We start from the raw sequence: 102147 nt of genomic DNA, 5'->3' as shown, positions 1-102147 counted from the left end.
CAGATGTCAAGCAGGAGGGAGCAGAAGAAAGGGAGGTGGAGGGGTAGGGGGAATGCTTAGGCGGTACGCAACAGAATCACATCTCCGTGGCTGCCGGAGAGCGTAGCCTCACGCCAACATCGCATGAAATACACGTCTTCGAGATGGCCAGAAGGATGCCGTCTGGAGTGCGTGTTATTCTTGGACCCGGAGTTTCGGGGTGTCTCGTTTCACGTCAGGACCTGGAAATTTCTATGTCCGGGAAATTCTGGGGGCAGGAAGAATAATATGAACTCAGAGGGGTGGTTTGAATTATGAAGTAAAACGTGGGCGCCTTGACAGAAGTGGGTTCTGGTTAGCGATTCGTACCTGACCCGGCCGGGGATCGAAGCCACAGTGCATTGTCCGAACAGAGGGTTCGAACCCAACGCCCGGAAGCAGAAAAAACCCTAACCCCAGTCCCTGTCCGGCTGGGGGTTTTGTTACACGCAGGGCGGCTGTCCCTGCAAGTCACTGCGCAAATAGCTCACAGGGTCCGGCCTGAAGCCACACTTGGGTAGGAGGAATTTGCAGTCTAGACTCTTTTCTGGTGCCATTTCATTTTAGGCTTAAAAAATGACAAAGCGAGCCACAGCTGTTCACTATTAGAGCAGCGTCTCCTTCCTCGCTGGCGACCAAACAAGCCGCTAAGAGAGACGCAACTGCTGAGAAGATCCAAAAAATGTCCAGTTCGTGTAATTACCAGAGTACGGAGAGATTCTCTATGGTTGGAGAAAACTTTCCATTTGTATTCCAGCACAGACCGAGTCTCCGCACAGATTTAATTCCCAACTAAGTGCTGAGGTAGTAGGAGTTACAAAGAATATTTCTAAAAAGTGAGAAAAATCTCCACGGTAGCTGGTCGATAAGCCTTGGATTAAATAGTTTTAATGACGTTGAAATAGGCAGCTGGGCCATACGACCGAACATGAGAGCGTCTAGCACAACGCTCTTCTCACAGCAGCACAGTTTATTCATTCAGCTTTGTAGACAGTCCCTTAAATGCCAATTAATTCAGGAATTACAGGAACTCCATAATTGCAATTCCATGAAACGGGTCTTTTGTAAAGGCTTCAGCGTGGATGCAGTGTTTTTACCTTAGATGGGCAAAAAAAAAAACTGATTACATTATTGTTCACACACACACACACACACACACACACACACACATTTTCAGAACCGCTTGTCCCATACGGGGTCGCGGGGAACCGGAGCCTACCCGGTAACACAGGGTGTAAGGCCAGAGGGGGAAGGGGACACACCCAGGACGGGACGCCAGTCCGCCGCAAGGCACCCCAAGCGGGACTCGAACCCCAGACCCACCGGAGAGCAGGACTGCGCCACCACACCCCCCACCCTGACAGTAACAAGTGTTTAATGAAAGTGAGTGAGTGAGTGAGTGAGTGAGCGAGCGAGTGAGAGAGACAATACATTAGCTATGAAATCTTTCTTTCTTGAAATAAAAATATAGTTTGAGCACTAGGAAAATATTTATTATGATAAATCACACAATTTATCTCATGATAATTCCACTTCATTGCAGAAACCCAATGTTGATCGCTATAAGTGATCACTACGAACACTAGCTTGAAATATAGATTTAAAGGTTAGCTAAGAACAGTTATTCCAGTAAAATCAAATGTTATATTTACAGTTTAACTGCAAACATGTAAATTGACTCATGCCTTAGTCATATTGTAGCATGCTGCACTCTGAGTTCGGGTGGGACGAAGAAGGACACACGGACATTGTTCATTACGAACATTTATGTAGGACACAGACACATGGTAAGAGGTATAGGTACGAACACAAGGAAATGATGCTCTTGGTCTAAGGACTCCTGTTCCTCAAGAACCTGAACCTCAAGCCAACCTCCTTAGCACATGTAAGATTTTTTCTCTTCTTCACTGTACAACAGACACTCACCCGCTCATATTCCTCGTGTGTCCCCACAGCGGTTGAACAACTAATTCACATTTTACCCACAATTCTCAGTTACTCACAATTAACTTCTCTTTCTGCTCCAAAGTGAAACCCCTAAGTAAAGCAGGTCGTTAATATATTATTTCAACCAGAATCAGCAGTGATTCTTCAGGCGAGTAAAATGTGGCCTTGCAGTATATTTTAACAATAAATTGCATAGTTCATTTCCTTCACATTTTGTCCTAAGATGCATTTTTTACAGCTTTTTCACATCCGCAGTATCCAAAACCAAGACTTACAGGCTGCAACCAGAACCACATTTCATAAACCTTTCTTCCCCTCTATTTTTCCAGAAGCCAGACTGAGAACCGAGAGAATAATTTGCAGAAGTATGATGTTCAACAGCTGTGTTAGTCTTAAAGTGTGACAAAAGAGAGATGCATAATCAGATTCAGAGCTGCATTTTCTTAGGAGGAAAATGGCACACAAAAGGAAATCAACAGGTCGCTCCAGAGCATAATTATATTTATTTAACTTGAATTTACAGTAATTACAGTAACTTTCCAAATGCGACCTCCTAAATCCCTGTTTAGATTTTCTTGTACTGAACCAGTCAGATTTTTTTTCCTGTAATGCTACAGGTGGATGGAGGAGAACTCATCAGGTAAGTGTTGTGTTCATTACCTTAAAAGGCTTTGGCAAAAACAATGCCAAACCTTTACTTTCCTAAAAGCGCAGGAAGCCGGAAGGTTTCAGCTCTCCGTGCTGAGCAGATGGAAGCCTGACTGCCAGATCTTTGACGGCTCTAGTACATGAGCTCCGCGGAAGGGACATCTCCACCTGCTGGCGAATTCCGAAACACATCCATGTTTCTGAATCTTCTGCTCCTGCATCTCAAATACCGCATCGATAATGTTGTTCCTAGCGATAGATTCTCATTTCCTTTAATCTACACAAGCAGTCCTTCACAATTAAAAATGCATTTTTTTTTTGCACCAAATTCGGCCCTGATAACAAATAAATACTGAACAAAATCTTTATTGTCCTGATTAAAACTGTGCTTTTTACTACGGTAAACCGAGCAGGTAATGATCACCCAAACATGCCCATTGTACATTTACATCACATTTCATCCGAGTCTTCTCTCCACACCAGCTTTCTGTGTTGAGCACATTCCCATCAGTCACCATCATTCATTTACACAGCTGCGTAATTTTTACCAGGGTAATTCAGGGTAAGCACCTTGATCAGGGTTACTGTGGCAAGAGGTGGGATCGAAACATACGATGTCCAAGTCCAAAGGCAGCAGATCTAACCGCTACTCCACCTGCTGGTCCACAGCAGCACTACCCTTGTGCAGTGCTCGGGAAAAAGTGTACAGATACACTTTTAGTTACTGTTTCCTACATGTTTTCAAGCTTGTAAAACACCTTTGACTCCCCCAAAGGTACCGGCTGTGACACACGGCCAGAAGAAACATCGCACTTGTCTTTGTCACATTTCTCAAAGCCCCCGTACATATAGTAAACCTGAATGATATTAATTGGATTAAATGCTGTGCTATAAAACTAATGAATATTTACGAGGTGACCGAAAATACCGGGAATTACAAGACGACCGTAGGATTACTGAGCGGAGGGAAAGTTCGGCCTGGCAGCACCGACGTGCAAAGGCGTGCAGCAGAGCGCGAGCGTGTGGTGCAGGTTACGTAACGTGAAGAGACGCTGCTCTCGCTGTAGCCTCCAAGTGTGTCGATTCTATCGCAGCCCACCGAACTAAATCAGATCCCAGCACATGTGAGAGCAAAAACTTAGTTGTGCACATTTTTAAAGTCCCAGCATTATGTTTCTTACATTATTTATGTGATGACTGTTTATTTAGGCTTCTGCCATCGCTCAAAGCAAGATACAATTTTCGTTCGTACAGTCGGCTACCTGTGATTATTTATCCGGGTCATTTTTACCGCATCAGTTCGGGGTAACTACATTGATCAAGGGTGCTACAGCAGGAGCGGGGATTCAAACCCAGGCCCTTGTTGTTTTGCGTAGCGGAAGGTGCGAGCTCCTTGCGTTGCTGTCCATTTGCTCACATAACTCAGGAGGAATCTGAGAATTAAAAGCTCGCATTCAAACATGACCTTGGAGAGCAGCAGCGGATGAGGACACAGGCCCCGTAACCCAAAGGTTGGCAGTTTGAGTTCTGGGGTAGACCCTGTTCCAGCACACGTGGCCGACGCGCCCGACAGCTTCGTTTCATCGTACGTTTCGTGCGCAGTCTGAGAGATTAACGCATCCCAGCCAGTGCCTCTGACTTCGGGGTGGCTATTTAACCTCCGCCGCGAATCCCAGAGGAACAAAACAAGCAACTCAACGGAAACATATCTAAAATACATTTTAATCTTGCTGAAATTCACAACAGTTACAGTATCACTTGGTGGGAAATATTCTGCAGTCTTTCTCGTCACTGCTGTGCATTTCCTTCAAACGTACCGTACAATCATGTCACGTGAAGCGTTTTACATCAAGGCACAAGACACAGTTGATGTTGGGACACCTTGGGAGGCCTGCTTTGAATGCGGTTCTCTTGGCGCCGCGGTGCACCGTTAGGACCGGTTCCGGGGGGGGAGGAGAGGGGAGCTCACAGGGTACACATGTGCTCTATGGCAAAGGAAAACAACTGCTTTTCTCATTTTATTTCAAATACATCTGCATATAAAAGAAAAATTGTTTTTTTTTTTTTTTCCCCAGATCATATACATAATGAAAGTGCTCTATTTCACTTCTATTTCTTTTTTTCTCGCAAAGATGAATATTCATAACATGAGGAGGAATGCAAGATCTGTGTCCCTGTGGCGCGAAGGCCATTCTTCTGTTTTCGATGAGGGTCGTTTTTTTTTTTTTTTTCCATTTGCCCGAAGGTGAACGTGATGCCGTTTTCTTTAGGCGACCGTACCCCTGCAAAGGAAGAGGGGAGAGCAGGAAGGTCAAACTCTCATGCCGGGATTCATCTCTCTGTTATTAGTTTGCTATCGCCCACCATTAGTTTTAGTTTAAGAAATCATTACTTCGCATACACATGCAGTTAAGTGCTTGCATTTAGGTTTATGACCTTAGAAGATGCTTTTCTCCAAGATGATGTAAAAGTCAGACTAAACAGAAGTACGTTCAACAGCAGATGGAAAGCTTTGGACACAGGGTTGTGAAAGCACAGCTTGTGTGTCTGATACCACCTTGTTGCTGGTTCGCATTCCACAAGCAGCTGCCTACAGAAGTGACATTCAGATTGCAAATTATAGCCAAGGAGTAACAGATGGTGAAGGACTAACTTACAGAGCTGGAAATGGGGCCCGCAGATTTGAGTTACGAGTATTGCGTTTATTTGCACGTACGTTTACATTTATTCATTTAGAAGACGCTTTTCTCCAAAGCGACGTACATCTCAGAGAAAGACAATTTGTGCATTAAATTAGGAGAAAGAGAGACATAGTTGCAGACATGTGATTCTTAAGTAAACTTAGTTTGCTTCTTTCCGCTTTATCACCGATGTTCATCCCACGAGTAGATGCACAAAACTCCATGATTCCTGATCACCTTCCTACAATTTTTTTTTTTTGAAGTTACACAAACACACACACACACACACACACACATTTTCAGAACCGCTTGCCCCTTACGGGGTCACGGGGAACCGGAGCCTACCCGGCAACACAGGGCGTAAGGCCGGAGGGGGAGGGGACACACCCAGGACAGGACGCCAGTCCGCCACAAGGCACCCCAAGCGGGACTTGAACCCCATACCCACCGGAGAGCAGGACTGCGGTCCAACCCACTGCGCCACCGCGCCACCGCACCCCCTTGGGTTACACAAACATTCACATACAATACTGAAGTAGCAGCTCTGTATGGCTTATCTGGGGATGATCGTGAAGTTACGGCGCGTGAACATTTACGCCATAAGTGAGCCGGAGAGACCTTGAGCGAAACGGGTCCCGGAAAAGATGAGTTTTCAGACCCTTCTGGAACGTGGGCAGAGTTTCAGCAGTTCTAAAATGTTTATTTAAAATGTTTATTAAAGCGTATGCTGTGAGCCGTGTCCCTGTGACACCCCTGGTGCCTGTGCGAAGCTGCAGTTTGGTGTGGGAAAGGTGACCAGTTAAGACGGTTGACACGGCAGAGAAGGAGAACAGGACCGAGAGGAGTGAAGAGAGGAGGAGGCGATGGGAGATATTCACCGTGTCCCTGAGGGCTCTCGGGCCGCTCACATCTGGGCGCTTCTCCTCCGCCGGCCGAATGCCTTGGCGCCCACGTTGGTGGGGACGAAGTTGCTGCTGCCGATGCCCCCCGACCGGCTGAGGAAGTCGGCGAGGCGGTGAGTGACGCACGTGGCTGTGTTGCAGGCGCGCTTCTGAGCCGTCACACTGCTTCGGGAGAGAGGGACAGTTCACTCCACACATTGATCATCGGCGCCAGAACACGGTAAATCACGTGTACAGCGCTGCACCGCTCACCAACAGCCTGACACAAATAAATATGCCTTCATTACAAATGCGTGTCTTTTTAAAAAAAATCCAAACAGAGATGATGACAGCCATTGTTCAAGCTGTCAGATATCTTACCTTGAGATCACTTGGAGAACGATGAGAAAACAGTGTACTATTATAACTCACATATTATAACGTAATATGGACCTGCTCCAGACATCATAAGAGAGTAGGATTTATTCAGTAATAATGTAATTGCTGTTGAATAACGGAAGGGGGAAAAGATTTCCTGGTAAAAAAATAAGTTTATTAGACAAGAAACATAGTCACGCGTGAAAGAAGCATTTATTATAATTCATAATGTTATTACTGTGTTGGGTCTTTCAGGTTTTTAAAGGTCCTGCTCAAGAGTCTTACATCCAATTGAAAAACCAAGCAGTGTGTAGTAAAGGTGCTTATCTTTCAAAGCAAAGGTGTTGGAACATTTAATCCCTCTATAACATTTTTCAGAGACTTTGAATACATGCCTGTGGTGAATTTAACATTCATACTGTGAAGGTGCTGTAACAGCTCATTAATATTTAGTTATATGCTGTCAACTGGAATACTCTGATTTGTTATATTCAGTAAAAATCGTGATGTCACTTTTACAAGAGAAAATAATCAGAAACAAAAAAGGAAATTGAGGCAAATTCCTGCGAGCAGGGTCAAAAAAATGCATTCGACAATATTTCCTGTAGCTGAACCGAGAGCAGAACCGTATTAGCGAGAGTATCAGGGCAACACTGTCACCAAGTCACATGTCAAAGATGAAGGTGGATATGAATGAGCAGGACCTTTGAAAAGAGAATGTATACAGTATACAGCTCAGAATAAATCTAATTCGTTTTGATTGTCTTATGCTCTCATCGTTCTCTGCCGAAAAGGGGGAGGGGGGTGGGGGGGGCGACTTAAAAATGAAAAGAAAGAGGGAAACTGAAGACGGGGGGCTTGCAATCATCTTTCCTGGGAGTCAATCAAGCAGCCAAGATCCACATGCATCAAGGGTTTCAAGTCAACGGCAGCAGAGGAGGAGGAGAAGGAGGAGGAAGAGGAAGGGGGGGTGGAGGGGGGGGCTGTCTAGTTGCCGTCAAGCGTTTCCCAGTAGCTCGCCGGGTGCCCCCCCTCCGGCAGGCTCCGCTTCTTGCCGGGCGTGCCGGCCCCCACGTCGGTGCGGGGGTACGTCTGCAGCTTGTGCAGCTCCTGCGACAGCTTGCCCAGCACGCACGTGCTCAGATTGGAGCAGCGCTTGGCCATGGGTCTGTCCAGGCTGCGGGGAGAGAGAGAGAGAGGGGGTGGGAGGGGAGGGACATGCACACACGGGATTGCAGGAACGGGGGCATGCAGGCGCCTTCGCCCATCTCGTCCCGTCAGTGCAACACCATCCTTTCCATCATGCATTAGAGGTACACATGTGTGTTCGCCTCCCCCTTGGATGCACGTTCAGGAATTAGGGAAGGGGATCTGCCCAAACCATGCTGTCGTCAAACATCCCCCCCACCCATCCCCACCCCCACACTACAACCCATGGAAACGACACTCAGCCCTCGTCACCCCGTCGTCATGCTCTAGCATCATATCCAAATGCAGTGAGGTTCCAACAACCGACGGGGCTGCTGTGATCATGCAACTCTTCGTTCCCCACGGCCCCAACTCAAAAAGGTCAAAAAGGGTCATGCTCCCACAAGCGTTCGAGGACTTCGATGTTCAGCAAGCAAACAGGCTGTGAAGACAAGGGCTCATACGGGACCATACGCAAAGAAAGGAGAACCGGTCCATGCAGGAAGTGTCGACAGAGAAGCAGGAGGTTCCAAAAGGGATCCCAAAAGTCCATGGAGAAGGACGGCGAGCCAGTCGCTCCGCTGGGCACGTACCTCTACACGCACACCTGCGGGACTGAGCCGTGGGGCAAGTGCTGCTGGGCTGTTCCTCACGGAGCAAAAATCGAGGGTTAAGATGGAACGCGAGGGCTCCGCTAATTCGCCGCTTCTCCAGAGCGCAACAACGGGAGAGCTGCTGCGCCCGGAGTCACCGCTGCGTTTCGCGTGCGACTTTCAGGGAACCTTCGGGCATCACAGGTCGCTTCGGAAGCGCTCTGCATTAAAAATGAGCACAAGGGGGACCCCGAGGGACCGTGTACCTGTTCCCATCGTTCACTTGTTGATCCAGCTCCTCTGCAGTCAACTGCATGAACTCTTTGACCATGGCGTTGAGCAACCGCCGGGTCTCGTAGTCCGTGAGCGTGACTTGGTCCGTCATGGACTCCAAACCGGGTCTGCAGGAGAAGGCGAAAACGATGGCTTTCAGGCCGGAGCGGGTTAAAAACAGACCGCTGTCTGCGAGCGTGTCGTCCATAGCCCTAAGAGGTGCGGCTTGTTGCCACGATGGAGCCCAGCCAGGTTCGAAACAATCTGCTAAAAGTACCCCATCTGAAATGCTGTCATGATGCCAAGTGGAAATTTATGATAAAATCGATGAAGGAGTGAGAACTGGGAAGATGCCAGATTGAGCTCCCTCTTCATATATCATTAACCTCGATTACATCACTGACATCTTTCCATTTGCAAATGCGGCGCTTCGCAAACCGAATTTACCCATCGTAAGGGGGGACCGCGTGTAACTGTCGCCCACCTAGATCACCAAGAGACAAGATTTCATGCATCTGTGGACTTTGCGACGGGGGAGATAGTTCCATGGGATCAGCCTCAGCGCTCAGGTTATGAGCCGACCTACAGATCACCGAGGTGTTTAGCTGATCAGCTGTCCACATGCACCATCATGTATCTGTTAAGCTCATTTGCATGCACAGCCGGTGCGCTCTATAATTAAGAGTGGCGTCCTTTCTGACCGTCTCCTCCATTCACCGCCACGTGCTGGTGGTCCAGCTCTCCAAATCCGCCAGTTCGTCCCCATCAAAGACGGGTGTCCGCATCTCACCTGACAGGGGCAGCGTGTGAGCAGTACATCTGGCAGATGACCAGGGCATAGGCGACAAGGAGAGCCGAGATCTTCAACACAACCATGGTGCCCTGCGGGAAACAAGCGCCAAACGTCACATCAGCGCCACCGGCGTCGACCGGGCACCGAGCTGACGGCTAAGGGTGCATGGGAGTCCAGGCTGCGGCAAAAGCCAAATAACGTGTTTAGAAGCCGCAGTAACACGGATCACGTGCAGGGCGGCAGGGGAAGAGGGGGATTATCAAGATTAAAGTTCCGCTTCCGCTCATCGGTCCTTGCTGTTGCGTTACTTCTAGCCGAACCTCACTTTCTCGAGGATCGAGTGCGACTTGAAACGGCTCTCTGGAGTGAGTCTGTTTGTCAGCCCAGACCCCCCCCCCCCCACCCTCGCCTACACACATACTTCACTGAGAGCAAAAAAAAGAGAGAATGCTAACAATTCTCCCGCCCCTTGTTCGTCTTTGGGCAGGTGGGATTTGTAGGGACCGGCAGGAACCTCGGACCCCTCGCTTTGAGGGTGCATCCACGGTGACAGCACTGAGTGGCGAGGGGGGTCTGGATACTGCTCCATGGGGGTCAACATATAGTAAGCATCTGCCCTCAACCTCGGGACTCGAGACATACAGACCTGAGCAGCACCTGAGCCACACACACACACACACACACACACACACACAGACACACACCCATTCAGTTAGTGCTCTAATGAATCAAGTTCTTTCTCAATGGAAATGCAATCAAGAGCAAAAGCAATAGCCGCAAGTTCGCCTCGCATCACATCACAGTGCGTCTTATTGAGATATCGCTCAGAAGTGCCACTTACCTCGAATATTAGACCTTTCTGCCAAGGCAGCAGCAAGATGAAGGCTTCTTCCAACTTGTACACCAACTCTTGGTTCTGTCGTGTGGAGCTACAAAGCGCAAGCCTATATATCCGCCACTAATGTTTGACCATTGACTGTGTAGGTGTTTAATTATCTCCAGTCCACCAACCACATCGCCCGACTCCACCAGCCAGCCAATCGGCAGCCAACCCGGCTTCTGGCACAATGATAAGGTATATGGCACTCCAGTGACGTCATTCTTTAGTCACAAAGTGCTCCATTCACAAAATCGGCCCATCATTTTAACCTCTTGATATCTAAAGCCGCACCGGGGTCATTAATCAAGCAGGAGCAAATCGAATGGACGGAAATCATGCTCAGCAATATTTTTTTATTTAAATTGACTTCCAAAAATATGTTGCGTGCTGTTTTTCAGAATACCCAAGCAATGGGAATGAAGCACATAACTTGCTAGTAGGGCCATCTAGTGTGCAAGGTGTGTACTGCAGGCCCGCAGACAAAAAAGCGGGTTGGTCTCTGGTGTAATAAAAATTATAGCGGATCATACAACACAACTGCAACATCTTGTACACACACACACACACACACACACACACACACAACTCGGAGAGAAAAAGGCAGTGCTTGCATACCTTTTAACTGCTGAGGCTTCATTCAGAAAACAACTCAGAAAAGAAAGATACTGTATAGAACATTTTCAATGTATGCAAAAGCTGCATTCTTGCTGCATTGCTTCTATTGAAGGTTTTATCTTAATGAAGCATTTCATTCTACCTTATTATTATTATTATTATTATTATTGTTGTTGTTATTTGCTGCATTAAAAATTCTTTAAAATATCTGTTGCTTCACGGTCTACATTTCTACCCTATAACATATGTCTTTTAAGTGAATTATCAGTCAGGTTCATGTTGATTAATCGCCATAAAATAAAAAATTCACCGGACGTATTCATTTATCCATGTATTTAGTGTTCTAGTCATCTGAATTTAAGGCCTGGTAATGTTAAACTTCAGAAATGTAAACATGTCTAGGTCATTTACATGGAAAAAGAAAAACGGCAATGACGTTTTTAACAGATATTATTAGTGCAGCAATTTTTTTTCATGTCCAGAATATTCCTGTGCTCTGTGGTGCGGAAGGATTTTCTCCATCTCTTCAGCAAAGACCAGTTAAAAGAATTGTCTGAGGCTTTGTTTAATTCCTCTTACTTTTCATTATCGAGCGGGGCATCATAAAGCATTCTGCGAAGCTTCTTTTGCGTCACGGAGGAACCCCATTAGCCAGGATGAGCCTTTTAGTGGTATTGAACAGAGCGTCGCGCAGATAACAAAATGAGTAAATCACGGGAATTGGAGAGATGGCCGCAGCTCCCTGTGTGGCCGCGCGGCCGGACGCCGCGAAGGTGCGCCCCAGTGAGCCCCTGCACTTTTTATTAATTCCCACTTAGGAACGGAAACAGGCAGAAACGCAGAAGTGCAGTCAAAGTGGAACGTACGACTCATTGCCCAAATAACTTAAAAGTCAACAGAATAACTGCTCGTATCAAGTGCCATTTAGCAGCAGACAGTGCAGCCATTCTAGTCTCATTTATCGTTTTTATGCTCCATAATGACTTTCTCATTTACGCCCATCCATCCACCTATCCATTATTAATTACTGCTTTTCCACTGCTGGGTCATGGTGGTCCAGAGCCTATCCTGGAGGTGTAGCGTGTGAGACAGGGAATACTTTGGGCAGAATGCCATTGCACTACGCAGCAATCACACACGCTCGTTCACTTACACACGGACACAATATGGGAAACTTACTGGAACTGCCACTCCACCCGAAACATTGTTTAGACTCTGGGAGGAAACCAGAGCACCCGGAGGAAACCGGTGCATACATGGGAAAAACATGGCAAGCTCTGGACATCTGAATTCACACAAAATATTGCTCTTTAAACACGGAGGCAACCTGTTCTTATACGGGGCAGGGGTATTTTCAATCATAAACTAAAATACCAAAGAGCAGTTGCACAACTGAAGGCTACGTCCTCCTTTCGCTGACACCAACCAACGTTACGCACCGCACTAATCACTCTCTGCCCCACTTGTATAGCGTAACTTAACGTTCAGCTGAAGCCAGGTGATGGAAATATTTGACCACCTGTGTACACAGGTTAAAAAGGCCACGTGCAGACTGCAAGCACACATACCCAAAGTGTCCCATCACAGCTGAAGAATGGAGGACTCAACTAATGGCCTGCTGTCCCAAACAGCAAAGGGGGGATCCTATCGATGACCGTCTTTAAAAAGATCCTTCCCTTCCAGCCCAAACAGTCATGTTTGCAGTGAGTACCTGTGGATTTGAAGGAAAGTAGGGTTTAATCCCTGCGCATTGTGCTTCTGTTTGTTCACCACTCTAGAGCAAGGCTTGAACACGGGTCCAACGTCACCAGTTTGCCGGATCTTTCCATTACCCTTTCATAAAAAGCAGCGCAGGCGTATGGATAGAGCATGGCACCTTAATCAAGTTTGTCGAGCCTTTAATGTGTGGCCTTCGTAACGCATAAAGTCCGTAATGTGAACAAATAATGGTTTGCTTGCGCACGCCTCAGAGGCCTGGACAAGCTGAGAGCTGCCCTGTGGCTTTAGTCAAGTCCGACTGTCAAATAAGGTGTAAGAATAAGAAGCCTTGCTCTGCAAATCTGAAAGAGGACATGAAAATTTGAAAATGTCCTCAACAAACTGTGGTGTAGCAGCATTGCAGAGAGCTCCTAAAATCCACCAATATATTCACTCATCATCAATAACGGTCTGTACAGTGAAGGGTCATGGTGGTCAGGAGTCTGTTCTGGAAACACAGGGAATGAGGTAGGATGCACATTGAACAGGACACTGGGACACAGTGGTTTTAGAGCAATTATGTGCGAGGGCGTGCACACACACACACACACACACACATACACACACTAAGGGCAATTTAGAGTCACTAGTTCACCTGAAACATGCCTTGTGGGAGGAAACCAGAGCACCTGAATGAAATCCAGGGAAAGTCCTAAAATGAGTATAATTATGTTGCTCAGTGATGGGTTTTGGGAAAAGTGACTTACAAACAGTCAGGTGTTTCGGGCAGCTGCCTTTTGATCTGAAGGTCTCGGGTTTGAATCCCTGCTCCCACCGTAGTACCGTTGATCAAGGGTGAACTGATTCACTAAGGATACCATACAGTATAAAGCGGGCAACAGATTGTAGAAAGTTGACTGTCTGACACTAAGTCATCTTGGACAAAGATATGAGGTAAATAATATAAATTTTTCATGGAGCACTTTAGGAGCAGCACCTTGCTTAGCCCCTCCTGGGACCTCAACCATCAACTTCACGGTATGAAAGCAAAGTCCAAAGACCTGCCAGCTGGCGGGAGTGCAGCAAGAATGAATGAGCTTCAGATCTCCATGTTCTACGCTCAGGGAGTAAAATAAGAGGCCGCCCTCTAAGGTACATATATGACCCGGCTCTCTCAGCGATTTTGATGAGGCAGTATTCCACAGAATATCATCATGGGTTCTAATCCCAGCGTGGCTACTCTTAGGCCATGCATATTTCGCTTGCAGTCTTTCCATATTATCTCTTTCCTCACGTGGCGCAATCTCAATTTCCTCCATTGCAAACCTTCTCATTAACGCGATGAAGACAGAGACCGGGGTCTGCTCTGGCGTGACCTGTGGAATTTGTTGATCGCCTAATTGGATTGAGCACGGTCTGCAATTTGCTCCATTGTTTTGAAAGATCACACTCATTATAAAGAACGTCAGCAACTGTGAAAATGCGCTTCAGCAGAATACAAGACAATACAGTGTAGACTTTCCAAAGAAAATCAGCCTAAAAAATAGGCTTCCCACAAAGAGGCTCTCATTAAGGGCCCGTGACAAAGTGGAATCGATGGAGATGGGAGGTGGAGTGACGTCGTCCAAAGGAGGTCCTGGTGGGGCAGCCACAGCACCCCATCAGGTTCTGGTCTGCGCTAATGAGCCTGTGCGAGAAAGGTAATGACCGGCAGCGCCAAACCAAGTTCAACCCCAGAGCCTCGGTCACATCCACCGAAGGGACGTGAGAGGTGTAGCCACAGTAACCAAGTCAACCAGCGAAAGGAAGGCCAATGCCGTAAGAGCACAAAAAAGTAATTCTCCAAGAATCCGGAGAAAACCTCAGCATCCACATTCTGAAGTCTGCTCCACAGCTCAGCTGATAGAGCCGGGTTTGGATCCCATCCGGCAGTATTTTTAGAAAGTTAAATGATATGCAATTAAAGAGCATGGCTTCGGTCCAGCCCCTACTTTCATTCATGGTTGTGCCAGTAAAGCTCTAAGAAATTAAAAACTGAGGAACCTCAGCTATATATTAAAGTTTTAGTGCACTCAGGAGCTGGCTACTGATATACATAGAACTTGGACTCAACTGTCCCTGGAACTGTGTGTGTGTGAGCTGGGAACTTGGAAACACACGGTGTGGACAAGCCCACAGAAACCTTGCAGTCCATCCCAACACCATGATATCCAAGAAGCAGAGGAAGCAAAACAAGAGGAATCCAAATACCAAACCAGGCTTTTTGAGGACAAGTGATAAGAACCAGAACAATACCGTTGCCATGGACACTGGCATAACTTTGGACACAGAGCAGAGTAACAGCACAGATCTGGACCTCAGCGCATTGCAGACAGACAGAGCAGAATTGATGTTTCTTGCCTGACCTTTGAACTTTGTGGAAGTGTATGGCATATGAGTGGGCCAAAGGAGCGAAAGCTGCAGTCATGCTGGAGACCCTTCTGATACTAGAGGAAACCAAACATTTACATTTACATTTTACATTTATACATTTAGCAGATGCCTTTGTCCAAAGTGACGTACATCTCAGCAAAAACACAATTTGTGTATTACATGAAGAGAAAGAGACATGGCTGCAGACATGCGACCCTTAAGAAAACCTAGTTTGTTACTTTCCACTTGATGCACCGATGTTCATCGCTCGAGTAGGTGCATAAAATGCAGGATAGATGAATCCTGATAAACTCCTACCATTTTTTTTATAATAATAATAATAAGATACACAAAATCACATACAATGCTGGAGTAGCAGCTGAATAAAGGCATATCTGGGGATGCTCATGAAGTTACGGTGCATGAACATTTACACCATACATGAGCTGGAGAGATCTTGAGCAAAATAGGTATGGAAAAGGTGAGTTTTCAGACCCTTCTTGAATGTAGACAGAGTTTCTGCAGTTCTGAGTGAGAAACTCTGTCTACATACAAGAAGAGTCTGAAAACTCAACTTTTCAAATGCTATAAAGGTGATAAAACAAGCCAAAGAGAAAAATATCAAAGTATCAAATACAGTCAGTTTTGCTACAAAACCATAGCTGTGTTCCTGTGAAACAGCACACTATTTGTGTATTAAATAAAAACAGTTTCATTGGGTAAAATGAAAATGGGGCAGGGAACATGAAATACAGTAATCATCACCTTCCAAAAATTCATAGGTAGGAGGGTAAAAAATACAGTATCGCAACAATCTGCGTTACTGTGAGTTTGAGCGGGAAAATGTGTTTATCGTAAATAGTTGAATTATGGGAAAAATGTAATTAAGTGTTCAACTCTTCAAGTCTGGGGTTCGACTCCTGCTTGGGGTGCCTTGCAATGGGCTGGCATCCCATCCTGGGTGTGTCCCCTCCCCCTTCGGCCTTGCGCCCTGTGTTGCCTGGTATGGCTCCAGCTCGCCGCAACCCCGCTTGGGATAAGTAGTTATTGACAGTGGTTGGTTGGTGGTTACCTTCAGGTAGTCTGGGCTTAGTTACTGTATTATATTATAACGTACCCTTGGCTGAGTTGATACCCTGTCCAAATGACCTTGCTGCTGCCCCCGCACCCCCCAATAGGACCTGCTCATAGTACACCCAAAATTAATTTAGAAGGTAGTGCACAGCCTACCAAAACCATATGGAAATAACAGAAGCATAAGCACTTTGTGACACTTTGTTCCTTTGTTCTTTTATTTTCTCTCTTATAACATCCAATTTTGGTTTCAGCATTATAACCTTTTTATGATCTCCCCTTGGACACCCAAAAGCTTCTTTACACTCTTATTGCTTTGGCAAACCATGTTTAATATGGCAGATCAAAATTAAACACTAAATGCGAAAAATGCACGATTCTCAAATGGGATCAATCTATTCCCAAACTGCACTTTCCAAAGTTCCCCTTATGTTCCCAGAAATTACTCTGTGTTCTGACTGTTCATTATCAAGAACCGCTTGGCTAGTGCAGGATCATGGTGGTCTGGAGCCTATTCTGGAAAAAACGGAGGCCAGTCCATTGCAATCAGTCACTCAGCTACATTCACTAACACACACACGTGCGCACACACTGTGTGCAGTCTACAATCCACGTGAAACATGTCTTCGAACTGTGAGAGAAAACTCACATGAACATGGGGAGAACATGCAAATCCCACGGAGACTGAGCTGGAACGGAAGGTGCATTGAAGCCAAAGCCCAGCAGCTGTGAGGCACCAGTGCTACCTGTTGCACCACCATGCTGCCCTTAAGCAAACTATAACAATGTGCAATATAACTGTTACCACAATTTAGAGGTGGCACGGTAGCACAGCAAGTGGTGCTGCTGTCTCACAGCGCGTGGATGGTGTGAGAGGATGTGGGTTCGATCCCTGATCATTCTGTGTGGAGTGTGCATGTTCTCCCTGTGTCTGTATGGGTTTACTCCCACAGTCCAAAAGACATGCTGTTCTGGGTTCCCCCATAGTGTGTGAATGACAGAGAGAGTGTGTTCTACTGATGTATGGGATGAGTGACCCCTAGTAAGTAGTGTATCTAGCAGTGTAAGTCACCATGGTAAATAAGGTGTGTGGGCTGGTAACACTACATAGTATCCATTGTAAGTTGCTTTGGAAAAAAGCATCTGATAGATAAATAAATGTAATGTACATAACATATGTGAAAAATTGAAATTGCAAAAATCCCCATTGCCACTGTGGCCCTAAAGGACAAGCAGCTAAGGGAACAGAAAATGCAAACGCTGTCTGAAACGGCTTGTCCCGAGTGGGGCTGTGGTGAGCCAGCGCTTAAGTCGCCAGGAGAGGGCGCAAGGCTGGAGGGAGAGGGGATACACCCAGGATGGGATGCCAGTCCATTGCAAGGCACCCGAAGCAGGACTTGAACCCCAGACCCACCAGAGAGCAGGTCCTGGCCAAACCTGCTGCACCACCGCACCTCCAGGAATGGAAAATGATAGCACATATATTCCTAAATATGAGCAGGCTGTAGTATCAATGAAGTTGTCTGCATAGGACCCCCCATTTATCAGTCTGTCATGGCCATTGATTCCGTTTTCTTTTCTTTCAACGCGCCTGAAAATTCACTGGAAGAGCATAAAAAGCGAGGGCACAGATGGTACCGGAGCCGTGCGAATTACAGCGGATGAGGCCGCGAACCTTGAGATTACTGCGACCAGGCCGCTGTGCTCTTCAGACAGCTCGTGTCACACACAGCTCCCCTCTCCACCTTTTGACCGCGAAGAAGAAGCCTGGTTCCCCACGTGCCGGCGCACACCGCGAGGGCTCAGCGGGCCGGGACCCTTCGCCCAAAGCTCACCAATAATGGTGATCGCAGCTACAGGTCTGACCAATGTTGGAGAGCTGGAGGCGGGACGGCCGCCTGCAGGAGGCACATGAGGTCCCGGCTGAGAACAAGAGCTTGGCTCCTATGGAAACATCTGCACAAGTCAGAGGAATGGAGCAGCTCCTGGCCGTGTCCCATGGACATGCCTGCCTCATCGTGGCCAGCCTGCTGATGGCCGTACTGTCCTTGCTGCTGATCCGACACCTGGCGAAGCAGAGGAGACCCCGGGGGTCCCCCCCCGGACCCACACCGCTGCCCATTTTTGGCAACATCTGGTCTCTCGCGTCGGAGCCGCACGTGTATCTGAAGAAGCAGAGTGAGATCCACGGACCGGTACGGTATTTTACCATGATTTACCGTGCAGCTCGACCGTGTTGCAACCGATAAACTGTGTTACTCTGTGTCCGTTGTTGTTGTTGTCTGCACCAAAACTTAAGTTTGCGAAAGACTGTGGATGACAGCGGAGCAAAACCCGACTTAGATACGCATTCGAGTACGCGCATCATCAATGTATCAAAAATATTTCGCCGTAATTTTACAGGTTTTCTTTAGTCCCGGCATTTTCATCGCGTGTCCGATCCCCCGCACTTCTGTTCTTGCGCACAAAGAGGCGCACGTATGCGAAGCAAAGTTCCTCCAAGTGTGTCAAAGGTGACGCCGGAGCGAGCGGTAGCCGCTCGGCTCGCGCTCGCCTCGCGCTCCGTTCGCTCTTTGATCGCGCCCGGTTCCTTCTTTTGATCGCGTTCGCCTCGCGTTCGACTCTTTCTTCGATCGTGTTCGACTCACGTTCAGTTCAAAACGATGAATAAAAAGCTCCAAAGACCTGCGGAGATTCAACTGAAAAGTGCTGACTTACTTTCTCCTCGAGTTACATCATCCGTTCTCAGACACTTTTTCACACGTAACAAAGGAGCCAAAGGAGCCAAAGGAGCCAAAGGGGCCCGTGGAACCACCGGCTCCTGCAGTCTGCTTCGCATGCCTTCTATCAAACTCAGCATTTCCTAAGAGTCTTGTAATCTAAGTAAGTTGCTGTAAACACTAGTTTGTGCGTGAATGACTGTATGGAGGCGATTTGCTTTATCAGGGTATATATTTGCACTTTTTTCAGATCTTCAGCCTGGATCTGGGCGGCATCCCAGCCGTGGTGCTAAATGGGTACGATGCCATCAAGGAATGCCTTCTTCATCAGAGCGAAGTCTTCGCAGACCGGCCTTCGCTGCCTCTCTTCAGGAAAATGACCAAGATGGGAGGTACTCAATAGTTACTACACCCTGTGGGTGCTTCTTACCACACTTGTCTTATTACCAAACACACATGGAAATGAACATGTTAACTCACACAGTGAACACGGTGTTCTAAAAGGTATGTCAGGAAGCATTAAATGCAACGGAACTCAATTTGTTGCTGGCAACATTTACACCGAGGTCCTAAATTTGAGCTCTTTTTCTCTCGGATAAAATACAAGAACTTCAGTTCTTTATTGCCCATCTTATACTTCAAAGTGTTTTCAATTTTTGTCTTATGCATTATAAAAAGATCATGAACAGCTCTATATAGCTACAGAATTTAGGTAGAAAATATTTTCCTATTTTCAGTCCATTTAGTTGAGTCAGATGTCTTTACCTCTGAACCGGAATATACTGTACATAACGTATGAAATGAAATACTGTTTCAATATTAATATTACAACTTCAAAAATTGTACCCTTAGTATTTTGCCTTCGTGTGTGCCGCAGGACTTCTGAACAGCAGGTATGGCAGGGGATGGATTGAACACCGTAAGCTAGCGGTGAACAGTTTCCGCTACTTCGGTACTGGACAGAAATCGTTTGAGGGCAAGATCTCGGAAGAGTGCATGTTTTTCGTGGATGCCATTGACAAGTACAAAGGGAAGCCCTTCAACCCCAAACACCTAGTGACAAACGCTGTGTCCAACATCACCAACCTCATAGTCTTCGGGGAGCGCTTCACCTACGACGACCGGGACTTTCAGCAGATGATTAAGATCTTCAGCGAGAACGTGGAGCTGGCGGCCAGCGGTTGGGCCTTCCTCTACAACGCTTTCCCCTGGATGGAGATCTTGCCCTTTGGTAAACACCAGAAGTTGTTCCGCAACGCCGCCGAGGTCTACGACTTCCTTCTGAGTCTCATCAACAGATTCACCCAGGGGCGAACTCGCCACTCCCCGCGGCACTACATTGACGCCTACCACGATGAAATGGAGCAGAGTGCCGGAGACCCGGAGGCCTCCTTCTCCCTGGAGAACATGATCTTCTCGGTGGGCGAGCTCATCATCGCGGGCACTGAGACCACCACCAATGCCATTCACTGGGCCATACTCTACATGGCTCTCTACCCCAGCATTCAAGGCAAGCAGACCCCACTTAAGCTTAATCACCTACCTCTCTTACAGGGAAGAAGCCAAGTCACACAGAAATGCAACTCCAGTGATACTGCCATCTACAGGTATAGAAGTGATGTAATTCTCAAATTTGATTTCACCAGCTAAGTGCAGCACATTTTCTTTTGCAGAAGCAACATATCAGGCTATTTCACATTTTACTCCACTAAGTCAAAAATTGTAGGAGTATTGAAAGCATGAGTCGCAATGTTAGGGAGGTGAGTTTCAGGGTATGGTAAAGGGTAGCGACAAGAAAGAATAGCAGTGCTGCGAGGAAGACTACCTGAGCAATCGGACGTATGGCTGTTGCTTTTAGTGACCGGATAGGTTGTCCCTGTCACAGACAAGGTGCAGAGGGAGATTGACAGCGTGGTGGGCAGCTGCAGGCCGCCCTCTCTGGATGACAAGCCTCGCATGCCCTATGTGGAGGCCGTGCTGCACGAGGTGCTGCGCTTCTGCAATGTGGTTCCCCTGGGTATCTTCCGTGCCACCTGCGAAGATGCGTTGGTCAGGGGCTACTCCATTCCCCGTGGGACCATGGTCATCACCAACCTGTACTCGGTACACTTTGACGAGAAGTACTGGGGCAACCCAACGGACTTCTCCCCAGAGAGGTTCCTGGACCGACACGGAAACTTCGTCCGCCGGGAGGCTTTCCTGCCATTCTCATTGGGCAAGTTTACCCTTCCGTCCAGTGCAAAACACAGTAACATACAGCATTCTTAGTCTGGTGACAAAAAAAAAAAAAAAAACCCTACACCCATTGAAGGAAGGAATACATTTTGGAGCAGTGGTATCAAATCCTGCAAACGCGTAACTATTCTGTGTTTTAGGGTTACTCCGACTTGTGTCTTTTACATTAAAACATTCAGCTGATGCTTCATATCGGTTCTGGAAAATCAACATTAAGATGAACTAAGGGTTCAACGATCTATTGCATAAGTGTGAAGTATTATTCCATGAGATGTAATAAAATCATTATAGCCATCAGCTTATCCTCCTGAGACCCAGCAGAGCCTTCAGATGTACTTCTAGGAAGTAGTCCAGGCCCCGCTTCCAGACACGTGGTGATGTTTAGAAACATAGACTATCCTCTATAAGATGCTCTCGGACCCAACGCCGTAGCACGTAGAGTTTGGAACGTACGTGTGAAAAGATATGTGCTCCAGAGTGGACAAAGACAAATGGTTGTCCCAGGAGGACATGACAGTAGGGAACCTAAGAAGCAGTCAGTTTGGGTCTAGGCCACTAGGGAAGACTTGAAAGCCTTTAATTCAAGAAGGTCACTGAATCTGCTCCCAATTTTCTCGGAGATCCACCTCAGATGTACGCGGGCTTGCCCAGTAACTCCCCACCCCCCTTGTGATGGGTGTCCTCCCTTGAACCCTTTCCAGGAAGGAGGCACTGCCTTGGTGAGCAGTTGGCCCGAATGGAGATGTTCCTGTTCTTCACCACGCTGCTACAGAGGTTCCGTCTGCAGTTTCCCAACGACTTCGTCCCCAGCCTCACGCCCAGGCTTGGCATGACGCTGCAGCCACGTCCTTACTGCATCTGCGCAGTCAGGAGGCAGCAGTGAGGAAGAACTAGGGGCGGCCAAACCGCGGACATCACATCACGCTGTCTGCTGATGGCCAGCGGGGCTGAACTCCGGAGCCCTTGAGGCGCCTGACTGCATGCTTTTTTTTTTTTTTAAACTCAACAATCTTTCTTGGTAACTCTTTTCCAGCAAAAGCCTGGCGCTCTGGTACAAAGTCACAGAAACCCAAGGCCGTACAATGTAGATCTTGCACATCACGTAAAGAGAAAAAGCTAAAAGCAGCAGGAGTGATATGCGACGTAGCAGTCTGCGCACACGCACACACACGCACGCGCGCGCCTGATGCTTTTCTCCGAAGGAGCTTATACTCTTAAGCTACCTATTATTGATCCATTGATGCAGCTGGGTCATTTTTAATGGGACAGTGCAGGGTGAGTATTGCTCAAGGGCACTGCAGCAGGTGGTTGGATCTGAACCCGCAAACTCAAGAGTCCGAAGGCAGCAGCCGTAAACGCTTCACCAGCCACTAACCGCTAGTCAGAATTCGGTTTATTAAGGTGCTCCGAAACACACCGTTCTCACATGTTACAGGAAGCCAGAGGCAGGTGTGCACACGACTGACCAGAACCTACCTCTGTTCATACTCTGGTCTTCTCGCAGCAGGAACACGATGTGCTGTCCCGTCGGATGCAGATTGCGACGAACGAGCCGTTTTTCCTAGAACGTTCTATACCCTTGTACGCTGTACGTTGCGTAAGTCCGCCTTTGGCTGCACGGTGCGGCGCTGTGTAAACAGGGGCCTTTTTCCCAGGGACATCGCGGCAGGACTGACACGAGTCGTCCTCCGCAGCGACTCCATTTCACACAGGCACACTCTCCCAAATATGATATCATTCCGTAAATGTTCCTCTTTTTGTTGCGACTCTGCATGTTTACACTGAAACTTTTTTTTTTCCTACGTAATCAGCTTAGTACTTTAGCATTCGAGCATTTTACAAAGACGGCGGGGCTTCCGACACGGCCGTCATAGACGCTCATTCCATTAAATGGAAGAAATTAATCGATTCATCGAGCTCTCTGGAGCTTTGTCCGTTTTGTAAGCCATCATTACAATGTATGCCAAGCAGTTCCTCTCATTGTATTTAAAGTGCCTTGTACCTGTATTTCTGTGTCTACAACTTTTAATATATTTTGCATATCAGTTCTAAAAAGTTTCTTTATTAAAACTCTACTACAGATTTCAGTTTAAGATAGTATAGAACTTAACTACAAGACACACTCAAAAATCATATAAATTGTTTAATAGCCTAAAACGGGGCAAAACTACACAAAATATAAAGGTTAACAAGGGTTGACAGTTCAAGTGACCTGTTCTTCCTGGACCTCTGTGGGTTTCCGTTCACGTTCCCAAGACATGCAGTTCCGATGTCTCGACGATGCCAAATTGCCTGCGGCGTGTTTATGTGTGGTTACCTGGCGACAGACTGGTGTCCCATTCAGGGGATATTCTCCCCCTCAGCCTTGTGTCCAGTGCCTCTAAGATAGGCTCCAGTTCACTGGGACCCTGCTCAGGACAAGTGGTTAATGAAATGGGATATTTCTCCAGGTTACACTATTTATTGGTAGAATATTTATTTATTGATAGAATGTTTATGGGTTTTCTGGCATAAAACACTGCCACACTGGTGCAGGAGAAATAAACTTTCTAAGTGTAGCAAGGCGCTTAACATTTGCTGATTTGTCTCCACAACTGAAAGTTACGAGCAGGGTGGAAAAAAACGCTTGGATGTGGGGTCATATGGATTCTTGGTATTTGCTCAGTACCAGGAATTGCCTTTGCCGAAAACCTGGCCGTCACCCACAGTCCCCATCTGATCCAAATACATTCCTCTCGCTGAAACAGAGAAATCTGGCCCGTGAAGCAGCGATTCTCTTGGCTGTGGAGCACGTGAGTCAGCTGTGCCCAGCAGGCCTGTCCTGTGACTCAACAGTTTCCAGGACAGTAGGGACACTCGATGGCATATCAAACCAGATTCCTCTCGTTCCCCACATGAAGCAATCATTCGTTGTGTGCAGAAAGACGTTGCCTTCTCTGAAGCAGAAACCTTGTTATTGCTGCACAGTTAATATTAATTGATCACTCTTACCACCGAGAAACACATGAACTCCAAGAGGCTTTTCTGAACAACCCACATCCTCAGACCATACAGACCGGCAGGATGGACACAGCACCAGTGTGACCAAACACAGAGCCAAGCTGTGCTCTTTCCTCTACATCCATCCCTGGTACAAGTGCCAAACCTCCAGCAGATCATCCAGCGGGCCAGCCATCAAGCTGCCTTACTGGACTCATCCATAAACGGCTATGATTAGGAGATGAGGATTAATAAGTGCCGCAGCCAACACCAATGGCGAAAGATAGCAGAAACACAAAGCTGATGGGTGGGAAAACTTTGGTTCCTGACCAAGCATCGCTGGTTCAGTAGCGTGTAAGCATAAGGCAGATTCAAAAATATAGGTGAACTTGTCTATCTCTATTTTTAAGTCCATATGGTTCACTTATAGCTGTACAATCACAGCTGTTCCATTGAGTAAACCACACCCATCATCCGAATCAATCCAGAATGGGACCCTTGGGACAGATCACTAAAAAAATCTTTCAGACATAAAGCTAACAGAGCCCTCACTGCCCAACTGAGTACTGCACTCAATCCACCTTCAACAGGCTCAGCATTTTGTCGTTGAAAGTAGGGCTTTGAAGACACAAGAGAAACTGTGGCATCTTTGACATCATGCAATTTACAAGACCGGGTTTTGCCCTAGAACAACCCTACTTGGGTGGTCGTGTACTGAATACCTTCCTGGAACTGAACAGTACAAATTAAAATCACCAACAGATACTGCAAAGCAGATCATGAAACAATGTGGGCATTTCACTCACATTTGCATTCTGTACGATTCAATTTCAAGGCTCTGTAATTGAAACTCTATGTAACTGTTCTGTACAGAACCATCCTTGTCCTTCGGCGATGGTTTACATCTGTCTTTCACGTCCTTCGTGGTTTTCATTTCAGTGCTGCACACAAGTTTCCCTGTGCTGGCAGCTGATCGCCGAGAAAAGGTTAGACCAGAGCAGCTCTTGGGGGCACGTCCTAGTGTTGGTCAGCGGGGTATGTGGACAGCTCCGAGGAACAAGTACAACAGGGAATGCGGCTCAGCTTCCCCAGGGCTAACAGCTGCACGCGTCAGACCCATCGCCAGGCGATCCCCCAATGCTGTAACCATCGCCACCTGCTCAAGGTTGGCGGGGGGGGGGTGAAAGCAACTAAACAATCTGTCAGTAACGTGTTAGCCTTCCCATGAAACTCCCAGTCCTCACAGACAGCTCCAGCCTGTTCTTTAGCTGCTTAGAGCACTCACTCAAGGTATCAAGGGATGACAACTATAAATAATGATAATTACCTGAACCATCTGGGTCAAAGACAAGGAGAAGAAAACGGCACGTGTGCGTTTCACTCGCACCAAGACTCTTCGGAGAACAGCAACCCTGACAGGACAGCAGTATGTCCTCAACATTCAGCAAGGACACGATCAGTCCTTTCACACTGTACTGCTGCACCACGACTCGAGTGATACAGCGGGAGAAGGTGACAGCTGCATTTGGACTTTAACACCTTCATCTATTCTTCAGTCTGAGCAAATGAAGAAGAAGGTATTTCTGAGGGATGCAGTAAACACACATGCAAGCGCGCGCGCGCACACACACACACACACACACACACGACAGGACGCAGCATCGCAAGAATAAGTATATAAAAAACAACTATCGAAAATCAATACTAACAAAAGAAGCACGCAGACTCAAACATCACTTCAGAGCTCAGGAGGTATTCAGGGATGGCGTTTTATGACAGCTATAAATAACAATAAAAATGATTCTCCCCACACATATTCCAGAAGATCGAATGGTTACATCAGACATACATATTTAGGTGCTACATAGAGGTCTCATTCATAAATGTATTCATGAGAAGAACATTGGAGAAGACTGTGGTTCATGAGACAGTGAGAGGTTAAAAAACAATTAGCTTTCACAACATAACGAGCACAATGGTTGGGGGGGGAGGGTGGCTAGATCAAAGTGTCGCAGCTGAGCTCTCTTGCATCTGAGGAATCAACTGGAAAATGACTTCTGTTATTCTTACTGTTGCATTATCACCACCATCCATGTCAGTATAAATACTTGTACTGTGGCCTAACGTCCAGGTGACGCACCCTCGACGCGTTGCATTTCCTTGCGCTCCCTCCCCTTTCCGAGTAGGTAGCGTCCGCCGCAGTGCATTGTGGGAAAACTGCCCAGCTGCATCATGCACAGGTGACGGCGGAGAGGGTTTGGCACCGATGGCATGGCCTAGAGGACAGCACTGAGTGGAACGAGATGGTCGGGACACAGAGTGGTTATGGCCAGGAACACGTAGACATCGCACAAGAAAGGAAAAGTCCAGGGACCCCCTGGAAAGCAGACTTCACATCCGTAAAATAGTATTAGATAAAAACTCTGGAAACAAGATGATAATTACAGATTCCCTATGTACAACATGTCAGCTGCAAATATAAAACAGATGCACTCTGATACGATTGATTATCTAAAAAAAATATAGATGCAGATATTCTTTCTGTGCAGAGGTTAAACACTTGTTTGGTAGTAAAAGGTGCACTTTTAAATATACTAGATTGATTTACACTGCCTACTTGAGAACTTTCCTCCCCTGACCAAAGGACCGTGAAACGTGGTGAAGGACTTGGAGCATACCGGCCTGGTCCGTTCCCCCACAATGATCCTGGACAAGTGGAATGCCTAGAGTTCTTGCCTTGGAAAATAACACACAAAACAACATTTTACCTGCCCTACGGTGCGGAAAAATGGGGCAAATGCGCGTGTGTGATTTTTTCTAAATGCCTGTATCGCCTTTCCAAAGGAGGAAATGTGATGGGGTGAGGGAGGGCTCGCTGCAAGTCCAAACGCTGGCCGATCAAATGTTTGGCAAATTATGTATTGCATTAAAACAATATCAACTCAATTAGAGCAAATTTAAATAAATTTACTTAAAAAAAATCGTGAGTTTACAGGGACGCATCCAAGCGCAGAACACCCAACCGATGGGCGACTCCACCAAGAGGGTTTATTCGATGTATGACTCTGGTCACCGGGGCGGCAGATGGCAAGCTTTTGGAGATGTTCCTCCTGAAGCTGCTGCAGAATGACGTTCAAGGGACAGAGTCGCTTCGCAACTTCGCCGGGAAACCAGATGAGCGAAGGGTGTCGAGCCCATTGCAGAACGGGAGTGCTGGAAAAAGGGCTGAAATGCAGTTGCAGCAAGTTGTTCGTACAAAGAATAAAAACTGTTTCAAACACGTGTGTGTTTGCATGTGTATATTATACACACACTCATACGTATTCATACGTACACCCATATATCTTCCACAAACAAGAGCATGACAAATCATGGCTTCATGGGCTGGGGGGGAAAAAAAAAAAAAAAAAAACTGATCTAAATGTGGATCCTGAGTAAGTGTGAAAAAATATATTTATCAATAATAATTAAAAACGCAAAAAAAAAAAAACATCCCTTCATTGGAACAAGTATTCCTGTCCTGTATGCAGTATGGCAAACAGTGATGGAACAAATTCATGTGATTAGCCGGTGTGTTCCTGATAGAACAGAAAAAAAAAAAAAAATCTGTGACCTGTCTTTTTTTTTTTTTCTTTCTTTTTTTTTAAGTTTAATTAAGAGCATCGAAACGATGCATATGGAGAGTCTGCGTTCGGTCAAGAAGTCAGCACTCAAATGAGTTCCACCGCTCACGGCCCGTCGTACAGCGTTTTCGTGTCGCCCAGCATGAGGGAGACTTCTGGGAGTCCGCCATCGTCCAAACTCTTCATACGGTCCGTGGTTTCAACCGCAGGGGGTCCACAAAAAAGTTCATACAGGCACATTTGAAATATATTCCTACATATGTATCTTTTTCTGCTTCTTTTTATCTGACAGCAAGGCTGAATAAGTCTCAGAATCACCCGTCTTCTTACATTTGAACGGTTCACTTTGGTAACTGGTGTCAGTCAGGGTCAAAGGTGGTGGGGGATGGGGGTCGAGGTGGGGCGTTATTTCTTTAAAATAACTATTATTGTCATAGTACCTAATGGAGAATTAAGCGCTCTGCGTCAACAAGGCAGCGTCACAGCTAGGTAACTTTACACCATGGAGGGCAAGTCCCTGCTTCAGGTCTCATACAGACACGCAGACACACGCACGCACACACATACACACACGCACGCACGCACGCTCGTACTCACATACACGCATGCACGCACACGTTCGCTTCCACGCGCACAGCTTCCATTGACTGAACTGTGCGTGTCTCTTTCGTTTGTCAGTTTTTCTTCTTTTCTCCATGGGGTGAGAGTGCATAGGAGTGGGGCTCCCACTGTTGCAGCGAGAGTCTGCTCACAGTAATAAGGCCTTTTTTCTCAACATGGCTGCTGCCACATCGACGCCCGTCCAGGTCTCAGCACAGTGACAGTTCGGTGTGCAAAGGGGGTCCAGCAAGGGGGTGGCCTGCCGTGTCCCAACTCCACCCTCCGTCTTGAACCTTGGGCTCCCAGGCCCCTCCTCTGCCTGCAGCTACTGCCGCTCTTCCTCCTCGGCCTCCTCCTGGATAACCTGGATGTCGTCGGGCGCCGGAGGCGGAGCCGAGCCGTCCGCCTGCTGCTGCTTGCTCAGTTCCTTGCTGCGTTCCTCTTCCTCGATCGTCTTCTTCCACACCTTGTGGTTCTCTGTCAGGTGCTGCAAGATGTTGCAGAACAGCCGGCGCCGACCCTTCCTCCTTTCTGCAGGAGTCACACAGGGGATAGAGGTTAGACACGAAACAGCTGCTGTTGCATTTCGGAACCTGCCAAATTACTACCAAATGAATCAATGTGTGAGCCTCTGCCGAGTGAGAGAGAATCACTGGATGAAAGGAGGTTAGAAGAGCCCATCGTGCGCCCATGCGCCCACCGTGGACCACTCCAAGTGTCCGGTCAATAATTTCTTCAAAGTGAGTAACCACAGATTAGAGGGGCGACAAGAAACCCAATCAAGTGCGTGGTGAAATTAACCGGAAGGCAGAAAGACGGAAGTACAATCCTCCCTTTTCGTCTGCTTCCAATGTGGATCCACCGTTCAGCATCCAAGGACAGACAGACACGGTGGGACTACACTGGAAAACAACTTACTGGTAGCAATGTGGAGACAGAGCTGTCATTTTGCAGTCAAAGAGACACAGGTTCAAATCGCCCCTCCTTGCTGTAGAATCCTTGATCAAGGTACATGTGCTGAATTTCCCCAGTAACAATTACGCAGGCGTATAAACGAGGAAATCGTGATAACTAGTTTAGCGTACAAACCTCACTTTGTAAGCGCAAACAAATAAATAACAGTCATGATAGTATTCATACAAGTTGATAACTACACAGAAACGTAATAAACATTAAGTGTGTAATAATATTAATAGCCACGGTGAGCTGGAACTAAACAGTTAGAAGACTTGCCACACCAGCAGCTTTTCTCCACATGGCCCAGGATCTGGCACAAGTCCGTCAAGAGCCTTACTTATTTATTTAGCCAACACTTTCCTCAAAAGCACCTCACAGTGTTTAGCTAATTACAACGATCGACCCTTTTATATGTCTGCTGAGTGCAACGCCACAGCTCTAACCACTAGTCCTCTCGCTATCCCCCCTCCCTGATTTTCCATGAAATCTACAGCTATTATTTTTTTCCATTCACAATTGAAGTTGCAGATTCAATTAACCACACAGACTACGTTGAAGCTGAAAGAAAAACGACCAGCAGAAGCACTCTTCTTCACAGAACGCGAACAACACGGCACGGTGTCATATCTTTGGATAACACCTGTCTTATGGACGAGGCGGCGTACACAGTATCAAAAATCATGCAGCCACAACTATGCTTATTTTAAACAGCTACACGTTGCTTGTGTTATGTTGTATGTACTCTGACATTCAGCCTAAACCCTACCCTAAACCCTATACAGCGCCTGGGCGGTGCGAGAGGACGTGGGTTCGATTCGTGGGTTCATATTTTCTTTGTGCTTTCATTTCATGTAAATTTTGTACCTATTGAGATTACTGTTGTTAAAAGTCCTACAGACAGGATGTTATTGGAAAACTCTAAGTTATGTTATTACTATTACTGTGTGCATGTTGCTAATACATGTATATTCAAAGCAGAGCAATGTGCTTTGACAGGGCACTGCAGTGTCCCCCAGTTCTGACAGCCAAAGAGAAGGCTCTCACTTGGTTCAATCTCCAGCTCCAGCTCCTCGTCCTCCGTCTCCGTCTCCTCCGTCTCGCCCTCGTCGTCTTCGTCAGAACGCTCCTCGTCGATCCAGTACCCGGGCAGGAGTCCAGCTGCGTTGTACGAGTTGCACAGCGGCCCCACAATGTGCGTGATGAAGGACTCCTGCAGCTTGGCCAGCTGGGGTGAGGAGCGGTCCATGAAGGGGCTAATGGGAAGGCCAAGGCTGGCCTCCTCATCTCCCTGGGAGACATTACGCGTCAACCAATCGTAGAGCAAAACGAGCAAGTTGACAATGCCAAATTCCAGCTGTTTGAACTCACAAATATATTTGAATTTGGAATGTGGAGACAACCATAAAAATGAGGCTGAAGACCGAGACATGCAAATGACTTCCAGGAGAGGGTTACATCAGGGCAAAAGCAAAAGTAATGGCACATTACTGACATCTTTATATAAATGTCTCTGGAAACTGATCATTCCTTTTGTAATTTGACGCTTTACTTGAAGCGACCATAATCTAAGTATCTAAGAAAGGTTTCTAAGAAGTCCAGAGAAAGACGTCAGACAAAACAAGAAACAAAACTGACATTTTTTGTCCTTGATATGTGCCTCTGACATGGAATGAAGAACATACCTGCTCATAAAACTCATTGACAATGCCCTCGGTCCATCTGAGGTGGAGATCTCGGACCTTGGCTGGCCCATTGATATCAGCCAGCTTTATACACACTTGGCAGACTAACAGCCGGTCATTTTCATTCGCCCAGTCAATTCCTGGGCTGTTCACATCGTTGACCTACGTCAGAAAAAAAAATAACTTGCATACCTAGTCCATGCAGCTCGAAAACGCTTGGGACATATTTGGGATATATTATATGACCTACTTGGGACATTTGTTTTTATGTAATATATGTATATACGTATATACACATACATACACATACATATATAAATGTATAACAGGTGTACTAATGGTGAGCAAAATAAAAGGGAACACACACACACACACACACACACACACAGTGCTCTTACATACTTAACCTTCACTGACCTTGGAATTGAACTCGGCCAAGAAATCAAAGTGCTTCTTCAGGTCAGTAGCGAGGATGGCCTCAATAACCAGGAAGCGAAAGCGCTTGAACTCCACATGATCCAGGTTGACCAGGAAATTGAACTCTGGCCTGGACAGGTAGAGGCTCCAAGCAGAGGCAGCGTGGTGGTTCTCCAAGACCGAGCGGTCGTTGTACAGGACCGCCTTGGTGGAGGAAGCGGAGAAGACAGGAGAGGGGGCAGCAAAGCATTCAAGAAGAGTCATTTTTTCCACTTCAACAAACACTCAAGTTACCTCTAATCAGCTACAATAGTAAACTGTGAGGCAGCAAGCACAGTGGTTAGAGTTGCCACTTCTGGACTCAGAGGCTGTTTGTTTGAATTCCACCTCTTGCTGTAGTACCCTTGAGCAAGGTACTTACCCTAAACTGATAAAAATTACCCAGCTGTAGAAATAGATTTAAAAAAAAAAACTGTAGGCATCTTAACACTTTGCAAAAAGTGTTCTCTAAATGAAAAAAGGTAAACATGGGATGTGAGTTGAATTAAGGCATTCTGTTCTGCTTGCGTTCTCTTTACTGTCATCTATTGACTCTGCAGCAAACGGGGTGTTTGATCGGCAAGAAAGGCATTTTAGAAGACAGATAAGCGAAAAAAGTGCCACTAAAAATAAACCAGAAAATGTCACCTTCAAAAATTCATAACTTAACAGCTGGTAAGAGGCCAGTGTACTTCAGTTTTCTTCCGCTTAATTCAGTAAAATTTTACAAGCCCTGTTTATTCAATCACAACTGAGAATATGTGTAATCTGAGTTCAATACCGTTTTTGTGAAGCGCAGGAATTTAACCTGCAAGTTTATGAGCCATGGCCCAGACTAAACCAACAGTGAGCTCTGCAGGATGATCAAAGCCCTGGTGGGTGGCCTGCCTACCTGGGGTGCGTTCGTGGCTACGAGGAAGGCGTTGGTGCGACCTGGGTGGTCGTAGTCGTGCATCGCTGCTGCTACATACAGCGCCATGAGCTCCAGCGCAGGGACGTTCCACGCTAGGCAGCCATAGCTGTCGTCAGGGATGGTGCAACTTTTGGAGGTGATGTAGGCCACGCGGCCGGGGGAGATGCCGCTGTCCGAGTCTGCGGAGACAGCAACGGTGATCCCAATTCGCCTTTCAGCCTGACAGTTAAGCTGTGTTTGTTCTATGTGTAGTATTGCGTCGGTGCTACATATACACTTCATTCCTGTGAGCTCATTCCCCCGAAGCGGTCAAAAGAGAACCATCGCACCAATTACCGAAAGCAAGCCTCACCGTCGCTTTATGATTGATTTCCATAAGTCACAGACAATCTGCATCAAGGAAATGGATGACTTCATGCGTCTGGTACACACATGTGCACACACCAGTGCCAACCAACATGCGCAGTGTTTTTCGCTGCTCCTGATTGGTTGGAGCCAACAACAAGAAAAACCACAAGAGGGGAAAAAAATGCCCACAAGTCAAATTAGTCAAAGAGTGACTCAGAGAGTCTCCATTTGAAAAATTAAACTGAGCTAAAATAAGCCCCCAATGTGCTGAGCTCAGCAGCACTAGAGCTCAATCACAGCGGAGGCCCGCTTATCTAATAGCGGCCCTCCTCCGGCAAGGCGCGGGCATCCAGGAGGGCCTTAATTAATTTTCTAAGGATCAAGGGTACATCAAGCATCATTAGCAAAGACAAATCTCCAGATCGCAGTGTTTTCAACTCAAAGTGGCCACGGAGATGAGAAAGGTGGTGTATTAGGCAAAGTGCCTGCATTACAAACAAAAGCCATCTGAATCGAAATGGACGATTCGTGTATCACGAGTACTTTGTGACTGATTCAAGGTAGCTGGGGAGATTCACGTTGAACCTCAAGAAATATGAGCTGTCTTGGGAGGGGGGGGAGTTAAAAGTCTTTTTTTTTTTTTAAAAATACAAATCACTTTTTTGTTTTGCAGTCTTCTCTCCTACCAAAAAACAGGACAACCTCTCTCGATAAAATGTAGTCTGATGACATTAACACGCAGTTAAATGGATAGTTTTGTGTTTCGTATGCAACCGTTCAAGGATTATCTATGTCAATGAGGCCCAGTTTCTGGGAGGCCTAACTCAGTGTTGTAGAGTAGGAGGTGCCCCAAGGCATCAAACTGGGGGGTGGGGGTGGAACCCCATGGGTGGAGCAAGGGAGGAGCTATCCTGAGCCACAGGTGTGAAGCAGGGAAGTAAACACTCAAAGTCAGTGGGGTGGAGCAGAAGAGGAGTTACCAAAAGACAGAGGGCAGTGTGGCATGGAAGGTGGTACCCAGAACTGGAGGGCAGAGGCAGAGGAGAAACCATGGAAGGGTAGAGCAGAGGGGACATTACCCGTGTCACTCCCGGTCACGTTCTCATTGGGCACCTGCTGGAACCCTGGGATAGGCCTGGTCGTCAGGTACCACACAGCATGAAGGACGTCTGTGGCATGGACCCGGTTGTGATCTGGGAAGAAATCATGGATGTCACGAGGAGCAAAATGCAACCTGAGTTTCGACCCGTAACAACGAGCACTCGACTCGTCTTTTTACGATGATGAGGAACACCGACAGGCAGCCAGCGCAGCCGCCATTTCTTCCAGCACCTGAGACACAGAGCAGCAGGGAAAGCCCACTCACATGGAATATCCCGGTAGCCGTTCTCTAGAGCACAGAAGTAAGCCATGAACTCGCGAGCAGGTATTTTGAAGATTTCAAACAGGCCGGTATCCTGGAACAGCGTGTAGGTCACCTGGGGAGGACATGACCGGTAAGCACGACGGTGTCAGTGACACATCCGTACTACAGCTTCATTGTGAGCAACACCATGGGTATGTGTTGACAACACTTAACACACTGAAACATGGACACAGAACCTCTCAGTATTAAACTTTTCAGCAGTAACACCACTTTTTGCCCGAACCAGATGTTTTTCCGGTGTAAGACGAGCAGAAGTACTGACATAGCTGAGAATCCGCCCCGTCTTCCCTCCTGTCTTCGCCATGAGGTCAAAGATCTGGAAGTTCCAACTGTTCATGCTCTCCATGAGGACTTCCTGCTCCTCCAGCAGAGGGTCCAGCAGGAAGTCGTCATCACTCTGGGAAGGATAAGAGCATGGCACACTTAGCAGCGGCTACTGTATTGTGGGTCTAACAGGTGGAGCATCACCTTGATGTGTACAGTGCTGCACTGTACCTCAGTCTCTGGACTCGTTTCCTCCTTCTTAGGCTGCTGCTCTGCATCCCCCTGGTCTAGGGCTTTCTCCCCTTCCACCTTTGTGCCCTTGGCCTGGAAAAGGCCACTGCCTGGGCAGTCTGTCCCTTCACCTGTTGCAAATTGAGACCAGAAAGTCTGAGTGAGAAAACAACAGCTACATGAATCTTTCTTAATGGAGCAGTGTGATTCCTTAGCAGAGGCACGGAAGTGAAAACAAAGTTGTGTGTCAGGAAAAGAGCTTCAGTGCAGCCAAGGACCTGTAGGGGGCACACCTGAGCAGCGGCTCTGCACTTCTGGGGTTGACGGCAGCAGGATCTCAGCTGCGTCCACGCTGGGTGTGCTCTTAAGCATCTGACGACCACAGCTGTGGAAACAAATGCACGCGAGCGCACGCATTCACACGCGCACACACACACAAAGCTCAGTTTGACAGGCTAGTGCTCAAGCAAAGATTGATGCAAGTAAACTATATTGCAGTTTTAATCTAACAGCCCTGACAAATATTATCAGTTATAATAATGTAGCCTTATTTTACTTTAATAAAGGAAACAGACTTCTAGTAAACTAAATATTATCCTTATTTTCACTGTTCTGCATATTTTTCTGCCCATGTGTTCAAGTCAAAACAGTTTGTTTACCCACAAAAATGCCTCTTTTGTAATTATGACAAGTCTCAACACCTTTCACTCAAACGCTTCACCGAGAGCATGTTCTGCATCTCAGCGTTTCTCCGGTAGGTGGGAAAGGCCACATCCTAAAGGGATGGGGACAGGGACGGGGACAGGGACAGGAGCAAAGCTGTGAAACAGCCTCACCTGCAGCAGACCAGTATACCCAGACTGCGGCTCTGCGCCTGCAGATCGGGGGAACTGAGAGTCCCGGTGAGCGGCTTGTGCAGCACGACGCTGGGCTTGGTGAGGAAGTCGGCTGTGTCAGGGAACTCGATGGGGGAGCGTGTCACCAGGCCAGCGCCCGACGAAGGAGGACTGTGACTAGGAGATGCCACAGGGCTCAGGCTGGGGGAGGTGCCTGCAGGGATGTTGGCAAAAGGCATTAGATTCTGGCTCATTCTGCCATTATTCCCCCCATGACTCCCTATATTCCTGTTGGCTGAACCAACTTACAAGGAGGTGGGACTCTCCAGGACCCCTCACCTAGCAGAACGTGTCTCTGCCCCCCCTCGACTCACCGGCGCGCCGCGGTGCCACGTGGTAGGTCAGGGACACGGACGAGGAGCGCTGCTTGGGGATGGTGAGCAGATTGGCGTTGGGTCCATTTGGGGGAGACCCTTGGCTTCAAAAGAGAAGAGGCCCCGTCAGCAAACAGTGCTCTCATACGCTGCAATCCGAGTTCCAGTGTCCCCATGCCGAGCCCCATGGCCCCAGAGGGACTGCCGGAATGCTCTTTGCCGTTCTTCCAGGGGCTTCAGATTCCAGGGTGGCAGAAAATTACATCTGTCTTAATCTAATGTTATTTATTTGAAGCAAGACAATAAGGCAAGTGGAGTAGTTTGCGCTTGTGCCCTGCAATATGAACATTTTTGTTTTGAAGGCACGCTGCTGCTGTGGCACTCTTGACAAAGGTACTAACCTTAAATTGATGCAGTAAGAAAATCCTGAAAGTCACTGTAAAGTTGATTGTCGGACACTGCAGGTAACCCTGGACAAAGTTGCCAGTTAAATTATATATATTTTAATGTATAGTTTTTGGAAGAACCAGAGAAAACTAGCATGCAGAGGCAGGAATGTATATATATAATATATATAAAATACATTTACAACAATGTATCACAGAGTGTTGCATCATTCCATGGCCACATACTGGTGTGTGAGAGAGTGTGTGTTCCAGTGATGTATGGATGAGTGACCCATTCTAAGTAGTGTATCTAGCAGTGTAAGTCGCCTTGGTGAATAAGGTGTGTGGGCTGAAAACACTGCAGAGAGTTCATTGAAAGTTGCTTTGGAGAAAACCGTCTGTTAAATAAATAAATGTAAATGGTGTGTGTGTGTGTGTGTGTGTGAAAGACTGCGTGGACAGTAAATCCCACTTACCTGTGACAGACCTATTTGTCTAAATCTGAAAGGCTTGCACATGATATTTAACCTAACTGAATTAAAGAAATTGCTTAAAGAAAGGCTTCCAGACACCACTGAGTAATAATTCTAAGAAAAGACCAAGTTCATTAGAGAAACAGTTTGCAGACCCGCAGAAGAGGAGCAATGCGATGGAATACTGCAGCCTTGTGGCTAAAGTGCTCTACAACAGCTCGACGGGCTCCCTGACCCTGACCCAGACCCAGACCCAAACCCGAACACACACAGGTTATACACAAATTTCCTCGATTCGCAGGTCTCATTTGCCCTCCGGAGGATGAACCACCATACTTTCAAATGGGAAAACAAAATGATTACAGCGGTATATCTGATTTCCGTATTTACTCATCCCTCCATCCAATTTCAAGAATCGCTTTGTCCTGAGCAGGGGTCGCGGTGATCCGGAGTCTAACTCGGGAGCATTGGGCACGAGGCTAAGGGGGGTACACCCTAGATGGGACCCCGGGTAGCCGCACAGTCACTCTCCCATTCACGCACTAAGAGCAACTTAGAGACACCAATCGACCCAAACTGCATGGGACTGCGGAAGAAAATGAAATCGTGTGGAGGAAACCCATGCAGACACAGGGAGAACATGCAAACTCTACACAGTGCAACCAGGGGATATTTATTTATATCTGTCACAATTATTGCATACCTATTTGCATTTCGCTTGAGCGCAGCACATTGAGAGTTCAAATCACCTGTCAGTGTGTCCGACACATTGGTCTTATGGTAAAAACAGCCCATGCAACAGCCAAGAAATTCTCTTTAAGGACCCAAGAGGTATTCATATTCACATACATCGAATTTTTGCTATCTGAAGTTCGTTTTGTGGGAAATGGCTGTGCCATCAACTTCACAAGTCATATCTTCTTTCAGAAGCGCTCAAAGAGATATACAGTACTGTGCAAAAGTTTTAAGCACTCGGGGGGAAAAGCTGTAAAGTGAGAATGCTTCCAAAAATAATGCTCTTAATTAATAAACTTCCTACAAAGCTTAGTATCCATCCATCGTCAACAACCGCTTGTCCGGAGCTAGGTCGCAACAGGCTTGGCCGAGTCCTGCTCTCTGGTGGGTCTGGGGTTCGAATCCTGCTTGGGATGCCTTGAAATGGACTGGCATGCCATCCTGGGTGTGCCCCCTCCCCCTCCAGCCCTGTGTTGCTGGGTTAGGCTCCGGTTCGCCGCAACCCCGCTTGGGATAAGCGGTTTCAGGCAGTGTGTGTGTGTGTGTGTGTGTGCTTTCTGTACAACATACAAAACCCTTACTGTAATACTGTAACTTTTTGCAAAAGGAACGCTTGTGAATCTAACATATGCTCTTTCCCATTGACACGAATGCAGAAGACATTAAATAACTGTCTAAAACAAATATTTCTGTGAACATCTAAATGCCTAAGACTTTTTTGCACAGTACCGTAGATACTGTCTCTTTCTTTTTTACGTGTCAATAAACTTGGATGAAGATTAATGAAAAAAGCATTATTATTAACCATTATTCATCTGTCACTTTCCTCCGAGGTGACTCACAATGGCAGGTTTGTATATTAGAATTACTTACTGCGACTTACCCATTCATAGAGTTGGATCATTTTTACTGTATCATTTCAGGGTAAATATATTCCTCAAGGGTACCACCCAGGACCTTGTGTTGCAAGGGGACAGCACTAAGCACTTTTCCACCTGCTGCCACTAACGATAACGATGAATAACAATCAAGTGCTACATCATTACACCACCTTACGCTGAATGTACGCTCTAGATCAACAGGCGCTCCGTCGCAGACCCAGTGCAATGCGAGGCACAGCCCACCTGGTCACAGTGAGCTCCGTATGAGGCCTCTTGCCGTTGCTGCGTTCCCAACGCGCCGCGGCCGACTCCAGGGGCGGGAGGGTGGAGGTGGCCGAGCTGCGGCGCAGCTGCGGAGTGGGCAGGCTGTTCCTGCTGTTCATCACCTGCAGAGGGGGACAGAGAGCTTCATCTCACGGATGATCTCCTGGGCCACCGTTCTTCTGTTTTGGTCAGCGCGGAAACGCACACGACACAAGAATCGGTTATCTTTTGTTGAATAATGGCCATCAAATTAAGTAATACTGACCAGGGGATTCTGATCTCCCCCAATGAAAGCTCCATGTTCAAACATTGATCAGCACTGCTCTTCAGCAGAACGCACGGGTACCTTGTGTGGCTTGCGATCGCTCCTGTCGCCGGGGTCCTCGGCCTCCGTGCAGGGGTAGAAGCCGGGGAAAGGCGTGAAGGGGTTGACACGGGGCCTGCAGGAGCCTGAGAAGGTACTCATGAGGCTGCTGATGGCGCGCAGCGAGGCGGCTGTGTGCGGAGCCAGCGAGGGGTCGGCCAGCAGGTCCGACACAAGGTTCCTTGCCTCGTTGATCATGGAGAGGTCCACTCCGTTCCCGCTGACTGCGCCCTGGCCGAGACCAGGGGAGACACACGGGCGCACACGCACACGCACACGCACACACACACACACACACACACACACACACACACACAGAGAGAGAGCAAGAACCCGGTCACATTGTGCTTTGCACACTGCATTGCTTCTCCTAAAGATTAACAGAATTTAGAAGTGCACAACTGTGCAGGCAACATTTAATTCCATTTCCAAGGAAGTTGGCAACAATTCTTTTGCAATTAATTCACACAAAAACATTTGTTACTCTTAAATATATTTTACAAGTATCAATTCCCCTAATAGGTTTACATTAGTCTGTTATCTTAACATATGAATTTAAGGGTTGGAAAAGGCTATAGTACTCTGATTAATTATAATTAACTGCAAGTATTAATTGCTTGTCTAGTGCAGCATCCCAGTGGTTCAGAGACTATGCTTTAAAGAGAGGTGTGAGACAGGGTACACCCAGGAGAGGATGCCAGTCCATCAAAAGACAACAATACATGCCATTCACTCACCCACACATGCATTAAATGTAGTACGTATTCATTTACCTGACAGTTTTCTGCAAAGAGACTAGGGTTTTTACTGTAAGCAAAATACAACTTAATTTTTTCCAAAGTGACTTAGAACGTAAAGCTTTTTTTTCACAATTATTTACCCATTTATACAGCTGGACAATTTGGGGTAAGTACCTTGCTCAAGGGTACAACAGTCTGAGATGGAATTCAAACCTGCAGCCTTTAGGTGCAAAGGCAGTAGCTCTAACCACTGTGCCACCGGCTGTTTCTCGGTAATTTCTATGGTAGCAACTCAAGGTAAATACCTTAATCAAACAATCAAACAAACCACAACGGAAGCAAGGACTCAGGTGAGGGCTTTGAAGGCTATGCCACTTGCTGCCCCATTAGGAACAGTGAGAAAATCACTCAGCCCCCTTTACTAATGAGGTCTTTTAGGGTCTGCTGTTGGCACCCCTTTGTGTACAATGCCGGGTCGGTACAGCTCTTACTGGCACCAACCTGTAACCAGGGGTTCTTAACCTAGACAGTGAAAAGATCATTCCATGGACCAAAGGTAATGCACGCACACACACCCTGCCTGGTGCCGCTTGTCCCAAGTGGGGTCGCGGCGAACCGGAGCCAAACCGGAGCCAAACCCGACAACACAGGGCGGAAGGCCGGAGGGGGAGGGGACACACTCAGGATGGGACACCAGTCCATCGCAAGGCACCCCAAGCGGGACTCGAACCCCAGACCCACCGGAGAGCACAACCCTGGCCCTGGCATTAACACTAGAGAAAAGCACTACAGTGCTGTGAGCTGCCACTTCGGACTCAAAGGACACAAGTTCAAATCTCACCTCCTGCTCCTTGGTTAAAGGCACTAAACCCGACCGGATACAGTAAAAATTAACCAGCTGTATAAATGGGTAAATAGTTGTCTCTCAGTGTACAAATGTCATTCCAAGTTGCTTGGGAGAGAAGCGACAGCTGGAAAAAACAGCAGCGCCCTTCGATGGACTGCGCACTGCCCATACCTCCACGCTCACACACTGATCTGTGCGTCCTGTTCATCTCGTGCAACTGAAAAGAGGGGTCGCGAATCGCGGGGGAGCGATGAAGCCGTTCCTTTGCCTGCCTCTGCAGTGTGAGACTGCTACGCAAGCACTTCCCCGGCGGTGTGTGACGTCAATGAGGTGTCGGGGGATAGGGGCGGAGTCTCGCATAAATAACACCAGCAATAATCTTGCGGTCGCCGTTTGAAGATTTATCAGCACGGGGCAGACACAGGGCTCATGCGGCTGGCACCAGCAGCGCGCTAATCGCTCTCCCTAGTGTGTCGCAGGACAGCAGCTGGAGTATCGGGCCCGGCTGGTGAACGAGGCGTCGTGACCTCGCTTCCAGAACGGCTTCCTGTTTTCGTACCTGCCCCAAGACTGCCGGGGAGGGCTATGCCAGGCGTCGAGGGGACGATGGCTGGAAAGCAATACATGCTACGTCTGTGGAGAAAGCGAATAACGCGACACTGTGACCCTTCACTACGGTACACAGGGAGCCCAGGCAGGGGGGAGCGATTCCTAACTGTGTCACGAAACAAATGCAACAAACGCGCCAACATTACGAGACACACCTTTCCAAAGAAAAAAGAAGTCGATACAAAGTACTCTGAACAAGACACCTGTCCACTACAAGGAAATCTCTCTCTTTCTCACACAACAGGCAATTTACATTTACAATTATTTGTTCATCAGATGCTTATCTCCAAAGCGACTTCCAATGAACTCTATGTAGTGTTATGAGCCCACACACCTTATTCACCGCGGTGATTTACACTGCTAGATACACTACTTACAATGGGTCACTCATCCATACAGCAGTGGAACACTTACACTCTGTGGGTGAGCCTAAGCATGTCTTTGGACTGTGGGAGGAAACCAGAGCACTTGGAGGAACACAGACATGGGGAGGACATGCAAACTCCACAGAGACTGAGCGGGGATCAAACCCACATCCTCTCGCACCACCCAGGTGCTCTGAGACAGCAGCGTAACTACTTAAATTTGGAGTCACAAATTCACCTGAAGGGCATCTTTGGGGAGGAGTGGAAATATTATTTTCTTTATTTTCTGTCTCTCTCGCTGTCTCTTTTTTTCCTGACAAATATATTTTAAAATTTGTTTTAGTTCATAACTTTTTATTGCAATGTTTGTGAAGTTTCCTGTAGTTTATATTTTACTTGCTTAGTAGATGCTTTTCTGTAAAGCGACTCGCAATATTATGCTATTTACAATCATTTTTCTATTTATAAGCTAAGTCGTTTGTACTGGAGCAACTGAGGGTACATATCTTGGTCAAGAGTACTACAGCAACAGGTGGGATTTGAGCCTTTCACCTTCACGTCCAAAGAAATCCACTGTATCACTATGCTGCCAGTTGCCTCTATTGTGTAGCTATGAATGCAATTTTGATGTTTTTGAAATAATAATAATGATTCCGACACATTTTCGACAACATGTTAAGTCTTTGAGAGTCTGGTAAATTTAAGATGACGGTTTTAAACACAGTGAAATCTGATTGCATTTAAAGCAGTTATTTTAAGGGTTTTAATGTCATTTGATTTTGTCAAATGCCAGCGTGGAGCTGGTTTTTACATTTTGGACAACGTTCTTATGCAAAGTGTTTCTATGAGTCATTCTTAAAAGCGTACGAGCACCATCTATAATACTTTGTGTGGTTTTAAGGTGAGCGCGAGATTATTCGTTGGGTGTTTTTATCATCTGATGTTTATTATTAGCCTTATTTTCGTTAATCAGTATTATTTCTCTTATGGGAGGAAACCCACACGAACATAGGGGAAACATGCCAACTCACATCTGAGCCCTACCTGTGTCACCACCAGAAATTGTGACACTATCGATATAAATTTGCTCGAGTTGAAAAACAAACACATGTAAGTTGGTTTTTTTTCTGGGGGGGGGTTACACAAAATAAGCTTCATAATCAGAGTTCCGGTCTGGATTCTGAACTGTGCAGCTGGACCAGATCCGACATCCTCAAACCCGGCCTGGCTTTGACCACGCTCTCTACACCATCGCGCTACTTAAAGGTTGTGCACAGTCAGAGCTGTCAGAAAGATAGACAGAGGCGCGCACACACAGACAAACACTGACCTGATACTGCGGTTTGTACCACTGCTTCAGATCCCAGTCCCACAGGATCATCTGGAAGAGTGAGGAGAACACAGGTTAGTGAGGGCAGAAGACACAGCGGAGTCCAAACGCAGGCTGCTGTCTATAGACACAGGGGCACGGATGGTCCGAGCAAAGCGGAGCAGGGGGTGCAGCAGTCACCATGTTGAAATACTGGGCAGACAAAACACACGCACACACACCCACCCACCCCACTCCTTCCGGACTGCGCTACCATTTTTTTTTACCCCCCAGCAGCACTCAAAACCAAAGTGCGTGAAGACCCGCTTTAGGAAATTTACCCTGGTGAGCAAACCACACCGATTTATAGCTTATTTTTTAAATACGGAAACTAAATTAAAATTCTGATGATCTTATTTACCTTTTATTTGTTCATTTGCATTTATTCACCACATTTCCTGTGTATTACAACCTCGCGATGCACCTGGACAGGTGGGCTTTCCAACAAAACCCACGAAAATAACGCGATGTCACAGAATGACAGTCGGGTTTCAATTTACGGGAGCTCAGTAAAAGACGATCCCTCCGGCGGACACGGCGTGACGCCGTAAGTCCGGACAGCGCCGCAGGACTAGCGCTCACCTGGCGAGCGCGGGAGGTGCCGCGCTCGGCCCGGGCCGTCCGACCGCGTGCCAAGAGTGCTCCGAAGGTCTCGCTCTCGATCGCCGCCGTCACCTCACGTGCGCCAAGCCTCACCTTGATGTCAGAGCGACCTCGCAACCCTCCGCAGTGCCCCTTCCCCAACAGGGGAACTCTGCCCCCACAGGGAACAGCAGCTATGATTTCCGACACGGCTTCAGCAAAGGGGGCGAAACGTCACGGCTGCCACAGAGGTGCTGGTCAAAGGCTACCGCACCACACCGGGGGCCCAGGGCAGCTTCCCAGCATGCTTTCTTCACTCACCTATTTAAGTGACTCTTCCTCCAAGCGCCTTACAACGTTCGGTTTCCACACTTTCTACTTACGCCGATGCAGCCAATTATCGGCTCATGGGCCTTAAGGGCAATACAGTGGGAGGGGCAGCACCCTAACCCCTAATACACCAATACGCCACCGGCTGAGCAGTAAAGAGCCTCTTACTCCAGGAAGGCTGCTGAAGGGGGTGCGTAAGCGTTTCCATCCTGTGCACAACGCCCCCATCAGGCAAACTGGGCCTCAAAAAAAAAAAACGAAAGTGTAAAAGCATTTACCTTCATTTATTCACTTAGCTGACTTTTTTTTTTTTCCCCCAAAGTGACTTTGGAATTATTTACCCATTTATACAGGTAGGCAACTTCACTGGAGCAATTTAGGGTAAGTACCTTGCTCAGGGTTACTGCAGCTGGGAATCGAACCTGCGACCTTTGGGACCAACCACTATGCTACCAGCTGTCCCTACTTAAACAACTGAAGATTTTATCCAAAGTAATTTACGCTGTTAAGGTACTTGTATTCCTGTACCATCTTAAACCACCACGCTAACTGTTACTGCGTCAATTCAGAGTAAGTACCTTGCTCAATGGTCCCGCAGCAGGAGGTGGGATTGAGACCTGGGAAAAGGTCTAAGCGCTACTCTGCCTGCTGCCTCCCTCAACATCTCTGCAGACTTATTCAGTCCCACAACAACAGCAGTGCAAAAAAAAAAAAAAAAACACACAACACGCTTCCTTTCCATATCGTGTACCCCGGTGCCACACGCGCAACACTCAAAAGACGGCACATTCAAGGGGGGGGAAGAAAGGGCGGTTTACACAGGGCTCCTCGTAACATTTACGAGGCGGCTTGAGTTCACAACCAGAACAGTCGCATAGGAAGAAAAAAAACGACAAGAAAAGCAGCAAACCACGGAAACCGCAGTGAAACGTCAACAGCGGCCTTCTCAGATCATATCTGGCCTAATTACGTCAATCGGGTGGATTTTCGCGTTATCTGTGCAGACAGAAAAACGCACTGACGAGGGGCTGTGCACACTGGCTGCATTGTCCCAGGTCACAGACACACACACACTTCTTTATGGGGGAGGGGAGGCGATATTGTCTTTAGCCTCTATTGCATGAACTGAAAATTATGGTATAATATTAGCAGAAGGGGGGGTGTCACTGCTGTTGAGGAACGGCATTACAGTCCACGCAGAGCCGCTGAGGTGCTCACTGCTGGTCACTAAAACCAAAGTGGAAAAAAGTTAAGAAACTGAGTGGAACATCTGAAAATTTGCCATATAACTACATTTACATTTATTCATTTATCAGATGCTTTTCTCCAAAGTGACTTCCAATGAACTCTATGTAGTCTTATCAGCCCACACACCTTATTCATCGTGGTGACTTACACTGCTGGATACACTACTTACAATGGGTCACTCATCCATACATCAGTGGAACACACACACTCTCTCTGTCACTCACACACTATGGGTGAACCTGAACAGCATGTCTTCAGACTGTGGGAGGAAACCAGAGCACCCGGAGGAAACCCACGCAGACACGGGGAGAACATGCAAACTCCACACAGACTGAGCGGGGATCTAACCCATGCCCTCTGGCACTGCCCAGATGCTGTGAGGCAGCAACGCTGGTCGCGGCGACACTCTGCCGCCCCAGCTGCAAAGGATGGAGAACATGTGGATCGGCCAAGTCTCCGAGAGCCGATTCACATACTTGGCCATTTCATTTTTCAGCCTTCCCAGGCCTAAGAACTTCCACCACTAGATGGCGTGATGGCAATGTGTGAGCTCAGCTGCACTGTCCCCCTTATTATATCCTTTCCCGGTGAATGGAGGGTGCAGAACAGCAAGCCGCAGCCACTGTGGTGTGCGTAGTGCTGACTCGGCCCTGGACGCACGTCAGCCTGACACACAGAAGCAGACGCACACAGATGCATGTTGCTCACTGCGCACATCCACTACGCTTAAATGAACAAGTGGCACACGTCACTCTGTGAGGTGGGCCGCTGAGCCGCAGGGACAGCGGCCACGGAGGTAAAGCCCCCTTATGTGTGTGGCTTCAATAAACAGAGCAGTCAGACACGTTAATGTGGACACAGCTCTGTCGTCGGCCTCTTGGGCCTCGAAACAGAAACCTGCAGCTCTGGGTGTGTGTGTGTGTGTGTGTGTGTGTGTCGCAGCGGCACTCCCGGCTCTTGCTTCACACCCCATACATCCAAAGATGTTTCATTGATCAAATGGAAATGATCCGTATTTCTCATCAGCATCTGTTTTAACACTTGCCAGACATTAGTTTGGCAAATAAGCGTTGCCGTGGCAACCCAGCAGCGCAGTAAGCAAACAATGATACAAACGCCATGGCAACAGGATGGCAGAAGAAGGCAAGGGAAGGGAGCTGGCTAGAGGAGGACTTGTTTGTGGCGAGAGGGTGGGCAAATAGAGGAGGGAGGTGTTAAGTGCCACCCGACACCTCAGGCTCACACACACGTGCCCGAGAGAAGAAACGTCACACAACCGTGCATGTGTTTCAGTGGCTTCTCTTGCATCACAAAGGATTGACCTGCCGGTGGAGTAACAGAGGACAGCAGCACAGCGAAGCCAGATGGGAGCGTTCAGTGCCAATAGTGTCTGCACCTTTTCACCATGTGTGCGCGCGCGCGCATGTGTGTGTGTGTGTGTGTGTGTGTTGGCGAGGGCACGAGACAACAGTCTAGAGTCAAAAGGACACACATACTCTTCTTTCCAGGAAAGATTATCTATGGGAGAGTACTGTGGGAAGTGCACAGACACACACACAATAGTGCACGGCCTCCACAGCTGTTGCACATACACAGGGCTCTCACACACACACACACACACACACACACAGAGTCTGAAAGCGGTTGTCCCAACGAACCAGAGCCTAACCTGGCAACACAGGGCGTAAAGCTTGAGGGGGAGGGGACAGACCCAGGATGGAATGCCAGTCCGCCACAAGGCACCCCAAGTGGGACTCGAATCCCAGACCCACCGGAGAGCAGGACCCGCTGCGCCACTGCGCCCCCCATACACAGGGCTGTGTCAAACAAAAGAGACCACTGAAAGCAAAGAGGCGAGAGAACCCATAACCACTTCAGCAGTGTGCGCTGCAGGATAATCACGTGAACCGGTAAACTGCACAACACAACGCGACCGCGCACAATCACAGGGTTCCCGCTACGCGTCTACATCACAGGCACATACAGACACACATGCGCGCACTTGTACGCGCCATCATCGTTCATAGCACAGCAGGGCTATCTGCTGATTGCCACTTTTACATGAAACGCATCACAGGTCTTCATGAGACACGCAGAAGGACAAAGCACCGCCCTGTGGGTGGGCACACGGACACTACAGATACAATGTTGGCACAGAGTGACGAACAACCTAGCGCACTGCTCAGCCATTGCCAGGAAGGCACGCAGAAGTGAGTGATTAGAGCTACTACCTTTGGACCCGAAGGTCATAGGTTTGATTCCCACTTCCAGCAGTAGTACCCATGAGCAAGGTTCGTACGCTAAATTGCTGCGGTGAAATTACCCAGCTGCATAAATTGGTAAATAATTGTAAATACTTTAACATTTTACATTGCTTTGGGAAAAAAAACTGTCAGCCAAATTAATAAATGTAAATGAAATGTAACGCAGTAGCAACAGCTGCATTATTGACAACCCTTATTTATCCGAAAGTTTGGTCCACTGTGACTTACAGTATTAAATAAGCAACTTTACAGGGTAAAAACACTTTGTTATATGGCACTCTATCCTGAAGGCAGACTCGGAGCATGCTGACAAGGTTACAGATCAAGCAAAAGACAAACCACACATCTCACACACACACGCACTGTCTGAAACCGCTTGTCTCGAGCAAGGTTGCAGCCAACCGGAGCCTAACCTTGCAACCCAGGGCACAAGGCTGGAGGGGGGAGGGCCACACCCAGGACGGGTCGCCAGTCCATCGCAAGGCACCCCAAGTGGGACTCGAACCCCAGACCCACCAGAGAGCAGGCACAGGCCAAACCCGCTGTGATGCCGCACTCCTCATGCAATAACCAAGATAAGATAAAATAGCCCTTAACATATTTCATGATGGCAGAGTGGCCAGATTGCAACAGAGGAAAGGAAAACAAGAACTGCAGATTTACGTGGAACCAGAGAAAACACACTGCTTACATTACATTTATTAATTTAGTTGATGCTTTTCTCCACAGTAACTTAGAATGTTAAGATTACAATTATTAACCCATTTATACAGCTGGGTAATTTTACTAGAGCAATTTAGCACAAGTACCTTGCTCAAGGGTACTACAGCTGGAGATCGAACCTGCAACCTTTGAGTCCAAAGGCAGTAACCGCTAACCATTACACTACCAGTGTTCCCTGATCCAGGACACAAACTGAAGTGACCAGGACCAGCTGGCCATACAGCTAAGTATCCTTATTGCATCAATCAATTCAGGGTAGGTACTGTACCTTAATCAAGGGTACTACAGCAGGAGGTGGGACTCAAACTCAATACCTTCTAACTGTAAGGAGACAACTCTAGCTGCATACTTTTATAACTGAATGCACGAACACGGCTAATATTAGCACTGCTGACAAGAGCTCATACAAATAAATCAGCGCTCCAAGGACCCCCCAGCTAAGCTCACGGCTGAGTGCGATCTGCAGGTGAGGCTGGACCCAGGTGTGCATGTCCTGCTGGCTCAACCAGGCATCCAGTAGGAAGGCGGCACGCCGCCCCCCCACCCCCACCAGTCCAGCTATTGAGGTGAGAGGTCAGCAGGCAGTACCAGGCGAACATCCAGGCAAAGACACTCTAGTCAAGGACAATACAGGACCTCCTGCCTCTCACCTGTATGTGTGGCTAATAAAAGAACAAGGAGAGTCAAGCAGTGAGGGAGCATACACATCTCCCCCCAGTCGTACCCCTGTGGTCACTGCCTTGGTGGCAAGCGAGGACAGAGTGCCTGATAAGGCGTGGAGGAGCATGGCTGTTTGAGGTGGGGAATCACATTCTGGCCCACAAGAGCCAAGCTCCACCTGTGAATTTTCCCATTAAGAAGTGGCACAAAACTCCAGGCAGAGTGCTGAGGGTCTCGGCCCATTCTAGCACCTGTTTCAGACCATAATGATGTGGTGCTGGGGGCGGGGGGGGGCTCCTACCAGCACTGTTACTATCATAATCAATGAGTGCTGGCCCAGTTCAACAGATGGCTTGAGGTTCAGCCGGTGACCCAACACAAAGCCGACAGGTTCCCGAGTTCCCATTCTGCACTATGCTGTGTAAAAGTAGAACGGTGTGTGAGGATGGGCACGTGCACCGAGGCAACTGGCTTTGACAACAAGAGAAAGGGCCTGTTACAGGACACCCAAAGACAGACAGGGAGGTGGGCCTGGTGGGAGTGGTTAGGCAGGGCATGCGTGTGTGGGGGGGTAGAATGCCACCGAAGCCACTTATCATCGAAGTAGACCTGGCAGGCACATGGAAAATTCTTGACATGGATGAGCGGGTGGTGAAAACGTTGCCGGGCGCCCACAGGCTCCGTGCGTCTTTTCACACTCAGCCTCCACTTCTCATCACAGGTGTTTCGAGAGGCCGATAAGAGTCGGGGCAGCGCAGCCATACGAAACACAGTTCAAGTTGCTCAGGTGACCACCACCTCTGTATTACATGTTTTCCTATTATTCTGTAGCAGGATCACCAAGAAAACACCTGACAATAAGGTCACTGGTGCTGAAAACTACAATGACAACGGAGGAAGACGGCTATCAGATCACAGAGGGACAGAGTGAGTAGTTGTTGGGATTTCTCTCTCTCACACACTCACACACACACACACACAGATTCTGACATAACACGTGAATGACAGTACACTCAGTCTCTTGGGCGAGAAATCACACCCACCCATTCTGCTAGAGAGATGGGGGAGGGGGTACTCTGAACTTCTCAGAAGACACCGTGTCCAAGAATCATGGTGTGTCAGAACTGATCCGCCATCCAAATTAGCCCCCTCCCCCCTAAAGACAGAGACTTCACACAACCAGTGTGGAGCACAGTTCCAGGTCATGGCACCTGTGTGTGCAGGCAGGCCTGACTGGATCGGGAACGTCAGCGTAACCCAGGACACACCCCTTAGTGACATGTCGAATGCGGCATGTGCAAGGTGGCAGGGCATGCGGCACCAGCCAAACACAAGGTGCAGTAGCAGACACACTGACAGAAGGCATGGCAACAAGAGCAAAAGGGCAATAGGCATCGTGGTTAGAGCTGCTCACTTTTGACTTATAGTACCCAGGTTGCATCCCACCTCCTGTTGTAGGACCCTTGATGAAGGTATTTACCGTGAAGTGCTACAGTATAATTGCCCAGCTGTATAAATTAAGTAGCCCACTGCACAAATCTCACACTGTCAGCTGCTTGGGAGAAAGCATCAGAAAAATGAATTAATGTAAATATAAAGCACAAACCCTTCTGCCCTCATATTTAGTGAGGTTTTGGCAGACGTTTTCTCTGATCACATCAATGAACATAAAAACTGCACTTGAGTCTCTTGTTGATGAAACCTGAGTGGTGACAGGTCCTTGTCTGACCTTCACAAGTGACCTTCGATGCCCTTCTGTGGCCCAGGTGGTTCTGAAGGCCACAAATGCAGCAGGGATCAGTCTCTTTAAGGAAGACTGCATTTCCTCCAAGCAGAAAGAAGGGGAACTACAGAGCCCCTTCAGCAAGACCCAGTGACGCAAGCTGTGGTGGCCTGTGGTCAGCTTTCCTGTGTGACCCCAGCTTCACCAGGGACCACCAAAAAGCCAGAACGCTTCAAGAAAAACTTTGCGACCTTCCATAGGTGTGTCCACCAATAGCATGACACACATGCACAAAAGTCCCCAGCTCACACTTCCCCAGCCATGGCTGGACTCTCCAGGCCCTTGATGGTAGCTGGACCTCCTCAACCACCAAGGTGGGACGCGTGCAAGCAGCGTGGTCTTCATCGTGTGTGTGTGTGCATGCGCGCACCAATGTCCAAAGGCCACCACCCCAACACTAACCAGCAGAAACACAAACACCGCCTACGAGCTCCTTTCTCTCTCACACACAAACAGGCTGCAGAAATGAACCAAAACATAAAGCAGGTGAAGTGAAGGGTTTGCATTGCGGGGCACAGCTGGAGGTGCTCAGAAGTTAGCGTGCAGAAAAATGCGGTCTATCCAGGTCTGCAGAGCTCTGCCCCAAGTGGCGTTGTACGGGTCGGCCCGGAAATACGTGCGCGCACTAAAGCGTGAAGCCCGGCCCAGTAATGCAGAAGGGGTGAGGGTTCAAAAAAAAAAAAAGAAAAAAAAAAGAGAGAGAGTGTGGCTGTTACAGCGCTCAGATTTACAGCTCCCAGCCCCTGGCCACCTGCCTCCAACCCGTGCAGCTGCTGATGACGCAGGTTGGGGGTAACGGCCAGCAGGGGCCGCACACAACTGTATGTACCAGAGGGCAATTAGCACATGATCCCCCCCCCCCCCCACACACACACACACACACACACACACACCTACTCCTCCACCCTTGACTCCAACATACTTCCTCACCCAAGCACTTCCTCATGGTGGTGTTTGCATGCTGGGAAACTTTGCCCCTGTCTGTCGCACATAAGAAATATGCACAGATGTCAACAAATAGAGAAAGACACACACACAGACATACACAGAGCTTCCCCTGACTGCAGTTTGTGGTATTATTGGCTTTGAGCTTTTCTTAAAACGATCACGCTGGCAGCCTTATAAAGCTGAGGTGAAACGTGTCGAAGCAAGCGTGTCTTGCTCTGACCGTCTGGCCAGCTGCTTCCGATACGGTCCTTCACCTGGAGGGTCGCCAGAGCGGAAAGACGGCGCGTAACGACAAACACGTGTTTACAGCAAAAACAGAAAAAGCCACCAGCAGAGGAAGGTCAGTGCCGTGACGTCAGCGAGGCACTTTTGCCTACAATGGCACATTTCAGTCCGAGACAGCTAGCGGCGGCCCGGCCCAGACCAATATCGCACGGGCCAGATGGAAAGTGGAGTGCAGCTGCATCCACGCGGAGATCCCTCCGAGCTCCTGAGGCCATGCGGCCATTATGGTTATTTCTGCCAAGAGACTGCTGTGGTTATGCTTTCCATTTCGTTCCTGAACACAAAAGCATCATAAACCTTGAGTACGAGAACTGACGGCTCAGGGGCCCGGACACCCTTTCTGGGATAGAATCCCGTGCTTCCAGGCACTCCCTCCAATACACGAGGCAGTGCGGAACACCCTGAATCTGGTCTTCTGCCCACGAGGTCCCGTTTCCGTGTGTGCGTTTCAATTCACGCGTACACCTCTGGGATTGATTAGTCTGACAGTTTTACCACAATCTTTCCAGAACGCATGGCATCAACTAGAACTTGTGTCTCCCAGCTAAAAACAAACCAGCTGAAAAAGTCCAAAATATTCAGCTGAAATATCCAGTAGGATTTAGTTACGAGCTCTTCAAAAAGAGTCACTAATCAGGATTTTACAACAAAACTTCTTGTACATGGCAAGCAAATACACCTATATACCACCTATACCACAGTACAGCTGCACAAATCGACGACGCTTGCAGGACATTTTATTGTCGAGATGCGACACCTTAAATGTAATGTGAAACTTTTTTGTTTAAATAATCAGTGTTTGGGGCAGCAGGTGGTATCTTGGTTAGAGCTGCGTTGTAATATGAAGGTTCTATGTTGAAATCCTGCTGGAAACCTAAGAAAAAAAACAGGTGAAAAAATCACTCGGTAAATGGGAGGAAACAATAAAATAGGTCAAAGGACTCTAAAAACAAGAGGAAACACCTAGCAAACAGAGCAACAATCTAGCAAAAAAAGACAAACTGCACAGGAAATAAAATTAAAAAAAGCCCCCCCCAGCAAACACAAACAGAAAAACCCAAGAAAAAGGGGGAACTACACAGAAACAAACAAGAACGACCCAACAAAGAGGTAGAAACCCGGTCTGAAACACTCAAACAGGTGGACCTGGAACAAGCAGCAAACTAGCAACTGAAAACGTGCCTGACCTAAGCTCTATGACCCACCGGAGCAAAACCTCATCCCAACTCTGCATTTCCACATTACCTTAAATTCAGAAAGACACAATGTGACCAAAGTTCATCCGTTCTGGTTATACACAGCTTCTTACAATTCTCAAATATGTCTTTACTGTTACGGACGTTTCAGTCACATTGAGGGATGGGGTAACCCTCCCTTGCAGCAAAAACAAGGACAGCCTGGGAAGCCCACCATGAACCTGACAGGGAAAGGTCAAAAGGTCAAAAGATGCATGCACACCCTACAATTCCAAAGAAGTCGTGGTTACACAATCCACACTACCAAGAAGACATTATGTGTTTGTATGAGTTCGTGACAAAAGGGGGGGAAACATTTAAAGGAAAAACAGAAAGCATTCCTTACAAGCTGACATTTATGTTGTAATTAGAGTGAGTGATGGGAAGGGGATTAAAGGCCAGCGGCTCGCCAGGCCACAGCTGCGGCCTTCGACGTGCACAAACCGTGACGACGTAGAGCGACTGATGCCAGACCCAAGAACTTGCGGAAGTGCGGGTCCAAAAGCCCCGAGTGACCGCACACGACTTCCAACAATCGGAAGGAGTACAGAGCGCCTTCTGTAGGACACGTAAGTGTTACTAGTGTACACAACTACGCATTGGAGCCAGCCTTTTCAATAATGTACATCACGAACAGAATGCGTGTCAGCTAAACAAAGTTATACAATATTAATTAAATGCAATAAATGCACATGAATAATACAAGCATACATATGTAAGCGTAAGTGCACGTGTGTGCACGCACACACACACCACAAAATCACACAAACAGTGCACCGGGAAGCTGCTCCTCATCAGCTGCCCCGCTGGGGATTCACATGCAACTCCCCTGCCCCAAACATTTCGTTTGCATCCTGGATTTAGAGGCCCCTGCCAGCCGAAATACGGACCCCGGAACGGGCACACCCTGTACCACCCCTTAGGCCTGCAGCCTTGTAAGGGAACATCTGCCATTATCAGGGCGATCATGGCAGGCCCCCTCATCTAAACAGAGGAGCAGCCTGGCAGAGACCCAAAGTGCCAGAACACGGGCCCACGATGAGCGAGAGCAGGCGGGTGAGTGAACGAGCTTACGAGCCACTCAAGCAACCCAGGCGCTGAGAAATCGCCTGTCGACAAGTAAATCATTTACAAACAAACGGCCAGCGCTGGCCCCCGGCAGAGTGTTATCTCACACAATTATTTTAGCTGTCACTCGCCGGGGGCTCTTTCCGCGGGAGCCTTGCGAAGCTGGGATTTGGAGCAGCCTGCCCGCCCACTGCGGGCAAATGTTGCAAGGGATTCAAAACTCTAAGTCATATGAAATTCATTAAGTGCCAGCACTGTTTTGTATCACACACACCCTCCCCATCCTACTCACTGCTGGGTTTGTTTAACGTTGCTGAAATTGACGAGGAATAAAAGACACGGCTTTCGAGGAATGAAAGCAGGAACAGTTTTTTATACCATTTATGAGGGACAAGATGGCTGTGTTCAACGGAATACCGTAAGTAGAGACGACAGCTTGACAGGCACGGTGTATGAGGAGTGTCTTCAGTTCCGAAAGACCTGTGATAATATAACGATCCTCTGGTCACACTCGGACAAGAGGGTCTGACTCCCGCACTACAGAGCGACGCTGCGGGGCACTAGGCCGAGTGCCCCCCCGAACCTACGACTCGAGTGGAACCTCCAACCCCTGCGTATCGCTCCAGACACCTGTAGCCAGCTTCAGGGCTCTCCACTCGCACGGACTCCCACTACCCTGGCAAGGCTGCTCTGTGGTTGGAGCAGATGACTTCCAGAACACTGTAAGAATGATGTGTTACAGCACCAGCACATCACCCTTGTTAGAAAATTTCACTGAGCCATCAAGAAAAATATAACCGCTATAACTATTGCTGCTACAACTCTAATTATAGCCACTGACTAAACTTATTCCAAGCCACTATGTCCTTCATTTATGGAGAGAACCTAGGATTCAAGTACAAAGAATCCCCGCCCTCCTCTGATGAATTACAGCCTTCTTGTGTTTATCAGAAGTTTGTTTTACTTAAACTTACATTCTTTCTGGAGTCACCGTCAAATTAAAGCTTCAGCCTTGAAAAGACACATAAATAACTGGAAGATTAGAAGTGAACACAGTTTAAATACACCTGTGGGGATAGAAATTAACATTTACAAAAGCTGCAGGGTAGTGCACTGCAAGGGCCATCGCTTCACAGACAGAAGGTCCCTGGTTTGAATCTCACTCATGTACAAACACCCTTGATACCCCTTTCCCTGCCTAACAAAGGTAATTCACTCGCAGAAACCCCTTGTAATACGAATTCTCATAAACCGTAGTTACAATTACTTTCAAGTGTAAATATTTTTATGCACTTCAGAGCCCAGAAACTGACACCCATTTATGCTAAAATATCAGCAAATCCCATTAAAATTGACACAATTACATCAATAGTTAACTTTAGCATAAAAGCTGGCAAACAATGGCTAATGAAGGTTTAGAATTTAATGCAACACAAGGCAAACTATGAAATTCCAGTGTCAAACCAGAACTCTGATTGTTAAAAGAACCGTTTAGAGCTGTTGAGTTTGTTTTTACTTAAATTTAAAATAGCAGAGGAGAGAAATGCAATATTCCTCATATTAAGTTTGAATGTAAGGCAGTCCACACTCTTCCTCAGGTCTCTCGCCACTCAGCTGTTGGGAGGAAAGGCAAAATCCACATTTGGTCCTTGTAAACAAGGCAAAATGCCTCATAATCCGAAGTAGAGGTATTAAACGAAACTCCTCATCAAAACATTCTCATGACCTGAATGGAAGTATGTGGTATGACTGTACTTACCCTTAAATGATACACTACTAATATCCTATTGTATAAATGGGTAAATCACTGTTGGTCATCTTTCAGAATGATGTGACAAAGACCGATAATTTAAAGAAAGTGAATGCATAATTTCAAAATAAACCAAAGCCTCTGATGTACCTAAGACCATGTGCCACTGTGCTAAAGCATTTTAAAAAAAAAAAAAAAAGCATTCAATTTTAATGACAAATATCACATTTGCATGTATATAATACACACACACACACACACACATTTTCAGAACCGCTTGTCCCATACGGGGTCACGGGGAACCGGAGCCTACCCGGCAACACAGGGCGTAAGGCCGGAGGGGGAGGGGACACACCCAGGACGGGACGCCAGTCCGTCGCAAGGCACCCCCAAGCGGGACTCGAACCCCAGACCCACCGGACAGCAGGACCGTGGTCCAACCCACTGCGCCACCGCACCCCCTTGTATATAATACACTTCTGCAATTTTCAATTTAACTAAAAACAGATTCAACAGCAGTAACCAGTTCATTTAACAGTCAGAGATCTGATTTGACCCTGGAATTTGAATGTTCTGTAATCGGTGTCTGCACTGTTTCATGTTTTATTACTATTATATTATATTATATTGAAACCAGTGTTTTCTCCTTACAAACTAGCAGGACCCGGTCCAAATACCCCCATTGGGATAGTTACCCCTGTGCCATTTCAGTGCCTTAAACTGGGAAGAAGGGAAAAAAAAAAAAAAAAAAAAAAAGATTAATACAAATGGTCAAAGCCTTTATATCATATGGTATAATTTGGTCTATGTTTTGGGCGTTTTCTACCTCACTCAGACACTGAAAAGACTGACAATAATAACTCAAATTTGGGTTTACAATTCGGAATTAAATAAATATTAGGGTTTCACCAGAAATATCTCTGATGGGACAAGGACACATGAAACGCACCATAACGGTTTTCATTCACATGAAACGGCCTACAAATCACGTCAGTGTCATCTGGCGAGCGGTTCTGTGACTCAAACATCGTTTCGGCTTCTCCTGTCCAGCCCTGGGAAACTTTCACAAACAACCTCTTCTCAGGTAGAGCATACACTGCCAATGTGCACTCAGGCAGACAGAAATATATAGGGAGAAAAAAGAACAGACAGGGCTGCTGCTGCTGCTGCTGACTGCTTTGGGTCACACAAGCCATTGATTTTCATTAAACCAAAATTGCTCTCAATTAAAATAATGAAAACCATACGGAAAAGAAGTGAGACTGTCTCATCCAGAAACAAGAGAACGTCTCAATACATACGACCAGCCATTTCCAAATGTGAATGTTATCTGGGGGGTTCCCAGTCTGGTGCTGACTAAATCATTTCGTTTAGAGTGGGACGCTGGTCTTAAGGGCTGTGAAGGCCCAGGTAAACACCCACAAAAAATCACATGTCAACCCCCCCAACAAATGAACAAAGTTCTGAGTTGAAAACACACCAGTACATCTGCAAGGAGCCAACCACAGACAAAAAGGGCAGTATAAGTGTAACCACCCGGAGCAGGAAGGGGGGAGCGTGCTGCCAACCGCCTCATCCATTCCTGAAACCTGCAGCGGGTGAAGAAAAGGAGGGGGGCTGGGGGGGAGGGGGGTTGACGTGAATTTAGAGACGTGTCAGACGTCAGAACGAAGAGAAGGCAACCTTGGCTCCATGCTCCTACAAGGGCTTAGGGTAAACACCACCACCTACGAAAAACACGTCTGCTTCTCCTCAACCGCGGCATCACTGGTACTATAAACCCCGCAGAGCTGCGTGACGGCAGCGTGCGCCGAAACACAAGTGCCGGTTCTACCACCCCGGGGCAGGGTGACCATTTACGCACTCGATGGCACACAGAGGGTGCAGCTCTTAGCCTGCACACACCATGTCAAGGGTGTTTGGCTTTGCCATCCTCCTGCACCTTCCTTCTACGCATGGCTTTCAAGATCAGTTAGGACCCCCCGTCGAACTGTCCACCTCCCCCCCCAACATTGCTCATTTGTTCAATTAGTAGACACTCCTCCAAAGCGTCTTACAAAGACTTTTTATTGGGTTCGGGTTTTTGCAGCAACAACTAGTATTTAGCTGCCACCTTTGTGCGAGGTGACTTACAGCGTTAGATGGACTGCACTAAACTCTCTACAGCCAATGACCCATCTATAAGGCAGAGCAACAAAACACACACGTGCACACACACTTATTCATGTAGCTTTCCTCCAAAGTAACATAAGTCTCAGAGAAAAATACAATGAGTGCATTTCATCAACAGAAGGAGGGAGATACTACATATACAGATACAGGGAGCAGATACTACAGGCAATTTAGAGTCAACAATCCACCTGAAAGAGTCTCTTGAGGGAGGAAACTGGAGCATTAGGTGGAAAGAAACCCACGCAAACCCCATACGGACTGAGCGGGCACTGAACCCACATCCAATTCCACACCCCATGTGCTATAAGGCACCAGCGCTACCCGCCATTCCACCGTCTTGCCATTGCAGTGGGGCATCATCATTCACATCACACCCCTTCGTCCAGCAGTCCAAAAATATAACAAGTACCGAGACTGACAGTTTCCATGACACTCTGCAGGACACGACATGCAACACATCAGCTTCTGTAGTGTCCCTCCTGAGGGTCCCAAATTGGACCTAAACCAAATATTGGACGAGCCAAAGCAAGACCATGGGCAGCGGTGACAGACCATCTCACCCGACAACACGGGGGGGGGGGGGAACTCAGTCAATTGTGGCTATAAAACAGTGCCACAACTGTGTGTGTTTAAACACCTCCCCACCAGCTTTGCCAACCGATTCAGCGAGTTCATCGAAACGTCAACAATAATTGATGTACGTATTCGGAAACGCAGAAAAATACACATTCATTAATACTGCTGACTGTATTAACTAACTACCGGTTTCATAAAATTAAACGAACACCTAGTAGTGAGTTAGGAGTACACAGCAGTTCAAGAATGACTATGATAATCATTGTGGCGCTTTTGCAGCCAAATTAAATATTTCTGGCTCCCAGCAAAAATGTTCCTTAACAGCCGGTGCAACAACAATTGCAGCAAATCACGGGAATCATCACAGTGTAAAGTGAATGAGAGAAATTGTCACGATGCCCCTGAGGCAAATCTTTGGCGGTCCGCAAAACACGACCAAAGAAACAGGACGGCCATAACCGAAATAATTGGACTTCTCCAAAAAGTCCGGTCAAACATTATGGGCTTTCCTGCATTTTTCCCCTGCTTTTTAAACTATTTTTGTTCAAGCAGAGGTCACATTCTACACATTGCTTCGCACACAAGCCGCCTGCGTGAGGAGAGCGCGCGCCAGATGACGGGCGCGAGGGGGGCCGCGTGCGGACAGGCGCGAGCCGGACATGTCCGAATACCAGCGGAACGATTCACAGCCCTCTTCTTTTTATGACCCATCGTGTTTTTTTCATTCCTTCTCCCATTCCAAGGAAAGTGGGGGGAGGGGGGGGGGGAATCTCACTGACGTCATAGCGGAATCTGGACTGTGTGTGTGTGTGCGTATATAAGTCTTATAATAAGAGAGAGAAAGGCAGCCCTCCCGGGGAAATAAGTATTATTGGAGAACCTGCTGGGGGGGAAGCTCTGCAAAATTTAAACGCCCAGTAATTCACGATCGGGTCGGCAACACGCGCGACACAAGTTCGGGCTTTCGCCGAACGAGGATCAGCGCGCGTCGCTTTGCCCTTTGCAGCGGAGTCTGCCCCGCGCAGCCACACACACAAACCGTCCTCTGTGGCGCGCACTGACGTCAGCCGTCGCCTGGCAACGTGGCCGTTCGCTGTAAAAAGCGGCGCTGCCGACACTGTTTTCAATTGAGGGAGAAAGACAGAACGCGGGCAAGAGAGATTTAAAGGAACAAAAAGCTCATCAGAAACCCGGCCTCTATTTAAACAGTGACCTCAAAAAAGAACAGGCCCGATTATGGGCACAACCAACTATTGAGAGACCATAAATGTACAGCAGGAATGACACCCAAACAGCTCATTTAAATATGCGGGCAGCGAAATACCAGAGCAGTGACAGAACCGCGTGGCGCGGCTTGGCTCGGCTCGCGTGAAAACAATGGTGTTTGTTACGCACAACGGTCCCCGAGCAACAGTAACCGGGGGACAAAAAATAAAAAATAAAAAAAATTCCTCCGAACGGTGACAGAAAACAAGGGGAACCGAACCGGCACTTCAAGTAAAGCGGGTTACGCGGCGCGGGGACGTGCGGCCGAACGGCCCGAGCGCGAGACGCGGGACCTAACGCGTCACAGAAATCATTCACCTCTGCTGTATATACTTAACACATCGGGGGGAAAATTAAGAACCTCAGAAAACACACTTTAAATTTAATTACCAACGTATATAATACACAACGCGACAGTCTGGTACAGTCGGGTACAAATGTAAAAAAAAAACGGTTTTAATTGGGATGCATTTAATTAGAATTCACCGCCGCACAATGCAATGGTGATCCTAACAAAAAATACAATTAATCTCTATATAAAATTAATTAATTGTTCTGAATCAGAAACGCTAAAAATAAATATATATTTACTTGACAATTTTGGAACAAGTGTAACGTGTTATGAAATGTGGGGACAGCTCTTGCTTTTGGACCCAGAGGTCGCAGGATCAAGTCTCACCTCCTGCTAGTACCCTTGAGAAAGGTACCTTCCCTAAATTGGTCCAGTAAATTTACCCAGCTGTATAAATGGGTAAATAGTTGTAAGTAGCTTTATGGTGTAAGTCGCTTTGGAAAAAAGCTGACATATGTAAATGCATTTTGTTATATAACTGCACAAGTCCTTGGAATGTCAGAACACGTTGGGGAATTAAATGCGGATCTTTGCAAAATTAACAGAAATTATGTAGTACTCACAAGCCTCTTGTATCAATTTAAAATGTCTCTCCTGAAGACAGAACTCCTATACTCACAATGGTTCCTTGCCACAGCTGCTTGCCACCTTGACTTATTCTCCACATTATTTTCCTTTTATTCTTTTGCTTTTTAAATTCCCAGTAAACAAAAAAAACGTAACCTTTGAGATAAACACCGTCAAACTTAAAATGACGTGAAAACAGTGTGTACCTGTTGCTAAAGTCTTTATTTAGAATACAGTCAGTCAAACGTGACCCTTGGACGTTTCCCCGTGTGGATTCGTGTCCTCGATGTGCGGACACATTTCTGTCTCCCCGCTGCTCTCGAAACTTCAGCACGGCAGGGAGTCTCTCGCTAACACCAGGAGCGTGGCCCCAATGCAGCCGATTCTAGCCCAACGTGGCCTTAAATGGCACATGGCCTCCTGAAACGATTAAACCTCTGTGAACCTTGTATGGCTGTAAAGCCTTTTCGAGGGAAGCCAAGCAGAAAATCTGATCCGGGCTCAAACGAACAAGAAACAGTGGCCGAGCCCCCTCCACCCCACCCCCAGGTCTGACTGTTAGACTCTTCCTGCGCCCACGCGCCACGGTCTTTCGCTCACCACACGGCCCATCCCAGCAGCACCTGGGAATAGAGAGGCCCAAGTCAGGCAGACACCTCCAAGCGATGCAGGCTGGGGGTATAAGCATACACGTCATGTCTCCTTCTCTCCAACACACAGGAACAGAGCCAGTCAAAACTCACAAACACCTGCCCTCTATGGACTATTTTTATTACCCGAAATCACCACGATCTATGGGTATATGCACCACAGGGCAACAGAGATAAAATATGAACATTTTAAGAAAGCGTTTTAAAAACTATTTTAAGTACAAAACACCATTTCATGTCTAAATCGACCTGAGCTGCACAAAATAAGTTAAGTCTGAAAAGTGCAAGTCATAAAATATGTCCCAACTGGTAGCTCTAAATTGCTGATAGGATGTGTGTGTGTGTGTGTGTGTGTGTGATTGACCTGTGATGGAATGGTGTCCCATCCACAGTGTAACCTGCCTCGTGCCCTATCTTTGTAGCATAGGCTGCAGACCACCGGGACCCTGCACCGGGGATGGGCGACAGGTCCAAAGCAACGCAGAAGATTCTTGACAGCAGAGGAGATTGAGCTGGAGAAACCGTGCCGCACGACCACGGCGGACCGAGCGCACGGAGTGGCTCCCTGCGCAAGGCCTCCCGCTGAAGTCACCTCTCCCGCTGGCAGCTGCCGCGCCTCGGCCCAGTCCCGTACAGCTATCATCGCAACTAAAGAGCTGCAAGCTAATTGCCGGCGATCGTGACGCAAACGGTTTCCCGGGCAACAGGCAGAGTTGCGGAGCGTGTCCGCGCCGGCGTTTCCTCATCTGTTTGCACTCACAGCAGCGATCTGACAATGCAGCGCCAGACTGGATAACAAAATGCGGTGTGTTAACCCCTTTGCTGCCTTCTCCACACTCTCTCTCTTGCTCTGAGAGAGACACACACACAGGCAGAGGCAGCAGGACCAGCTTGCGAGACCTCCATCTCTGCCCCCTAGCACGCAGCGACAGCTCACACCTTTTCTATTGCACTGCTTCCGCTTGCGCTGGGTCTCGCCGAGAGCGCGCATCACAATCTGTACCCCACGGCTCGTACTAAACATCTGTATGGCGCCATTAATGATGACAACAAGATCATCCCATTTGCATCCCAATTAATTACACGCGCCGCAACTGTGCGGAAGCGGGAAACAGCGAGCGGCCTAACGCAGCGGCCACATGTACGGCCCTCTGGTCCAGACGACCGGAGCGTTCGCACGATGTTCACACTTGCCTTGGCGAGAAAAATATTCCCACTGCCAAGCGTATGCTTTCATAAATCATAACGTCTAAACCGCTTAACGCAAAAAGCCCTCTTCTCCCGTTAAAAAATACAAATTAATTCTTTTAAAAGAACTGTCAGAGGAATGAAAATTCCCAGGTACACCTTTTATTTCTTTGATAAACATTATCAGGATGATGGCTAAAAAGCAGAATCAGAAATTTAAACAACGCAGGACTTTGAAAGGACATATTAATACTTTTGATTTTGTATAAAAACATATTGGCTGACCTAGTATTATATGTTTAAAGTTTTGTTTATTTCCCCATTCTTTGTTTCAGATACAAATAAAATCCATCTGAAATCCATATATGAAAATAATGTATTAATGTGACGCAAAAGACAAAAATGAAATATTAAATATTTGTGAAAACACTTTAAAGAAACTGCACGTCATCAAATTGGATGAACTGAATATTGTCAAGAAAATAAAATAACAGTATAGTGAAGGGGGTCACTTATGCCATGTAATGTTAAAAAAAAAAAAAAAAAAAAAAAGGCACAGAATTGTTTAATCTGCCTGTTTTTCCCAAAATCATTACAGAAGGTTTTCATTTGTTTCTCTCCCCCCCCCCCCCCCATCAAAAAAGGTTGCAGAATTAATACACTAAAATGCAGATTTACAGGGTGTAAAAGGAAAGCAAATTTTCTAATGAAATGTAAAGCACACTTCACACACTGTGGGTGAAGACAAACAGCAGATGTGCAAATTTAAAAAAAAAAAATAAAAAACGCATAAAAACGCATACACACACACAGCCATCTTAATTATGTCCACGTTGATGGAGTTGTTATTTAACACCAAAAAGTGGACGGTTATCCCAGATGGCGACTCGGGGCTGAGACACGGGGCCTCTTTACGCAGAAGCCTCCGGTCTCCGTGTGGCGGGCGGCAGGCGCTCAGTCCTGCAGGGCAATAAGTAAAACTTGGCTCTTTTTTTTTTCTGCTGCTGTCACAGTGGCGCACGTCACCGACTGGTGACGTCAATGTTATATCATTCCACATGGCTTCACAGCGAGAGAACGTGACAGCAGAAGGCCGCCCCGCTCCCCCGCCGCAGCCCGCAGCTCCCGTCGCGCTTAGAGCCGTTAGTTAAAGCGCGTTAGCTACCTCTCGGCGGCTTCGCCCAAACGCCCAGGGTACGGGGGTGGACCTACACGCCGACGGGTCGCTCCAGGGGCTTTAACCCACACCTGACCACTTGGTTCTCTGCTTAGATTGCACCCCCCCTAAAGGAGCACCTTCCAGAAAAGGGGGAAAAAAAAAAAAAAAAGGCATGTCATTAAAAACATTTTAGCAAGGCATGTTGTTTTCTATGAAAACACGAGGCGAGTGGGCTGGACTGGGCTGGTGCGCACGTTGGAATCGTTGAAGGAGGAAAAGAGGACGGGGCCGAGGAAGGACTCGGGGGGGGGTAAAAAGCTAAATTGCTTTGTTTATGTCGAGTTCTCGGGGATGGCATCCAGGACAAGGATCGACGTGTTGAGCTGTGTGTTCACGTGTGAAACTGAGCCAAGAAAAGTCCACGTGACGGGGACAACATTTTTTTTTTTTTTTTTTTTAAAAACGCTCCGACTGCCATGCCAAAAACCCGTTTCCGACCGTTTTAACACCGAAACAGCTTCTGCAAACATGACACTTACACGAGCAGCTCTCACTTAAACTGTGTAAGCTGAAGAGCTGTCCAAGGCCAGGGAGGCAGAGGGTCAGGAGCTGTGAGAAGGAAAGGTGGACTGAGACACCACTCACACCCTCCTGCTGGGGCCGATCCGGTGGTCTCTGCTCTGCTCTGCTCTGCTCTGCTCTGCTCTCCTCCTCCTCCTCCCTCCTGAACTTTACTTGCATTTGAGGGGTAAAATGGCTGACAGGCGGTGCACGCGGCATTCGACACCAGTCACTGTCTGCTGCAGACCTTTGGCACAGCTGCTGCTACACCTGTAATATTGTGCAATAGGTGACTTTTATTCTCCCTGCAGCCAGACACTTTAATTGGTGGTTTTCGTGCGGGGACAAAGGAGGCGAGGAGTACGTCTGGGCCGTCGGCATGTCGAGCAACGTGCGTGCAGGAGGCCTGCCATCGCGCCACGGAAACTCCCAAAGGGTCGACAGGCATCCCGCCGCAGGCACAGTTTTGAAACGGCAGACGCGCGGCCGCAGGCGCGATGTCAGCGCAGGAGAGCAGCCTTTGCCGGATGCGCGAGCCTCCGGTTTAAATAAATGAGACAGAGAGCAGGACAGGACACCGAGGGCACCGCAACTTTCCAGACGACATGGATCTGCAACGCAGCGCACGACACCAAGCACCTCGTATCTGGACTTGTTTCTCTAAGCTGGAATGGTGTGATCCAGCCCATTTTCCTAAGAGCTACAGCTCCTTCCCTGTCTCTACAACTCATGCAGAATACACTCATACTTACACTTATTCACTTCATCTCCCGGTTGCCGGTTCGGCAGCATCATACAGCACCCCGGTGTGCACCGCCGAACGGTCAGGGGCAAAACACAGCCCGTTTCAGACCCGTACGCCTGCTGGCTACGCACCTGTCAAAAATCAAACTTTTACATCGACATACACCTATTGAATTAAGAATTATAAAATTATTAATAGAATAATTTAAAATAATAGGCAAAGGAGCACAAGGCAAAAAATATTTCGCAGGCACGGTGTTTCGTTAGTGCTGCCGCCTTGCGAACGAAGGGCTTGGGTTCGAATCACTGCTCCTGTGGCAGTACACTTGAGCCCTGAATTGCCCCAGTGAAAATGACCCCACTGTAGAAATGGGTAAATCATTGTAAGTAGTTTAGCGTACAAACGTAACACTGTAAATCACAGTGAACAAAAGGCATAAGCGAACCCATGGTTAAGTAAGCATAACATTTGACACGTTTTTTTGTATCGATGAGCACATGTTGTGCGTTGCAGACCTACAGACAAAACAGCTGGCTAAGTTAAACATAACTCAGTCCTATAACACGGGAAATATTAGATGGATTCCATTTTCATGGTTTGGTACAATGACGACATCCAGAAAATAAGTAGAGGAGGAGTAACTGGACCAATTTCAACCTAAACCGCAACCACACTCAAAGCCACACTTATTTGCTTTTCTTAGCTGGTCAAAAGTTTGCTTCAAATATGATCTAGTGAACACTACGCTACGAGAAAATTTTCTACATCCGTCAAAAACATACCGACTGGTCCCTAACATTTAGTACTTATTTTATACAAGAAAGAGCGTTTCACCAAATGACCTCAATGATTCTGACAGCACAGAAGCAACAGCAACATCCATAAATACTAACGTGGAGAAAAGGAAAAGATTTGCTTGTGTAAAATCAGCTCATGGTCTCAAACCCATCAACCCAACGGGCATTTATTTTTCACTAAAATGTTTAGGGGTATATATGCTCTGCTATTGTTCTGCGTATTATACCATCGTGTCCCATAAGGTTTATATGGTGAAGCAGTTATACATCATTTCTGTCAGTCCTCCCAGATCAGAAGTAAGATGCCAATCCACCGCATTTACCATTACTCTCCCAAACATCATGAATATTTACACTTTATTCTCCTATTTACATAATTTTACGTTAAGACCATTAGAAGCAATAATGACGAGAAGAAGTGCAGAAAAGCTGAAGTGGTACATTTTACGTGGCGCGGCAGGCCAGTCGAGCCGTGTTCCGAACGCACCGCCTCCTCCGGCAGGTCCTTTTTACGCCCGATGTTTATTCCACTCGGCCGCGCCGCTCATTTGCATTGCGGCACTTACAGAACGCAAGTCTCCCCCGTGCAGCAAAGGTGCATCGTGCTCTTCTTCGAGCGTCCATAAACGGGGAGAAAGCTGCCAGCAGATGCGGTAAGGCTCACCGACACGACAAGGTGTCATTTCTCTCATTGCTGCGGTCACATTCAGGTGCACTCTTCTCATTCCCACCATGAGCCATGCGGGGGGTCAGGGTTCATCGGAAGGCAAGGCCACAGGCCACAGGCCTCTTTCCCGTGTCGGGGAGGGTCATCGGTCATTTATCATGGGAACACAGAGGACAGCAGAGGCAAAACACAACGCAGACGCCTTAAAGAAAATATTTATGTTCTTCCCCCCCGGTCAATAACTGTAACTCCAATAACATTCTCAGTTTGCCACTCGGCTGTGTAATTCCTCCGCCGTTTCCTGTGCGCGGCGAGCCTCTCCTGCTCCGCTGTATCTTTGGATTATCAAGCCCCCATTAATCTTGGAGTGTCCCGCGTTTCCTGTTGCAAGGCGGCGACTGGAGATGTTCCGCAGCCGCACTTCCAGACCCGATCCGCGACCCCACAACTATTTTTCTTCCAGCTGAAAATACAAGGACTTTGTTGTGACTGTTGGGTTGGAAGTTCTCAAAAAGACTCATCTTTTATATGGCTTAAGAATATACAATGTGTCTCTTGTAATCCCTCAGATTCAAACTGGAAAAAAAGGCAGATTAAAAACAAATATCTTACAAAGTCCAGTCACACGATTACGAAACCTCAGTGTTTCTGTTGAGCCGGTTATTGTACATCTTCACTTCGGACACGTTTTTTGCATAACTGGTCAGAACGTTCCATCATTCCATAATTCTTGGAAGATCTGGTCATCTTTTTCGGAACTTCTATGTGACCAGTTGTGCTAAATATTGTAGCCTTTGCCCTCATGCTGTATTTATTTGTTTCCATTTATTCACATTTTTCCCTCGCACATTCTTTGGTTTTCCTTTCGTTTCATGACATCATATCATGTTCATGCTTGTTCGGGACAGCTGGTGGCGTAGTGGTTAGAGCAGTTGCCTTTAGACTCCAAGGTTCAAGTCTCAACTCCTACTGTAGCACCCTTGAGCAAGGTATTTACCATAAATTGTTCCAGTAAAATTACCCAGCTGGAGATATGGGTAAGTAATTGTACGTAGATTAAGACTGTAAGTCGCTTTGGAGAAAAGCATCAGCTAAATGAATAAATGTAAATGCGCTTTTTCCTTTCGTGTACCGATTGCATCTTCGTTGTTGTTTACCTGGATCTGTTAAAAAGTAAACATAGCTCAATGTGCTACATACAAAAAAAATTCTTAAAAGCAATTTCCTCTTTAATATTCCTGCTGTACTGTAAGTTCATTGCAGTTAAGCTAATAAAAATTTGCAGAGGTCATTCGCAATACGCAAGTTTAAAACAGGTTAATGGATGCAAGAAGCAAGTTATGAGAGTTCGTTCAATCTAGTTTATTCACTAAACAAAACAATTTTAAAATCCATTCCTCTTGTTACCGCAAGAGGCCATTTCTGAGAGGCGATTATTGGTTCGAGAAAAAATTTTTAGGTTAAAATACGGAAGAGATTTTAACTGATGCAGGGATACTCCACCACATGGTCAAGATAAAACCGACCAGTTTCCTCAAATACTTCTCACTGCGACCTTGTAAATAGATGTCACATTTTAAGTGTTGGGTTCCAAGTAATTTTCTTCTGTGAATCACTGCAAAATTTTTCTGCAAATTTTTCCTGTAAAGCCTTGCTGCGGAAATGGCTCCACGTACCAGAAACACCGTCCCATTTCTCCACAACTATTATTTTTATTTATTAATTTAGCGGACACCTTTGTCCAAGGTGACTAACAGTGTTACACAATCACCTTTACATTGATTGACTCCTTTACAGAGCAGGGAATTCTTCCTGTCACCTGTCAATTCAGGGTAAGAACTTTGCTCCAGCATATTACAGGTGGACCAGTGATTCGAACCTGGGAAGTCCAGGTTGCAAGGCGTAGCTCCAACATACTACGTCAACCACAACCTGTTGTGAAAAATAATCTGCTTTTCTCCTCCGCGGTGACAAACTTGCTGCCGTGTTTGTGAGGAGCGACACAGAGGGCTGAACTCTTGGTCTGTGCAGGCAAGGTGTGGCGGCAGCAGACCACAAGAGAGACGAGCCAACGTTGACAGGAGATGGGAGGGGGGGGGGGGGGGGGGGGGCTGACACGATAGAGACCAATTAAACACACTTCCTGGACAGGCTGCTCTTCTTTTCATGAAAGACCGGGGACCTGACACTGACGCTGTGATTGTTTGCCTACGGATGTCAGAGTCACAGAAAACAAGAACAATGGCCCTGGAACTTGAAAAACTGCCTAGATTAAAGCCTGACCCATCTCATGAAGGACTTGTCGGCAGAAACAATACACATACAGTAAGAGGGCAGAGCGTGAGCTCACCTGGGTGCCCGGGGTGACACATGAGCGGGACAAAGAGGAGAAAAGAGCACAAGTAAAGCAACACGCGGGGTGTCCATCATCTGCGGGAAAGGCTGCAGAAGGGCTGGGAACGCATGGCAGCGTATTCCCTCGTCAAATCTGTTAACTGTAACACGGGTCGTTTGTGTGTTGATATATATATATCAAAAATACATCGTCATACGCTGAAATGCACACGTACATATATATCCACACACAAAGACTAATTTATTCATTTCATCATATTTTAACTAGAGTAGGTTTTTGGATGAGAAATGATTTTGGCATGTCCAGCCATCGCTGAACTGCTCTGAAACACAACCCAGAAGAACACAGACCGTAGCTCTTGCTGCAGCATTGAAGCCAGTGCGTTGAGCTGGCCCGCTGTAAAAACCCTGTGAAAGAGAGGGACCTCACCAGCGCCGGCGGTTGGGTGCTGACGTCACCGCGGTGCTGACGCGCGAACAACTGTTTGCTCGCCGTTGCTAGGATTCGGCTGGGGTAGGGGGGTGTGCTTGCCACACAACCCTGCACCATTACAGATCTTGAGCAGGGCCTCTGACCACCTTCCCTGCCCGATGAGCTTGACTGACACAAGGCTCTCCCCCCCACCCTCGCGTCTACCAAGCCTTGAATCCGTCACAGCGGCTGAAGATGGAGGGGGGGGGGGGGGGGGGGGGATTACAGCCCATTCCAATGACATTTCGGCGCAGGAAGGTTCTTGTTGAAACGGCCCATTAGCGCTCGCCGTCCCACAACCCCACCTCGGCCAAGCCGTAGGCCTGCGAGCCAGACTAAAGGTCAGTTTGCTTTGTTTCGGAATAACACCCTGTTTTAAGTCCATAAATATTTCACACTGCCAGCTGACTGTAAACAAGGCCTGGCTTCCACAAATCAGTCCGGCTTTAGGGGTCTGCCTTCGGCGTGCTCCCACCCAACACCCAAAACACCGGAGAAACTAATTGGTTGCACAAGCGGGAGGGGGGCACTGACTTAGCTTACCGCCGTAACTGAGCGTTGGCTTCAACCGATTCACAACAACCATCCTGCATGCCAAACATGCTCAAATGCAGAACGAAGAACGCAGCATCCTCAGCGCAGACATGGAGTCGTTGCGAACATATGGTAGGACTGTCCTAATTTCACCACGAACAAGACCTAATTCGGATGCGGGGGGGGGGGGGGGGGGGGGGGGGGGGGGCTCAACACGAGACCGTTTACGTGATGCTCGACCTTACCGAGAGTCACGGGTGGTTTCCTTAATGCTAAAATCAAAACCAGCTCCACTGAAATTGACCCATCCCAACCCCCTCATCCATGCTGAAGGACAAACCTCTGGATGGACTGACTTGTGGTCCTTCCTTGATCTTTCAGCGACCGCCAGTAAAGCTAAACGGGCTCAGAGCCGAAAATGAGAAAGTTTTGCGGTAACATGCCGGCAAACAGTTCTAAAAAGAAAATGACTGGTTTGCCTACTTAAATGATTCACGATAATGTCCTGCACAACAAATAGAGTCCAAACGTCAATGTTTCTGTGGTCGCTCCCTTCACCAGAGAGGAAGGCAAGGAGAAAGAAGCAGTCGCGTGCCTTCTGTAGCAACGGCCTTGTGACTGCCAACCGTAATCCCACCAACCGGCCGCTTACAGAGGCGCAAACTCACAACACGGAGCAGGACTGACTGGCATGACAGCACAGATCGGACACGATTTAAGAAGCTGAACATCGTGTTAGTTTACAGGAAATCTGGCAATAATTTCATCATGAAAGCAGGTCACTCTGCTTACTCCCCCCCCCATTATTAACAGCTTTTTCCTTGACGGGCCACGAAGTGTCAGGAGACCCCGTGACCCCTGTCTTACACTGTACTAAAATTAAAACGTTTAATTGGGGAGCCGCACCTTCATGAGCACAACATCCGCCAACTTTATCTGGCCATAAGAACTGACTACTAGATAAAACAGCATATCTAGTGATGATTAGGAAAAAAAGACAGAGAGTATGTCCCTGGCGTTTAAGCGAGGGCCGTATTTATCCATTTGTGGGGTACAGTGTGACGTGTCAGACCGGTTGAGCCGTCTTGTCAGATTATCAATACGATGTGTGTGTTATTAATGTCGAAGAAAACCACGCAATCTGGTGTGCGAATGTCTTTCTACCGCAGCATTACCCCTCTGGTGTCGTCCATCGTCTGTCACTTCTCACGGGCCCCTCGCAACACAAACATTTTAAAGTAAACAGCTGCCAAGCGTGTACGGCAAACCGTTGCGATCTAACCCAGGCCACACGTGTACTTTACTCCTGAAAACACATTTTCTTTCCAAAATAGGGATATTTTTAAATTTTACATAATCCTTGTATTATCTGTACAGCTCAGTTTAGCCTAAATGCTAAAAACATTAACTGCATTATTTAGGAAACCCAGTGACATATATTTTGAGACAGGCATATACTGCCTCTTGTAGATTTAAAAAAGTGAGCATCAAGTAAATGAAAAAGGGGTCAATCTGTCTCAAGTGGATGAACACTCGCAAAACACCTCGGAAGCACTGGTGGAAGTGCACAATTTTTCACAAGCGCAAAAAAAGAGGTACATTAAAAAAAAAAGGATCTAAAGCAGGTGGCAGAGTTTCACAACGCGACACGTTAGACATGCAAAACGGACAAAAACCCCTCATCTCCACCAGACTCTCCTGTGACGGAGTTCGTTATTCACACAGAACCGCGATCAAAGACAAGCCTCTCAGAGAGGCGGGCTCGAACCCGAACACTTGACAACGGGGAACGGTTTTTAACAGCAATCTCAGCTCGGACGAGAGCGACCGTGTGCAGGAAGAAACACGGCGCATCGTAAATTCGTCTCCACGTAGCTCAGTGTAAAAAAAAAAACAGTTTCAGGCAGCCTGACAACCTGACACAGAAATAACCCGTCACTCAGTATGGAAATCTAACTGTCCAGCCTGTTAAGCAACAATTACAAAACCTCTAATGCACAAAACGACACATGTTCCTCAAGGTGGGGGGATTCCGGCATATCGCTTCACGACAAACTTGTTAAAGCAGCAGTCACACAAACAACCTTTTGTATCTCCATCTAATTCCGACCACCCCTTCACCCTGTGACATCACTGCTTTCCCAGCACTTCATCCGAGCAGCTCCGTTCATCACCAAAGCGCCAAGCCGGCAGCGTGTGCGGCGAACCGGGCCCAAGGGAGCGTGTACACCAGGAGGTTCCCCGAGAAACAACGTCCCGGAGAAGGGACCACAGGGCAGGCGCTCCGTTTATGCCGTCAGAGGTAACAGGGAGATTAGGTGAGCCTGGAGAGGCCACACGGCCCGGAGGTTACCAGCACAGGCACGAACCATGCAAACAGCATAGAAGGGATGGAGCGGTCGCTAAGAGCAACGGCAAGGTGCATGTAAACGATGCTCAAGATACAAGATAAGCGGACGGCCCCTCTGTAGGACCGGGAGGAAGTTTCCCTCTGCCTCTCCCCCCACCCTTCTCTCTGTCCCTGTTCCTCACTCACACACATACTTTCAGTGCCTGTCATGCGGGTGCATGAAAATACCTATATCTCGGTTTACATATGCGCCTCTATCAATACACTGCCACGGCAACAGGAGAGCGACACCACAAAACCGCGACTACACTAGCACGTCACGGCCGCCCCAAGCCTCTTGGCAGTTGACACCAGCGAGGACGTCACAAGTCAGGAGCCTTCGACCCAACAGCCAAACCGTGGGCCGCATCCCCGCAGCTCTGGGTTTCGTCCGCACTGCTGTGCCCGTCGCTTCAAGTTCAGTTAACGGAGTCAGACGACAGGCAGCGAAATGTCTCCCTCGATCAATAACGTGGCCTCAAAGACCCTTCCCTAGAGCTGAGAACGTGGACGTAGTCCATAAGCCCAACCTCCCACGCGCACACACACACACACACACACACACCGGGTGCAACCGCCAGAAGCCAAGTTCATCAACTTTGGAGCAAAGCTCAGAATGGTCCTTAAAACAGTGCTATTAAACGATCAGATTACCCCAACATGATTAAATGCAAACTCTAAGAACATTACAGTGTAAAGATGTTTTCTGGGGGGGGGGGGGGGGGGGGGTAAACTATCTCTTAAAATGAGTAACACACACAGGCGGATGAGGCGCTAATGACCCAACGTGAGATATGTCAAGCAGAGCATCAGGTCTCAGCAAACTACCAAGAGCCTACCAAGACGGGAGTCAAGTCAAAACGCCACGTGGTCCCACGTTCCGACGTAAAACATTACCTTAATTGGTGGTTGGGGGTAGACTAGAACGGCTGCGCTGAATTCTTTGATATCGGCGCACGGTGGGGCGAGGGTTTACTCATGAATATGCCGCAGGCCTCGTCCTTAGACCTCCGCGTTTATGACAAAACGGAGCGGTCGAATTAGGTGACGAGAGGGAAAAGCAGAGGGAGATAAAAACAGGACCCCGGTCACACCAGTACTGACCGCTTCTCGGGCCCCGGCAAAGACGATGCAAAAGCACGGAGCACCGCGTAACTCGCCTTCAAAATGCTTTTCTACCTCACAGACTGGAAGGAAATACGCAACAGCTGACATCGTACTCGACATGCAAACCGGAAGGTCGATTGCAGCCACTTTCACGACCCAGAGCGTAGTGAGCAGCGATGACAGGAATAGTCAAGATTAGGTCAGCGTTACGGTTATTTACCACATTTAAAAACCTCAATGGCTACATTTTGCACCCATAAATCAGATTTAAGAAGAGCCTGATTTGTAATATTTAAAAAATTCTGCTGGAGAAATAGTATTGATGGTTTAGTGCAATGAAGGCCTGAAAATGTGAGGGGGGGACGGCTCTGATTTTACCTGCCGATGTGGTGTAGATACAAACTCCTCCCAAATAGAAGTCTGGGCCAAAGTGGCGGATTAATATGAACGTGCGCATCTAAGGAAATATATTTTAAAAAAAATATCGTAAGTACTGACCACTAAAAAAACGTATCATCAAGAATCATTTAAAGCACTTGTCTTCATGAGAGCATGAGAAAAACCAGAAGCGAGTTCTCAACCACCGCAAAATAATACGGATGAGATGAGCAGAGAAACAATTGTCAGATGTTAAATGCACAACTGCTGTCCCCAATAAGGAGACACTGCAGTGCAGGCCACGAAAAGTGAAGCGACAGCAACACGCAGCTTGTTGAGCGGCGGACACAAGTGTGAGGAGTCCAAGAAACTGCTCTCCTGCTCACAAGCAAAGGCCTGCGTTTCTCCGCTGAAGGGAACAAGACAGTGAAATATTTATATTTAATTTATATTTAATTTAATTCATTGACTTTTTAAAGGAAAACATCGTTCAGTAAATTAGAAGCCCAGCTGCAGAACGTCGACATGTTAAAAATGAAAAAGACACTTGCTGAAATAACAGCAATACAATCTTTGTTCGCCGTTTGCTTTAATTCCACTTTCGAGCACTCCACTTTTTTTTGTGTGTGTGGAGAGAACTGCTGAGGCGATTCCGAGTAACTCCTGCTATTTCGACGCGCGGCGCTCATATACGAATTAAAGTGAATGTTTAATAATTTACAGTGCAGGTTCACTATCTTTGTTTGTGCCTTTTTTGTTCCTGGCCATTTAATTCTTTCCTTTCGCTTCATGATCTCTAATAAGCCTCGCGAACTTGACACACTGACTGACAGGGAGCCCGCGATCTGACCGAACGCAGCGGCGGGACGACACCGCGAAGCTCGAACACACTGAGCTTCGCCGCGGGTCTACGAGGGGAGGGGAAGGGAAGAGAAGGGAATTCAATGTGTACGTGGGTCTTATCGCTTCACACCGAGTATCGTCTTTTTGAGCTCATCATTATTCCCCGACTTCATACGTTCACGCAGCCTTGTTTTGGCACGTGACAGCGCGTGCGCTCGGCGGTAAACAGCTTCCACGTGCAACGGAGCGACGCGCTAATCAATGACGGGAGCTTCTCGACGGCCCGCGACAAGCACCCTTTCGCCGGCGGGAAAACAGCTGCACGTGCCGGCGAGAAGCTGGGCGGGCGCGCGCGCCTGCCTCCGCAACCCACCTGCTCTCGGGAAATGCAGGGCAGCGAGGGTCGCCGGGGCATCTTGCAGCTGCCGTAGTACGCGGTAGAGGTCTCCCCCAGGGAGACGCAGCTGGAGCGCCTCCGCGGCCGGATCACCGGTACCTTCTCCTCGGCCGCAGAAGCTCTGTGCGGCGCCTCGCGCCACGGCTGGTAGCTCTCGAAGCAGATGGCGAACAGCGCGCCGGTGACCCCGGCCAGGCACGCGAGCAGCGGCCTCGCGGGCTGCGGCAGCGCGCCCAGGCTCGTGCAGGACACGAGCCACACGGAGCTGGCGAACACCAGGATGAGCACGCTGTGCTGGAGCTTGAGCGCGGGCACGAGCGTGAGCAGCCCCACGCAGCCGAGCACGAAGAACAGGCGGCCCAGCATGTGCACGTGCTGCTCGTCGCCCCACTGCAGCAGCTGCAGCACGGCGAAGTCCCCCAGGAAGCATGAGGCGGGCAGCGACACGAGCCAGCACCTGTAACTCTCCCTCCTGCGCCGCCGCAGGTAGCACGTGAGGAAGAAGAACGCGCAGCCGATGCTGAACAGCGGGCTGACGGAGCGCGACGCGTCCAGCAGCGTCCGCAGGTCCAGACTAGTGCGCAGCGCGCCGCCGCCGCTGCCGCCATCGCTGACGACGCGGGAGACGAGGCTGCCGGAGGCGAGCAGGGACAGCGCGAGGGCTGCCAGCGCGCCCACGCACACGGCTCGCGCCCCGCGGCGAGCACCCGGCGGCCCCGCGTCGCACAGCCTGCAGAGGGGCAGCAGGACCGCCCCCAGAGCCCCGCGCCGCGTGTCCTGCTTCAGCGGGGTGACACAGCCCTTCACGTAGCCGTTCCTGAAGCCCTCGGACCCAGACGTGCCGCCGCCGCCGCCGCCGCCGCTACCGCCACCACTGCCGGCCCCGTCGCGGGGCTTCGCCTTGCCGCGCGCGACATCCCCTCCGTCCTCGTCTCCCCCAGCCATGTTTTCCGCGCGCTCTGCTCGTCGGTATTCCTCCGTGGGTCTCCGCGAACCGCCCGCGACCCCCCCCCGCGCCCGCACCGCGCGCGCGGCGTCTTAAACTGGATTATTGTCTCGTCGCATGACAGCGAAGGCGCTCCATGGTCGCCGTGTCGTACTCGAGCATTTTGGGTAAAAAGGAAAAGGAGGTGGACTGTTTTTTTTTTTTTTTTCTCTCTTCTCTCCCCTCTCCTCGTCGTCCTCCTCCTCCTCCTCGCGCGATCACGGGCTCCCGGAGTCTCCGTGGCGCCGCCTGGTGACCGATGCCGAGAGCGCGCTTTCTGAGGCCGCATTTTGCTCGGCGGACTTGTACGTACTGTAGTTATAAATCAGCTCAAAAAAACAACTCGACTGAAACGTAAGGAAACTATGAAAACGCACCGTGTAACTTACTGGAATGACGAGGAAGCTCAAATTGTAAAAGCCATCAGCGCAGAATGCCAAAAAACTCGACTAAGAGTTTGCGAAAAGTTGGTATTTTTGTTAACTTCACACTCACTGTATATGTCATCAGAAAAATTATCTTTGTTGCGATGAAGTAAAACTGTACTGGTGAACAAAACAATAAGAAACATGTTTATAATGCCATTTTTTATGCTTCTTACAGCGTTTCTTTGGTTCCACGAATTTATGAGTATCGAATCATGTCAATGTGCAAATCAGTTCAGCCGTGAACCCCAATATCATAATTACGTTTCTAAAAAGCAAAGTTTTAAAAATAATTTGTTATGGATATTTGTGTCCGTCCTTTTGGTCTCTACTGATTTTTGCTATAAAGCAATTATTTTATGACGGTATCCAGTGGTCTGTATTAATTAATATAGACATGATGAATTGGTATTATTTATTGGTATTTAATTTTGGTTACAAGCTGTACTGTATTAAAGTAGCTAATGTATATCACTGAACACTTGAGCAAGAGAAACGTCAAATTTAACAGATTTTCTCCGTAATAAGTAATATTAACTTTCACATTAAATTCTAGTGTAAGCTGCGTGCCCATTCTCATTACTAATCTAATATAGAATGGTCTACAGGTTTTCCTAGGAAGGTCTTCTTCCATGAATCAGACATGTTGAAATGGTTAAAAACCGAATTCGATAATTTCATAACGAAAAGATGTAGGAGAGTTTATCATTAGAACCGGTACAGAAGCACGTTTTATACTGAAGTTGATCATCCATCGCCTGATCGGCGATCCTCCATCTGCGATTTGTTGCTTTTGCCTGGGCGCGTGTACGTTCCAGGATGCAGCAGGACGTCCTAATCGATCTCTGAGGAACTGGGACGGGCTGTGGAAGAACAACAATGGTAAGATTTTAGGGGAAGTTATGTTTGCTTTTCTGTTTTTGCGCTGTTCAGTGCATGTCAGCAATACGGTTTGTACTTCTTAAGTGTACGCCATCTGGTTTATACGTAAGCGTGTAAAAAAAAAAAAAATGGAGGCACGCGGAGGTGAGTAATGATCATGTAGCCGGCCTGCTAGTAGGCTACTAGCGCGATGCTAACACAGACGTGAGATTAGAAACCCGAACCGGGTGGAAAAAGAACCTGTTTAATTCACCTTTCACTACACGTACGTTACTGAAGACAAGCAGTGTGTTTAAAAAAAAAAAAAAAAAAAAAGAAAAAAAGTGTAGTGTTGCTCTGCCACCACACACAGGCTCGAGGCGGCTTCACGCGCCTAAATCGCGCTTCCCGAGGGCTTGATTGACAGTCACAGTGACAGAGTGTGACAGTGTGAGATTAATTGTAGCGACAACTTGACAAGTACTAACAGAGCAAAAACACAACATGATGATGTGGCTGCTGTAGCTACTGTCTCGTTTTCGACGCGCCACTTACTTTCACTCATCATCATCATGGCATGGGCTGTTGCAGTTTAGTAAACCGTAACTGCGTAAGTCAGTTGTTAAAACAAGTCAGGAGTTCATCGAGGCCCAAGCGCGGTGTCGCAGGTAGCCGAGCTCAGCTGGAAACTGTAATGTAATTGTAAATTAACCTCCAGTAAAAACTTAACGCAGTGAGTTAAACACAATGAATGTAGCGGTTGAGGACACAGACCTGTACAGGCTGTATCCTGCTGGAGTTTGTTGGTTCAAATACCAAATCGGTAGTTTCTTTGATCAAACTGTACCTCCCTGGATTTACTAGTAGGAATCAGAATGAGAATTAGAACGAGCTTTATTGCCAAGTATGTTCACACATACAAGGATTTGTCTTGGTGACAGGAACTTCCACACTCAGCACAGACAGAATGACAGTGACAAGACAGATGAGAAGATAGAGTATGTGGATGAAGGATAAAAAAATATATAAAGATATCAAGTACCCAGTATACAATACCACAATCATCGTGATTCATGGCATGATGTATAATGGGCATGCATATAAGGGTTAGTCTCAGCTAAACAGAAGAATAATAATAATCATTTTGATTTTGCGGTAATGCAAAATTCATTTTATTAATTGCCTTCTCACGGATAATAATGCCAGTTAATAAACTTTACAGTAATTAAACCATTTATACGCCTGGGTGGTTTTTTTCTTCACTCTAATACCAGGCTTAATTGTGGGTACTGAGGCAGGAGGGGGATTTGAACCAAGACCCTTCCGATGGTAAAATAACACGACCTGACTTGCTGTCCTAAGTATACAGTATTGAAGTTTCTTGTCTCTATAAGCATTTTAATGTATATATGTACATATGTGGTTATATGCAAAATGTAATCTTTCAATGTATGTTATGTATAACACATTTTTATGTATAATGTACTATAATATTGTGCAAAATGTTTATTAGTCATGTCAGTTTGTTGTTGACAAAGTCACAAAAGAGGGAAGTTGATGTAAGATGTTACTGAGATGCCATTTGAAATGGAACAGATGGTGTCTAGTAGAGCAGTCCCTTTGTTTATTCATAAGACACACTATACCTTAGGCTATATAGCATCTCGTCAGAGAAGGCTGAGTCCATTTTAATTCACTCTGCCTTTATCCATAATGGAGCCTGAAGACAATTCAGTAAGTAGGCCAAAGTACAGAAAAATTACCATTTTAATGGTTGAAAAAATATGACTTTTTTTTTTCCTTTCATCCTAGTTTCGCAACCAGTACGATAACGATGTCACAGTTTGGAGTCCTCAGGTAAGGGCTGTTATCCATTATTGTTTTCGTGTTATATGAATGTTAGCATAAATTGTTTTGTATTCCAAGCTGATGATCAAGCTATTTGCACTGTGCAAAATTTCAAAAACCACCAAAAATGTTTTTGTTTTACAGTTGAAGTGGAAAATTTGTAGTCACATATATTAAGCCATTTATTGATGGATGAAAAAATTATGGCATTTCTGGCTCCATGTCGCAGGGGCGTATTCACCAGATTGAGTACGCAATGGAGGCGGTAAAACAAGGTTCAGCTACTGTGGGCCTTAAGTCTCAGACCCATGCAGTCCTGGTGGCCCTTAAGGTAAAAGGTTTTTCTGTTTTTGTCTAATACTTGACTGCAAGATATTCCTTGTAAACTCACAGATTTTAAAGGTTGTTCTTTACTTTTCCGGCAAAATGTTGCTTCATTGCTTGATGTACAAGTTAAACTGTTTGCCAACCATGCAGTGTTTTATGCATTTTTTTTTTTTTTCCCCCCCCTTTTGTGAAACATTTTAGTATCAGCAAGGAACATCCACAATATATTTACTGTGGAGGTTGTGACAAATTGAAGTACATCAGTTCTTATAAACTGCTGTGTTATTGATTAGCCCACCATGTGTGTTTCCAGAGGGCGCAATCAGAGCTGGCAGCTCACCAGAAGAAAATCCTCCATGTTGACAACCATGTGGGCATCTCCATTGCAGGCCTCACTGCAGATGCCAGACTCCTCTGGTCTGTGAAATGTGTGTTCTGCAGTGGTCAGTGGTAGCTAACAAACCTGGCTGATCTAACTTGATTTGCTCTGAAATTCTTTCCTCTTTAGTAACTTCATGCGTCAGGAGTGCCTTGATTCCAGGTTCGTGTTTGACCGGCCTCTTCCTGTTTCCCGCCTGGTCTCTCTGATCGGAAGTAGTATCCTTCCAGACTGAAAACACCATTCTTTGCTGTTGCTCTTGTCATATTGCTTTAAAAAAAAAAAAGGGGGGGGGGAGAAGTTTGAAGTAAACATGACTGCTCTCAGTTTATGAAATGGGAATGTCATAGAAAAACGCATGTATTATGTTTAGAAGGGTGTGTGTTAAATATTGTCATAAAAGCAAAAGGCCATTTTTCTTAATCGATGCTTCAGAAACCCAGATTCCCACACAAAGGTATGGAAGGCGACCATATGGTGTTGGTCTGCTTATTGCTGGATATGATGTGAGTATTTTCTAACACGATTAAAAGATCCATTCGCTCTCCCCCCACCCAGTTTGTTTATTTATTTATTTATTTATTTATTTATTTATTTATTTTTTACTTGGGAGTTGGCAAGTGTCTACTTTGCAGAACAAACTGAAAGAGACTTCAGTGTGAAGTATTTCACAGAGGTAAACTCTTCCCTCTTACCTTCAGGATATGGGACCGCACATTTTTCAGACTTGTCCCTCAGCAAACTACTTTGACTGTAAGGCCATGTCTATTGGTGCCCGTTCACAGTCTGCACGGACCTACCTGGAACGGAGCATGGAAAGCTTCCCAGACTGTGAGTTGTAAATGTTGCAGGTGGTGATCTTGACTGTAATCTTCACCATTCTGCATGACCTAATTGCAGATGACATTGATGCTTTCTGGTGTTTTTCAACCAGGTGAACTGAATGAGCTGGTTCGGCACGGTCTGCGTGCTTTGAGAGAGACCCTTCCTTCAGAGCAAGACCTCACAACAAAGGCAAGACTCTCACTAAAGAGCGCTGTGACTCCCCTTTAACACTCTTAAATCTGTCACATAGGATTTCAAGTACACCTTCAATCAGAGTAAGAGGAACTTGATCATCTATGTGTCATACCTTTCAGAATGTGTCCATTGGGATTGTCGGGAAAGATATGGAGTTCATCATTTATGATGATGACGATGTTGCGCCATTCCTCGAAGGACTGGAAGAGAGACCCCAGAGAAGGGTAGAAACAATCTGTGCATCATGCATTCACTTTGTATTTCCGTCTTTGTTGGTCTCATCTTGCATACTTGCATTATGCTATGTCCCAGTTATGCTTGTTAAAAGAGTGAAAGTTGACCATGCTGATGTTAGTTTTCTGGTTTATCAAATGCACATCAGGATATAGGAGGTGTTGCGTATTGGCAAAAAAGCTATTTTCAAATTGAATGCATCTTTTTTTGATGCTGTTAAATCATAATAAGTCTACAACTAATGGAACTTAAGTGCGGCTACAAGTGGAGCCCAGAGATGTCCATCGCTACTAAAGGTTAGGACAGGAAAGAACCAGGTAATCTGATGTGAAAGGTAGGGGCATGGTGGCCATTAATGCCCACCGCTCCTCTCTTATTCATCTGCTGTAGGTGACCCAACCAGCCGACGAGCCTGCAGTGGAGAAGCCCGATGAGCCAATGGAACACTGAGATGAGCGAGTCCATGTCACAGTAATGCAAAGCTCTTAACCTTGAATCCACCTCCTGTGAATCAAATTTCATGACTGATATTTCTAAAACTACAGTCCTGCTCTCATTCACTGGTTCTACTTCAACAAAAAAATCAGAGAAGTTATAATACCTCAGATGCATGTTTTTCCCCCTTTGAAGACTTGTTTTTGTTTTATACAAAGCGCAGTTTAAGTTAAAATAAAAATGTTTTTTTTTCCTGAAAATGTCTTTGTGTCAAATCTTATTTTGCTTTTTGATGAAATTTAGCTGCTTCTCAAACTGAATTGTCTTAAATGTTAAAATAAGTTGTTAGATTTAAAATAAAAGTGGGACTTGTTTAAAAACATAACAATGTGCTATCATGAGGCTCACACTTTTAGTAGTGTATTTTTCATTGTACATCAGTGATTAGATGGGTTAATTTTTGTACACTTAGACATGGTGAAACAAAGTTTAACTGTACAGTACTGGCCATCTGTGTGAAATCACATAAAATGCTTAAGTAAATTTAATGCTTGTGTTGGAGTACACACACACTTTCGGAACCACTCGTCCCATACGGGGTCACGGAGCCTACCCGGCAACACAGGGCGTAAGGCCAGAGGGGGAGGGGACACACCCAGGACGGGACACCAGTCTGTCGCAAGGCACCCCAAGCAGGACTCGAACCCCAGACCCACTGAAGAGCAGGACCCAGTCCGACCCAGTCCAACCCACTGCGCCACCGCGCCCCCTGTGTTGGAGTAATGTCAGTATATTATCCTTTCATCATTACAAGCTTTCTTTATTATTACCACTGATAGGAACAGCCTGCTTTTATGTAGCGCTAATCAGAGGAGGTTTGTCTCTCCTACTCTAATAGTTATCAGTGTAACCTTAATGGTATAGTACTAAAGTTATCTAAAACAGAAGCTTTATCATGTCTTGTGTACACTGGAATATCTCTAAATGTCCCACCATGTATTAATAAGAAGGCCGATACTAAAATTTTCAATTTCACGTAAACAGACCACACTGTCTAATAAAGCTATCTCTATGCAACCATGTAGATGGAATACCTTAATGTACTTGATTTCTATACTTCAAATTTTCCATAAAAAAATTGAATTAAAAATGACTTGATAAATACAAAATTTGGAATAGTATCTCTAATCTTATATTTGAATGAGTGGGTGGTGTTACATTTCTTTTAAAATTAATTTTTGATATGCACTAGGTTCTTGTTAAATTAGCTGAATTCCATGGACAAGTCTTAATGTCCTGGAAGCTTTTATATCAACACAACTGCACGCCACACCCTGGAACAGTAAAGATACAACACAAAAACGAAACATTTAAAGCATGGTATGACAATAATATTGCATTTGTGAGACAGTTATTTGATAACAAGGGCTAATTAGTTAGTTTCCTCAGAAGTCTACAATCTCTATTACAGCCAAAGAATTTACTATTGTCTTGGACAGTATTCTCAAAGCGCTCTGCCACCTTATATTGGGAATTATAGCTTATACTCATATGCAGATAATTCATCATTAAATGGTATTTACTTGGGGTTTGAATCCTGCTTGGCGTGCCTTGTGGTGGACTGGCATCCGGCCCTGGGCACATCCCCCCCCCGACGCTGCCAGGCCAGGCCAGGCCCCAGCTCCCTGTGATCCCGCTTGGGACAAGCAGCCTCGAACTTTGTGTGTGCTCGTGTGTGTGCGTGTTCTAGGGTGGATAATGTAAATGGAAAATTTACATTTAAGATACCTGAAAGTAAATCTGTGAATTTTACATGCACTGCCTGAAACTGCTTGTCCCAAGCGGGGTTGCTGCACACCGGAGCCCTCCCAGCAACGCAGGGCTCAAGGCCGAAGGGGGAGAGGACACACTCTGGATGGGACGCCAGTCCACCACAAGGTGCGCCAAGCAGGATTTGAACCCCAGACCCACCACATAACAGGACCCTGTGAATTTCACAGATAAAGATATTTTTCTTATATTTAAGTGTAACAACATTAATCAAAATGAAATAAAAAAATAAATCAGTGTATAACCTTCGACAAACATCATATTCACAAACAAAAAATGGTCAAATGCTAAACCTAATTACTCTGTTAAAAAGTGAATTGGAACAATACCTTAAGACTTTACAACATAAAGAATAAAAGCAAGACACACTGTTTAGTTGTTTAGATTTTATCATTTGTATGGAATACGGTTGTAAATTAAAAAAAAAAAATGTAATTAGAGTTGTGTTCATAATTTTTACGCTTGTGAATGGGTGCTTGTTTCAGTGTTTCAGTGCAGTCTTCGTCTGAGGAAGTTTGTCCCTCTTCCCTTTCTGTAGTGTCGCTTTCGTTCCGGTCTGAGAAAGTTTGTCCCTCTTCACTTTCTGTACTGTGGATTTCAGTGCTACTTGAGGAGGTTCCACGTCAGAAGGAAGGAGCTGTTTGTTGTTAAGTAGCATCACTGAAGTGCTCACGTTGTCAACGGACAAAATACCGTTTTTATTGGTAAGGAGTATTTATGAACAACTTTGTTAGTAGCACCTAGTAGATGCTCAGACAAAGCACTGACAGAACCCGCCTGCCCGCGCTGGATCACGCAGGCTGGAAATTGAACTTCAGTTCGTTGAGTCGTTTTCGTGTGAGGCGAGCTCGGTTGATGATTTAAGTAAGTATATAAATTGTCGCTGTGACTAACTAACCTAGCACTCAGAAATGTAACAGAAGTGGTAGATTAAAAAAGTAATATAGGTTCAGGTGTTGTGGTGGAGGGGAATTCTCCTGCAGTTGGGTCTGACTCAGTCAGTGTCTCCAGTTCACTCACTCACACTGGACTCGGAGGACCTGAACATGCAGTTGAGTTGGTCTCACACCTGAATGTCCAGCTGTATAAACGGCAAAATTATTGTACTGTAGGGATTTACATTAGTTTAGCAGGCGCTTTTCTCCAAAGCGACTTCCAAGGAACTCTCTGTGTGTGTGTGTGTGTGTGTGTGTGTGTGTGTGTGTGTGTGTGTGTTTAGTATCAGCCCACACACTCCAAGGTGATTTACACTGCTAGATACACTACTTACAGTTACACTGGGTCACTCATCCATACATCAGTGGAACACACTCTCTCTCTGTCACTCACACACTAACTAAGGGGAACCTGAACAGCATGTCTTTGGGAGGAAACCGGAGCACCCAGAGGAAACCCATTCAGACACGGGGAGAACATGCAGACTTCACATTGATTGAGCAGGGATCGAACCCATGTCCTCTCGCACCACCCAGGCATTGTGAGACAGCAGCGCTACTCACCGTGTCGGATATCGAATGTTTAATAGCCTCATCCGTTACAGTTGGGGCAGCAGGTTGTGTAGTGGTAACTGGACAGCTCTTGGTTCCAGTCCCTCTTGCTGTAGAAATGTTGACTGCTGTACTTACTGCAATTGAGCTGTGAATTGTCCCAGTAGGAATGTCCTGCTGTATAAAGGGTACATGTTTTGTCTGGGTGCTCTGGTTTCCTCCCACAGTCCAAAGACATCCAGTTAAGGTGAACTGGTGACTCTGAATTGCCCTTAGAGGGTGAATGGATTAGTGACTATGCGCATGTGTGGTTACCCTGCAATGGACTGGTGTCCTGTCCATGGTGTACCCCCCTCAGCCTTGCGCTCAGTGCTTCTGGGATAGACTCCTGATCACTGCAACCCTGCTCCGGACAAGTGGCTATAGAAAGTGGATGGATAAATGGGAAAATCATTGCAAACTTTTTATTTCACATTTTAAGTTGACCTGGACAGAGGAGACAGAAGATTATCAATAATAGTAGTAGTACACACACACATTTTCAGAACCGCTTGTCCCATACGGGGTCACGGGGAACCGGAGCCTACCCGGCAACACAGGGCGTAAGGCCGGAGGGGGAGGGGACACACCCAGGACGGGACGCCAGTCCGCCGCAAGGCACCCCAAGCGGGATTCGAACCCCAGACCCACTGGAGAGCAGGACTGTGGCCCAACCCACTGCGCCACCGCGCCCCCTGTTAGTAGTAGTAGTAGTAGTAGTTGTTGTTATTATTATTATTATTATTATTGGACCTCTGTTTTTTTCTCCTGGTATTTCTTCGATTATTTGTAGCAGTACAGGGGGAGTTGAAATGTGCCATGGAAATATGAAATAACCATCAGCAGAGCTGTGAAGAGCAACTCGGAGTTGAGTAACACACTGAGAGAGACCTTTAAACCATATCCATAACGTCATAGTGAGAAAAAATAGTCGGATACAACTGTTAGGGATCAAGTCTTGCTGTGGAGTTGCGCTGGAAGAATATTAACCCAATTGAGGTTAAACAGATTTGCAATAATAATATTATATGGATTTTTCATTTCCATGTGTAGTATTACTTTAAAGTCAGAAATGTTATAGATATAACATTTAAACAAATAAGTAAAAATTCTAACGCAAATTCCCTGTGAGAAATCGGTTACTTAATCAGGTCTGATAAATTATGGAATTTTTATATCTCAGTTGCATATGTGTTATGTTTTTGCAGGGAGCCTTCAAGACAGAATACTGATTGGAGTCCTCGTAAGACAGAGACAACTTGTTTTGGCATAATGACAGCCACCAGAAACGTGTGTTATACCCTGATAAATGTGCCGATGGACATGGAACCGCCATCAGAAGTCCGTCTGAAAATGGATTTAGGTAAGAAATGGTGGAAAGATTAGGTGGAAGAGAGTATTTGTTACAGGACACAGTTGATGTGTCTTATCCTTGGGTCTGCGCTCCATATTTATGTTAAATTGTTTTATAATAACTGACAGGCTCATGGCATTATTAACAGACTTATAACCTGAAGATTATCAGTTCAAGTTCCGAGATGTGCCTTTTCATTCTGATGAGCAAATGGACTGATGGCACAGTGTGCTATAACAAAGGATTTGCAGATATCTTTTTATCATGGGTATTTAGTGCTCAGGTTTCTATTATGTTTCATTGTCTTTGGCACAGAAAAGGGTCAAATTAAGGCAAAGACGGAGGCCCTGAAGAAGGTGATTATCATGATCCTGAATGGCGAGAAGCTGCCCGGCCTTCTGATGACAATCATTCGCTTTGTTCTTCCGCTGCAAGACCATACCATTAAGAAGCTGTTACTGGTTTTTTGGGAGATTGTGCCCAAGACTACGCCGGATGGCAAGCTGCTCCAGGAGATGATCCTGGTCTGCGATGCTTACAGAAAGGTATCAACAAATACAGCTTCAGGTCTGGGATGGGACTGTTCATTGAATCTGGCTTACTGACCCTCCATTTCATCCCGGCAGGACCTTCAGCACCCCAATGAGTTCATCCGCGGTTCCACACTGCGCTTCCTGTGCAAGCTGAAGGAGGCAGAGCTATTGGAGCCACTCATGCCAGCTATCCGTGCCTGCCTGGAGCATCGGCACAGCTACGTGCGCCGCAACGCTGTGCTGGCCATCTACACCATCTACAGGTCTGTATATGTGTGGGTGTATTTGCCATTTGATTGGAGTTTTCACCTTATTTTTAAAAGAACGTAATACAAGTGAATCTGCATATTCAATGTGTGTTATACCACAAGGTGGCTCTTTTGTCTGCAGGAATTTTGAACATTTGATTCCGGATGCCCCTGAGTTGATCCGCAATTTCCTGGTAAACGAGAAGGATGCCAGCTGCAAGAGAAATGCATTCATGATGCTCATTCATGCTGACCAGGTAAAAACACGGCAAGGTGATTTCCAAACGGCTGAATCTGGAACGGTGTTAAGAAAAACTTTTGACACTAAGGCTGAACAACTCGCTCTGTTCCACTGTGTTGTGTAGAACCGGGCGCTTGACTTCCTCAGCACCTGCATCGACCAAGTCCACACTTTTGGAGACATTCTCCAGCTGGTCATCGTTGAGCTTATCTACAAGGTGAGAGAGTACAAGGAACAAGCCTGACTCTTCATCTGCTAATTCTGCATATGTAATAAGTTCCATTAAATGGCTTTACTGGATATTTTTTTGTATATTTTGTTAAAACTTATATGTATTGTGTACCTTTTTTGTAGAATTTCTCTTTTGGGACCATTACTGAAATTTTAAAATCTATATTAATTTCACATATTGTTAATATTAGTATTTATGTTCATTTTACACTCCTGATACACTTATCCATAGCATCAAGGTTATGAGCTCTGCAATCCGCTCAGAGTTGATATAGCTGGCATTATTTGTGTTCTGTATGCTCCTACAATGACATTTGTCCGATGGTCGCAATGTCGTCTTTCCTCCTGCGCAGGTTTGCCACGCCAACCCATCAGAGCGTGCCCGCTTCATCCGCTGCATCTACAACCTGCTGCAGTCATCCAGCCCTGCCGTCAAGTATGAGGCTGCTGGGACCCTGGTCACCCTGTCCAACGCACCCACGGCCATCAAGGTGCTGAGACTCGACCTATGTGTACAAAGGACACTTATAAAGGGTTTATTGTACCATGCGTTCATGATTTATTAGAGAAAATACAAATTCTGAACATTAAAGGAATCATTACATTAAATTCAGTTAAAGTAATTTTTATATTACACCCTTCACAACATTATTTCTACTATTAATTCATTTAGCTGATGTCTTTTCTTACAATATTTGGCTTGTACACTGAGCTACTTACAATGATTTGCCCATTTATACAGCTGGCTGATTTTTAATGTATCATTTTAGAGCAAGTACTTTGCAGAAGGATATTACAGTGTAAGGTGGGATTCAAACCTACGTGCTTTGATTGTAAGGCCATGGCTCTAACACTTCCCAGAGGTCTTGTTAACATTGTTCAGAAGTAAGCAAACGTGAAACCAGTTGTGCTGGTAATAAGCACATACATAAGATTTAACTATATAATTATTTCTCCAGATGAATCAAGTCATAGCCCCCACTTGGAAATTTTGCAGCTGGTGGTGGGAATTTTCATAAATTGGTTCTGAGTGTATTTCTGTGCTCTGGTATGCTATTTTGTATATTTTTTTTGTTTTTGCTTTGTGTTCATATCTGTCTGTGCTGCATTGGCTTTATCTGCAGGCTGCTGCTCAGTGCTACATTGATCTGATCATCAAGGAAAGCGATAACAATGTCAAGCTGATCGTCCTGGATCGACTGATTGAGCTGAAAGAACACCCAACCCATGAACGTGTGCTTCAGGTACCCTGAAAGATGATTTCCCCTGATTGTGAGCATCTCAGTTTCTCGTGTAAATAGTCTCTGATGCACTGACTTTTGTTTGTACAAGTTTTTAATTTATAGAAGTAACCAACATGACAGTTTTTGTTGCAATTACACAACATCATTGTTCCACCTTGGATGTAAATATCTGGTCTTCCTTTACATCCTATTTCTGTCTTTTTGGAGGACTCTGCATGAGATTTGCTATGTAGTCAGCCTTGTTATAACTGATGTAGGATGCACAGATAAATAGGTGGAGGAAATAGATGGGTCACATTACTTTGATTGTCTCCAGGATTTGGTGATGGACATATTGAGAGTTTTGTCCGCACCTGACCTGGAGGTGCGAAAGAAGACCCTCCAACTGGCTCTGGACCTCATTTCATCCCGTAATGTAGAGGAGGTGCGTAACATTTTAGGATGTGGCTTTCAGGATGCAGGATAATCTAAACGTGTCTCTCAAATGAACTGAGTCCATGTTGCACTGGGGCCAGTGTTCGAGTCTCAGTAGGGTTGTTTAACTATACACTGTTGTTGTAGCTTGTGATTGTCCTCAAGAAGGAGGTGATTAAAACCAACAATGTGACAGAGCACGAAGACACAGACAGGTACCGGCAGCTACTGGTGCGCACGCTCCACACATGCAGTGTGCGCTTTCCTGACATGGCAGCTAATGTCATCCCTGTGGTGAGTCCCTTCCAGTCTGCTTCCTGTCTTCATCTGCCTAGTGATATGCATAGAATAGCTCCACGTCCTTTATTTCTGTGCTTCAAGCTTCCCTGCATCTAAATTAATTTCAGATATTCAGATACTTTTCAGATATGTAAGGGACATTGTGTAGATCACGTGCGCTACAGGAATTTATAAAGGATTTTTTTTGTGCGGTCAGATGCCAGGTTACTGTAGGTGTTTTGTGTTGTAATGGAGAACGTGACACAATGACTGTGTGCCTGTCAGCTCATGGAGTTCTTGAGTGACAGCAATGAGGCAGCAGCTGCCGATGTGCTCGAGTTCATCCGGGAGGCCATCCAGAGGTTCGACAGTCTGCGGCCCCTCATTATTGAGAAGATGCTTGAAGTTTTCCATGCCATCAGGGCTGTCAAGTAAGTACACACTGTGCAGGATGTTAACTAATGAATCCACCAGCTTCATACACCCGCTGTTTATCGCGGATAAATTACTCCTTATATGTGGATGGTGAAAGTGGGGCCTTACTGGAACTGTCCAGGGAACAGTCTTGCAGTCCTAAGTTACAAGCATGCATTCTTAACAGCTACACCACCTGTATAGCAGTGGCTAAAAATTTCTAGCCAAATGCACTGTAAGTTGAAAAATGCAGCGCTGTATATCCACACCTTAAAAGGAACCTTTGTTTCAGGATATACAGAGGGGCACTGTGGATTCTTGGAGAGTACTGCATTACCAAGGATGATATCCAGAGCGTGATGACCGAAGTTCGAAGGTCCCTTGGAGAGGTTTGTTTTTCATCTTTCCTGATGCTGCGTTGGTTTCCCTCATGCCTCATATTTTATGGTAATGCTGCCGTTACTGTTCTGCGGTTCCTCCACGTGAATCCTCCCTCTCTTCTCCTGTGAGCAGATCCCCATTGTTGAGAACGAGATAAAGAAGGAGCTGGGTGAAGTGAAGGCAGGGGATGAGGTCATGACGGCCCCCGTGCAGAGGCTGGTTACTGAGATGGGCACCTATGTCACACAGAGTGCCCTCAGCTCCTCATGGCCTTCCAAGAAGGAGGAGGACAGGTGGAGTGATGTGTTGGTGATGTGTAGTAACCATTTCCTATGTCAGACCTCACTACCCTGCATGTCAGAGAGCTGAAGGATACAGGGCAGCAGTTACACCACTCAGGATTTTGCCTTATGTTAAATTGTTCTTTATAACTGACATTTGCTTTTGTTTGTTTAGCTGATGCTTTTATCCACAATGACTTGCAAAGTTCAGTTGTTTAAAATTATTTACCCATTGATACAGCTGTGTAATTTTTAGTTAAGCAACTCAGGGTAAGTACATTTACTCTAATTTTGTGACATTTGAATTACCAGCAACGGCTAGAAACGTTTTGTTGATTTCAGACCTCCGCTAAGGGGCTTTTTGATGGATGGCAATTTCTACGTTGCTGCTTCCTTGGCAACGACTCTCACCAAACTGGCCCTTCGCTATGTGTCCCTTGTTCAAGACAAAAGGAAGCAAAATGTGAGCAAACTCGGCTTTTGTACTCCTCACACTTTTCATCGCCACAGAGGTCTCCTTCGAGGGTCTCATAGCCCATTTCTTGTCAAATTCCCCTCCTGCTTGTAGTCCTTCGTGGCTGAGTCCATGCTTATTATGTCAACTGTGCTTCACCTGGGCAAGTCCGTGCTGCCCAAAAAGCCTATCACGGATGACGACGTGGACCGCATCTCACTGTGCCTCAAGGTGCTCTCTGAGTGCCCGCCCCTCATGCATGACATCTTCAACAAGGAGTGTCGTGAGTCACTGTCACGTATGCTCACTGTCAAGCTGGAGGAGGAGAAACTGTCTCAGAAGGTTAGCAGTCTGGGCCTCTGGCAGATCTGCAGGAGCAATGCGCATCTATGCTTCATGGCATTTCGAAACTGGGTGTCCAATTCCTTCTTGTATGCTGTTCCTTTAAAGCTAAACTGCAGTTACAGTTAAAACTGCTGGAAAATATTGTGAGGTACATAAAATGAAAATTTGTTCGTAAGTTTTGTATAAAAAAAAAAAATTCTATATACTGCCACCACAGACTGTTATGTACTTTACTCTCACCTTGAGCTCATTTCATCTGCTTTTCCACCTGCAGAAAGAGTCGAAGAAGCGCAGCATCGCAGTGCAGGCCGACGACCCCATCTTCTTCATGCAGCTCACAGCCAAGAATGAGTTGACCTCCAAGGAGGACCAGTTCCAGCTCAGCCTGCTGGCTGCCATGGGAAACACCCAGAGGAAGGAGGCTGCTGACGCACTGGCCTCTAAGCTTAACAAGGTGCTTGCCTCTGAGCACTGGCACACTGATCAATAGAAGGCACCCACAGCAGTCAGCAGGTTCTGAGGAAGTAAGGGGGCAGTTTGGAATGCATCCACCCCTACCCTCCCCTCCCCTTCCCTTCTCTATCACTACACAAGGATTGTTGTGAGAGTGGGGTTTTCTGGCAACCATATTGCATACCTTCTGGAACTGATAAATGGAGATTTGTTTGTACACTGGCTCCTTGTGTTCTAAAATTTTTGTTGCAGAACAAGCATGACCTGTGTTTACCCTCTGAGTCGATAGATGGGGGTCAGTTCCACCCAAACATGATAGGTATGTGGGACCACTTTGATTCAGCTGGTTTCCACCGTGTTTACAGCCCATATGTGGTGTCCTTGAGTGCTCGTAATCAGTAACAGGATGAGGGGTTTTGCACAAGTTTTTAATGGATGAATCAGTCAACAACTGGCATTTGATAGGAGTTTTGAAAAGACAATGGGCATTCAAGTTTAATTATTAGGCCTTAATTTTACTGTAGCTTATAGTTAATAAGACTTGCAGAGAATTTGTTACAGCTAAATCAAAGATTTTTACAGAACTTAACCTGTAAATTGATCATTAAATGTCTGCATTACTGAGCTTTTACTGATTGTGTCCCCCGGATAGAAGTGACTTTGGAGCTATGAACAAAGTTGTGAACAGATTTTCAGTCCCGTTTCTGTGTAGAATATGAGACGGTTTTTGTTGATGTAATTCTTTTCTTTAGTCGATAGATGGCACTTATGAGCGGGAAATGGGTTTATTGTAAATACAGACAAACCTCTACTTAACGAAATTCGATTTGCGTAAATTCAGATTTACGTAAAAAAATTCCCGGCATAGATATTATTTACGGATAGCGCTTTTATTTTACGCAAAACATCTGAAATGCATTAAGCACAGGTTGGCATAACCAGACAAGGCAGAAAGCTGCAGCTGCATCTTCCCATTTCTCGTGTGTTTTGAGCCACGAACGCAGCTCTTCTCCTTAGTTTTTTCTTTTCTTTTAAATCTCCTTAGTGTAGTTCTTTATTTGCTTGTTTTCTACCCTTATTATTATTTACAATGCCAGTGGAAAACGTGCGCTCGTAGAAAAATGAGAACCGTCTCACAAGCTTACAGCATATGATTTGGAGATGAAATTGAAAATAATGAAGTATGAAGGTGGACAAAGATTGTCTGTAGCACGGGAACTGGGTTTAGCCATATCAACTGTGTGAATACAATTATTAGCGAAGGAGCACATGAAAGAAACGGCTAGCATGAAAATAACAATGACAAAGGAACATCAAGGTGCAATAACCGTGGTGGAAAAGTTATAAATGATGCAACAGCAGCACCGTCTTGTGTGCCAGCATACTACTAGATATAACGTAAGCGCACACAGTACAATACCATATGTGTACCATATGCAGTACTCTTTTTTTTAAATTAATTGCTTTGTAGAAATGTAATATTTCGCTGACTAGGCTTATGTTTTATTGCAGTATTTAATGTCTGACGTTTACTAGAGAATTTTTTTTTTTTTAAATCCGTGTTTGCAGCAAATGCAAAGGAAATAAGATGGCTTGGCTCTGTAACGGAGGGGGAGGGGGAATCCAACATACATAAATTTCGACTTGCCTAGGGGGTTGAAGAACGATCGATTTGCCTAAGTAGAGGTGCATCTGTAGTTGTATTGTGGGGAAAAATATAATTAAGTGTTCAACCACTGGGGGGACTTACGGGGAATATAAGGGGGTGACTGTGTTTGTCAGGAAAAGGGAGGAAAGCCTGAGGGGCGCTAAGTAGGCTGGCTTCAGGTGTAGGTCCTTGAGGAAAAGGGGTCCTTGGACAGAGAGCGTTATTTCCTTGTATTCACACCTACAGTATACCTCTTGCTGTGTGCTGGTGTTCGTTTCATCCGAACACAGAGTGCAGCCATGTCTACTGTGGTAACGGCAGTTAAAATATGTCTTTTGATTAAAGTTGTTGGGTTTTTTTTTTTTTCCCCCCCTCCTTTGTGTGTGTAAATATATGGTTGTTTCAAAGATGTTAGTGTTCTAGAAATTATGGTTGCTCTGCAGCAGAATTTTCAGTCTATATTTCTTGTTCTTGCTGAAAGCTACATATTCTGTTGCAGGTCACCCAGCTAACTGGCTTCTCAGACCCAGTCTATGCTGAGGCCTACGTTCACGTCAACCAGTACAACATCGTTCTGGATGTGCTGGTTGTCAACCAGACCAGCGACACCTTGCAGAACTGCACCCTGGAACTTGCCACTCTCGGTGAGCTTTCTATGGCCACACGAGAACTGCCGTGTCGTAGAGCAGTTGAACAGCATACAGTGTGTGCTTTCAAAGCCCGGAGTTCTGATGTACTTGTGCACAACTTACACATGTCATTGTGTGGCTGCAAAAGGTGACTTGAAACTGGTGGAGAAACCGTCCCCTCTCACACTGGCACCTCATGACTTTGCCAACATCAAGGCTAACATCAAAGTGGCATCCACAGAGAACGGGATTATCTTCGGGAACATAGGTCAGAACTTCTGCCTGCTGCTCTCAGACGTGGAGTAAACATATCCTATTTTACTCTAATAAAATATATATATTATATATATTATATAAAATATAAAAATATTGCTAAATATCCTTTAAGGATACAGTAGCAGGATCCTTACTAGAATTTGGACCTGTAACTTCTTGGAATTTTACTTTGGTTGTGCTCTTTGTTATCCCGTGTGTGCGTGTGTATATATGTGTGTGCTTCCTAGTGTACGATGTGTCCGGTGCAGGCAGCGATAGGAACTGCGTGGTGCTTAGCGACATCCACATCGACATTATGGACTACATCCAGCCTGCCTCCTGCACCGACGCAGAGTTCCGGCAGATGTGGGCTGAGTTTGAGTGGGAGAACAAGGTAGGCCTAAAGAAGGACCTGAGGACAAGGACACAATGTCACCAGCCCCCCCCCCTCTTTTTTTCTCTCTCTCCAGTCAGGTTATTTAAAGTAGCACTCGCAAGTTTCTCCTTTCTGGTTGTCCTAGGTTACGGTAAATACAAACATGACGGACCTCAATGAGTACCTCCAGCACATCCTCAAATCTACAAACATGAAGTGCCTGACTCCAGAGAAGGTATTGAAGAAGACATTTCTGTCCTTGAGGCTGGCAGCAGTGTTTACCTGTCTCAAGATAGACCTGCAATGGAGCAGACATTGTAAAACAGTGGTATTCGAACCCATTCAGTTGGAAATGTTCTAACACAATCCTTTCATAAGTTCTTTTCTTTTTTGCTCCACAATTCAGGCTTCATCTGGATTCTGTGGCTTCATGGCTGCCAACCTGTATGCTCGCTCCATCTTCGGTGAGGACGCCCTAGCCAATGTCAGCATTGAGAAGCCCATTCACTTAGGACCAGACGCATTGCTCAGCGGTCATATCCGCATCCGGGCCAAAAGCCAGGTAGGCCAGATTTTAGATGGCCAAACACTCCTCTGAACCCCATTTGCCCTGTAACTGTTTTCAACCCCACATACCATGATCTGTCACTAACTAACTGACCTGGAATTGTCACGTTAGCTGTGTCCAGCACAAATCACTGATTTTGTTGCCTTTTTCTTTTACTGTCCGTCATGGGCTTGGTAACTGCTTAATGCTGTGTGGTCTTTGTTGGAAAGGACCAAAGGATTTTTCCTGGTCAGATTTCATATTAGGGTTTCGGTTTTTCATTGGATTGTCACAGAAGTGGTATGATGCCTGGAACTGTAAGGCAGTGTTTAACTTGGACCCTTCGTCCCAAACAGGGCATGGCATTAAGCCTGGGAGACAAGCTCAACCTGTCCCAGAAAAAGAGCCGCACATAACTCGATGTAAGTGAGAGCCCAGCTGAGACACCATCATGAGTTGAGTCACGTGCATTCTATCTGGACTCCCCACAGTCGTCCAGCATTTCTGTCGCCTCTGTGTCTCCTGAGTAGCGTGCAGACGGTTGTCTGCTGGCCGTTCCTCTTGGATTGCTTGTAAATGGACATTTAAAGCTTGCAGTCACTGTTCCTGCACTCTGTCACTCGCACTTGATATGGTGCTTTGTGACAAGTCACATTTCAGTGCTTTGTCACTGCGTTTGCTGAACTCCAGTACCACCTCACAGAATGTGAGCACAGGAATGCAGTCAGCTGAGTTCTCCCCACCCCTCATCAGGATGTCTGCTGTGCTTGACTCACGTTTACTGAGTTTGCGGAACACTCCTCCTCTGGCCTTCAAGACTCGTACATCGCAGGCATCGTGCTCTACCTTCTGACATTTCAGGAGTTCCGCACACAGTGAATCCAGTGAGAACGACTTCTTTGATGTATGAGTCCATAGAATGTTTCTAATCACATTTCCAGAATTTCCTCCCTTTTTCTCTAGGTGTACAATAAATGGAGAGTAATGTTTGAGCTCAATGTATTTGTCATTTCCTTTTCATTTCTCTCAATTCAGGGGTGTTTTTATACTGCCAGACTTGGCCAGGTTACTAAAGCTGTGCACTGGCCCTTTATATTTTGAACAGTTCAGTTATGAATTTTTGAAGATGGTTTTATTTTTTAATGGGATTTTGTTCACAAATCTATTTCTGAGATATTGGATTCTTGCAGAGCAAACGCAACCTGTGTTTACCGGTCGATCCAAAAGATGGCAGTAAAATGCACTGAGACAACAGGAGTGTGGGACAGCCTCAGTTACCACTCATAGCTGGTGTTCCTTTTGCAATCGATAAAATAACAAAATTGCACATATTTACACAGTGAATTTTTCAGCATTGAATACAAAACATTTTTATTTTTTAGACATTTTAAATTAGTTTTAATGGCGCTCAAACCTAACTCTTACAAATTATTTTTCATTTATTGTGACTATACTGGATGTTTTTACAAAATGCAGCAAGTGCATAAATCAAGGGAGGTTGGTACTGTTAAGCTTTCACTGACTGCGATTTTAGAGATGGGAACAAAACAAGTTACACACAGTTTTACTGTCCAAACTGCATTCATAACTTGAATTTGCTGTTGCTGGTTATTCAACCCATCCAGGATATGTTTTGTACAAGTTTTCTGTTTGGGGGTTTTGTGACTGATACTGATACGGCTCAGTCTTCCCTCAGCGGGTTATTGAAAGATGAAGAATCACAATTCATCACTTTACACTTTGCTTCTTTAGAAGTTTTAATCGTTATTTGGGTGGGTTCAGCTTTAAGTAAAATCTCTGCAGTAGCATCGCATGTATATATTCTTTGCTCTACTGCTCAGGATAATTCAATGCCTTTTACCATCCTAGGTCGGAAGAAGAAATGCATCAACTTCACAGAACTAAATTCCTTTATTGATTTTTTTTTTTTTTTTTTTTTTTTTTTTTTTTTTTTAAATATAGCTTAAGCTACAACTTTAACAGGCACTCAGGAAAAAAACCTTTGAATGTGGAAGTATTTAGATTTGAAGGCAGGGGTGTTGGAAACTTTAATTGGGTCAATTTACGAGCTGAAGGGAAATTCAGGTATTTTTGTCCTACACCTACCTACCAGAATTTTGCTAGTTTGCAGCCCTGCATGAGATCCCCCTGCAGAGACAAATTGAAGCAGCAGCCAATAGATTGAAATTGTTACACAGATCTGCGCAAGATGTACTAAGTGATTTAAATTCCACTTACTTATGGTGGAGTTTGCATCCTTCCTTGCTTTACAGATTCCTTGGCCTCTGATTTATGAACTTGTATCACAGCCATACTTTCCAGGACCACCATATTAACCCATTCCCACATCCATTCACAAAGTGTCATGTGGGCTTGATTTATCTCATAGGGCCTTTGTGTACATGGTGTCCTAGTTCAGAGTTCCCTTGCAAAATGACCAATTCTTACTGGACAATCTGCATGTAATGTAAATTTTTGTGAAACAAACCCTTAGTTACTATTAATTTAAATAGGAAAAATAATGTTGTCCCAAGCCACAAAAATTCTGTTTTTCCTGCCATACATGCAAAATTTCTTTATCTTTTAAAATGATTAAAAATTAGATAGCATCTTATCACTTTTATACTGACAGGTAGGCTTTCCTTTGCCTGTTTTGCCTTTTAGCACTTTGAAACTTTTTCTGATTCTATAATAAAAATTCTCAAGATTTCTGAGAAATGATTGAGAGCAGGCACAGGGCTATGAGACAACTGACATGTACCAAGACTTGTATTTTGAGTGGAAATTTCTGTAAGGTAATGTGCTTGTAAAGATTAGCTCTTGTAATATGAGGGGTTTTTTTATTTGAAGGAACACTGTACACCCTGTCACTAGACTCAGTACAGAAAAAAAAAACAGCACATTTGCTGTCTTGTCTGTAAATTGCTCATGTTCAGCAGTTATGAATCACAGAAGAGTAAAAAAGTTCATTGCACTGCTGATATCACAGCACCGTTTCATGGGCGTAATATAATTGTTTATTTAATTTAACGTAAATTTTGTCACACAACCATACTTAAGCTGAAAAAAATGGAAAGTAGCTCTACTGAAAATACTATAAAACAATAGATTTGCAATCAACTTGGTGGTATCTGACGCTCTCCAAGCTGCTAGAGTTGCCTCCCTCTCCTCGGTCCTCATCCTCCTCAATCTGTCTCCAGCATTCGACACTGTAAATCACCAGATTCTACTCTCCTCTTGTAACCAGCTTGGGATCAAAAATGCGGCACTAAGATGGTATGAGTCCTACCTCTCTGACAGATCCTATCAAGTGATCTGGCAGAGCTCTCGTTCTTCTCCTCTGCCTCTCTCAACCGGTGTTCCACATGGCTCGGTATTGGATCCTCTTTTCTCCATCTACACCTCCTCCCTCGGTCTGGTCATAGTCTCCCATGGATTCAAATATCACTGCTATGCTGATGATACCCAGCTGTTCCTCTCCTTTCCTCCTGGTGCATCAGACATCTCCGCACGCATTGCTGCCTGCCTGTCGGACATTTCTTCATGGATGTATGATCACCACCTCCAACTCAACCTCTCCAAAACAGAGATTCTTTACCTCCCAGCTGGCCCGTCCTCCTGTCACGACCTCTCGATCAAACTGGACAACTCACTCATTTCACCTAGCTCCTTTGCTAAGAGTCTGAGAGTAACGATTGATGCGAGTCTGTCATTCTCTCAAGATATTGAAGCCATAACCCGGTCCTGCAGATACATCCTGCATAATATTCGTAGGATTCGTCCCTATCTCACTACTGACTCCGCCCAACTACTTGTCCAGGCCTTGGCGACTTCCCGTCTGGACTACTGCAACTCTCTTCTCTGTGGCCTTCCTGCTAATGCCATCAAACCTCTGCAGCTTCTACAGAATGCTGCTGCACGAGTTGTGTTTGATTCGCCAAAGCGCTCCCGTGTATCTCCTCTACTCATCTCTCTGCACTGGTTTCCTATAGCTGCCCGTATCAAATTCAAAACCCTGGTTACTGTGTACAATTGCATCAATAGAACTGCTCCCGGCTATTTACAGGACTTGATCAACCGGTACACCCCAGCCAGGCCCCTTCTCTCATCAACTTCTGCTCGCCTGGTGGTCCCGCGCACAAAAGGCAAAGCTCGGAGGTTCTCGGTTCTGGATCCCTTGTGGTGGAATGACCTTCCCCTGTCACTCAGAACTGCGGAAACTCTGTTTTCAAGAAGGGCCTGAAAACCCACTTTTTCCAGATCCACTTTGCCCAAGATCTCTTCAGATTGTCTATGGTGTAACTGTTCATGCATCGTAACTCCAGAAGCATCCCCAGATACAACCTTTATTCAGCCATTACTCTGGTATTGTACTGCTCATTTGTGTATCTTATAATATTTAATTTAAAAAAATAAATAATAAAAAAAATTGGTGTGGGTATTGGGATTTGTCTACCTTGTGTCTTATGCACCTACCTGAACGATGAACCTCAGTGCAGCAAGTGGTGGGGAGCAAACTAGGTTTGCTTGAGACTTTCATGTCTGCAGCTATGTCTCCTTCTCTTAATGTAATGCATAAATTGTACTTTTGCTGAGATGTACGTCGCTTTGGACAAAAGCATCTGCTAAGTGAATAAATGTAAATGTAAACTTAATACATGTACCTTTCAGATGAGAACATAATTATATTGCATGATGTCCAAGTGAAATTCAACACAGTCATCAAAAAGTGATATGACCACGATGCAATAAAATGTTCCAATCTATTTAGACTTCTAACAGACGGTGTTCACTCAACATGATTTTTACTGCTTGCTCAATTTAGTTAAAATTTGTCAATGCAACACAATTTTTTTGCATTTTGTCTCAACTTAATTTCACTGTGTACAATCCATCTACGTTTACTTAATCTAGTTGTGTTGAGACTGAATAATATTTGTTGTCAGTGTACTGCTGAAACTGAATGAAAAAGGGAGGCTCTATTAAAAATATACCTTTATTTAGTATATTGTATTATATATGGTTATTTATTATATAATATAGTTTAACATTCTCTCACTTTATTAAATATATATGAATGACACGTAATTAATAATAAATATAATTAATAATGTTATGCCGATGACATAGGGATACATGTTTTTTTCTGTCTTGTTTTCTCGAAAAAAAGAGAAAACCTCAAGCTTCTTTTCGAGATGATAAAAACAAGACAGAAACTGTTGGCTTCAGCGCTTCCGAGTCTGAACTGTTTGCGAATGCGATGGCGCGTGTTTCCACTAAGGTTTATCACAGCTTCATTTCTATGGGAAAAAAGATTAGATGGACTTCTGCTGAAACGCTGCCCATGTATTTAGCCTGTATTCAAGAAATATCAAATTTTATTCCTCACATATTTTTGTCTCTGCCTTCGGCGAGTTTTTTTTTTTTTTCGTTTGCGCGGGAGCGACTTCAAAATGAGCGAGCGCGCGTGCCTCGGACTATCGCGATCAACTGTCGCAACTATCGCGCAACTTGCAGCGATCGCGATAGTCGCGACAGCGGTCGTCGCGGGAGTGGCCTCTAGCTCTGTGCCGGTGTTCCGATGGCTGTACGACGTGCAATGAAATGCTTTTCCAACTGTCCGTGGTACATACTAATAGTAGAGATAATAAAAATAAGGAATTACAAATAAAATAGAAATTATAAATACAGTACAGGAAAAAAATTATGTAATTTATATGAATTGTATAAAATGTATATAAATATAAATTACAATACAATATAAAATGTAATTTATATGATTCATGTCAGTCTTATACATACATGATATATTCAGATATTGTTGGTGCGATGCACTTTTTTCTTTACTCTGAGTTGCAATAAATGTGAACGTTAACAGGGAACCCGCATAGGGAAATACTGTGAATGATGCCCTTGACTTGAATCACTCTGCTTAGTATTTTATTTAATAAGATTCTGAAAGCAACAGCCATTTAACAAGAGCATCATAAAAGTTTTATTGAAAAGTGGTTTTCTTGTTCGTGTAGAGGTGCTTCTGGGACTGCAATCGATTTTTCAACAGTCGGTTCAAAAATGACATTTCTCCACACAAATATGTGTACTGGCTGGTATCTGATTGGATGCCTCAAGTATTTGCTTTGCAGATATGTTATACAAAACACTTATACCGCTGCATATTTACCGGGGTGGTTCAGAGTAAATACCTAATTCCGGGGTTTAATAGGCCTGTCCCTCCTGGGATTTGGAACTGTAACCTCCAAGTCAAATTCTTTGTCTACACACCCCCCGCCTCCATCCTTAAATTTTAATTAGACAGAGAAGTATAATCAAATTTTATGCACAGTATACACAGAGGATATTAAATTTTGACTGAGAGAGGAACTGGCATCATTGGAAATCATTACTCTATTTTGAAGTCATGTCACACCTGTTTAAACTTTATCTTTTGTCTTTCTTTCCTGTTTGTGGACGTCCCCTTCTATGGAATACCTCATCTGAAACACTCACATCCACCTCTCCAGCCCCTTCAGTCTGCATGGAAATGGAAATCCAACTTTCCAGCTTTGCAAGGATTTCTAATTTCCAGTACTCTACACAATTTGAAATAAATATTTACATGCTATGTTCTGAATGAGACAAATGGGTTTATAAAGGTCACATTTACTCTAGGGGGGTGCGGTGGTGCAGTGGGTCGGGTCGGGCTGGGTCCTGCTCTCTGGTGGGTCTAGGGTTCAAGTCCCACTTGGGGTGCCTTGCAATGGACTGGTGTCCCGTCTGGGGTGTGTCCCTTTCGCCCTGGGTTTGGTTCCGGCTCCCCGCATGGGACAAGCAGTTCAGGCATTTGCTCTGGTGAAATTGTTTTTGATTTTATTAAAGCAGTATTTTTAGTGAATAACATGGTATCACGGTAACATGGACCAAAAATGAGCACATTTATTTTATGCCATGCTCATAAGTGTTACTGTTCTATAGATAGAGACAATACCTTTCTACTGGTATCTGTGGAAGGATACGGGTGCCCCAGTTTTGTCCAGCGGTTGTGTTAGGTTTTATTTATGAGGGAGATTGCTTGAATACAGATTTAATTTTTGAGTCAGTGCAGCACAGATGTTTTCTACGACATTGGTGGTGCATGGAACTGGG

At 46.3% G+C, this 102147-nt stretch overlaps 5 protein-coding genes across 12 annotated transcripts; 3 read left to right on the top strand and 2 right to left on the bottom strand.

Annotated features, from left to right (window-relative positions):
* Window positions 1-4359: 4359 nt before the first annotated feature.
* On the bottom strand, window positions 4360-23049 carry LOC108940257 (calcitonin-1-like). Of its 5 annotated transcripts, XM_018762280.2 has the most exons (5): window positions 20625-20746; window positions 9398-9489; window positions 8601-8735; window positions 6173-6358; window positions 4360-4895 (listed from the first exon to the last, which is right to left on the bottom strand). In XM_018762280.2, exons 2-4 carry the CDS (start codon window positions 9481-9483, stop codon window positions 6199-6201), a joined length of 381 nt encoding a protein of 126 aa, XP_018617796.2. In that variant the 5' UTR covers window positions 9484-9489; window positions 20625-20746; the 3' UTR covers window positions 4360-4895; window positions 6173-6198. The 5 variants fall into 5 exon arrangements, with proteins under 5 accessions (XP_018617796.2, XP_029104840.1, XP_029104836.1 ...); XM_029249007.1 differs by lacking the exons at window positions 4360-4895; window positions 20625-20746 and adding an exon at window positions 22511-23049 and having other exon boundaries at window positions 6281-7730; XM_029249003.1 differs by lacking the exon at window positions 4360-4895 and having other exon boundaries at window positions 6281-7730.
* LOC108940274 (vitamin D 25-hydroxylase-like) lies at window positions 17944-22512 on the top strand. The gene is made up of 5 exons (XM_018762295.2): window positions 17944-18274; window positions 19050-19191; window positions 19677-20309; window positions 20685-21018; window positions 21740-22512. The coding sequence occupies exons 1-5, from the start codon at window positions 17948-17950 to the stop codon at window positions 21915-21917; spliced, it is 1614 nt and encodes a 537-aa protein (XP_018617811.2). The 5' UTR covers window positions 17944-17947; the 3' UTR covers window positions 21918-22512.
* Window positions 23050-25769: 2720 nt separating the features above from the next.
* LOC108939323 (cGMP-inhibited 3',5'-cyclic phosphodiesterase B-like) lies at window positions 25770-76560 on the bottom strand. Its single transcript, XM_018760572.2, has 16 exons — window positions 74784-76560; window positions 42718-42768; window positions 38809-39057; window positions 38442-38584; window positions 35724-35827; window positions 35350-35563; window positions 34807-34898; window positions 34514-34644; window positions 34281-34415; window positions 33959-34070; window positions 33672-33785; window positions 32224-32423; window positions 31293-31496; window positions 30876-31037; window positions 30238-30481; window positions 25770-28767 (listed from the first exon to the last, which is right to left on the bottom strand). Exons 1-16 carry the CDS (start codon window positions 75750-75752, stop codon window positions 28562-28564), a joined length of 3330 nt encoding a protein of 1109 aa, XP_018616088.2. The 5' UTR covers window positions 75753-76560; the 3' UTR covers window positions 25770-28561.
* Window positions 76561-77007: 447 nt separating this feature from the next.
* On the top strand, window positions 77008-81558 carry psma1 (proteasome 20S subunit alpha 1). Its single transcript, XM_018759717.2, has 10 exons — window positions 77008-77099; window positions 78891-78935; window positions 79156-79257; window positions 79567-79670; window positions 79762-79850; window positions 80068-80138; window positions 80334-80463; window positions 80567-80646; window positions 80772-80876; window positions 81277-81558. Exons 1-10 carry the CDS (start codon window positions 77097-77099, stop codon window positions 81334-81336), a joined length of 789 nt encoding a protein of 262 aa, XP_018615233.1. The 5' UTR covers window positions 77008-77096; the 3' UTR covers window positions 81337-81558.
* A 2167-nt stretch (window positions 81559-83725) lies between these two features.
* LOC108940558 (coatomer subunit beta-like) lies at window positions 83726-95991 on the top strand. Of its 4 annotated transcripts, none has more exons than XM_018762812.1 (22): window positions 83726-83855; window positions 85886-86040; window positions 86347-86576; window positions 86658-86827; window positions 86955-87069; window positions 87178-87270; window positions 87638-87775; window positions 88409-88528; window positions 88845-88952; window positions 89090-89236; window positions 89507-89652; window positions 89928-90024; window positions 90149-90309; window positions 90640-90760; window positions 90866-91093; window positions 91371-91550; window positions 93697-93841; window positions 93975-94094; window positions 94330-94475; window positions 94603-94692; window positions 94864-95019; window positions 95361-95991. In XM_018762812.1, the coding sequence occupies exons 2-22, from the start codon at window positions 85950-85952 to the stop codon at window positions 95418-95420; spliced, it is 2862 nt and encodes a 953-aa protein (XP_018618328.1). In that variant the 5' UTR covers window positions 83726-83855; window positions 85886-85949; the 3' UTR covers window positions 95421-95991. The 4 variants fall into 4 exon arrangements, with proteins under 4 accessions (XP_018618328.1, XP_018618343.1, XP_018618336.1 ...); XM_018762827.1 differs by having other exon boundaries at window positions 83726-84015; window positions 90866-90982; XM_018762820.1 differs by having other exon boundaries at window positions 83726-84015; window positions 94351-94475.
* Window positions 95992-102147: the final 6156 nt, after the last annotated feature.

Source organism: Scleropages formosus, chromosome 2 (genome assembly GCF_900964775.1).
Source record: "Scleropages formosus chromosome 2, fSclFor1.1, whole genome shotgun sequence".
NCBI lineage: Eukaryota > Metazoa > Chordata > Actinopteri > Osteoglossiformes > Osteoglossidae > Scleropages > Scleropages formosus.
This window is presented reverse-complemented; position numbering and strand designations above follow the sequence as displayed.

What these genes read in the sequence shown, in the direction of transcription:
- LOC108940558 (XM_018762812.1), top strand. Translation starts at nt 85,950, where the DNA reads ATGACAGCCACCAGAAACGTGTGTTATACCCTGATAAATGTGCCGATG. An exon ending in TGCTCATTCATGCTGACCAG is followed by an intron (nt 87,070 to 87,177) that starts GTAAAAACACGG and finishes TGTGTTGTGTAG; the next exon opens with AACCGGGCGCTTGACTTCCT. An exon ending in TCCAAGAAGGAGGAGGACAG is followed by an intron (nt 90,310 to 90,639) that starts GTGGAGTGATGT and finishes TGTTGATTTCAG; the next exon opens with ACCTCCGCTAAGGGGCTTTT.
- LOC108939323 (XM_018760572.2), bottom strand. Translation starts at nt 75,752, where the DNA reads ATGGCTGGGGGAGACGAGGACGGAGGGGATGTCGCGCGCGGCAAGGCG. An exon ending in GCGATCGCAAGCCACACAAG is followed by an intron (nt 38,585 to 38,808) that starts GTACCCGTGCGT and finishes CCCCCTCTGCAG; the next exon opens with GTGATGAACAGCAGGAACAG. An exon ending in TAGCCACGAACGCACCCCAG is followed by an intron (nt 31,497 to 32,223) that starts GTAGGCAGGCCA and finishes TCCTCCACCAAG; the next exon opens with GCGGTCCTGTACAACGACCG.
- psma1 (XM_018759717.2), top strand. An exon ending in CAGTCCTGGTGGCCCTTAAG is followed by an intron (nt 79,258 to 79,566) that starts GTAAAAGGTTTT and finishes GTGTGTTTCCAG; the next exon opens with AGGGCGCAATCAGAGCTGGC. An exon ending in CATGGAAAGCTTCCCAGACT is followed by an intron (nt 80,464 to 80,566) that starts GTGAGTTGTAAA and finishes TTTTTCAACCAG; the next exon opens with GTGAACTGAATGAGCTGGTT.
- LOC108940274 (XM_018762295.2), top strand. Translation starts at nt 17,948, where the DNA reads ATGTTGGAGAGCTGGAGGCGGGACGGCCGCCTGCAGGAGGCACATGAG. An exon ending in GAAAATGACCAAGATGGGAG is followed by an intron (nt 19,192 to 19,676) that starts GTACTCAATAGT and finishes TGTGTGCCGCAG; the next exon opens with GACTTCTGAACAGCAGGTAT. An exon ending in CTGCCATTCTCATTGGGCAA is followed by an intron (nt 21,019 to 21,739) that starts GTTTACCCTTCC and finishes CTTTCCAGGAAG; the next exon opens with GAGGCACTGCCTTGGTGAGC.
- LOC108940257 (XM_029249007.1), bottom strand. Translation starts at nt 9,483, where the DNA reads ATGGTTGTGTTGAAGATCTCGGCTCTCCTTGTCGCCTATGCCCTGGTC. An exon ending in TCACACGCTGCCCCTGTCAG is followed by an intron (nt 8,736 to 9,397) that starts GTGAGATGCGGA and finishes CTTCTCCTGCAG; the next exon opens with ACCCGGTTTGGAGTCCATGA. An exon ending in CAAGTGAACGATGGGAACAG is followed by an intron (nt 7,731 to 8,600) that starts GTACACGGTCCC and finishes CTCTCCCCGCAG; the next exon opens with CCTGGACAGACCCATGGCCA.